We start from the raw sequence: 144,179 nt of genomic DNA, 5'->3' as shown, positions 1-144,179 counted from the left end.
TTGATTGCTGTTCTCACCCCTCGTTTTTCTGACACTGCTTGGGGACGTCCCAAATGTCAAGATTTAAGGAGCTGTGTCCATCCATGGACGATAAGAGAAAAAAGGATTTTTTTGTACTCACCGTAAAATCCTTTTCTCTGCCGTCCATGGACGGACACAGCACCCACCCCTCCTTTTTAAGTTTGTACTGCTGTTTGCCGAACTGAGCTACATGCTGCAGGGTGAGGGGTTATGACCGGAGGGACCACCCCCTGGGTGGGGCTGTTAAACACTGTTAAAGTTACATGTTTTAAGATAACTAACATGTTCTGCCTAGTCCTCTCCTATGAGAGTCCCAATAGTGGCTGGGTAAGTGCTAATTCACTACACTCCCTGTGTAGAAAAAACAAACAAAATGCTGATTGTAGTGACTTGAGTGGGATGCACCTACCTGGTCTCAGTTAGCTGTCTCACTGGTAGGTATAAGATCATCCACGCTGATGCAGCTCATGCAAAGCAAGCAGAAACACAGAGATCCTCATTGCGCAATATAGTAACCACCATTGAAATATATATGACAGGCTTCTGATATGGGCACACTCACGAATCCCCCGGACACAACAGACAACAACAAGCCGCTCAGGATGGATGTTCTCCTCATTCAGATGTGCAATCCGTTATTCCCGTTCGTAGCTCCTCCCCCACGCGTTACGTCACTGGACACGTGACTTAGTCATGGGTAACTGCAGGTTGGATCTCAGCTGACATTATTTATAGCCAGTGAGATGACCAGACCAAACGGGGAATGCAGCACAAGGAGTTGAACACCTTACATCATTGCTGGCTATTGGGAATGTTTGTAAATGGCATTTACAAGAACCATATTCAGCAATAACTTTTAAAACAATAGTATAAAAACGGATATGGAACTTAAAAACAATAACAATCGTACAAAAACATGTTAAAAACCGGACACTTGTGAGGATATGCAAACTGCATAGCAGCCCCCAGTGGCCGAAGTTGATATGACAGGACAAACCAATACTAGAACCAATAAAAATTCTTCATATATATGAATATGGCTTATTTTAACCTGCATCCTATATGTATCAACTAATATGGATAGTACCTCCGATATCTATATGATTAAAAATGTATTAATTACAAAGACAATCAATTAGAAAATTAATTAATTAAAAACTCATTTAATTAAAAAATCTAAGAATCGGACCCATAATCAATACTATAATAAGATATTAAATTGATTAATTAAAACTGGAAAAAACAAACCCATGATCAATAATCTGAGATAAAACAATTGAGATCAAATTCAATGTTCAAGCCATTAGGCGATAGAGATCTCATTTCATGTATCCATCTCGATTTGTTATTAATTCCCGCACCTTATGACTACCCCTCCAGTGGGGTGTATATTTGGCAATAGCCCAAAACTTTAATTCGTTGGGGTTCTTTTGATGACATAGAGCGAAGTGTCGCGACACATTATGTTTGGGGAAGCCTTTTTCGATATTTTGTACATGTTCCTGTAGACGTTTCCACATTGGTCTCTTCGTACGTCCAATATATTGGAGGGAACATGAACACTGAAGAGCATAAACTACTCCTTCAGTTCTACAGGTGATTAGGTCTTTGATCTCATATTCCTTATGTGTAACATTGGAGACAAATATTGAACATTTTTGACCGCCAAAGTTTGTTTTCCTGCAAGCGAAACATCGCCTGCACGGAAAAAAGTTTTAATTAATCAATTTAATATCTTATTATAGTATTATGGGTCTGATTCTTTGATTTTTTAATTAATTGATTTTTTAATTAATTAATTTTCTAATTGATGGTGTGGCGCTCGCTCCTTCCCTATCAACCAGAGGAGTCTGCAAGGCCCAAGGAACAGGATATATATTTGACCCAGGGGTCCCAGACGGCAATGGTTCTGTCAACAGTATCCCGGAGAATGCTGACTGTTTTCTCCTGTGCCATAATCCAAGAGATCTTTCTTTTAACTAACCGAAAAGAGACCGTGGACTGTTTCAAAGGACGGGCGATCGTTCATTTTATAGCTATAAGTATGTACCTGATAAGGTTTTGGGCCAATTTCGGAACACTTGGGATAAAGAAGTTTAGTAGAGCACACTGAGGTGTTTTCGGGACGGGTAAACCTGTAATTTTCCTAATAATATGGAAGATTTTGTTCCAAAGGCCCCTGATTTTATGGCAATCCCACCAAATGTGCAACATGGAGCCAATATGACCGCAATTGCGAAAGCACAAGGGGGATGCGTTCGGGTAAATTTTAGCTATTCTCAAGGGGACCATATACCATCTCATTAGGATTTTCATATTGGCTTCCACCAGTGCTATTTGGCCATTTTTTATATACTGTAATGTTGCTACATTGGCTTTTCTCCAATCAGCTGGTACCATTCCAGTCAGTAGATTGTCAGTAAAAATGAAGAAAAATGGTCTGGCAAATACTTGACTGAGTTCCCTAAGGACCCACAGGTGCAAATCCTCTGGTCCTGGTGACTTTTTAATGTTAAGATTTTCTAGTCTATTTCTAATTCTGTCCTTTGTTAGCCATAAGGGTGCTTCCTGTGATGTGTCTTGAGGATAACCACTGCAGTTTTGGTTACTAAAGCCCCCTGATTCCCTTGTGAAGACTGAGGATAAGAATCAATTTAATACCCTCACCATCTCATCATCCTTTGTAACCATATTCTCTTCCTCATTCTTTATGGGGCCGATATGGTCTGTCCTCCCTCTTTTACTGTTTATATACTTAAATCTCTTGGGTTTTTTGTTTGTTTTTTTGCTCTCCTCCGCTATGTGTCTTTTTGTGTTCTATCTTAGCCGTTCTAATTGCACCTTTACATTTCTTGTTGCATTCTTTGTAGTCTGAATATCTGAATGCTGATGATGATCCCTCAGCCATGTATTTTTTTAAGGCCTTTTCTTTTGCTTTTATATGCATTTTTTTACATTGGAGCTAAGCCATCCCGGACTTCTGTTCTCTCTTTAAATGTATTTCCCAATGGGATGCACTGGCTAATACCCTTATTTAATATGCTTTTAATGTGAACCTGTCTCTCCTCCGTGTTCTTTGTTCCTAAGATTTTATCCCAATGTATATCTTCTAGCAAGGTTTGTAGTCTAGGGAAGTTGGCTCTTTTGAAATTGTGTCTTTGCATTCCCCTTATTTTTCCTATTGTGTGTTTTATACTGAAGCAAATTGACCTGTTTCCCCCTGAAGTAGATGCATTTATCTTTGCATCGATACGTGTTGGGGAGGGGTGAGGACGGCATGACAGGCATCTTGTGTACTGAGGAGGTCGCTCGTATAATCCTGATACCATCATTGGTATACACCAGTATAGGCTTATCATAGAATGGTGCACTGACGCACCCGATCTGTGTGAGTACCCAATAAGGGGATTTTGCTTTATTTAATAAAATTTGCACTATCAAGTTTTTCCTGTTTCATATATCATGGATGGTTTATGCTGAGCAACCCAGGAGTCTAACACTATTAAAGAGCCCAGAGGTGGTTCACATGCGTGCTTTGACCTAAGCTTAATTGCAAAGTTGCATGCTCCAAGGTGCTCTTAATTCAATAGTTTTTATTTATTTCAGCAAAGTGAAAAAAGACAATCAATACAACAGTGCATTAAGTCATAGGAGGCACAATGTCCCATTGTAGAACATGTCCTCAAGATATATCAAGATACAGTAATAGTTGGTATATTAATAAATCATGTGAGTAAGTACCGTAATGGTAGCAAATAAGGAATAATTGAACTTAACCGTCAACAGGAACAAGAGTTGGTATTCGCTAAACAGAGCATGACGCCCTCACCAGGGGGTGACGGCTCGCTAGGGTTCGGTAGATTAGAGATCCCGTACCCCACCCGCGCCCCTTACGGGAACTAACTGCGCAAAGTGGGGCACTGGCTCTCCTCCATAGGGACAGGGATAATCAATACTGTACATACATGCTCATACCACTGGAAATTCCTTACTATTGGTGAACCAAACCGACCAGGGAGACCACAGTGCTGTAACCTTTGCTAGGCGTCCTAATGAGGATGCCAGTAGTTGTTCATGAGAGTAGTGTAAGTTGGTCAGGTCAATCACTTCAGTGATCGTCGGGGGAAGGTTGTCCTTCAATTTCCTCGTTATTGACAGGCGGGCTGCCATAAGGAGGTTGAGCACTACGTGGCGAAGTGCAGTCGGGATCAGTTCTATCCCTAGGGAAAGTATTGCCAGTGCTGGATCTGGTGCAATTCTGGTGCCCGTTATTGCGGAAATTACGTTGAACACATGGCCCCAGTAATGTCGAAGCTTGGGACATCCCCAGAGTATGTGGAGCAGGTCCCCGCTCCATCCACAGTTTCGCCAGCAGGAGTCGGGGGTTTGGGCCTTGAATTTGGATAAAACTGCTGGTGTGTAGTACCACCGGAGTGTGATTTTTACAGAGAGTTCCCATAGGTTGGTACAGTTGGAGGCCCTTTGTGTCAGTTTGCATGCCGTGTGCCATTGAAGGGGTGAATAGGATCTATGAAGATCCCTTTCCCATTGTTCATGGGATGGAGTTTTAACAAAACTACGTTTGTCTTGAAGGATGTTGTAGAGAGGGAGATGCCCTTTTTTTGCTGCGATTTAGCTGTGAGATAAACCCAAACACCTGAGTTAATGGTGTGTGGATGTGTCGGTGTCGTCCCTAGACAGTGTTGAACTTGTAGGTATTGAAAGTAAGAGTTCTGGGGAATGTCAAACTCCCTCTGTAATTGTTGAAACGATTTGATGGTGTTGGTAGGAGAGTATAGGTCTTGGAGGAATTGGATGCCCCTCTCTCGCCACGTTTTAATTGCTAGCGGGGTAATCAACAGGGATAGAGTAGCAATTGGTATTTTCAAAGTGATCGTCGGGTCCGAGTGGTCCCGTCGTGCTAGAAGCTGGAGCCACGTTCTTATGGTCACTTTCATGGGCGGTGCCAGGTGGGTCGGGGCCCTATGTTCTAGAAGGGCGGCAAATAGCCACAGGTTCGGTGGGCCCACCGAGCTGTAGACTCGCTCGATCTCGCCCCAGGTGGTCGAAGGGTCTTGCTGAAACCATTCTCTCGCCTGAGCCATGACCGAGGCCGAGAAATAGTCGCAAAAGTCGATGTAGCCTACCCCTCCGGCTAGTCTGTGTTTAATCAACTTTGTGTGGGAACATCTGGATTTTTTCCCCTGCCAGACGAAGCTTGCTAGCATCGCCTGCAGGGATCTAAAGTAGCTGGCTGGGACCGGGATCGTTACGTTTCGAAATAGAGCAGTTGTGGGAGGTGAATCATCTTGAAGGCGGCAAGCCTGCCCCACCAAGATAACTCAACCGTGCCCAATCTACCGAGGTCTTGTTGCATCTTATTTCTCAGGGGGATATAGTTATATGTGAAAAGGTCGCGTGTGTTTTTGGTGAGGTAGATTCCTAAATACGGTAGGCATGAGTCTGCCCAAGTGTAAGGGAATTGCTGCTGCAATACATTGCTCGTCACAGGATCTACTCCTAGGTTGAGGATTTGAGACTTAGTGGCATTGGCTTTGTATAATGAGACCTCCCCGTACCAATGAAGTACTTTTTTGGATCTCTGACAGGGATCGGGAAGGGTCAGTGATCATCAGGATCACGTCATCCGCCAACATGCTTATCTTATGGGTGCGGGGTCCTATAGTGATTCCGGATATGGCCGGATTGCTGCGGATGTGTTCCGCTAGAGGTTCCATCATAAGGTTGAACACTAGTGGCAACAAGGGGCACCCTTGCCTTGTGCCATTTGATATATGGAATGGCTTGGAGAGTAGGCTAGCGGAGTAAACTCGCGCTGAGGGATTGGTGTACAAGGCGAGAATGGCCTTGAGTATTTGCCCTTGAAAGCCAAATCTTTCCAATACTGAGGAGAGATAGGACCAGTTGACCCTGTCGAACGCCTTCTCTGCGTCCAATGACAGGAGCAGAGAAGGCGTTTCGGATGATGTTGTGTGGTGAATCACGTCGATAATGATGTCTTGTGGCGTCGGACGTTTGACGCCCTTTGGTGAAACCTGTTTGGTCTGCATGGATCAAGGAGGGGAGGACATCGACTAGTCTGTTTGCTATTAACTTGGCATACATTTTCAGATCAATATTTAAGAGGGATATTGGCCGGAAGTTTTGAGGAACCGTGGGTTCTTTACCCGGTTTGGGCAGGGTGATAAGGGCATCTAGCATTTCATCAGGAAATTGAGATGAAGTGGCAGCGTGGTTGAACATGTCGCAGAGGTAGGGAGCTAATGTGGTAGCGAAGGTTTTGAAGTATTCCCCTGTGTATCCGTCGGGCCCCGGGGATTTCGCTGAGGGGAGTTTATCAATTACAGTTCGTATTTCTAATGGTGTAAAGGGCATGTTAAGGTCCGATAGTCGTTCTGGGGCAATGGAGGGAAGGTGTACTTGGTCTAGAAAGGATTCTATGTCGCTTGTCGTGGGGTGAGGTGTGCCCTCACTATCCTTTAGGTTGTACAGTTCGCTGTAGTATGAACTGAATGCGTCTGCTATCGCTTGCGGATTGATATGTTTATCTCGGTCTGTCGGGTAGTTGATGTATGCTATTTTAGCTTTAAGCCTATGTCCCTTGATGCATTGGGACATAACCTTACCAGCTTTGTTGTTCGAAGCAAAGGAGGTAGCTTTCAGCTTCCTGAGCTTCTTTTCGTATCCCTCTAGTAGCAACGTCCTTAGGTCGGTGCGAAGTTTAAACAGTTTGGCATGAAGGGTCGGGCTTGGGTTAGTTTTGTTCAGTGTATCTGTGGACATTATCTGGGCTGTCAGGTCGTCCAGTGTTTGCATTCTCCTCCTCTTCCACCTAGCTCCTAACTGGATAAAATAACCCCTCATAAATGATTTGTGAGCACACCACAATACCGCCGGGTCGGACACTGAGCTAGAATTGGTGCTAAAGAATTCTTCCAAGCGTTCAGATAGGAACGATTGGTTGTCAGTGCGCTGGAGCAGCGAATTATTCACTCTCCACACGAAGGACTTGGGAGTAGAGTGTTGGTTTGTAAGTTGGATGCTCACTGGAGCGTGGTCCGACCAGGTGGTTTCATGGATCTTAGATACACATACGTTTTGCAATAGCCATTTATCAGACAAGAAAAGGTCGATGCGCGAGTAGGTGTTGTGACGCAAGGAGAGGAACGTGTAGTCCCTCCCTGTCGCGTGACAACACCTCCACACGTCATATAGGTCATGCGCGTTCAAAAAGGCAGCCAGCGGTGAAACAAAACATTTGGGCCCCGCTGAGGAGTCCATGTCATAGTCAGGTACAAGGTTAAAATCGCCACATATAAGAAGATGTCCTTGCTGGATTTTCAGAGTTGCCTTCAGTACTTTTTTCAGAAAGTTGATCTGTCTAGTGTTCGGGGCGTATATATTCACTATAGTGTATTGTACGTGCTCCACAGTACATACTAATACTATGTAGCGTCCCTCAGGATCCAGGATACTGTCGTGGAGTTGAAACGCTACAGAGTCTCTAATTGCAATTAGGACCCCCCGTTGTTTTTTCGTGTAGCAGGCCGTAAAGACATGAGGGAAGGATTTGTGTTGGCATTTGGGGGCAGCGTTCAGGGCGAAGTGCGTTTCCTGGACACACACTATGTCGCTATCGTGGGACAGCGCTGTTTTCCATAATGAAGCTCGCTTTACCGGGTGGTTGAGACCGTTCGTGTTCAGGGAGAGAACATGGATGGCCATCTTGGAGTGGAGGTGTGTGCAGGATGGGAAAGACTCACAGTTCTGATGGTATCACAGGCGGTGTATGGTGCTGGACAGTCGGTTACTGGTAACTTGGTAGCACTGGGAATCTCGGCTGGTCTGGATGCGATAGAGATTCAAGTGGAGAGAAAGGTCAAGCGGTTCTGTTGGGAAAGAGACAGTTAATGAAATACGAACGCTGTGCACAGTTGCAGAGGTCCTGGCCTCTGTGCGATTAAGGGCCTAGATGACTCTAGAGCCCGATGCTTCGTTCCCACCTCCGTGGGCACCCGACTTGAGACGGGCAGATATCGGCCAGTGAGTGAGATTAGATAGTCACGTGGAAGGATCAACAAAGAACTAGAAAACTCAAACAAAAAAGGTCAGCAGCAATAAACAGGTGTACTGACACAAATCAGGGGAATGTTCCAACAACTAGTTGTCAGTAGGACAGAGAACAGGGGATCGTCGTCGCCTTACAAAGTGAGGTTTGAGGGCTCATTTCCTGCTAGGCGGTGGTTGGTTTGGGCGGCGTTTGCCTCTAGGTCGATGGTCTGAGAAGGCTTGCTGGTCTGTAGGAGATAGCTCCAAGATGATGCCCCAGGAGTGGAGGAGCTGTAGGCCATCCCGTGGATGAGATATAACATTGGTCGAGCCATTGTGGGTGATCACCAGCGTGGCTGGGTGCCTCCACTTGTAGGATATCTTGTGGTTATTAAGAGCCTTTGTCACTGATTTCATCTGCCTCCTCACCTCCTCATGGATAGTGTAAATTGAGATAGGTCTGCATATAAGTGAACGCCATTGAATGGGGCTGGTAGTTCAGGGGTTAATCTGGCTTTTGCTAGCAGTTTCTCTTTGGTTGGAAAGAAATGGATTTTCATAAGCACATCCCTAGGGATGGAGGCCGCCAGGTGCTTTAGGTTTGGGGATCCTATGTATGCGGTCAATGATACTTTCAATTTGCGATACTTCAGGCAGCAGTTTTACAATCATTTCCCGGGCATAATTGTGCAGGTCAGCAGGCATAACAGACTCGGGGACCCCTCTCATTTTAACGTTATTTCTCCTCGAACGGTCCTCGAGGTCTGCGAGCTTAGCCCTTATCCAGTCTGTTTCCTCAGCCTGGTCCCTGCATGCATCTATAAGCTCATTAACAGTACTAGCACAGTCATCCATTTTGCATTCCACTTGTTGTACTCTATCTCCTAGGGTATTCAGTTCTGCTGTGAATCCTCTCACCATCGTGGAGATGTTTAGCATGAGGGAGGATTGCAGGGACAGTAACTTGTCCTTTAGAGTGGTGTCCAGGACAGGTTGTCCTGACGTAGGGAAGAGGGCAATGGAGGATGCAGCATCAAGGCCTACCTTCTCCTGCGGCGTGAGTGAAGCCTCCTCTCCTGGGGCCTGTATTGTGGTGTCCATCCGCATTCGTGTTTTCGCCGGGCTCTGTGTCGATGGCGTGTGCGGTGATCTATCACGGGCTCCGTGCGGCTCGGTGTCCTCCTCCCATGGGACCGGATTCGAATCCGGGAGGTCTGTGTATGGCGATGAGGTAAACTCATCCCATCTTGGCTCCTCCGTCCCCCTGACGGCATGGTGAAGAAATCCGTCAATTTCCTTGGGTAACGATCCTCCTTACGCTTCCTAGCCTGCATCGGGTGGTTGTCCCGAGGATGGGCAGGCTGGATGGGGCTCTGAGCGGTCTAAAGTGCGCTGGGCAGTCGCTGTTCCCCCGGTTCTCTGTCAGAGCTGCAGGCTCAAGCGTCCATCTTCTCCGCTCGCAAGCCACACCCCCCCCCAAGGTGCTCTTCATTACCTAAGGGGGGGCACCTAAGTGATGACACCTTAGCACGGCTTGGATTACACATTAAGTCTTTTGGATTATACAGAATTTATTATCACAGGATCAATGACACAGCTGGTTGCTACTCATATGCCCATAAGCACCTTGTCATATGAGCTAAATAACCTATTGCATTGTCTTTCAGCACGGTCATCATTGGCAGATTTGGACACTGTAAGAAAGCACAGGAGCACTTTGATACATTTTTGTCTTTTATCTTTTTTTTTTTTTTTTTTTTTTATTACACAGTTATGCAACAGGCACTTTTGCACTTATGTTTTTTACCTTATGATATACAGTATTAATATGTATAATATTTATATATTTTGACTTACTGTATTCATTATTTAAATTTTGGATTCAAGGGGTTGTAAAGGTACAATTTTTTTTTCTAAATAGCTTCCTTTTCCTTAGTGCAGTCCTCCTTCACTTACCTCATCCTTCGATTTTGCTTTTAAATGTCCTTATTTCTTCTGAGAAATAATCACTTCCTGTTCTTCTGTCTGTAACTCCACACAGTAATGCAAGGCTTTCTCCCTGGTGTGGAGTGTCGTGCTTGCCCCTCCCTTCGACTACAGGAAGTCAGAACGCTCTCAATATTGCAGATAGGAGCTTTGTGTTAGTGGGTGTCCTGACTCTCCTGTAGTCCGAGGGAGGAGGCGAGCCCGACACTCCACACCAGGGAGAAAGCCTTGCATTACTGTGTGTATTTACAGACAGAAGAACAGGAAGTAAGGATTTAACAGAAGAAATAAGGACATTTAAAAGCAAAATTGAAGGATGAGGTAAGTGAAGGAGGACTGCACTAAGGTAAAGGAAGTTATTTAGGGAAAAAAAATTGTACCTTTACAACACCCTTTAAGTATAATTTATTTACTGTGCACTGCTTATTTATATCACTTTAGCGCAGCGTATATAGTTTTATTATTGAGCTGTGATCGCTGTTTCCTAAAGCAAAGTGTGTATATTTTATAAATGTGCTTTTGATTGTGAAGGTGAATTCTACGTGTTTGGTTTTCTTTTCTCCTACTATGACTTACTCTCCACAAATGCTAAATACATAACCAGCATATCCAACCTTCCCTTGGAGCACTCCCCCATTGGAAGAAACGGTGCAACTGAATGACCCAATGTAGTCTGAAAATCACATGCCAACTTTTTATCATTGTGATGCCGCGTACACACGATCGGTTAAACCGATGAGAATGGTCTGATGGACCGTTTTCAACGGTCAAAACCGATCGTGTGTGGGCGCCACCGGTTATTTAACCATCGGTTAAAAAAAAGCCAACTTGTTTTAGATTTAACCGATGGATTCCTAACCGATCGTTAGTAGGTGCGACCATCCTTTAAAAACCCATGCATGCTCAGAATAAAGTCGACGCATGCTAGGAAGCATTGAACTTCGGTTTTTCAGCACGTCTGTTTTTTTTTTTACGTCACCGCGTTCTGACACGATCGTTTTTTTAACCGATGGTGTGTAGGCGCGATGGACCATCAGTCAGCTTCATTGGTTAACCGATGAAAACGGTCCATAGGTCCGTTCTCATCGGATAGACTGATCGTGTGTACGCGGCATGATAGGACACACAGGTCAATGGACACAAAATGTGTACTTTGCCATAAAGTTTGGTGCACGCTTGTAGGCCTGGCATTTGGGTGACACTTGGAAGGTGTAGCAAATGTCTACCAAAGGCTCTCTTTTCAAGTAGACCTTTCAGTAACTTTTCTTGTCTGCATGAATACATCTCTGACATGTCCCATTTATACATCAACTGTATAATTTACTGTATTGTTCATTGTTACAAAAGCTGCACCTTTACATTTGCTAAAAGTAGACCTTTAGATAACAACAAATCAGAAAGAGTGCACACTTTCAGGAAATCCACCTTTTATTAAAAAGCAATCTTTGAGCTCCAGGCTGCCTTTTCTGGGCTGTTATGATGGCATCCACCTTTTACAGGCAGGAGGAAGCATTTCTTAAAGTGGTTGAAAACCCTCACATATCTCTCTTATTCTCTCTCTAATCCCACTCCTGCTTCACTGAATTGGCTAGAGGAGATGTCCCTTCCTAAGTTATTCACAAACCAAGGGCGAGATTCACGTAGCCCGGGCGCAGCGTAATGTAACCGATTCACGTTACACCGCCGCAAATTTTCTGTCTAAGTGCCCGATCCACAAAGCACTTACCTGGAAATTTGCGGCGGTGTATCGTAAATCCGTCCGGCGCAAGGCGGGCCAATTCAAATGGGGCGGGTACCATTTAAATTAGGCGCGCTCCCGCGCCGGACGTACTGCGCATGCTCCCGACGCAAATTTCCCGACGTGCTTTGCGCGAAATTACGACACGCCAACGTTTTGTGAATCGCGACGTGAAAAAAAGACTTGCGCCGGGAAAAATTTATTTTTTTAAAAAATTCAAAAGCGACGCGGGAAAGACGGGTATACTTTTACATGGTGGAGTAATTTTACACTTTGTAAAAGGTGCCCTATCTTTGCGACGGCAAACTAACACTTGCGGCAACGTAACGACGGGAAAAAGTTTTGTGGAATCTCCATAACTGCTAATTTGCATACCCGACGCTGGTTTACGACGCAAACTCCCCCCAGCGGCGGCCGCGGTACTGCATCCTAAGATCCGACAGTGTAAAACTATTACACATGCCGGATCTTAGGGATATCTATGCGTAACTGATTCTATGAATCAGTCGCATAGATAGAAACAGGGATACGACCGCATATCAGGAGATACGCCGTCGTATCCCTTTTGTGAATCTGGCCCCAAATTCACAGCCTGAATGCCTGGTGCAGAGATATATAGAAATAGCAGAAGTCATTGAATATTGTTTAGAGCATACCCTGATTGTGGCACCCTCATTCTCGTTTTTTAGAGCTGTACAAAATTAAAGGGGTTGTAAAGGTTTGTTTTTTATTTTATAAATAGGTTCCTTTAAGCTAGTGCATTGTTGGTTCACTTACCTTTTCCTTCGATTTCCCTTCTAAATGTTTTTTTGTTTTTTGTTTTCTTTGTCTGAATTTCTCACTTCCTGTTCCTCCTTAGTAAGGTGTTCTGGCTGACTAACCCCCAGGGGATGATGGGGGCAAGCTTACTGAGGAGAAACAGGAAGTGAGAAATTCAGACAAAGAAAAAAAAAAACATTTAGAAGGGAAATAGAAGGAGAAGGTAAGTGAACCAACAATGCACTAGCTTAACCACTTAAGCCCCGGACCATATTGCTGGTCAATGACCGGGCCACTTTTTGCGATTTGGCACTGCTTCGCTTTAACTGACAATTGCGCGGTCGTGCTACGTGGCTCTCAAACAAAATTGGCGTCCTTTTTTTCCCACAAATAGAGCTTTCTTTTGGTGGTATTTGATCACCTCTGCGTTTTTAGTTTTTGTGCTAATAAACAAAAATAGAGCGACAATTTTGAAAAAAAATTATATTTTTAACTTTTTGCTATAATAAATATCCCCCTAAAAAAAAAAAAAAAAATATATATATATATATATATATATATATATATATATATAATAAAATTTTAGGCCGATACGTATTCTTCTACATATTTTTCATTAAAAAAAAATTGCAATAAGCGTTTGATTGGTTTGCGCAAAAGTTATAGCGTTTACAAAATAGGGGATAGTTTTATGGCATTTTTATTAATATTTTTTTTTACTAGTAATGGCGGCGATCAGCGATTTATATCGGTACTGCGACATTATGTTGGACACATTTTTGGGACCATTGGAATTTTTATAGCGATCAGCGAATGGGTTAACACTAGGGGGCGATGAAGGGGTTAAGTATGTTCCCTGGGTGTGTTCTAACTGAAGGGGGGGTGGGACTGACATGTTTACACACACAGCTCCCGGTTCTCGCTCTGTAACAAGCGATCGCGGGTGCCCGGTGGTGATCGCGCCCGCTGGGCATGCGCATCGGCATCAGGGGCGAGCGGGGGCCCCTATTTGCTGAACAGCGAGATGACGTTTAGCTACGTGATCTCGCCCAGCAGAGCCGACCTGCCGCCGTATAACTACGGCGGCTGGTCAGCAAGCAGTTAACCTCCCTGGCGGTATGATTATTTTAGAAAAAAGGTGCTGAAAGCGGTACCATTATTTGCAAGGAAATTTGGCGTTTTATATTGTAGGCCTGTAATTTTTAGGAATAACTCGCTTAAATCTGACCAAACAAGAGTCTAATAGGCATCCCGGGTATGACATTTTTTTAAAAACAAAATTATAAATTATATTATAATAAATAATTATAACAAATAATATAATTCTAATAAAAAATATTCAATAATGTAATCAACTCAAAATCACTGAAATTTGCTCAGTTGCAGAATTGTCGCTGTCATTACTTTTATTTTTTTATGACGGATTTCCCCACAAATCGCTATCGCTCAATTCTGCAAGTGATTATAATTTATTATCGCTGTTTTCTAGCTGCTCTAAAACCATTTTTGACATAAAGGGACACTTTTGGTTGCTATGGGCAATCTACAGTTTGCAGGGAGAAAGAACCGTTTTTATTATATAAAAGTACATGTAGGGGAATGGGCAGACCACTAGGGACAAAGGGGGTGTGTATTTTTTACTAACAATACTGTAATCTAAAAGATAACAGTATACTGTATGTATAGTGTTTGTTTACCTTTTTGAATTTGGCGCCGTTCTCCGCCCCCGTCGCAGGGAACGGAGATCGACGGCACACGGGGACACTGTGTGAATCGAGCGAGGTCCCTCTCGCTCACACAGCGCGGTGGCATCGCTGGATCCAGGAACAAGGTAAGCCAGCGTGCGCTACAGGCTCTGCATAGCTACCCCGAGCGTGACTCGGGGATACCGATTTCAGCACAAAAAATCCACCCCGAGTCACGCTCGGGAATAAAGGAGTAAATAAAGGGGTTAAAGGAACCTATTTAGAAAATAAAAAACAAACCTTTACAACCCCTTTAAGCCCATTATGGCACCAAGCAGCTAGGAAGACTGAGCAAATGACGGACTCCCAAATCACTCTAATGCTACAAATGTGCCTATTGGTTTCTTCTATTCCCTATGTGCCCCGGCCGCACACATCTTGTGAAAGATTACAACACGTCTTGTTTAGTACCATTTAGTGGGTCATCACTCTTAATTGGAGATCTGACTCAGTAATGTGGACTTAAGTTATCTTGCGTATGGAATGAATCAAAATATTGGAAAATCTACCTCACCATTTGACAATAGGCTGGTTTATGAAAGGAAGTGGTATTGATAACCTTCATCTAATTTCTAGTCAACCTTGGCTCCATATGTTCTCTTATGATTTATTTCCTGACATATATTGTACATTTTATCAGACCATCTATAAGAATTGTCAAATAACTTGACATGGCATTGGTTTATTAGACATCCCCATCCTTTATTGTTTTAACATATTATCTTTTATAGGGTTTAATGCTACCTTGTCATGCCAGTTTGTTACTGTATGAATAACCATTGTTACAGTATATCTCTGATTTTCTTCAACCTAAATAATTTGTAAAAAAAAAGAAGAAAACCCCTCACATACAGTATACCCAGTGAAGTGAATAGCCTCAGATGATACAGAGATCAAACAAATCCTACTACATAAGTTGTACAGTCACAGGCTGTGTGCCGGAGCTCTCCTCTCTATCAACTCATTATCCTCTTGGTATCAGGAAAATCTTTCTAAAGTGAATCATACTGGTAGCAGAGGAAGAATGCAGCAGACAGAAATCCCACTCAAGCTTCATAAATAAGACCGGTTTTCCCAATAGGAAAAATACCAGGAGAGCACTTGGCCGGGAATCCCGGCCGTGTGTATGCTCCCTAGCAGTTTTTCCATCAGGAAAACAGCCGAGAATCCCGATGGGAAAATAGAGAACCTGCTCTCTATTTTCCGTCGGGATTCCAGACTTGGGGCCAGATTCTCAGTGGAGATACGATGGCGTATCTCCAGATACGCCGTCGTATCTCTGAGTTGCGCCATCGTATCTATGCGCCTGATTCATAGAATCAGTTACGCATAGATTTACCTTAGATCCAACAGGCGTAGGTCTCTTATGCTGTCGGATCATAACTGCATATTTACGCTGGCCGCTAGGGGGCGTGTACGCTGATTTACGTGTCGAAATATGCTAGATACGCGAATTCACGAACGTACGCCCGGCCGACGCAATACAGTTATGCCGTTTACGTTAGACTTTTCCCGGCGTATAGTTACCCCTGCTATATGGTGGCGTAAGTGCGGCGTACCAATGTTAAGTATGGCCGTTGTTCCCGCGTCGAAATTTGAAAAAGTTACGTCGTTTGCATAAGTCGTCCGTGAATGGGGCTGGACGTCATTTACGTTCACGTCGAAACCAATGACGTCCTTGCGGCATACTTTGGAGCAATGCACACTGGGAAATTCCACGGACGGCGCATGCACCGTTCAGGGAAAAACGTCAATCACGTTGGGTCACAGAAGATTTACACAAAACACGCCCCCCTGATCCAAATTTGAATTAGGCGGGCTTACGCCGGCCGATTTACGCTACGCCGCCGCAACTTACGGAGCAAGTGCTTTGAGAATACAGCACTTGCCCGTCTAAGTTGCAGAGGCGTAGCGTAAATCGGATACGTTACGCCCGCACAAAGTTACGCGATCGTACGAGAATCTGGCCCCTTGTTTTTTACTGTTTCACAAAAAAGGAAAATATTATTGATTTAATAACAAATATTTAAAAATATAAGTTGTAGCTTTTATATTTTTTACGAATTTAGCAGGATTTTATCATTTGTGTTTGTCTGCTAATAATTTCATTATTTTTAGTAAAAAAATATTGTTTTAATTAACATCTATGCAAATATCGGGGCCTAAAAAAAAAAAAAATTAAAAGCACCTTATTTTTATTCTACTGGTCTTATACTTTCAAAAAAATTATAGTTTGTGGGTTCTTTAACAAACTGTGAAAGATGTAATTGAAACCCAAACAAAAAGATAAATAAAAATAAAATGAAAAATCGCAAAAATGCCCTGGCCACCTGGGTTTAAAAGTGCAGTGCTGGACTTTGCAGTGAAAGAGTTAAAGTGGTAATACAGGCCCTTTGTTGACATATACCTACAGGTTAGCCTATAATAAGGTCCTTAAAGCATCTAACTGGTTGAACTTGGCTGATTACTATTTTTTTTGTCTCCTACAGAGACTCCGTGGTTTTGGCACCATTGGCCCAGATTCACAAAGCACTTATGCCGACGTATAACAAGTTACGCCGACGCAAGTGCAAATGTGCGTCGTCGTATCTGTGCGCCTGACCCACAAACAGATATGTGCCTAAAACCAGGCTACACCCCGCCGACGTAGCTTGCTTACGCCGGCGTAGGGTGGGAACACATTTAGGCTGGGTGCATTGATTAGCCATTCAAACATGCAAATGAGGGAAACACGGCGATTCACGAACCTGCGTGCGCCCGACGCAGGTTATGCGACGTGCGCGTAATTTGTACGTCCGGCGTAAAGTTATTACCCATAAAGGAGGTGCAACCCAGCAGCAGACATGCAAAGGTCTGCACCAGGGAACACAAGCCGGCGTATTTTACTTTGGAAGTGTGTCTGGCTGGGCGTAGGTTACGTTCACGCCGTACGCAGTGATCCGGCGTAGTTTAGGCAGTTGTTCCGACGTGGTTGTGAGCAGGCGCAGGGGGATGCGTCCACATCACGGCGCATGCGCAATTCGTGATACGTATCAGTCTGACGCTCTGCCCATCATTTGCATGGGGTCACGCCTCATTTGCATGGGTCACGCCCACTTCCGCCTGCGCCCTCGAAACCTATGCCACGCTGACGCAGTGTTGGTAGCAATAGCTTGCTGAATGCAATGCTTGCCTCTCCGCGCTACGTTGGCGCGGCGTACGGCGTTTGCGCTACGGCGGCGTAATGTGCGACCACACTCTGTGAATCTGGGCCATTACGCCTACTTGGGGGTATTGTTTGTAGAATTTTGAAGAAAATAATGAATATAATCCATTTTGGAATAAGGCTGTAACATAACAAATTGTGAAAAAATGTGAAGCACTGTGAATACTTTCTGGATGCACTGTATGCTGATAATATGCTAATATCTTTAGGTGACACAGATGCCTCCCTCAAGGAGGTTATGGCAACCATTTGCCTATTTGGGGAGTATTCTGATCCAACAAATCAATGGTTTAAATCTGCTCTAATGCCCCTAGATGGTGTAGTCTCCCCCAACTTGTCCTCTTTCTGCCCTGTTCCAGTTACTACATTGTTTAAGTATTTGGCCGTGGTTATTTCCGCCACTATTGCAGATTACTGTACCTTTAATATGCTGCTATTGGTAAGCTTTAAGGCTGTATTTTATTTGGCTGGGCCAACCATAAGATGATATTCATGCCCCAATTATTGTACTACTTACACAATTCCCTAGTGGTTATACCCCTGCGCATTTTTAGCATAATAAATTCAACCTTGTATGCTTTGGTTTGGAAGGGCAGGCCTCCCAGAATTAAATTGGAGTGACTCCACAATCCCAAGGGTGGAGGGGGATTAACCCCAGGCTATATTACCTGACCATCAAATTAAATTTTCTTTCAGGACTTTCGGATACTGTGGGTGGCTCATCCCCACCCCCACCTTCCTCCATATGGTCTATAATGCTTTGCCATATTAAATCCCAGGACATACTGTACTTGGTAGCTTAGACCTCTCTCACTTTTAGTACATCAAATAGGCTATACCATACCTATTCCTTGTTACAGAAGGTCTGGTTTAAGGTGAAATATATACAGGGGGTCACAGGATTCACCACCTACAGTCCTATATGGAACAATGCTACCAATGGGGGATTACTCACTTTAGGCATATTTTTTGTAACAAGGTTCTCCTATTCCCAGAGCTGTGCTCCAGATATAATCTCCCCCCCCACTATGCAATTCCATTATCTTTAACTCCAGCATGCTATTCAGGCTCAGGGCCAGTAGTGGACTGGCACCTCTCCCCCACCCGTGTTTAATTTTGTCCAGGCAATTGAGACCAAAGGGTTACTTTCCCAGCTCTATATTGTCCTCTGAGCACACTACACATCTCAAAAATAGTTTTGTATGGGAGTCATACAATCCCCACTCTGTGCTAAGTGCAACACTGCTCAGGGTTATCTTATTTGCTTAGTATACTCTTGCCCCAAGTTACATTGTTACTGGGTGGATAATGTGGACACTATTAATATGATGTTTTAAACCACTGTACCCCTGGATCCTAAATGATGTGTCTTAGATATTTTAGATGACTATTGGCCAGATTCAGGTAGGGCAGCATAACTTTGTGCGGGCGTAGCGTATGGTATTTACGCTACGCCGCCACAAGTTAGAGAGGCAAGTGCTGTATTCACAAAGCACTTGCGTCCTAAGTTACGGCGGCGTAGTGTAAATGTGCCGGCGTAAGCGCGCCTAATTCAAATGAGGAAGAGGTGGGCGTGTTTTAGGGAAATTAAGCATGACCCCACGTAAATGACGTTATCAACGAACGGCGCATGCGCCATCCGTGGACGTATCCCAGTGCACATGCGTCGGATAGAATGCCTAAGATACGTCGAACACTGCCTGCGACATGAACGTAACTTACGCACAGCACTATTCGAGTACGACTTACGCAAACGTCGTAAAAAGATACAGTAGGTGAACCCGATTTTGTGTCAATCTCGCTCTCTTTCTCGGCGAGATTGAGCACCTACGAGCCCCATCGCGGGAGCCAGCGCCGTCATAGAAGCGACGGGAGATCCGACTTGGATTCCCGCCAATTCTACACGTGTGCGGCGTTTGTTATGAATCCTGAGGGGGAAGTCCCCGCCGGATTTTAAATAAAAATCCGGCATGGGTCCCCCCCTCAGGAGCATACCGGGCCCTTAGGTCTGTTATGGGTTGTAAGGAGAGCCCCCCTACGCCGAAAAAAACGGCGTAGGGGGTCCCCCTACAATCCATACCAGACCCGTATCCAAAGCACGCTACCCGGCCAGCCAGGAAGGGAGTGGGGACGAGCGAGCGCCCCCCCCCTCCTGAGCCGTACCAGGCTGCATGCCCTCAACATGGGGGGGTTGGGTGCTCTGGGGCAGGGGGGCGCACTGCGGCCCCCCCCCACCTCAGAGCACCCTGTCCCCATGTTGATGAGGACAGGGCCCCTTCCCGACAACCCTGGCCGTTGGTTGTCGGGGTATGCGGGCGGGAGGCTTATCGGAATCTGGGAGCCCCCTTTAATAAGGGGGCCCCCAGATACCGGCCCCCCACCCTAAGTGAATGAGTATGGGGTACATCGTACCCCTACCCATTCACCTGCAAGAAAAGTGGTAAAAACACAAATAAACCACACAGGGTATTAAAATATTTTATTTTTCTGCTCCGGAGGCCTCCCCTGTCTTCTTTATTAGCTCTTTTACCAGGGGAGGCTTCTTCTTTGACGTCTTCGGGTGGGTGGGGGCCGCCGTCTGGTTCTCTTCCACCGCCGGGGGGGGGTCGCTTTTAAAAAAGCCCCCACCCCCCGGCGGGTTTCCTCCGGCGTCTTCGGCGGGGCTCTTCTTCTTCCGCTATCCCGACGGGTCTTCTCAACTCTCCGGGGGTCTCCTTCTGTCTTCGCCGCTCTCCGCTCTTGACTCGTCGCACCCCGGTTCTTCGTCTCGCTGTCCGGTGTCTTCTTCCGTGCTTTACGTCTTCTCCTTCCGTGCTGTGATGAGTTCTTCTTCCGCGCTGTGACGTCATGTTCTTCACTTCTCTCCTTCTCCCGATGTTGCCACGCCGGTCCTCCTCGCTGAAATGACGGATGCGCGCCTTGCATCGGACCTATATAGGCCTCACAGTCCCATCATGCTCTGTACCTACCCATGTGATACCTACCCACGTGGGTAGGTATCACATGGGTAGGTATCACATGGGTAGGTACAGAGCATGATGGGACTGTGAGGCCTATATAGGTCCGATGCAAGGCGCGCATCCGTCATTTCAGCGAGGAGGACCGGCGTGGCAACATCGGGAGAAGGAGAGAAGTGAAGAACATGACGTCACAGCGCGGAAGAAGAACTCATCACAGCACGGAAGGAGAAGACGTAAAGCACGGAAGAAGACACCGGACAGCGAGACGAAGAACCGGGGTGCGACGAGTCAAGAGCGGAGAGCGGCGAAGACAGAAGGAGACCCCCGGAGAGTTGAGAAGACCCGTCGGGATAGCGGAAGAAGAAGAGCCCCGCCGAAGACGCCGGAGGAAACCCGCCGGGGGGTGGGGGCTTTTTTAAAAGCGACCCCCCCCCGGCGGTGGAAGAGAACCAGACGGCGGCCCCCACCCACCCGAAGACGTCAAAGAAGAAGCCTCCCCTGGTAAAAGAGCTAATAAAGAAGACAGGGGAGGCCTCCGGAGCAGAAAAATAAAATATTTTAATACCCTGTGGTTTATTTGTGTTTTTACCACTTTTCTTGCAGGTGAATGGGTAGGGGTACGATGTACCCCATACTCATTCACTTAGGGTGGGGGGCCGGTATCTGGGGGCCCCCTTATTAAAGGGGGCTCCCAGATTCCGATAAGCCTCCCGCCCGCATACCCCGACAACCAACGGCCAGGGTTGTCGGGAAGGGGCCCTGTCCTCATCAACATGGGGACAGGGTGCTCTGAGGTGGGGGGCCGCAGTGCGCCCCCCTGCCCCAGAGCACCCAACCCCCCCATGTTGAGGGCATGCAGCCTGGTACGGCTCAGGAGGGGGGGGGGGGCGCTCGCTCGTCCCCACTCCCTTCCTGGCTGGCCGGGTAGCGTGCTTTGGATACGGGTCTGGTATGGATTGTAGGGGGGCCCCCTACGCCGTTTTTTTCGGCGTAGGGGGGCTCTCCTTACAACCCATAACAGACCTAAGGGCCCGGTATGCTCCTGAGGGGGGGACCCATGCCGGATTTTTATTTAAAATCCGGCGGGGACTTCCCCCTCAGGATTCATAACAAACGCCGCACACGTGTAGAATTGGCGGGAATCCAAGTCGGATCTCCCGTCGCTTCTATGACGCGCTTGCTGGGATGTGCTGTCACTATTCCAGTGAGTGCGAGGTGTCGGGGAGATCTCGGCACCCTGTCGCCGAGTATCAGCGCGACGCTGTCGTGCTAAAAGCACAATATCACAAACACCTACTGTAGGCTTGTTCCGACGTCCATACCTTGCTTGGGCTGCACCGCCTAGGGAGCAGCTTTATCTTTACGCCGGCGTATCTCTTACGTAAACGGCGTAACTAATTGCGACGGGCGCACGTACGTTCGTGAATCAGCGTATCTTGCTAATTTGCATATTCAACGCGAAAAAAAATGGAAGCGCCACCTAGCAGCCAGCGTAAATATGCACCCTAAGATACGACGGCGTAGGAGACTTAGGCCGCTCGTATCTTAGCCTAATGTAAGCGTATCTGGTTTCCAGAATACGCTTAAATTTACGACGGCGTAGATTCAGAGTTACGATGGCGTATCTACTGATACGCCGCCGTAACTCTCTCTGAATCTAGCTATATGAGTACATTATTCCAGCCTAGAAAGCTTGGTCTGCAACATTAAAAATCTGACCATGCCCCAACTCATAGAGAATGGCTTAATCACATGAGGGACGCACTTCATTTAGAAAAATGTTTTTACCAGCACAGGGGTTGCCAAAAAAAAATTTAAAAGCTGTGGAGGGGGGGGGGGGGGGGGTTGTCTGGCATTACCAGGTGAAATGCCCTTCCACTTTTTTGAAGTTTGGTCTGTTGGGCTCCTGGTTATTTTATACCTGTACTACTTACTGATTGTACAGGTGCAATGCGTACATGCGCAGTATATTTGCACTGTATATTTGAATGTATTTATCTGGGACCATCTGTTATATCTAATGCCACATGCACACGATCCGAAAATCGAACGACAGATCGTCCGAATTTTTTCCGTTTACTAGTCGCAAGTAGAAATTGAATAGGTTACTAAAGTCACGAAAATTCTCGATCGACATTCAGTGATGTCATGTGTTGTAATGCATTTGTGTGGTATTTTCGAACTGTCATGATCGGCTCACGGAAGCTCTGTACTAACAATCCGATTATCGTACGATTCTTCCTCGGACAACATTTTTCATACAATTTTCGGATCGTGTGTATGGGCCATAAAACATGTCTGTTACATGCTATTTTTCTATTTGTTCAATACATTTTTTCCTCATTAAAAAAAAAAGTGGCAAGAACCTATTTTATGTGATTATTGGCTGCCAAAAAGAATGCATGGTAGTAGTGGTATAGTTGTGCTGATTATAACATTTTACAGTTGTGCTACTCCATCTAGCAGGCTGTAAAAACTGCAGGGGCAGGCAGTATGCTACCAATTTTTCTGAGTTTGAGGATGTTTTTTCTAGAGTTTTAGGTTACTTCTAGCTAAAACACAATGCCTTGATAAAATATGCTGCCATGGAAATGTAAGCCTTGTTAAATTTTGTGGAAGTTTAGGCATTTATTCTTTTTTTTTTTTTACTGTTGAATTTTTTTATATTCTTGAAAAAAATTAATAAGCTTTTTGCTGCGTCTCTTCTGGATACTAAATACTGAAGTGTGACTTCCAGTGGTGACAAGTGCTACACTGTAAATCAGAGACTGTAATGAACTTCCAAGAAACCTGTGATTATATCTTCTCTGATATAGATTGAACAAATTGCTTCTTTGTGGCGTGTTTTACCTCGGCAATCTCAGTTTACAGGTAGATTGTTAATTAAGACTTCTCGGTAGCAGAAGTTTCATAAGTGCTTGTCCTTATAAGCTTCACAATATTTATAAAATTAGGTTATATATTAATTACGCAGTTGCAGTGTACATCTGCATTAACAAAAAAGCAAGCAGTCAGGTTTACGCTTTGGATCAATAAATGCTGTTGCGGCTAATAAAGGCAAATAGATGTGTATAAAAGTCAAAGGGCAATTGCAGTCAATAAGCAATACCCATCAGCAGGGATTTTGTTCTCAGAAAATAGGTGCAGGAAGTGGAACTCAATCACAACCCCCCGAACCCCCTCACACAAACCCTCATCACATAGTGGTTTTAATAGTGTGGTTAAATTTCACTAACTGTGGGAGGGTTTTAATGGGCATTAAACACCAGGGGCTGGATTCAGGAACGAGATACTACGGCATATCTCCGGATACGCCATTGTATCTCTGAGTTGCGGCGTCATATCTATGCGCCTGATTCATAGAATCAGTTACGCATAGATTTCCCTAAGATCCGACTGGCGTAAGTGTCTTACACCGTCGTATCTTAGGCTGCATATTTACGCTGGCTGCTAGGTGGCGCTTCCGTATAGTTACGCGAGGAATATGCTAATTAGGTATTTACGCCGATTTTTTATGCCGTTTACGTTAGGCTTTTTCCGGCGTAAAGTTACCCCTGCTATATGAGGCGTAGCTAATGTTAAGTATGGACGTCGTTCCCGCGCCGAGTTTTGAAATTGTTATGTCATTTGCGTAAGTCGTTTGCGAATAGGGCTGTACGTAAGTTACTTTCACGTCTAAAGCAATGACGACTTGCGGCATAATTTCGAGCATGCACACTGGGATTTTTTTACGAACGGCGCATGCGCCGTTCACAAAAAAATTTACGCGGGTTATCTTAAATTTCAATAAAACATGCCCACAACATCCCCATTTGAATTAGGCGGGCATACGCCTGCCCACATACGTTACGCCGCCGTAACTTAGGGCGCAAGTTCTTTCTGAATACGGAACTTGCGCCCAAATTTACGGCGGCGTAACGTATCTGAGATACGTTACGCCCGCAGAAAGATCCGCTCATCTTTCTGAATCCAGCCCCAGGAGTGCATTACAAAAAGAGATCAGGGGTGCACTACAAAAAGAGTGCAGAGTTCAGCTTTCTTCCACAGCTGCTTACCTCTGCATCCCACTTTCACCCATCTTCAGCTCTATCCTCTCTATGCAACCCCTCTTCCTTAAAAGCTCCACCAACATCCACATCTTACTTTTGTTGCTGTATTAAGCTGAAGCACCCAGCCGTCCCTAGTACTCCACTATAGGTGACTTTTGTGTTTACAGGCAATAGTGGTAGACAGAGAGCCTGAGCCAGAGGTGGTGGAACTGAGTTCCACCAAGTTCCAGCAGGAACAAAAGCCCTGCCCATCAGTAAACTGGTAATGCTATCCAGCAAAAACTGGGTTGTAAAGCTTTGTGTCTTTTCACCTTAATGCATCCTATGCATTAAGGTGAAAAAACACCTTGCAGTCACTGCCCAAAAGCACCCCCCCCCCCCCCCGAGTCCCTGTTTTACTTACCTGAGCCTCGAATCTCCATGGGCGCGATACCGCATTGGTTTCCCCCAGCTGTTGTTGGCTCTTCATTGGATGATTGATAGCAGCGAAGCCATTGGCTCACGCTGCTGTCAATCAAATCAGTGATGCACCGCACTGGGGGCGGGGCCAAGTGATACACTCGGCGGCTATGGCCACCGACTGTATCACACGGGAGAACGCCCTCAAGGTAACCCTCTCAGAAGAGAGCTTCCCAGAGGGGGTTAGATCTTGTGGGGAGGAGCTGCGAGAGCCACCGTGGGATCCCAGAAGAGGACATTCGGGGCCACTCTGTGCAAAACGAACTACACAGTGGAGGTAAGTATGACATGTTCGTTATTTTTTTTTAAAACCCTGAACCTTTATTGTCACTTTAAACTCGACTCCAGCTTAGTTTTGGCCAGAGAAGATAAAGACTAGGATCCCTCTCAAACTTTTACCGCAATTTACATGTTTTCTGGGCAGATTTCTCATACTTCCTGTCAGCACAGGATATAATGAGAAGAAGCTTGCAAATAAGTATAATAAAACAAATTGCCGACAATAAATTCAATAATTCATAAAGAATTCAAATACCTAGGAGTCCGGTTGGCTAATACAATCAGGAAAATCTATGAGATTAACTACGTTCCTCTATTGGATGAAATTAAGGGTGAAATCAAAAGGGTAAAAAACCGACCAATCTCATGGATAGGGAGAATAAACTTTTGTAAAATGGTCCTACTGCCCAAAATTGTATACAAATTCCAAATGATTCCCATGGCCCTTCCAAAGCCGCTTCTTAATATGTTAAAAAATCTTATCATGAATTACATATGGAATTTTAAGAAGCATAGAATCTCCTTACAGACTTTAAAACAACCAAAAAATAAGGGGGGACTCGCAGTGCCGGACATAAAAAAAATATTATGAAGCAGTGGTGGTATCCCGCGTAGTAGAATGGGCTAGAGTCAACAAAGAAAAAAGGTGGGTCAGCCTAGAGTGCGCACTTTCTAAGGTAAAATTAGACACAATAATATGGAATCCCCCTCAACATAGAAAATTTTGCACGAAAATACACACGATGACAAAAATGCACTAAAAATTTGGGACACAGTAAATAAAAAAATGGATAGTAAGTTTAACTCACCCCTCATAGCACTAAAAAATAACGAATATTTTGCACCAGGGAAAACACAAGTTGGCGGAAATTGGATAAAGAACGACACAGCACGACTAAGAGATATAATTAAAGACGGACACTTGATAACATAGCTTTTCAGGCTTTGAGAAGTTGGCCAGGGATGGCTAGATCACATCATTGTATCACAAAGATCTCCGAAATTTGTAAACATCAATTGTGGACCATGATACATGATAAGAAAAGGTGCAATAGTGAAGTACTGTTTTTTTTTTTTTTTTTTTATTCTTTATTTTATATCTTTTTTTTTTTCACTCTTAATTTCTCCTTCTACAAACATATATAGCTTACTTTAACTGTTACACAATTTAATACTTTTTTAGACATTTTCTCGTTAATCGTTGTTCCTCTTAGCGAGATCTCGAAAGTCTACCTTCATATCCACTGTATGTAGCTATATCATAATATGCTCCCTGTTCCCCAGATCCACCCTTACTTCTAAATCCCCACCCTCCCCCACCCCCGTCTACCCCTCCCCCAGAAAAAAACGAAAAAAAAAAAAATTTCTCCGGACGTCACCCCCTCCTCTCCCCCCATCTCCCCCCTTTAAAGGTCCCGTTCTCTGAATTGTATATAAGGGGTCCACACCTGTCTATACTTCTCCTCTTGTTCTCCTATTCCCATCGTCAGATTCTCCATCAGCTGAATTTCTGTTGCTCTACCTAGCCATTGTTGTCTAGTCGGCGTAGACGTGCTTTTCCACAGAATTGGAATGCATGCCCTTGCTGCTGTCAATAGGTGTCTAAGCAGGGAATTTTTAAAGTTTGCCATAGAAACTGGGAAATCAAAAAGTAAATAGGTAGCTGGATTGTCTCCCAGTACTGTTGACCAAGAAATTTATTGAGCAAGTGGACAAGTACTTACAAACTGATGGGTAGAAATAAGCATGGATTCAGTAAAAGTTTGCAACAGCACGCGAACGCCGTCAGCGTGCGTTCAAACGAAAAACTGGGAGTGACGTCTCGTGGATTCGGAACCAGAAATTCCGTTAATGCATTTCGCCCTCCCAAAGGGCGTCTTCAAAGAACCTCCATCCAGTTAGTGGGGCCACAGGAGGGAGTGTAGCGCACCTTGAGTTATGGAGCACAACTGTACTTTAATAATGGAGCACATCACATATTACAATTCTTTGACTTTCATGAATTGTTTATGAATTATTAGTGGGAATGCTTTAATAAGCATTCCCAGTATTGATATTCGTTTTTTATTATTAGTGGGAATGCTTTAATAAGCATTCCCAGTATTGATATTCGTTTTTTATTATTAGTGGGAATGCTTTAATAAGCATTCCCAGTATTGATATTCGTTTTTTATTATTAGTGGGAATGCTTTAATAAGCATTCCCAGTATTGATATTCGTTTTTTCTTCTTCTTAATTTTAATTTTATTCCGTACGTTTTTTGGCTCTGCGTAACTTCTGCATACTTTCAGCTATTGAGACCATTTAACTTTTAAAATGTTCGTCTCATTCAGCTAACGATGGGACTTCTTCAAGTTTTTTTGTACTATTTATACTTTTTAAAATATTAAGCTTTTAGACACTTTTTTTTAACATTGAAGTCAATGAGAACATCCTTTTTCCTGCTTCAAAACACACGTTCTGCCAAAAGTTTCAGCTCCTTCATACTTTCACTTACAGACACCAAACAAACTTTAAAGCGGTCACAAAATATTCAGCTATCCAAACATGACTTTTCAGATTGATATCTTTTACGGTTTTTGTGAAAACGCAATTTACGTTTAGCGATTTTTTCAGAAAATGGAATCGGTTATAATGTAACCCTATGGAAGGGATTTAGAGTGTGTCATGTGACCTTTACAGTGGAGATCTTTGAAAACAAAAATTATCTTTAAAAAAAGGGCGAACAAATTGCTCTCACGCCCACAAGATCTACTTGTCATACACAATTTATATATCAAAACGTAGGTATGCTTGTCTGGTTTCAGGCAATGTGATCAGTTTTGTGATACGTATTTTAGTTTTAGTTCCAGGAGCTTCTAAAGGACAAGAGCGACAAAACCACTCTCATTGACCGTCATGTTAAAAATTTTAGAAATTTTCCTGCAAAACACACAAAGACGCTCTTTTCTAAATCGCTGGCATGGCCACAATTTTAAGTATATCAACATAAATTTCATATCGATGCGTTCACAAGGGCCGTGTCTTTCAAACGGTGAAGTCGCTGTATCGATCGCATGTACGGTTGTGGATTTATTACGTTTTGTTTGGAGGCGTAATAAATGTATTGGTCTGTGAATTAAAAGGCGTTTGTAATGGAATTTCTTTCCATAAATAGCTTTCTACCTCAGTGCAATATTCCTCCTCACTGACCTGGGGGGAGGGGAAACCTCTTGAGGGGGGAGGGGCGACCAGGAAGTCAGCATACTCTCTACTTTGCAGATAGAGAAAGGAGCTGTGTGTCCTAAAGATAGTGTAGTGGTTATGGTGAATGGCTTTGGTGCGGGCTCAGCAATTCAGCATTCCCACTCGCATTTTCCTCAGGGAATGCATTTTCTAGTTCTTCTTCTTAATTTTAATTTTATTCCGTACGTTTTTTGGCTCTGCGTAACTTCTGCATACTTTCAGCTATTGAGACCATTCAACTTTTAAAATGTTCGTCTTATTCAGCTAACGATGGGACTTCTTCAAGTTTTTTTGTACTATTTATACTTTTTAAAATATTAAGCTTTTAGACACTTTTTTTTAACATTGAAGTCAATGAGAACATCCTTTTTCCTGCTTCAAAACACACGTTCTGCCAAAAGTTTCAGCTTCTTCATACTTTCACTTACAGACACCAAACAAACTTTAAAGCGGTTACAAAATATTCAGCTATCCAAACATGACTTTTCAGATTGATATCTTTTACGGTTTTTGTGAAAACGCAATTTACGTTTAGTGATTTTTTTATCGGTTATAATGTAATCCTATGGAGCAGGTTTAGAGTGTGTCATGTGACCTTTAGAGTGGAGATCATCCACAAAAAATATTATCTTTAAAAAAAGGGGGAACAAATTGCTCTCACGCCCACAAGATCTACTTGTCATACACAATTTATATATCAAAACGTAGGTATGCTTGTCTGGTTTCAGGCAATGTGATCAGTTTTGTGATACGTATTTTAGTTTTAGTTCCTGGAGCTTCTAAAGGACAACAGCCTGAAATCTTCTCTCATAGACTCTCATGTTAAAAAGTCTAAAAAATGTTTCTGCAAAACACACAACGACGCTCTTTTCTAAATCGCTGACATGGCCACATTTTTAAGTTTATCAACATAAATTTCCTATCGATGCGTTCACAAGGGCCGTGTCTTTCAAACGGTGAAGTTGCTGTATCGATCGCATATACGGTTGTGGATTTATTAACTTTTGTTTGAAGGCGTAATTCATGTATTTGGTATGTGAATTAAAAGGCGTTTGTAATGGTATTTCTTTCCATAAATAGCTTTCCTTACCTCAGTGCAATATTCCTCCTCACTGACCTGGGGGGGGGGGAAACCTCTTGAGGGGGGAGGGGCGACCAGGAAGTCAGGATACTCTCTACTTTGCAGATAGAGAAAGGAGCTGTGTGTCCTAAAGATAGTGTAGTGGTTATGGTGAATGGCTTTGGTGCGGGCTCAGCAATTCAGCATTCCCACTCGCATTTTCCTCAGGAAATGCATTTTCTAGTTCTTAATTAGTGGGAATGCTTAATAAGCATTCCCAGTATTGATATTCGTTTTTTATTATTAGTGGGAATGCTTAATAAGCATTCCCAGTATTGATATTCGTTTTTTATTATTCTTCTTCTTAATTAGTGGGAATGCTTTAATAAGCATTCCCAGTATTGATATTCGTTTTTTATTTTAATTTTAATTTTATTCCGTACGTTTTTTGGCTCTGCGTAACTTCTGCATACTTTCAGCTATTGAGACCATTTAACTTTTAAAATGTTCGTCTCATTCCGCTAACGATGGGACTTCTTCAAGTTTTTTTGTACTATTTATACTTTTTAAAATATTAAGCTTTTAGACACTTTTTTTTAACATTGAAGTCAATGAGAACATCCTTTTTCCTGCTTCAAAACACACGTTCTGCCAAAAGTTTCAGCTCCTTCATACTTTCACTTACAGACACCAAACAAACTTTAAAGCGGTCACAAAATATTCAGCTATCCAAACATGACTTTTCAGATTGATATCTTTTACGGTTTTTGTGAAAACGCAATTTACGTTTAGCGATTTTTTCAGAAAATGGAATCGGTTATAATGTAACCCTATGGAAGGGATTTAGAGTGTGTCATGTGACCTTTACAGTGGAGATCTTTGAAAACAAAAATTATCTTTAAAAAAAGGGCGAACAAATTGCTCTCACGCCCACAAGATCTACTTGTCATACACAATTTATATATCAAAACGTAGGTATGCTTGTCTGGTTTCAGGCAATGTGATCAGTTTTGTGATACGTATTTTAGTTTTAGTTCCAGGAGCTTCTAAAGGACAAGAGCGACAAAACCACTCTCATTGACCGTCATGTTAAAAATTTTAGAAATTTTCCTGCAAAACACACAAAGACGCTCTTTTCTAAATCGCTGGCATGGCCACAATTTTAAGTTTATCAACATAAATTTCATATCGATGCGTTCACAAGGGCCGTGTCTTTCAAACGGTGAAGTCGCTGTATCGATCGCATGTACGGTTGTGGATTTATTACGTTTTGTTTGGAGGCGTAATTAATGTATTGGTCTGTGAATTAAAAGGCGTTTGTAATGGAATTTCTTTCCATAAATAGCTTTCCTTACCTCAGTGCAATATTCCTCCTCACTGACCTGGGGGGAGGGGAAACCTCTTGAGGGGGGAGGGGCGACCAGGAAGTCAGCATACTCTCTACTTTGCAGATAGAGAAAGGAGCTGTGTGTCCTAAAGATAGTGTAGTGGTTATGGTGAATGGCTTTGGTGCGGGCTCAGCTATTCAGCATTCCCACTCGCATTTTCCTCAGGGAATGCATTTTCTAGTTCTTAATTAGTGGGAATGCTTTAATAAGCATTCCCAGTATTGATATTCGTTTTTTATTATTCTTCTTCTTAATTAGTGGGAATGCTTTAATAAGCATTCCCAGTATTGATATTCGTTTTTTATTAGTGGGAATGCTTTAATAAGCATTCCCAGTATTGATATTCGTTTTTTATTATTCTTCTTCTTAATTAGTGGGAATGCTTTAATAAGCATTCCCAGTATTGATATTCGTTTTTTATTATTAGTGGGAATGCTTTAATAAGCATTCCCAGTATTGATATTCGTTTTTTATTATTAGTGGGAATGCTTTAATAAGCATTCCCAGTATTGATATTCGTTTTTTATTATTCTTAATTTTAATTTTAATTTTATTCCGTACGTTTTTTGGCTCTGCGTAACTTCTGCATACTTTCAGCTATTGAGACCATTTAACTTTTAAAATGTTCGTCTCATTCAGCTTACGATGGGACTTCTTCAAGTTTTTTTGTACTATTTATACTTTTTAAAATATTAAGCTTTTAGACACTTTTTTTTAACATTGAAGTCAATGAGAACATCCTTTTTCCTGCTTCAAAACACACGTTCTGCCAAAAGTTTCAGCTCCTTCATACTTTCACTTACAGACACCAAACAAACTTTAAAGCGGTCACAAAATATTCAGCTATCCAAACATGACTTTTCAGATTGATATCTTTTACGGTTTTTGTGAAAACGCAATTTAAGTTTAGCGATTTTTTCAGAAAATGCAATCGGTTATAATGTAACCCTATGGAGCAGCTTTAGAGTGTGTCATGTGACCTTTACAGTGGAGATCTTTGAAAAAGAAAATGATCTTAAAAAAAAAAGGGCGAACAAATTGCTCTGACGCCCACAAGATCTACTTGTCATACACAATTTATATATCAAAACGTAGGTATGCTTGTCTGGTTTCAGGCAATGTGATCAGTTTTGTGATACGTATTTTAGTTTTAGTTCCAGGAGCTTCTAAAGGACAAGAGCGACAAAACCACTCTCATTGACCGTCCATGTTAAAAATTTTAAAAATTTTCCTGCAAAACACACAAAGACGCTCTTTTCTAAATCGCTGACATGGCCACAATTTTAAGTTTATCAACATAAATTTCATATCGATGCGTTCACAAGGGCCGTGTCTTTCAAACGGTGAAGTCGCTGTATCGATCGCATGTACGGTTGTGGATTTATTAAGTTTTGTTTGGAGGCGTAATTAATGTATTGGTCTGTGAATTAAAAGGCGTTTGTAATGGAATTTCTTTCCATAAATAGCTTTCTACCTCAGTGCAATATTCCTCCTCACTGACCTGGGGGGAGGGGAAACCTCTTGAGGGGGGAGGGGCGACCAGGAAGTCAGCATACTCTCTACTTTGCAGATAGAGAAAGGAGCTGTGTGCCCTAAAGATAGTGTAGTGGTTATGGTGAATGGCTTTGGTGCGGGCTCAGCAATTCAGCATTCCCACTCGCATTTTCCTCAGGGAATGCATTTTCTAGTTCTTAATTTTAATTTTATTCCGTACGTTTTTTGGCTCTGCGTAACTTCTGCATACTTTCAGCTATTGAGACCATTCAACTTTTAAAATGTTCATCTCGTTCAGCTAACGATGGGACTTCTTCAAGTTTTTTTGTACTATTTATACTTTTTAAAATATTAAGCTTTTAGACACTTTTTTTTAACATTGAAGTCAATGAGAACATCCTTTTTCCTGCTTCAAAACACACGTTCTGCCAAAAGTTTCAGCTCCTTCATACTTTCACTTACAGACACCAAACAAACTTTAAAGCAGTCACAAAATATTCAGCTATCCAAACATGACTTTTTAGATTGATATCTTTTACGGTTTTTTTGAAAACGCAATTTAAGTTTAGTGATTTTTTTATCGGTTATAATGTAATCCTATGGAGCAGGTTTAGAGTGTGTCATGTGACCTTTAGAGTGGAGATCATCCACAAAAACTATTATCTTTAAAAAAAGGGGGAACAAATTGCTCTCACGCCCACAAGATCTACTTGTCATACACAATTTATATATCAAAACGTAGGTATGCTTGTCTGGTTTCAGGCAATGTGATCAGTTTTGTGATACGTATTTTAGTTTTAGTTCCAGGAGCTTCTAAAGGACAAGAGTCATGTTAAAAAGTCTAAAAAATGTTTCTGCAAAACACACAAAGACGCTCTTTTCTAAATCGCTGACATGGCCACATTTTTAAGTTTATCAACATAAATTTCATATCGATGCGTTCACAAGGGCCGTGTCTTTCAAACGGTGAAGTCGCTGTATCGATCGCATGTACGGTTGTGGATTTATTACGTTTTGTTTGAAGGCTTCGATGACTGATTTTGTGTGTGGATGAAAGCGTTTCTAATGGTATTTTGATTCCCTAAATAGCTTTCCTTACCTCAGTGCAGTCCTCCTCCCCCACCTCATGTGGAGAAAGCCTCTTGAGGGGGGAGGGGCGACCAGGCAAGTCAGGACACTCTCTATATTGCAGATAGAGAAAGGAGCTGTGTGATATTAGGCTTTATAAGTACTGAAGGAACACTGCTTGTATGTCCTAATGATAGTGTAGTGGTTATGGTGATTGGCTTTTGTGCGGGCTCAGCAATTCAGCTATTCAGCATTCCCACTCGCATTTTCCTCAGGAAATGCATTGTCTAGTTCTTTTTATTCTTATCCTTTATTCCGTACGTTTTTTGGCTCTGCGTAACTTCTGCATACTTTGAGCTATTGAGACCATTCAACTATTAAAATGTTCGTCTCGTTCAGCTAACGATGGGACTTCTTCAAGTTTTTTTGTACTATTTATACTTTTTAAAATATTAAGCTTTTAGACACTTTTTTTTAACATTGAAGTCAATGAGAACATGCTTTTTACCGCTTCAAAACACACGTTCTGCCAAAAGTTTCAGCTCCTTCATACTTTCACTTACAGACACCAAACAAACTTTAAAGCGGTCACAAAATATTCAGCTATCCAAACATGACTTTTTAGATTGATATCTTTTACGGTTTTTGTGAAAACGCAATTTACGTTTAGTGATATTTTATCGGTTATAATGTAATCCTATGGAGCAGGTTTAGAGTGTGTCATGTGACCTTTAGAGTGCAGATCATCCACAAAAAATATTATCTTTAAAAAAAGGGGGAACAAATTGCTCTCACGCCCACAAGATCTACTTGTCATACACAATTTATATATCAAAACGTAGGTATGCTTGTCTGGTTTCAGGCAATGTGATCAGTTTTGTGATACGTATTTTAGTTTTAGTTCCAGGAGCTTCTAAAGGACAAGAGTCATGTTAAAAAGTCTAAAAAATGTTTCTGCAAAACACACAAAGACGCTCTTTTCTAAATCGCTGACATGGCCACATTTTTAAGTTTATCAACATAAATTTCATATCGATGCGTTCACAAGGGCCGTGTCTTTCAAACGGTGAAGTCGCTGTATCGATCGCATGTACGGTTGTGGATTTATTACGTTTTGTTTGGAGGCGTAATTAATGTATTGGTCTGTGAATTAAAAGGCGTTTGTAATGGAATTTCTTTCCATAAATAGCTTTCCTTACCTCAGTGCAATATTCCTCCTCACTGACCTGGGGGGAGGGGAAACCTCTTGAGGGGGGAGGGGCGACCAGGAAGTCAGCATACTCTCTACTTTGCAGATAGAGAAAGGAGCTGTGTGTCCTAAAGATAGTGTAGTGGTTATGGTGAATGGCTTTGGTGCGGGCTCAGCAATTCAGCATTCCCACTCGCATTTTCCTCAGGGAATGCATTTTCTAGTTTTAATTTTAATTTTAATTTTATTATTCCGTACGTTTTTTGGCTCTGCGTAACTTCTGCATACTTTGAGCTATTGAGACCATTCAACTTTTAAAATGTTCATCTCGTTCAGCTAACGATGGGACTTCTTCAAGTTTTTTTGTACTATTTATACTTTTTAAAATATTAAGCTTTTAGACACTTTTTTTTAACATTGAAGTCAATGAGAACATCCTTTTTCCTGCTTCAAAACACACGTTCTGCCAAAAGTTTCAGCTCCTTCATACTTTCACTTACAGACACCAAACAAACTTTAAAGCGGTCACAAAATATTCAGCTATCCAAACATGACTTTTTAGATTGATATCTTATACGGTTTTTGTGAAAACGCAATTTACGTTTAGTGATTTTTTTATCGGTTATAATGTAATCCTATGGAGCAGGTTTAGAGTGTGTCATGTGACCTTTAGAGTGGAGATCTTTGAAAACAAAAATTATCTTTAAAAAAAGGGGGAACAAATTGCTCTCACGCCCACAAGATCTACTTGTCATACACAATTTATATATCAAAACGTAGGTATGCTTGTCTGGTTTCAGGCAATGTGATCAGTTTTGTGATACGTATTTTAGTTTTAGTTCCAGGAGCTTCTAAAGGACAAGAGTGACAAAACCACTCTCATTGACCGTCCATGTTAAAAATGTAAAAAATTTTCCTGCAAAACACACAAAGACACTCTTTTCTAAATCGCTGGCATGGCCACAATTTTAAGTTTATCAACATAAATTTCATATCGATGCGTTCACAAGGGCCGTGTCTTTCAAACGGTGAAGTCGCTCTATCGATCGCATGTACGGTTGTGGATTTATTACGTTTTGTTTGGAGGCGTAATTAATGTATTGGTCTGTGAATTAAAAGGCGTTTGTAATGGAATTTCTTTCCATAAATAGCTTTCTACCTCAGTGCAATATTCCTCCTCACTGACCTGGGGGGAGGGGAAACCTCTTGAGGGGGGAGGGGCGACCAGGAAGTCAGCATACTCTCTACTTTGCAGATAGAGAAAGGAGCTGTGTGTCCTAAAGATAGTGTAGTGGTTATGGTGAATGGCTTTGGTGCGGGCTCAGCAATTCAGCATTCCCACTCGCATTTTCCTCAGGGAATGCATTTTCTAGTTTTAATTTTATTATTCCGTACGTTTTTTGGCTCTGCGTAACTTCTGCATACTTTCAGCTATTGAGACCATTCAACTTTTAAAATGTTCATCTCGTTCAGCTAACGATGGGACTTCTTCAAGTTTTTTTGTACTATTTATACTTTTTAAAATATTAAGCTTTTAGACACTTTTTTTTAACATTGAAGTCAATGAGAACATCCTTTTTCCTGCTTTAAAACACACGTTCTGCAAAAAGTTTCAGCTCCTTCATACTTTCACTTACAGACACCAAACAAACTTTAAAGCGGTCACAAAATATTCAGCTATCCAAACATGACTTTTTAGATTGATATCTTATACGGTTTTTGTGAAAACGCAATTTACGTTTAGTGATTTTTTTATCGGTTATAATGTAATCCTATGGAGCAGGTTTAGAGTGTGTCATGTGACCTTTAGAGTGGAGATCTTTGAAAACAAAAATTATCTTTAAAAAAAGGGCGAACAAATTGTTCTCACGCCCACAAGATCTACTTGTCATACACAATTTATATATCAAAACGTAGGTATGCTTGTCTGGTTTCAGGCAATGTGATCAGTTTTGCGATAGGCATTTGACTTTTAGTTCCAGGAGCTTCTAAAGGACAAGTGCCTCAAACGCCCTCCCATTGACCGTCATGTTAAAAAGTCTAAAAAAAATTCCTGCAAAACACACAAAGACGCTCTTTTCTAAATCGCTGACATGGCCACATTTTTAAGTTTATCAACATAAATTTCATATCGATGCGTTCACAAAAGCCTTGTGTTTCAAATGGTGTAGTCGCTGTATCGATCGCATGTACGGTTGTGGATTTATTACGTTTTGTTTGAAGGCTACGATAACTGATTTTGCGTGTGGATGAAAGCGTTTCTAATGGTATTTTGATTCCCTAAATAGCTTTCCTTACCTCAGTGCAGTCCTCCTCCCCCACCTCATGTGGAGAAAGCCTCTTGAGGGGGGAGGGGCGACCAGGCAAGTCAGGACACTCTCTATATTGCAGATAGAGAAAGGAGCTGTGTGATATTAGGCTTTATAAGTACTGAAGGAACACTGCTTGTATGTCCTAAATATACTGTAGTGGTTATGGTGAATGGCTTTGGTGCGGGCTCAGCAATTCAGCATTCCCACTCGCATTTTCCTCAGGAAATGCATTGTCTAGTTGCATTTATTGTCTGCAATTTATTTTATTATAATGTCCCTGGAGCGAGTGCAGTGTCACTTTGGTGACATTGTACTGCTGTGGCAGTGATCATGTACTGTATGTAATGTAATGGCTGGGTGCTGTGATATCACTGTATGTTAGTGCAGTCAGTCAGTGTCCCTGATCATTGCCACACCAGTCCTAGATATCACCATAAGACCTTGTTCACATGTGCAGTGCTCTCTGAAGATTGATTAATGTTTAGATTGCTTTTCAGAGAGCAATTGACGGGCAGTGAGGCAGTATTGTATCATCTCTGTACCACCTGCTTTCAACTCTTCTGACCCCACACAATCACCCTTATTTACTTGAAAGTGACGGGGGGTGTAATTTTTACAATGGCTGTGAAGCAAAGCATCACAGCCATGTCATGTGGTGTACACACCCCAACTGCTTCCTCTGCATGTATGTGTGTGTACATAGGGCCAGATTCACATATTTTCGCGTAAATCTGCGGCGGCGTAACGTATCACGTTACACCGCCGCAAGTTTTACGGGCAAGTGCTTGATTCACAAAACACTTGCCTGTAAAGTTGCGGCGGTGTAGCGTACATCCGCCCGGCGCAAGCCCGCCTAATTCAAATGGGGCGTGGATCATTTAAATTAGGCGCGTTCCCGCGCCGAACGTACTGCGCATGCTCTGTCCCTAAAATTTCCCGACGTGCATTGCGCTAAATGACGTCACAAGGACGTCATTGGTTTCGATGTTAACGTAAATGGCGTCCAGCGCCATTCACGGACGACTTACCCAAACGACGTTAAATTTCAAATTTTGACGCGGGAACGACGGCAATACTTAACATTGGCTAGACCACCTAGGGGGCAGCTTTATCTTTAAGCCGCATATCTCTTACGCAAACGGCGTAAATTTACTGCGACGGGCAAGTGTTCGTTCGTGAATCGGCGTAACGACTCATTTGCATATTCTACGCCGACCGCAATGGAATCACCACCTAGCGGACGGCCTAGAATTGCAGCCTAAGATCCGACGGTGTAAGTCACTTACACCTGTCGGATCTTAGGGAGATCTATGCGTAACCTGATTCTATGAATCAGGCGCATAGATACGACCGGCCGGATTCAGAGATACGATGGCGTATCAGGAGATACGCCGTCGTATCTTCTTTGTGAATCTGGCCCATAATTGTTTCTTTTCCCTCAAGGGTCAGTTACACTTGTAATCTGAATTGGACGAGCAGACTACTGCATCCAAGCAGGCTCCATACTTACTGCCAGGAATTTGTGGAATATAAAAGTGTTTGGTTTTGGTCTTGCTCTTAAAAAGTCATGCTCAACTGTGAGGTTTTACCGCCTCTCAACATCAAGTATGAAGGAGCCACAATAGTATAGCCATTCACAGTGTCTCTGGCAACATTGCAGTTGGTGTGGTGGTGATCAGACTAGTGTAGCTAGAAACAGTGTTCCTGATCACCACCACACTATACCAGTGCATCCAGCAACAGTTTTCCTGATCACTGCCACAGCAGTCCCAGTGTCACCGGACCAGCGTATGCCAGCAAGTGTGTTCCTTATCACTGCCACACCAGTCTATGTCACCAGCCCAGTGTATACCAGCTACAGTATTCCTGATCACTACTACACACACCTAGTGTCACCAGAACCATTTAAGCAAGGAACTTCATTACTGATTCATGCTACACCAGTCTCAGTGCCACCAGACCAGTGCAGCCGCAGCAACAGTGTGCCTTACCACCACCACAACAGTGTTGACTCCAGACACTAGTCCCAGCCTCCTGTACTTCCTGGCCAGTGAACATGGCATTCCTGAGTACAGCCATGTACCAGTAGGCTAGACTTGCTTTAGTTATAGGAACAGGGATTGCTATAGGTCAGGGGTGGGCAATTATTTTTTCGATGGGGCCACATGAGAAACTAAAAATATTTTGGAGGGCCGGGCCAAAAGGCTAAACTCAATACTGCATAAAATCAATTGTATTTCTTTATAAAAAGCAGTAAATATCATTGTTGGACAACTGGTACGAGTACTTGTTATAGACATGGCACAGGAGGGGGACAGAGGCTGGGGACATGACACAGAAGGGGGACAGACGCTGGGGACATGACACAGGCGGGGAACAGACGCTGGGGACATGACACAGGCGGGGAACAGACGCTGGGGACATGACACAGAAGGGGGACAGACGCTGGGGACATGACACAGGAGAGGGACAGACGCTGGGGACATGACACAGGAGAGGGACAGACGCTGGGGACATGACACAGGAGAGGGACAGACGCTGGGGACATGACACAGGAGGGGGACAGACGCTGGGGACATGACACAGGCGGGGAACAGACGCTGGGGACATGACACAGGAGAGGGACAGACGCTGGGGACATGACACAGGAGAGGGACAGACGCTGGGGACATGACACAGGAGGGGGACAGACGCTGGGGACATGACACAGGAGAGGGACAGACGCTGGGGACATGACACAGGAGAGGGACAGACGCTGGGGACATGACACAGGAGAGGGACAGACGCTGGGGACATGACACAGGAGGGGGACAGACGCTGGGGACATGACACAGGCGGGGAACAGACGCTGGGGACATGACACAGGAGAGGGACAGACGCTGGGGACATGACACAGGAGAGGGACAGACGCTGGGGACATGACACAGGAGGGGGACAGACGCTGGGGACATGACACAGGAGAGGGACAGACGCTGGGGACATGACACAGGAGAGGGACAGACGCTGGGGACATGGCACAGGAGGGGGACAGACGCTGGGGACATGGCACAGGAGGGGGACAGACGCTGGGGACATGGCACAGGAGGGGGACAGACGCTGGGGACATGGCACAGGAGGGGGACAGGCAGCCACTGTTTAATCAATAACAATTGATTAAACAGTGGCTGCATGTGATGGCACAGTGGCTGCGTGTGATGGCACAGTGGCTGCGTGTGATGGCACAGTGGCTGCGTGTGATGGGCACAGTGGCAACAATTGATGGCACAGTGGCTGCGTTTGATGGGCACAGTGGCTGCGTGTTATTGGCACAGTGGCTGCGTGTTATTGGCACAGTGGCTGCGTGTGATTGGCACAGTGGCTGCATGTGATTGGCACAGTGGCTGCGTGTGATTGGCACAGTGGCTGCGTGTGATTGGCACAGTGGCTGCATGTGATTGGCACAGTGGCTGCGTTTGGGAACAGTGGCAACAATTGATTGCACAGTGGCTGCGTTTGATGGGAACAGTGGCTGCGTTTGATGGGAACAGTGGCTGCGTGTGATTGGCATAGTGGCTGCGTTTAATGGGCACAGTGGCGACAATTTATGGTGGCACAGACTCATGGGCGTCCGCTGAAATTTTTTCAGGGGGGGGGGGCGCTTCAGCAGCGGCGATGCACAGTCGCATTTTAGCCTTTCATCGACCGCTAGCGGGGGTTAAAAGCTACCCCCCCACGTTAAAATTTAAAAACACCCCACTGTGCCCCCTGCATCTTTCAATATCTCTTTGTCCTACTGTGTACCCCGTCTCCACAACTGCACCTCTGGACCCCTTTACATTACACAGCATCCTGCATCACTGGACCTATTTCTATTATTACATAGTTATACAAAATTAAATGGTTCAACTCACCATAATGCAGAAACAGTTGGAGACCCGAGTGTGTCACTTGCCACCATCGCCTGCCACATGCTTATGACTTGCCACGTTGCCTGTCACATGTTGTGGATTGTCACTTGCCACGTTGCCTGCTGTCACATGTTGTGGATTGTCACTTGCCACGTCGCCTGCTGTCACATGTTGTGGATTGTCACTTGCCACGTCGCCTGTCACATGTTGTGGATTGTCACTTGCCACGTTGCCTGCTGTCACATGTTGTGGATTTTCACTTGCCACGTTGCCTGCTGTCACATGTTGTGGATTGTCACTTGCCACGTTGCCTGCTGTCACATGTTGTGGATTGTCACTTGCCACAGCGCCTGTCGCACATTGTGGATTGTCACTTGCCACATCGCCTGTCACATGTTTATCACTTGCAACGTTGCCTGTCACATGTTGTGGATTGTCACTAGCCACGTCGCCTGTCACATGTTGTGGATTGTCACTTGCCACGTTGCCTGCTGTCACACATTGTGGATTGTCACTTGCCACATCGCCTGTCACATGTTTATCACTTGCCACGTTGCCTGTCACATGTTGTGGATTGTCACTAGCCACGTCACCTGTCACATGTTGTGGATTGTCACTTGCCACATCGCCTGTCACATGTTTATCACTTGCCACGTCACCTGTCACATGTTGTGGATTGTCACTTGCCACGTCGCCTGTCACATGTTGTGGATTGTCACTAGCCACGTCACCTGTCACATGTTGTGGATTGTCACTTGCCACGTCGCCTGTCACATGTTGTGGATTGTCACTTGCCACGTTGCCTGCTGTCACACATTGTGGATTGTCACTTGCCACGTTGCCTGCTGTCACACATTGTGGATTGTCACTTGCCACGTTGCCTGTCACATGTTGTGGATTGTCACTTGCCACGTTGCCTGCTGTCACACATTGTGGATTGTCACTTGCCACATCGCCTGTCACATGTTGTGGATTGTCACTAGCCACGTCACCTGTCACATGTTGTGGATTGTCACTTGCCACGTCGCCTGTCACATGTTGTGGATTGTCACTAGCCACGTCACCTGTCACATGTTGTGGATTGTCACTTGCCACGTCGCCTGTCACATGTTGTGGATTGTCACTAGCCACGTCACCTGTCACATGTTGTGGATTGTCACTTGCCACGTCGCCTGTCACATGTTGTGGATTGTCACTTGCCACGTTGCCTGCTGTCACACATTGTGGATTGTCACTTGCCACGTTGCCTGCTGTCACACATTGTGGATTGTCACTTGCCACGTTGCCTGCTGTCACACATTGTGGATTGTCACTTGCCACGTTGCCTGCTGTCACACATTGTGGATTGTCACTTGCCACATCGCCTGTCACATGTTGCGGTCCGGATTGTCACTTGCCACATCGCCTGTCACATGTTGCGGTCCGGATTGTCACTTGCCTGCTCCAATTGTCCCTTGCTGTGTCCCAGAGTCAGGACCAGGGTTGTCAGCAATGTCAGGCAGCAGAGAAATTATTTAAACTCTCTAAATTCCCGCGCTGCCTACACAGAGAGGAGGGGGGGGGGCTGCTGGGCGGGCAGTGAGAGATGATGTAATCTCTCTGCTCCCTCCCGCTTACCAGCTCGCTGATTGGCCAGCACTCGCTCAGGCATAGACACTCACCAAGCCAAGCCGCCCAGCCCACAAGTTCTCTCACCTGACACCCGTCAGCGGAGCCGCCCGCACTTTTAGCTGTCACTCGCCCGCACACTATGTCACTCGCTCCCTCACCAGCCCACCCAGCTGCCCACAGCCTGGCCTGCTAGCTCTCACCCATCCACGGCACTCACCGGCCATCCGCTGTTAGATTTCAGGGGGGGCCGTCCCGCTGACAGAGAGGGGGGGGCGATCGGGGGAGATATACAGTGCAGACAGCTCACGGCTCTCCTCTCCCTGTCACAGCGCCACGGCTCTATTTACCAGAGAACTCTGCAGCGGCGCTGTGACAGGGAGAGGAGAGCCGTGAGCTGTCTGCACTGTATATCTCGCCCGATCGCCCCTGTCAGTGGAGCTAGCTCTAATTTCATTCCCCGTGATGCCGCCTTGTTTCCTGCCGAGAATCATGCACAAGTGGCTGCCCTGCCTACTGTTATCACCGCAGCGGGGAACATTACAGACAGCGTTCGTTTGAACAGCTGTTTTCCCCGCTGCGCATAGACACTCCCCCTTGGACGGATCTGTCCAATCGCGAGCAAGGGGGAGTGTCTATGCGACTCCCCCTTGCTCGCGATTGGACAGATCCGTCCAAGGGGGAGTGTCTATGCGCGGCGGGGAAAACAGCTGTTCAAACGAACGCTGTCTGTAATGTTCCCCGCTGCGGTGATTAACGTGGCGGCGGGGGGCCGGATTAAAAGGTCTGCCGGGCCGTATACGGCCCGCCGGCCGTAGTTTGCCCAGGTCTGCTATAGGTGATTCTACATTGAGCTATATTCCCGGACCACACAGATGCAATCCTTACAATACACTGTTTTTGATACAATTTGGATGATGTGTGTGATGCACCAGATACAGTGCCCCGTCCAAACATTGAAAAACATATCTCACATATGGTATCCCCATACTCAGAATTCTGCTACTCCACCATCAGATGTGGTGGTTGCTAGGAATATGCTTATAGTTTGGATCAACCATAAGTTAAGCCCCAACACAGGCTGTTCAGAGTATGTCAAATAAGTGAACAGGCCAGTTTTGGCTAGTTCATCTACCCATCCAAACCTTTTGGCTGTTGAAACCATTAATTTGGTGCCTTTTTCCCTACTACCGCTAAATGTATGCTTCCGGTCACCTAGCTTTTTTCAAGTTTTCAGCAGGGGAGCTGTTGTTTGCATAAGGAATATTGGTGGGTAAACCAGCGGGCGACTAGTTCCATAGGCTCCCCCATTCTGTCCCTGCATCTACCAGGCCACGGATGTAAGGATGAGGCTCTTCTTCCCGCAACATTGGGGCAAGTTGCCTTGCCTGGGGCATAGGCTTTACTGTTCCTCTTCTCCCATGACAAGGTACCCCCCTCACAATATGGAGGGCATGTAGACTGGTGTGGTTCAGAGGGGAGGCAAACTTGCTGCCTTCTTCTTTCATAGCCAGATCCTATTTTTTTTATTTTTTTTATTGGTCTCCCTCAAATTCCATACTAGATGTTAAAGGTCCGATGTAGATTTTCAGAGCGACCACATGCTGGGGAAGGAACTGTCATTTACTGACATTGATTAGAATATTATTTTATTTTTTATTTATTTTTTAAATATCACTTTTGAAGGAATACATCATACGGGTGCACAACTTCACATGCAGGTTTAAAGTTGTTATATTAAAGACTTTCATTTTTATTTCACATTCATAAAAAGAAGGTACAGTAATACTTATCTGCTCTGTGTAATGATGTTACACAGGTCGCTTTCCTTCATCAGAAGTTGAATGCTGTTGCTGTCAGCTTCTCCCTCCTCTGGGTGCTAAGGAGGCACTCGTGTGTATGTGTTCCCAAGCTTAGATGCATGCCTCCATAGACACACACAGCACTGGTAAGCCATGCACGCGCTCCCTTATTACAGGAGATTGACTGACAATAGCAGGAGCCTATGGCTCTGCTATCCTCCATTTCTCCTGTGAAAGCAGTGACATGAAGCCAGGTAAGTTTTTAGGGATCGGGGTAGGACAAGTACTGGGACATTTACCTTAATGCAGATAAAAGATAATGCAAGAAATTCAGACTGTAAAATCACTTCAGGGTATCCCCAACCATGGTATTTTAAATAATGTTGTATTTGTAATGTTGACAATGCTATTTAAGACACATTAAAGTAACTGGAAAGGCAGAAGATTTATTTTTTTTGCATTCTATCCATTAGGTTAAAAAGCCTTTTGTGTGCAGCAGCCCCCCTAATACTTACTTGAGCCCCATCTAGATCCAGCAATGTTGCAGGAGTGTCTCGGCTGCCTGGGACTCCCCACTTCATTGGCTGAGACAGCAGTGTGGCAGCATTTTCTCCTGCTGCTGTCAAAGTCGCTCAGCCGATGTGGAGAGAAAGGGGGTGGATCCGAGCCTTGGCTGTTGCTCATCTTGGGTTCCCCCCCCCCATAGCAAGCTGCTTGTTGTGGGGGCACTCAACAGGAAATAGGGGCCAGGAACACAAAAGTGGAACCTGAGAAGAGGATGCAGGCTGCTCTGTGCAAAACCATTTCACAGAGCAGGTAAGTATAACATGTTTGTTGAGAAGTGGGCAATTAGTGGTCGATAGTCCAAATGAAGATACGGCACTTCATCCCTTAAATAGAGTAAGAAAGGGGATGGAGGGGTATGGGATTATTGCGGTGCCTGAATAGAGACCAAACAAAGGCCGATATACAAAAATAGAAAAGTTTTATTGGTTACATAAAAATAAGAAAATTTGGTTAAAACATAGGAGCAGTGTACAGATATTGTGGGAGCAGTACATTAAGGTACAAGTCAGTGGTCAAATCTTCCCTACTAGTTTCGCCAATCCTTTGGCTTCATCAGGGGATTTATGACGTGACCATCACAATGAAATGCTTTATAAAGACAAAAATCATTTATCAATACATAATCCACAATTATTCACATTTCTAAGTGTATTTATAGTTTGGCTGGAACAAGTGGCGGAAAAAAATGCTTGTTATTTTTATAGGAAAAAATGTACTTTACAATCACAAAAAAAAGACCCACTCTACTGAAAATGCTATAAAATGTTTTTTTCATTTGCACAAGTCCCCTAGTGACAGTATCCAGCTTCCCGTATACTTTTATACCTGAAGCTTGAAAATGAATGGACTGAATTCTAAGCACAAAGAACAGCATGTGAGTCACAACACAGGAACACACTTTGAGTGAACCCGCCGTAAGTGACTGGAAACCTGCTACTACTCCTATGCTTAATAATTATACTACTACTAATAATAATAACAGAATAAATAAAACAATACTAAAAGACTTTCTTTATAAAAATGTAGTAAATATTGTTTTTAATTTTTCTAAAGCTGTAAAATGTCACCAAAGGAGAGTATATATGTTTGTTTCCAATTGTACAAGTGCACTTCAGTCAGACAGAATGCAAGGATACGTTACCTGCTCACCTTGCAATGGAGGTTGTGAAGGAATGTTTAGCAGCATCCTTGTCAGAGATGTCACACTGTTTTATAGCATTTAATTTAATTAGATTTTTGAAAAAAAAATTAATTAGATTTTTGAAAGTTGTGCTACTTTTACTTCCATATATTCTTTAATAACGAAATGAGCTTGAAATACGCTGGTAAATGTCAGAAGCCTGAAATGTTCTGTATTCAAGAGAGCTTGCACACACGGACATTTATTACACTAGTCTTTGCCACCAGCAGACATATTGGCCCGGATTCACGTAGCACTTACGCCGACGTATCTCGAGATACGCCGCGTAAGTGCACATATGCGCCGTCGTATCTATGCCCCTGACTTTGAAAGCAAGATACTGTACGCCTGTAAATAGGCTTCATCCGACCGACGTAAGTTTCCTACGCCGTCGTATCATGGGCGCATATTTACGCTGGCCGCAAGGGGCGCTCCCATTGATTTACGATTCGAATATGCAAATGAGTGAGATACGCCGATTCCCAAACGTACTTGCGCCCGCGGTTTACGTAAGTCTTACGTCCGGCGTAAAGTTAAGCCTCATAAAGCAGGTGTAAGTCATGTTAAGGTATGGACCAGGGAACAGCCGTCGTATTTTACGTTGTTTACATAGTAGTACGTGAATTGGGCTGGGCGTAGGTTACGTTCACATGTCGTAGGCAGTGATTCGATGTATCTTGGGGAGTATTTCCGACGTGATACTGAGCATGCGCACTGGGATGCGTCCACAGGATGGCGCATTCACTGTTCATTCGGCCCATCATTTGCATGGGGTCACGCTTCATTTAAATGGATCACGCTTACTTCCACCTACTTTGAATTAGGCCGGCTTAGGCCTACAAATTTACGTTACACCGGCGCAATGTTGGGAGCATTTGCTTTGTAAATACTGTGCTCGCCGCTCTGCGCTACGTCGGCGTATATTCGATACGCCAGGATAACTATGCGCCGCTCTACGTGAATCCGGGCCATTGTCTGTGTTGTTGGATGGGATATATATATATATATATATATATATATATATATATATATATATATATATATATATATATATATATATATATATATATATATACCAGTATATACATATATATATATATATCTATAAACTAAAAAAAGAAGGTTCCAAAGATGCTGTAAAACTGGATTCCAGGTGATGAGGTTTCCCCCTCACTTATCATGTTGAACTTTTTGTAGAAAAAAATGGCCCAGGATCCAGTACAGTTATAAAATCATTAAAACCCAAAGTCCAGTTTTTAGGGAAAAAATGTAATTGCCCAGCAAGATTAAAAAAGTTACCTGCTCTCTAGCAGACATTTGATTCTGTTATACACCAACAGTACTCTTGCAGGTTGAATGAAGCCCAGCATCAGCCCAAGTTGCCATGGACATGTCTCCCTGGGGGTGTGATATCACTCAGTATGGGCTCACCGTGTAGTGCAGGACACTTACTGTATCTGGAGCACTGAGGGCTTCTGATGGCAGATAAGAATAGAAAGGACTCTGTTCACCACTTAAAGTGGAGGTTCCATCAAAAAAACTATTTTGCTTTAAACTGTAGCTTACGACTAAAAAAGAAAAAAAAAATTTTTTTTTTTACTTATCTGGAAATGCCTGTTGCTATGCGGTCCCACGAAATCTGCCTTTGAAACCACCTAGGATTCTGACATCATCTCCCTCTAATGCTCCTGGGAAATGTGTGTCATCATTTCCCAGGATGCAGTGCGCTGTCCAATTATCACTCCCCATCCAAGACTTCCAGGAAGTAAGTGCCTGTAGGCTTCACAATGCCCACAAGCAAAATGACAACGGTGTAGATATAGTTTTATAAACTATCTTTTTTGAATATCTATGCGGATCGGCGGCGGATTGTAAAATAGTAAGTGACCAGATTTATATTATAAAAACGCAGGATTAAAGGACATACATTTAAAAAATGCTAATTGTGGTTGGAACTCCTCTTTAACTATATATTTTATCATGTACTGCGGGTATATGCAATTAGCGGACCTCCAGCTGTTGCAGAACTACAGATTCCATGAGGCATAGCAAGACTCTGACAGCCACAAGCATGACACCCAGAGGCAGAGGCATGATGGGACTTGTAGTTTTGCAACAGCTGGAGGTCCGCTAATTGCATATCCCTGATGTACTGTATAGTGAGACGAGAGCTTCAGGAAAAGAGAGTATGATGAGGGCTGGATTGTTGAGAAAACATGGAGTTGGACTGTAAACGTTTAAAAGTGGAATTCCAGCTAATGCATACGGTAGTTTAGAAATGTGCTGTTTACAAACAATTTTACCTACCACAGTTAAATGAATTCAACCAGTAAGGGTGAGCCAAACACCCCCCCCCCCCCCGGTTCGCTTTGCACCAGAACTTGCGGACAGGCAAAACATTTGTTCAAACCCTGTTTAAAAGTCTATGGGACACGAGCTTGAAAAATCAAAAGTACTAATTTTAAAGGCTTACATGCATGTTATTGCCATAAAAAGTGCTTGGGGCCTAGGTATATATGGGACATATATCAATGCAAAAAAAAGTTTAAAAACTCGTTTTTTTTTGGGAGCAGTGATTTTAATAATGCTTAAAGTGAAACAATAACAATGAAATATTCCTTTAAATTTTGTACCTGGGGGGTGTGTATAGTATGAATTGTCGGGTCTCGGCAATACGAATCCCCCCCCCCCAGTCCATTACCAGGCCCTTTGGGTCTGGTATGAATATTAAGGGGAACCCTAAACCAAAAAAAAAATGGTGTAGGGGTCCCCCCCAAAATCCATACCAGATCCTTGTCCGAGTTTTTTCAATTTATGCATTATTAAAATCACTGCTCCCCCGAAAAAACGTCTGTTCTGAAAAAAACGATTTGCATTGATACATGTCCCCTGGGGCAGGACCCGGGTCAAAACACTTTTTATGGCAATAACTTGCATATAAGCCTTTAAAATGATCACTTTTGGTTTTTCATGTTAGTGTCCAATAGACTTTTAAACGGTGTTCCACGGCTTTCGAACTTGCCGCAAACTTAGTAGGCTCATCCCTACTCCTGAGATTCACACACCCCTGTCTAGGATGTTACCAATACTACTTACTGGTGCAAGATAGCAGCTTCCTGTGTCTTAGAACACTTTTTGTTTTGATACACTTGATTGTATTTAGCTGACTTAAACTGAACTATTTTTTAAGTTTTAAATACTTTGGGGTTGATTTTAAGAAAGGCAGGTAGCCTGTTTAATTTGAAAGGGGATTTGTGCCTTCAAGGGAATATTTCCTTAGCTTAAGACCTTTTGTTTTTCTAAATTCCAGCTCCTTTATGTACCGATATTGCATTAATGTACTTATTTTGCAATAATAAAACCGTTTTCCATTAATTCTACACAGGCTTTCCTTTACTGTCTTTATAACTGTTTAAAAACACTGCTCGATCACTTCTGCCTTACTTCCTGATCAGACTTTAGGTCATGACACAGGAAGGAGTTGACCAGCTGATCTCATTAGCACAAACCCTGCATCATCTACGCTCAGCTGGTCAAATTTTTCCTGTGTCATGACCTAAAGTCTGTCCAGAAAGTAAGGCAGAAGTATTTTAGCAGTGTTTTTAAACAGCTATGAAGGGAGTGAGGTAAGCCTGTGTAGAAATAATGGAAAGCAGATTTATTTTTGCAAAATAAGTACAATAATGCTATATTGGTACATAGGGAAGTTGAAATTTAGAAATAAAGTGAACAAAGGTGAACGTGGCCTTTAACCACTTCATTACTGGGCACTTAAACCCCCTTCGTGCCCAGACCAAATTTCAGCTTTCAGCGCTGACGCTTTTTGAATGACAATTGCGCGGTCATACAACACTGTACCCAAATTATATTTTTATCATTTTTTTCCCACAAAGAGAGCTTTCTTTTGGTGGTATTTGATCATCTCTGCGATTTTTTTTTTTTTGCGCTATAAACATAAAAATATAGAAAATTTTGAAAAAAAACACTATTTTTTACTTTTTGTTATAATAATATCCCAATTTAAAAAAAAAAAAAAAAAAAAAATTCCCTCGGTTTAGGCCGATACGTATAATTCTACATATTTTTGTTAAAAAAGAATCACAATAAGCGTATATTGATTGGTTTGCGCAAAAGTTATAGCGCCTACAAAATAGGGGATAGATTTATGATTTTTTTTTTTTTTACTAGTAATGGCGGCGATCAGCAATTTTTTTGTCAGACCAGCGATATTGCGGCGGATGTATCGGACACTTTTGACACAATTTTGGGACCATTCACATTTATACAGTGATCAGTGCTATAAAAATGCACTAATTACTGTATAAATGTGACTGGCAGTGAAGGGGTTAACACTAGGGGGTGAGGAAGGGGTTAAATGTGTATCCTGGGTGTGTTCTAACTGTGTGGGGGGAGGGGACTGACTGGGGGAGGTACAGGTTTAGGATATATTCTTTTTACCTACAGGTAAGCCTTATTATAGGCTTACCTGTAGGTAAAAGTGGTAGTAAAGAGTTTACTACTAGAGTTGAGTGGATACCTGGATGTTCAGGTTCGATGGGTTCGGCCGAACTTCGGAAAAAAGTCCGGGTTTGGGACCCAAACTTGACCCTGAACCCGAACCCCATTGAAGTCAATGGGGACCCGAACTTTTTAGTACTAAAATGTCTCTAAAAAAACAAATGGAAAGGGCTAGAGGGCTGCAAATGGCAGCACAATGTTGGTAAGAGCATGGCAAGTACTCTGCAAACAAATGTGGATAGGGAAATAACTTAAAATAACAAAGTACATAAAAATAAAAAAACTGCAAACACTGGAGGAAACACTGCAAAATATATTTTTTTGCCCTAAATGGGTGTTTTTTAAATAGAACAATAGAAGAACAGTAGCTAAAGTGTTTATCTCACACGTACAGATATGGAGGAAACACTGCAAACACTGGAGGAAACACTGCAATTTTTTCCCCCCTAAATGGATGTTTTTTGAATAGCACAATAGAAGAAAAGTATCTAAAAGGTGTATCTCACACGTACAGAAATTGTGGAAACACTGCCTTTTTTTTGCCCTAAATGGATGTTTTTGAATAGCACAATAGAAGAAAAGTATCTAAAGGGTGTATCTCACAGTACCATATGCAGTGCTGGTGTAATTTGATTTCTGAAGCAGGACTGACTCCTATATATTTCTCTCCCTACAAGCAAAACCAGGAACCTTTCCCTAAAGTATCTAATGCAGAGTGACTTGCACATATGTAGATCGCTGAGTAATTTGATTTCTGAAGCAGGACAGTCTGACTCCTATCTAATTCTCTCCCTCAGAGCAGCAGCCTTTCCCTACCTTATCTAAAGCAGAGTGACAAGCTGTGCTATGTGCCTCTAGCTTATATAGAGGCTGGGTCACATGCTGGGTCACATGCTGCACTGGCCAATCACAGCCATGCCATTAGTAGGCATGGCTGTGATGGCTTCTAGGTCACACAAGTTAAACAAATGTTGATTGGCTGCTCTGCAGCTCACCATTACATTGCCGAACCCGAACTTACAGTAAATTGTTCGGGTTCGGGTCCCGGTACCAAAAACCCAAAAGTCCGGTACGAGCCCGAACTTTACAGTTCGGGTTCGCTCAACCCTATTTACTACCACTTTAAAACGTAACTCCACTTTTGTTGAGAAAAAAACATTCCCCTCAGGGTGATCTATACACATTGCAAGAATTATAACAACCTTTGTTACAGATTCCTACCTTTTGTTGTTCTGAAGAAATCCATGTTTGTTTGTCTGTGCCTCTGTTCGGAGTGAGTGGGTGTAATGGGAGTGGTTTAATAATTAACTGTCAGGTGTGGAGCTGCAGGGCACTAATGAGGAAGCTGCTAGGCCTGCATCCCTTTAGACATGTTCCTATTGAAAGTATCTCTCAAAAAATGTTGCAAGGGATGCTTGAAATCTCACTTGTAGCTTAGGCAGACTTCTGGGAAAATTGGTGAACCAATCACACAAGCAGTTAATTATGTTTCTGGGGGTGGTCAGTACACATTCTGGGGCAGATTCACGTACAATTGCATGGGCGCAGCATATGTGAGATACGCTACGCCGCTGTAACTTACTTTTCAAAGCTTTGAATCCAGAAAGAATTTGCGCCGTAAGTTACTGCGGCATAGTGTATCTCTCACGGCGTAACGGCGCGTAATTCAAATCGGTGAGTAGGGGGCGTGTTTCATTTAAATGAAGCGCGTCCCCGCGCCGAACAAACTGCGCATGCACCGTCCCTAAATTTACCGCCGTGCATTGCGCTAAATGACGTCGCAAGGACGTCATTGTTTTGACGTGGACGTAAATTACGTCCAGCCCCATTCACGGATGACTTACGCAAACAAAAAAAAATATTTTCAAATTTGACGCCGGAACGACGGCCATACCTAACATTGCGTACGCCACCAAATAGCAGCTTTAACTATACGCCGAAAAAAGCCGAACGGAAACGACGTAAAAGAATGCGACGGCCGCTCGTACGTTCGTGGTTTTGTCAGAAATAGCTTATTTGCATACTCGATGCGGTTTACGACGGGAACGCCACCCAGCGGACGCCGAAGAATTGCATCTACGATTCGAAGGCGTACGAAGACGTACGCCTGTCGGATCTAACCCAGATGCCGTCGTATCTTGTTTTGAGGATTCAAAACAAAGATACGACGCGGGAAATTTGAAAGTACGCCGGCGTACTTCCTTTGTGGATCTGCCCCTCTGTGTACAGAACAACTCCAGGTGGCCATATTGCAATGTATTCTCTGAAAATTACATTGACTGCAGATTGAAAAGGAAAGGCAATTTTTAATAACATTCAATTACAATATGATTAGTGTCACAATTATATGCACTATATTATTTTTTTCTTTATTTGCAATCCCCCCCCCCCACAAAAGTGGAGTTACCTTTAAACCTTCTGTAATGATACTGGCTGAAAGTACGTTGGCTTTTCAGTAACAAGCACAACCCAGTGAGATCATTCTATTTCATCCTCACAAGTGGCTTTTTTTTTCTTTTCTTTTGACAGTGGGATTAATTTCCTGGTTCAAATGTTCTTTTAATGAATTCTGATAATTACAGTTGGTCATACCATTTCTTGTAATTAAGTGTCCAAGCCACTTCCAAATTAAATTAACAATTTGGATATCAATGTCTATTACTAAAGCAATACACATGCTTGCCACCAATATGTTAGAATGTCTTTCAGGGCTGCTATTTATGCAATACCTTTAAAGTATAACTTTAACACAATGGGGGTTATTTACTAAAGGCAAATTCACTTTGCACTACAAGTGCAACGTGCATTTGAAATTGTACTGAAAATGCACTTGGAAGTGCAGCCACTGTAGATCCAAGAGGGACATTGCAAGGAAAATAAAAAACAGCATTTTAGCTTGCACATGATTGGATAATAAAATCACCAGAGCTTCCCCTCATTTTAGATCTACCCCTCAGATTTACAGCGACTGCACTTCCAATTCCGTAAATAACCCCCTACATGACACTGTTTGGGGACCAATGACACTAATAAAGGGATCAGTGCTAAAAAAAATGCAACCACTGTATGTGATTGACTGCAGCAGGAGCCAATGGCTGCTACTGCTGCCTCTGAGCCTATGAGGGAGAGAACAGAGAGAGTCACTGCTCTCGGGCTCAGTTCGAACTTGGTTATGTATAACGGGGGGGGGGGGGGTAGAGAGGAGAGCTGCACTCAGAAGGTTATTTACCTTAATGCAGAGAGTGCATTAATGTTAGAAAAAAAAATTGCCTTTAGAACCACTTTATTTTAGTACTGCCTGGGGTTCCACTTTATTCTCTCTATAGGGTGCCACTAGCGATTTCGTAAAAAAAAAATATGTAATTGATTAGGCTCATAAAGCTTGGCTGGACATATCAAAATACCCTCCTTGTTTCCTTCACTTTGAGCAATTTTGTGCCTAACTTTCTTGTCAGCAAAGAGGATGTGGTGTGCAAAGTAGGAGTCTGGGAGGGGAGGAAAGCCAAGAGTGGTTGGGGGCTTAGGTACAGAAGGCAATTGTGTTGACATGTAGGATGGGGGAGTTCTAGTGGGTTGGAATTGTCAGATCTAAAGTAGTGGGTAGGGAATTTAAATCCTGGCTCATATCTTTCACCGGGGCCCAAATGTGTTAACCTGCCTAGCAGGATTCCCGAATCTGGCTTGGGGTGAATTTTACATACCAGAAGTGGTAACCCCGAGCCAGACTCAGGATCGCATTGCAGGATACAGGGGAAGTTACTTACCTTGTTCCTGCGATGTGTCCCCGCTGTGTGTGCGAGCTGTCATCTCGCTCAATTCATACACTGGTGAGTGCCGCCAAGCTCTGTTCAAGAGCGGCCCGACGCACGGGGTGGAGTTTGGCGCCAAATTAAAAAAAAGTTAAAACACAGTCTAGATACAGTATACTGTACTCTTACAGATTACAGTACTGTATCAGATAAATACACATCCCCTTTGTCCCTAGTGGTCTGTCCAGTGCCCTGCATGCACTTTTATATTAAAAAACTGTTCTTTCTGCCTGGAAACTGGAGATTGTCCATAGCAACCAAAAAAAGTCCCTTTATGTCAAAAGTGGTTTTAGACCAGCTAGAAAACAGTGATAATAAATCAGAATCACTTGCAGAATTAAGCGATAGCGATTTGTGTGGAAATTCGTCTTCAGACACTGAAAGTAATGACAGCGAGAATTCTGCAACTGAGCAAATGTCAGTGTTTTTGATTTGAATACATTATTGAATAATTTTTATTATAATTACATTATTATTTGTTATAATTATTTATAGTTATTTATTATATTATAATTTATGATTTTGTGTTTCAAACTTTATCATACCCGGGATGTCTACTAGACTCTTGTTCGGACAGATTTAAGTGAGTTATTCATAAGAATTACAGGCCTACAATATAAAACGCCAAATTTCCATGCAAAATAATGATACCGCTTTCAGCACCAAAAATCTGAAAGAATCATACTGCCAGGGAGGTTAAACTATGCTACTACTAAAAATATGCAGACTAGAATTTTGTTCAGTATTGCTCTTGGCAATAGATGTATTTATTATTGGCACACATTGACCAAAGTGATAATCTACTTTTGAAGATCTGGGGTATATTACAACTGGAAACCAAATCGCACATTAATAGACACATAAAGCAACACATTTATTAAATAGGCTCATTTAGTAACACCCTTTTCCACAATAAATTTACACTAATCATACATAATATTTTCAAACTAAGGTGGGTGTATATATAAGCACAAATTCTAACACCAGTACGAGATGATGAATTTGTAACTTTTTCTTCAACAAGTCTCTCTCTGTAACGTCCGTCGTCTAGTCATTTGTATGCAAGATTTCACACCCAAAGGGAATATAAAGACTTATTAATTGCATGCATTTTGACAGCTACTGTAATGGATTGGTAACATCTGTGGTTTTCATAAAGATGCTCATCTCATTAAACAACACGGTAAACTTAATTCAGGCAATAATGGCCTAACGTGGATTATACACAGGGACAGCATGTTTAGTTCATGGAATGGATGAGGAGAATTATGATTCTTAAAGCTGAACTCCAAGCAGACATACTGTAAAAGGCACAACTGTAGTTGTGTGAAAAGCTCAGTGTGTGCGTTCTAAAATGCTGCTGGTGTAAATATCTGAATAGTGCTTCAGATCAGCCTTCTTTAATTCCCTGTGGAATGGAATTCAGAGAGGGAGTGGGACACTGGAAGCCAATTGGGACTTGCTACTCTCCAGATAGGAAACATTCTGAAAGAGAAAAGAACAGAGTACTGACTAATGTGTTACTGTTCAAAAAAGTTGTGTATTTAAAACGAAAAAAAACAATATATGTGCCAGCTTATATTTGTTAGATTCAATGGTTATCTATTTTCAGGCTTCTTAGTTATTCTGCTACCGTACACTTTGGGACCTAGGGTGACAATCCTCACTCACTGTACTGCATCTACGGAGACAGCGATGTCAGTCAAGACCAGTGGTCTCCAAACTGTGGCCCGGGGGCCGAATGCAGCCCTTTGCCCACCTTTATTCGGCCCTTGGGTCACTTTTCCTCCCACTGATACAAGACCCTATTCTATTCACTGACACCAACAATGGGGCATATTTCCTGCTGCTGACATTAACAGGACACTATTTCTCCCATTGACACCAACGATGGAGCAATATTCCTCCTACTGATGTCAATGAAGGGGCACTATTCTTTCCGCTTATACCAACAATGGGGAGCTTTTCCTCCCACTGACACCAATAAAGGGAAACTATTCCTCTTACTGATACTAATGATGGACACTATTCCTTTCACTGACACCAACAATAGGCTGCTTATTCTTTCCCCTAACACCAAAGATGCATTAATTACTCCCACTGACCCCAAGACAATTTTTACTCCCAGTGGCCACAGTCCGGCCCCCCTGAAGTCTGAAGGACAGTAAACTAGCCCTTTGTTTAGAAAGTTTGGAGACCGCTGGTCTCGACTGTTCTCCTTATTTGGATTACAAGGATGCAAGATTTGTACTTAGGCAACCACACCACACAGAGTGCTGGCAAGTTGCAATATATTACATTTGTGTTCTTGATTTTAGATCTACTTTCAGGCTAAATTAGTGGAATTCAGCCACTTTGTAAACAATGCAGGCACACTATGGCCTCGTACACACGACCGAACATGTCTGCTGAAACTGGTTCGCGGACCAGTTTCCGTGGACATGTCCGACCGTGTGTACGGCCTAGCGGACCGGATTCCTGGGCTAGCGGACAGGTTTCCAGCGGACAAAAGTTTCTTAGCATGCTAAGAAACTTATCCGGTGGAAACCTGTCAGTCGGACATGTCCGATGGTTAGTACAACTTATCTGACATGTCCGCTGGCCCGAAATCCCGCGCATGCGTCAAAGTGATTCGATGCATGCGTGGAAGCATTGAACTTCGGGTTCGCGCACGTCGCCACGTCATCGTCGCCGCCACCTCACCGCGTATTCTGTCCGCGGGGAATTTGGTCTGATGGTGTGTACACACATCAGACCAAATGATCCCAGCAGACATGTCCGAAGAAAACGGTCCGCGGACATCGGACATGTCTGGTCGTGTGTACGAGGCCTAAGAGTTAAGTCCAAGGAGCCTCATGACATCTCCTGAACTTATGTATGTTGTTTATATCTGACAGGTTTATAGTTCTGCTGGAGCATACACTGACACTTGAGTGGCAAACAGAACAGCTATGCCTGCCCTCTCCTCTGCTGCCCATTCAGAGTGGTCTTTGTATTGTGTGAATGAGTTCACATAATACAAAGGCTTCTGTGATTTGGCAGGAGAAGAAAAGGGGCAGGCAAAGAAAGGCAGGATGCATTGATCTCAAGATCTGATCTAGATCTGAAGCGTCAGTGTCAGGCCCCCGAAAATACTGGAAATACTGCATAGACGTCTTCCAGGAGTGCAATAAAACTGTCAGATGTAAATAATAGAGATAAGTCCAGGAGATGTAATTTACATTTCCTGGACTTAACTCATAGTGTAAACAAAAAGCAAGGGAAGAGGCGCCTCTGAGTGTAGACGTTTTAAAAACAATTTAATAATCATGTAAGTACAGGCAACTCACATTTTTCGAGATAAAAGTAGGCATTGTACAGAATCCATGAGGACAGATCATCAGCTCAGTCTGTCTGCTCCTTCTCCTGCTGGTGCCCTGTGCTGTATGGAAGCAACCTTCACCACTGATAGGTGGTAATAGCCGGCGGCGGTGGGAGAGCTTCACAGCGAGACCTGGGATGTGGTGGATCAAAGCAGTCGAGGGGCAGTGACGTCACTGGCAAGCGACGCATTTCCGAGCGGGCGTACTGCGTGTGTTGTGGCAGTCGCACTCGTGGCATGCAACTTGTGCTCAAAGGCAATGTTACCAATGCAATATGTATTAAAAAAACACACCAAAATGGAAAAATAATGGCGTGGGTTCCCTCAAAAATCCATGCCACCACCCCAAAGCGCCTTGTGTCCATGTTGATGGGAAATGGGAACAAGGGTCTCTTCCCCACAACCCTGGGCTGTGGGTGTCTGGGCCAGGGGGGCTTATCAGAATCTGGACCATTCATCCAAAAATAATAACTTGTAGTGTAACAAAAAACACGAGACAGCTTTTGACAAGTCCTTTATTAAAAATTAATAATGTCCCCCGATGTAGATCCAATCACGAGGTCTTCCTCCCCCGCCGAAGAACCTGCGAAGAACCAACAAAAATGGTGTCTGCCACAGATATACCCTCCCCCAGCATGCCCCACGAAGGAAAACCCCTCTAATTGGCTGCTGGGGAAAAGTGGCTCTGCCAGAACCCCTCTAGTGCCAACTGTTGCCCAGGGGTGAGATCGGCACCCCTGGAGCGCAGAATGACCTACAGGACAGTTCAGGAATGACAGCAGCCCAAATTTAGCAAATTATGAATGGGAGCAAAATAACTCTCCCATTCCCCACTAACTTTAGCGTAGTGCCCATACTGAAAGTAAGGGGGCGCTACATGCATATTGGTCCGGGTCTTAACCGGTTAAAAAAATAAAAACATATTTTTTACTTTCTACTATTAAACGCATCCAGTAAAAAAAATCAAATGTCTTCTTCAATTTAGGGCAATATGTATTCTGCTACATATTTTTTGTTTTAAAAAAAAATCCCAAAGAAGCGTATGTTGATTTGTGCAAAAGTTATCACATTTACAAACCATGGGATATTTTTATGGCATTTATAAAAAAAAAATTATATTAATGGTGGCGATCAGCGATGTTTAGCAGGAATTCGACATTGCGGCAGACAAATTGGACACTAAGGGGGTTATTTACGAAAGGCAAATCCACTTTTCACTACAAGTGCAAAATACAAGTGCAAAGTGCACTTGAAATTGCACTGAAAGTGCACTTGGAAAGTGCAGTCACTGTACATCTGAGGGGTAGATCTGAAATGAGGGGATTTTATTATCCAATCATGTGCAAGCTAAAATGCTGTTTTTTTATTTTCCATGCATGTCCCCCTCAGACCTACAGTGCCTGCACTTTCAAGTGCACTTTTAGTGCAATTTCAAGTGTACTTTGCACTTGTAGTTTGCACTTGTAGTGCAAAGTGGATTTGCCTTCAGTAAATAACCTAATACAGTGGTCAGTGCTAAAAAAGAGCACCCACTGTACTAATGACACTGACAGAGAAGCGGTTAACATCAGGGGTGATCAAAGGGCTAAGTGTGCTCCTAGGGAGTGATTTCTAACTATGGGCGATGGCTTAACTGGAGGAAAACAGAGATTTCAATTTTCCTCTCTGACAGAATGGCGGTCTGCCTTGTTTACATAGGTATACCACAATTCTGCCTCTCTTGTCAACGATGCCAGGTCCCAGTGGACATCGTGTCCGCCGGACCCGCTGATTGGCTCCCGCTGTGTCCAATCAAGTTTTAACTTATTGGGTTATTGTCTTTTACTTTGCTAGTTACATATAGCTGTACATGTGACTAACTGGTACTTTGGTAGGAATACTTTTGGTGCCTGGTGTTTTTTCATCCATATTTTTCATTAGACATGTGCACACTGAAATATTTAATTTCGGAATTTTGTTTTTGTCTGAAATAGAAATGTATTTAGTTACTCCCAAAATGTGTTTTTATTTATTTGGTTTAGTTAAAAAATGCATTTGTCCGAAAATCTGAATTAATTAAGGTCGAATCTGTCATTGAAGGCTTATGGTGTTTGTCGAATGTTCTAAGAAGATGCGACAAGCAGCTAAACTGTACGACGCCGCAATCGTACATTTCCGGTCGAATGTTCCGCCTACAAGCTATAGAAGAATTCTAATGTTGTATGACACTAGTAATAATTATATTTATAAATTATTATTACTGGTCAACCAACGTTAGAATTCTTCTATAGCCTATGGGCCGAGCATTTGACCGGAAATGTATGATTGCGGCATCGTACAGTTTAGCTGCTTGTCGAATCTTCTTAGAACTTTCGACAGACACCATAAGCCTTCAATGACAGATTCAACGTTTGTATGTTTTTCGTTGCTTCGTCGAATCTTTGTCGTTCATGTCGAATGGTCTACCCCAACACTGTCTCTGTAATGTCGAATCTTTCCTCTCTATGTAGAATAATCGTGGACTAATAGAGTTAAAGTGGAGGTTCACCCGGAAATGACAATTTTTAAGATAGATTCATGCTCATTTTGTCAAGGGGAATCGGGTAGTTTTTTTAAAATCAAAGCCGTACTTACCGTTTTAGAGATACATCTTCTCCACCGCTTCCGATTTTCCGAAAGTAGCCGAACGTCGGTGCGCACAGACATTCGACTTCTTTCGGCCACTCGTGACGCGATAGATGTGACCGTCGGAAGCCTGTCGGAAGACTGTCAATCAAGAAGGAACGCCCAGTCCCGAAGACCATACCCGGAAGCGGCGGAGAAGATTGCTCTCTAAAACGGTAAGTACTGCTTCGTTTTTTTAAAAAAAACTACCCGATTCCCCTTGACAAAATAAGCATGAATCTAATCTTAATTTTTTTTTTTTAAGGTGAACTCCCGCTTTAAGGTTAGGCACATTCGACCACAGTTTCCATAGACACATGATTGCTTTTGTCAGCGTCATGTCGAATCTTCTATCTATATCGAACTGTTGTAGCAATGAAAACGAAAATATTTTTTTTTTTTTATGTGGGATCTTTCGGATTTCAAATTCTGCACGTTTGTTAACTAAAGTTTGTTAACTAACGTTAAAACGATAATAAAAATAACCGAAATTCGGATGAAAATGCATTCGGACTAAAAGGAATGCACATGTTTATTTTTCATATTTAGAGCTGAGCACAGACAAAACACATGGCCGGTGCTTAGTGTTTCCTGGAAATCCGAGCGAAATGCTATTTTTTCATTTGTTAGATTGGCCTTTTTTAACTGTAGCCATATTCTCGTAGAACAATGAAACCTGAGCATGATGAGGTTCACAATAATGCTAGATTATCCTATTTTTTTCCATGAATATAAAATGTAGCTAACCCAATACTCTCTGGTGGCCATGCTTCTCAACTAATGCCAGTGATATTGAGAAATACCCAAGACATCACCTCGGCTATTTCATGTGCAAAACTTATTTTGAATAAGCAAAGAAGAACATTGGTAAAGACAACACTTCAGTTTGGGAAATTCTCATAGGAACAGTGAGAGAGCAGAAAGCATAATAGAATTTTAAAAATGAAAAAAGTACAAGCGAAATCCGTAGCTGTACAAACACAAATCAACATTCTATAGCAGGTCATCCCAGGCTATATCTGTGCAGCATAAAAATGATAACGGAAATCCACAGAAAGTATAAAATGTAATGGGACTTGAGGAAGTAATTTAGATTAGATGACTTTTAAATTGAGTAGACACTCTGTCATCACAGATAAGTTACTAGAGAAATTATTGTACCTGATAAGCAGCCATCAAGAACTGGATTAACATCTCTGTCTTGTATTGTAACCTTCTGTGTTTCTATTGCTGTTCTAGCCAGTAACCATTTAAAGCATATTATTTCTGCTCTGACCTGCTGATCAAATGGATTTAAGACATGAGGAATAATTGGACTAGATCTTACATAACAAAGAAAATGCAGTTCAGTGTCTGTCTCTCTGTATTTCCAACTCAGCGATTCTAAACTCTGCTGCATGAGGCCTCTGACAGGCAATGGTATCTCATTTCTGAATTTTCTCAGTTAAGAACCAGTTATCCTAGGAACTTCAATGAGCAGAATGATAAGAACAAAAAAAGTGGGTATTATGTAAAGATGAGCTGTATAATTTACAAAACTTGTGTAGCCAGGTGCTGGGCTACGGGAATACAGAGAAAAAGGCATTGCTTTTTTTTTCTCTCCCTCTACCAGTGGCAGCTGGTGCTCCATTTTTTTTTTTTTGGGGGGGGGGGTGCAAACAAATCCCCTTTATGCTCTGCACCCCAAGCCCACCCTTTTTTAATCCAATTAGAGCCTCACTTGTTTCTAAACCCTTAACCCTTTCCAGTTCAGGTCCCAAAGATTTCAATAGGGTTTATTATTCGGCTCCAAATGTTTGCGATGTTCAAGAGGGGGAGGGGGCGAGCAGGAGAGTAAGGATGCCCACTAACACACAGCTCCTTTCTCTATCTGCAACGTAGAGAGCGTCCTGACTCTCCTGCTCGCCCCCTCCCCCCTCAAGGGAGGGGCTGAGCACGACACTCCACACCAGGGAGAAAGCCTCGCATTACTGTGTGGAGTTACAGACAGAAGAACAGGAAGTGATTTTTTTTTTAAGAAGAAATAAGGACATTTAAAAGCAAAATCGAAGGATGAGGTAAGTGAAAGAGGACTGCACTAAGTTAAAGGAAGCTATTTAGGGGAACATTTTTTTAAATTTACAACCCCTTTAAGCTATTGCATTGTTGGTTCACTTACCCTTTCCTTCGATTTCCCTTCTAAATTATTTTTTTCTTTGTCTGAATTTCTCACTTCCTGTTCCTCCTCAGTAAGCTTGTCCCTCATCATCCGAACCATTCTGGTTGGGGGTTAGCCAGCGTGGCCGCTCCCTCCCTTGGGACTACATCCCTGCGGGGAGACGCTATGTTCACAGCGTTTAAGCAGAGCAAAGTACGTATTTTTTTTGCTTTAACCCTTTTTTTCCAGCATATACTCACCTTTGCTTTTCTGGCTGCTCAGCAGCAGGAAGCAAATACATGGTACTTTTAAATATAAACATGCATGACACTTACTCGGTGTGACTGTGCTGGGCCAATTACCAAGCACCAGAGCTGTCACATGGGGAAAGTTTAATCGTTTTGTGTAAGCAATGCCGAGTTAGTTCACACAAGTTTGCTTATACTGCTGCTGGTAAGAGTATGAGCCAAAGGTCCCTATTTTCAGTCCAACAGCAAACATTACAATGGGCATTTTCTGGGCTATTATGCAAGGGATTGTCAAACAAAGGCCATGGGTAGATGGGCACTGGCCTGGGGCTGGGGGACGTGTACTAATGAAAAAGTGGGGAGAGTGAATACATACTTATTTACAGCACTTTTTTAAACCCTTTTTGATTGTCTGCTCTCTTTCTATGAAATATAAGACTATTTCATGGCAAAAACAAAACAAAACACTGTCTATTTTCTAGGATTGAAGACCAAAACATTTACAGATTTTCAGCATAATTTTTAAGCTTGGATAGGCCTAAATGCTTTGGTTGGAGCATATGCAAATTGCTACTGAAAATACAAAATAATGTATATTTTAGGAGACTGAAGATGGAGCCATGTTGGATTTGCACTACAGATGGATGTATGTATGGACAAGCTTTAATTTTAGAGCAATTGAGTGGGCATATTAAATCTGGAAATAAATATTGGTGAATTGATTCAGAGACCAACAATACCTCCATTTTACAGTTTAGCACCACAGATATTGAGCATGTAAGGGCAGGTTACAATTTCTGAGCAACTATATAGACATATTACATTTTTGAAATCTAAAAATAAGTGTACCCATCTTACAGGCTATCATCCATCTGGATTGTATGCCTGCCAGTGAAGCCAAGTGGTTGTGAACCCCAGTCACGAAATCTGAACAAAGTACATATATCTGAAGTGTTTACTTGTTTCTCTCCAAAGCTCTATGCATCGTTTCCCTCTGGTGCTTCATTTCTCCAGCATGTGTCACTTCTGAAATGTTTTCCAGACACATGAGATAACATTTGTGATGGGAAAGGAGATAAGCACACAGCTTGTCTATTCAGAATACAGCTCTGCATGTTTCTTCATTCTTCTGCCTATGTGAAGGTGGGGGTGTAACTTTCCTCCAATAAGTTCCCACACAGCTCTTGACCCAACTCTCTGTACTCCTCACTGATGCATAAGGATTTTATCACAAATCTGCACTTTAGAAGGGTTGTAGACAAGTTTATCTGCATAAACAAGTACAATTTATGTTGGAGGATTTGTTTAATCTCTGTGTATGATCTAAGGCTATTCACTTCACTGGGTAAATGTGAGGGTTTACAACCACTTTGGGGCAGTTCTTTTTGTCCATGCTGTCAAGAATAATGTGCACCTACTCTCTACCAATGCTGTAAAAGCATTCAATAGGGTGGACTGGAAATTTCTGAAAGCTACCCTTCACCAAATTGGGTTGGGGGAATCACATGTGACAATGGCTGGAAGACACCAACTTGACAACCTCCTCTGCAGTTGGGGCTATAGTAATTTATATTTTCTTCCCTCTGAGTCTGGGCTTACCTTTTGTCACCACGTAGCTAAATCCCCACATTGAAACCCTTCTGACAACATGTGTGCCAAAATATAAACATTGCAGGTCACCAGTTCAAGCTACACAACAAAAAGTAATGGATTTTGCTAATAATGTTTTCCTTTTTGTAAATGTAATTCTTGCTGTAACACATGTTTTAGCAAGAATGGAAAATTAAATGCATAATGTTTAGTGTTGCTCACGAATATTCGTATTGCGAATATTCGGCTCGAATATGGCATATTCGAGTATTCGCGATATATTTCGAATTTCGCGGTGAATATTCGCTGATCCGAATATTCGCATTTTTTCAATTTTATTTTTAAAACAGATCACATCCTATCGACGTCTAAAAGCATTGCTGGTATGATTAGAGGCCATGGGCCGAGTAGCTAAGCTGAGGCGATCCTTTTATGTTGCCGAATATAAAAAAAAAAATTGCGAAATTTCGCTAATGCGAAAATGATTGCGAATTTTCGATAACTGTGGTAGGAGAACTCTGATTGTCTCTGATGCAAAAGGGGGGGGGGGCTTTGTGTATGTTTCTGTTATGAATATTTGTATGTTTGATATTATTTTTTTTTGTAAGAAGGAAAAAATTGCGCATACCTTAAAAAAAGGGGAGAATACAGCAGCAACTCAACTCATAAATTAATACAAGACAGAAAATGGAGTCGCTCTACAAGAATAAAAAATATGTCTAGTGACAAGACATGTGGGCAAATTATAAAATAAGCAAGCGCAAATAACTTGTGAAATACACAGTGAAACAAATATATAAAGAAATATAGTCCCAATAATAGAAAAATAATCTTTCATAAAAATGTCTTTGATATGTGAAGTGAAAAAAAGTCCAAAGCATGCAGCATGAACGTGTTCAATCTTCAAGGTGTTTGATTGACAAACGGCTGTGACAGATGGATAGAGTAAAGAATCACCACCAATGCAAAACACTTTTTATTTTCTATTGTAAAATATCACGAATATTCTGAGCCAATCAGAGTGCTCCTTCCGCATTTGCCGAATATTCGCAATTATTTTGTATTGTAAAATATCACAAATATTCTGAGCCAATCAGAGTGCTCCTTCCGCATTTGCCGAATATTCGCAATTATTTTGTATTGTAAAATATCACGAATATTCTGAGCCAATCAGAGTGCTCCTTCCGCATTTGTCGAAATTTCGCAATTATTTTGTATTGTAAAATATCACGAATATTCTGAGCCAATCAGAGTGCTCCTTCCGAAATTTCGCCATCAATATCGCATTCGCATTTTGCGAAATTTCGATACAATATCACGAATATTCGGAGCCAATCAGAGTGCAAAATATCACGAATATTCTGAGCCAATCAGAGTGCTCCTTCCGCAGTTGTCGAAATTTCGCAATTATTTTGTATTGTAAAATATCACGAATATTCTGAGCCAATCAGAGTGCTCCTTCCGCAGTTGTCGAAAATTCGCAATTATTTTCGCATTCGCAATAGCGAAAATTCGCAATCATTTCATTTTGAGAAAATATCACGAATATTCGAATTTAGCGACTATTTCTCGAATATTCGACTATATATTCGAGATATATCGCGAAATCGAATATGGCGTATTCTGCTCAACACTAATAATGTTACCCCAAAACATTTCCGGCTCTATCACTTGTCTCCCACCAAATTCATAGTCTGATGAATGACAACAGTTATATCACTGGGAGACCCTGCCATTTGTATATATTTTGACCATATATGGACATGACCATATACTGTATGTCAATGATATCACTGGAATGCTGCCCCTTTGCTTACATGGCTGGGGGTTCCCTGTCTTGTAAGTCAATGGAGCAAGTGACATCACTGGTTGGTAAAGATTTGGCGGTGCCTGCATTAAGGGATGTGCCTAAAGTTAGAGATTTGGTCCAAATGTCTGAAACAAGCAAAATTTGGCCTGAATTTAGGTTTGAACGTAACTTTTAGCTCATGGATATGAAAAACCGCAAGGGGTAGTTGGAACGCAGAGGAAAAGCAAGTATGTGCTGCAGGGGTGGCAGGATTAAAGGAGTTGTAAAGGTACAATTTTTTCCCAAATAGCTTCCTTTACCTTAGTGCAGTCTTCCTTCACTTTGATTTTTCTTTTTAAATGTCCTTTATTTCTTCTGAGAAATCCTCACTTCCTGTTCTTCTGTCTGCAACTCCACAGAGTAATGCAAGGCTTTCTCCCTGGTGTGGCGTGTCGTGCTCGCCCCCTCCCTTGGACAACAGGAGAGTCAGGACGCTCTCTACATTGCAGATAGAGAAAGGAGCTGTGTGTTAGTGGGCGTCCTGACTCTCCTGTAGTCCAAGGGAGGGGGCGAGCATGACACTTCACACCAGGGAGAAAGCCTTGCATTACTGTGTGGAGTTACAGACAGAAGAACAGGAAGTGAGGATTTCTTAGAAGAAATAAGGACATTTAAAAGCAAAATCGAAGGATGAGGTAAGTGAAGGAGGACTGCACTAAGGAAAAATAAGCTATTTAGGGAAAAAAATTGTGCATTTACAACCCCTTTAATGTGAACATGCAGCTTTGCTCTCCAATGAAGAACAGGTTCATCCTGAGTCAGATACTGCAAAGAGAACACCTGCAAACTTCTTTAATGTTACATTTTTTTTCAATTGAGTGCTCAGTTTGCGGTACCAGTGCTTCCTCATATCCAGTGTTTGAAAAAGTGCCTTGGCAACAATTGTATCCCTTGGTTGTCTTCATATTGGTTAGTTATTTCAATAGTCACTGTTAGGCTGCATTCACACCTGAGCGACAAAACGCCGGACGCTTCTGCCGCTAGAGGGGAGAATTCCCATTGCTGTCTATGGAGATGGTTCACATCTCATAGACGCCGAACGCCTGTTGCCTGAAAAAAAGTCCCGGACCCTTTTTTTCAGGCGACATTGGCGTTTGCCCATTGACAGCAATGGGAAGACTTTGAAATTTTTTTTTTAAAGTTTCACACTCGCGGCAAAATACGCCGCTACCGCCGAACGCGGCTGTCGCTCAGGTGTGAATGGAGTCTAAGGCCCTGTACACACGAGAGGATATCTGGTGGAAACGGTCCGCCGGACCGTTTCCAGCGGACATTTCTGCTCCCGATTTTGATCTGATGGGCTGTACACACCATCAGATCAAAATCCCAGCGGAAAACATACACGGTGACGTGGCCGCGCCATCACCGCAACGATGACGCGGCGACGTGCGTGACCCTGGAAGGTAAATACTTCCACGCATGCGTCGAATCACTTCGACGCATGCAAGGGATGGGGATCGCTTGGACTTATCCGGTGAGTCTGTACAGACGACCGGATCAGTCCGACGGACAGGTTTCCAGCAGATAGATTTCTTAGCATGCTAAGAAATTTTTATCCGCTTGAAAACCGTCGGCTGGAGAAATGTCCGCCAAAAAATGTCTGCTAGGCCGTACACACGACCGGATTTGTCTGCTGGAACTGATCCGCGGATAAATCCCAACGGACAGATCCGGTCGTGTGTACGGGGCCTTAATGGCAATAACACTACTAAAAGCTCAATGCAATATTGCAATTAGTAATGGCAATCTATCAAATGAGGCAGTAAACCTAAGTAATAAATGTCCAGTACTGAAATCTGAGCACCCATTACATATAAGTGAATGGGTGTCATAAATGTTATTCCAAAAGCATAAAGTGGTATCAGAAATATTAGATTATGCAGCGCAAAAGTACTTGCAAGCATTAGTCCAAGGCAGCTATAATTGGAGCACCAGTTCAAAGCACAGGAATGCCTTTTCACCATTTACTGTAGTATGTGCAAAGTAAAGTTCAAAGAAATATTGTTAAGTGTCCGTTTAGAGCCCAGAAGTAGCTCTTCCCATGTTCAGAAAACTCTAACTTTGAATTTATTCTTGTATTAACTCAGAGTTGAAGTGAAACTCTGTGGGCAAAAATTTGTAATTTGAGAGTAGAAGTATAAAAGGGTAGAGAAATTAAAGAGGCATGAAGGCCCTCAGGTATGAGAAACCGGTAATTGCGTTAAAAGTAATCATTACTGAGAAGAGACAATTTTAATGGTATGATATGATTATCAAATAAACATAAACAGAGCTTATAAATATATAAATGACAACTCAAGAATGTTAAATAGCAAGCTGTTCTTTTTAAAGCAAACCTGTTATTTTCTCAGTGATGAAATCATCAACACAAATGTAATATAGGATCCTATAAGTGCCTCTACGTACCCTCAATCATCTTCACAAACTCTCTGTGAACCTGTGAGCACTCAAATTCTTTTGATGTCATGGATAGCCGTCGTCCTCCTTCTGCCCCAATTATTGATCAGAAAAGCTCTTTAACACCATTATTGGCAGGTGAGCTGCAAAGCAGAACAAACACATGGGCTAATGTTCCATTTAATCAGAACCATTATGCCCCCAGGGTGGTTGCAGCATAGCCCCATTCAGTTGAATGAGTTGCATTCAGCAGGCAGTACTGCCCTTAAGATCCCTCTGTTTGTTTCCTTGACAAGGTTGTCTAGGAGCAATGCGTTCAGAACTTTGTCCCAGAATGCACAGGGTCCTAAATGGTTCCTTTATCATTTCACCTAGGCTATATCTTCCTTTTTTTCTCACCCACTTTCATACTTGGTGCTTGCTCAGTTCTTCCTTTCATCTGACCTGGTGCATGGGCTTTTTCACACTGCTTAATAATATTATACATTCATTATATACCACTGATCTCAATCCACAGAAGTGTTGGCCCACTGTCATCTACATTTACACATTGGCTTTGGGGAATCCACAGTGCTCCCTGTTTGTCCATGTGTCTCTACCTCAGCTCCCATGTCAAACAATTTCAACAGCTCTGATCCTGTGTTCACATCTATACAGTTGATGTGAGTATTTATAGGGTTACCTTATACATTTTTTATATTATTCAACTACAACATTAAACCATATGGTTATGTATTTTTATAGATCACCATAGCATTCGCCCCTGAAGAATTGGTATACCCCAACGAAACGTGTCGGGCATACATGATGTTCATACAGATGATTTTATGTTTTTTTTATACTGTTTTACTCCTAGATTTTCATTATACCATCAAGCCCCTCCAGTGGTTCATGTTGTGCAGGACTTGTCTTTACTCCACGTTATGCCAAGTACCATGGCGTCAATATGTCAATGTAATTTGTAGCATGTTTATGCAGTTTTGTGGATGCAATTTTTTTGTCATTCAGTATGTTGTACATGATCTCACAAGGCATAATAAAATGCTCTTTGCTAAGACTGCTTTTTGGTATACATCTCTCATTCAAAGTCCCGAACTAACTCCACCCTTTTGTGTTGGAACCCAATTAAGCAATACTGTATATCCTACATGCTTATTCTGCATGGTGATTGGCCTCATTTAAAGTCTCGCTGACCAAACTCTCTCCTTTTTTTTAGGGTCCTAAATGCTAGTACCACTCAGGACAGCGTCCAGCTACATCTGGTCATAGCCTTTTCCCGGGATCCTCTAAAATGCCAGGAGCGATGCACTGCTTCCAGATGACCCCTTGTGTGAGGGGCCTTAAGCCCTTATACACACGGTTTGAATGTTGGACGACCGATCTTCAGATTTTTGTCAAAAGGGCATGTGCCAGGATCTTGTCCTGCATACTAATGGTATGCAAATTGTCGTTTGACAAACACGAACATAGTGACATGGTATGAGTGTATAAAAAGTAAGTTAATTTCTCAAGCACCACCCTTTGGGCCCCTTCTGCTAATTTCATGTTAGTAGAAGTTTGGTGAGCGTTGATTCAGATCGTAGAAAACAAATGCCTTTTAAAATACATTTGGCATAACTACATGCAAAGCAGCTTCATTATTATCCCATTAAAGAAGATGAGAATGTTGACATTTCATCAATTGCCACGTCACAAATGTTAATTCTAGATTATGAACAGTAGTTTACAAGACCAAACTCTTCCCAGTCGTTCCTTGATTTCGAGCATGTGTGTTTGTACTTTCAACTTTTGTGCGACAGATTTCTGTACTAACCATTGAAAAATCAGACATTGAGTTCATATCCAACAAAAATTTTATAGCCTGTCATCCAACATTTGTTGTCCAAAAATTGTAAAACAATTGTCTAAAGGAGCGTACTAAGACCCCTTTCACACTGGGGCGGGAGCCGTGGTGGCGTTTTAAAAATAGCTGCGCTGTACCACCGGATTTGCCGCGAGATTCGGCCGCTAGCAGTATTAACCCCCGCTAGCGGCCGATAAAGGGTTAATACCGCCCACAATGCGCCTCTGCAGAGGCGCATTGCGGGTAATATTGCAGCGGTTTCCCATTGTTTTAAATGGGAAGGAGCGGTGACGGAGCGGTATACATACTGTTCCTCTCGCCTCTCCAAAGTTGATGCTGACAGGAGATTTTTTTTCTCTCCTGCCAGTGCATCGCCTCAGTGTGAAAGCCCTCTGGCAGGGCTTTTACATTGAGGTTGCTGGGCAGGTGTTTTTCAGGCAGTATAGCAGCGCTAGTTTTAGCGCTGTACCACCTGAAAAACTCCTCAGTGTGAAAGGGGTCTAACAGTGATGCCGCGTACACACGATCGGTCCATCCGATGAGAACGGACCGATAGACCATTTTCATCGGTTAACCGATGAAGCTGACTGATGGTCCGTCACGCCTACACACTATCGGTTAAAAAAACGATCGTGTCAGAACGCGGTGATGTAAAACACAACAACGTGCTGAAAAAAACAAAGTTCAATGCTTCCAAGCATGCGTCGACTTTATTCTGAGCATGCAAGGATTTTTAACCGATGGTCATGCCTACTAACGATCGGTTTTATTCTATCGGTTAGTAATCCATCGGTTAAATTTAAAACAAGTTTTCTTTTTTTTAACCGATGGTTAAATAACCGATGAGGCCCACACACGATCGGTTTTGACGGATGAAAACGGTCCATCAGACCATTCTCATCGGTTTAACTGATCCTGTGTACGCGGCACAAGAATTTCGGACAACAGCCTGTCAAATGACAATCGCCTTCTGATTTTTGTACCATGTGTACGAGGCTTTAGAAATGAGGGGATTAAATAATTATTACAAGTTTTTTTGGGTTTGATTCAATACTAAGGGCTAGATTTAGAAAGATAAGCGTATCTTTCTGTGGGCGCAACGTATCGTAACGAACCCCGCCGTTCGTAAAAGAATCCCAGTGCGCATGCTCGAAATTCCACCGCAAATCGTCAATGCTTTAGACTTGAACGTAACTTACGTACAGCCCTATTCGCGAATGACTTACGCAAACAACGTAAAAATTTCAAAATTCGAAGCGGGAACGACGTCCATACTTAACATTGCTTAGGCCTCATAATAGCAGGAGCAACCTTACGCCGAAAAAGCCTAACGTAAACGACGTTAAAAAATAGAGATGGGCGTACGTACATTTGTGAATCAACGTATCTACCTAATTGGCATATTCCTTGCGTAAATTGATGGAAGCGCCACTTAGCGGGCAGCGTAAATATGCAGCCGAAGATACGACGGTGTAAGACACTTACAGCCCAGTCGGATCTTAGGCAAATCTATGCGTAACTGATTCTATGAATCGGGCGCATAGATACGACGCCGCAACTCGGAGATACAACGGCGTATCTGGAGATACGCCGTCGTATCTCCTACATGAATCTAGCCCTAAGTCTTGAACCCACTAGACTTTACACAAAATTAACCATTAAAACGCACAAATATTGACATATAGTAAACATGCTTTAACAGTACATATATTTTTTTTTACATATTGGATTCTGATTTTCTCAGCCATTGGGATTATTTTCTCCGAACCACTGAAGCTTCTTCCCCTGATCTTACCATACTAGTTATGCACAGCTGCAGACAATTCATTTAACTCAAGTTAATTAACACAATGATACCAAGTTTTCCAAACATCTGTCTGAACAGCTTTTAAAAATATTGGCTGACTATGAACACATTTGTCATTTATTCTTTACTCCAGAGTCCATGTGGGACTAACAGACATAATCAGGGTATTCATAAAGCGTGCCTACGAAACACGGTGTCGTAGGCACGCAGGACAAACGGCGCTGGGGAGGACATATTCATGTACCTTTTGTAGACAGGCACATGAATTTGGGGCAGGAGATGTTCGGAGACCAGGATGTCAATACAGACACTCACACAGACAGAGCAGCAGCTGAAGATTTTTTAAACTGGGTGGGCAGAGCATCTCATCAGTACCAATCAGTGCTGCCTATCAGTGCAGTCTTATCAGCACACGTCAGTGAAGAAGAAAAATTACTTATTTGCAAAACTTTATAACAAAGAATATTTTTTTAATTTTAAGCCCTTTTTTGTTTTGTTTTTTAGCAAAAAACAAAAACCCTGTAGTGATTAAATACCACCAAAAGAAAGCTCTATCTGTCTTAAAAATTTTAAAAATGTAATATGTTGTGTTGCATGACCGCACAAATGCCATTTATTTTATTTTACTGATATTGGTTTTTAATAATGTGCTATTAATGTATTTGTGATTTATTTTTTTAATAGTATGTTATATAGTTACATAGTTGGATGCGGTTGAAAAAAGACACAAGTCCATCAAGTGCAACCTATGTGTGCGATTATATGTCAGTTTTACCTTGTATATCCCCATATGTTGTGGTCATTCAGGTGTTTATCGAATAGTTTCTTGAAACCATTGATGCCCCCTCGCTGAGACCACTGCCTGTGGAAGGGAATTCCACATCCTTGCCACTCTTACAGTAAAGAACCCTCTACGTACTTTAAGGTCAAGGCTCAAGTCACAAGTATGGTATTTGTAAATTGAAATCATATCACCTCTCTTCTCCAGAGAGAATAACTAATATCCTCCAGACCCTTTATTAGCTGTGTTGCCTTTTGTACTCTCTCCATTTCCAGTACATCCTTCCTGAGGACTGGTGCCCAGAACTGGACAGCATACTCTAGGTGCGGCCGGACCAGTGTCTTGTAGAGCGGAAGAATTATCGTCTTATCTCTGGAGTTGCATGCCATTTCTGAGCCTATCATCTACTCTGACCTCCAGATCCTTTTCCATCCTAGCTTCCTACAGAGGTTCTCCCCTCCAGTGTATAGATTGCATTCATATTTTTGCCACCCAAATGCATTATTTAAGTATTTTTCTACATTGAACCTCATTTTCCATGTAGTTGCCCACCCCATTCATTTGTTCAGATGTTTTTGCAAGGTTTCCACATTCTGCAGAGAAGTTATTGCCCTGCTTAACTTAGTATCATCCACAAATACAGAGATTGCACTGTTTACCCCTTCCTCCAGGTTGTTCATGAACAAATTAAATAGGATTGGTCCCAGTACAGAACCCTGAGGGACCCCACTACCCACCCCTGACTATTCCGAGTACTCCCCTCTTATCACCACCCCCTGAACTCGCCCTTGTAGCCAGTTTTCAATCCATGTACTCCCCCTATGGTCCATGCAAATGGACTAGTTTGTACAGTAAACATTTATGGGAAACTGTGTAAAATCCACAGGGCATTCTACAGGCATTCCTTTATCTAGATGGCAACTCACCTCCTCATAGAAGGTTAATAGATTGGTTTGATAAGAATGATTATTCATGAATCCATGCTGATTACTGCTAATGATATCGTTCTCATTACTAAAATCTTTTATATAGTGCCTTATCATCCCCTCCAAGAGCTTACATACTATTGATGTTAGGCTAACTGGTCTGTAGGTTTTTAAATATAAGTGCTACATTGGTTGTTCTCCAATCAGCTGGTACCATTCCAGTCAATAGACTGTCAGTAAAAATTAGGAACAAAGGTCTGACAATTACTTGAGTTCCCTAAGTACCCTCAGGTGCAAGCCATCCGGTGATTTATTAATGTTACATTTCCCAAGTCTAATTTTAATTCTGTTAACCATGGAGGTGCTTTCTGTGATGTGTCATGAGGATAGCCACTGCAGTTTTGGTTACTGAAGCCCCCCGATTCCCTAATAAAGACTAAGGAGAAAAATAAATTCAATACCTTCGCCATCTCCCCATACTTTGTAACCAGATTTCCTTCCTCATTCTTTGTGGGGCCAATATGGTCTGTCCTCCCTTTTTTACAATTTACATACTTAAAGCATTTCTTGGGATATTTTTTTGCTCTTCTCCTCTTTGTGTAAACTCCATTCCATAATTTTGAATTCCTCCAACATTTCTTAACCTCCTAACACTTTATCCATCTCAGATAGAACTATATCTGCAATTTTACTAGACAGAAACAGTTCATGATGCGTTGCCATTTTAGTTCTCGCGTGCCAATGATTGTATTTGACTACAGCTATAATATACATGTTTCCCCTGTCCACATTGTGTACTGTTGGGGGAATGCCATAAAGCCTGTCTGTGCATCTTAGGTTTCCCAACCTTTGGATTTTAACTGGTATGTAACTTACTTCCAGACTCCATGACTTTCCCAACAATCCACCCAGAAAGGCTCCATGGACTCCTGATAACAGCCCCCAAAAAATGTTTTTATCAGGTTTGGTCAGACCTTTCACATTCTCCCTCACATAATATATCTTTTTATAGAGAGACAGCCAGGCAATGTCATGAAATGTTAAGGGTAATCTGGGGCTATTAAGAGACTTTAATCTTTCTTCCAAATCAACTGCAGGGCAGTTCCTGAGTACAAAGGGAGAACTACAGCTCCTGTTATATAACAATATCCTTGGGCTATTTTCAAGGCAGGACTTCTCAACCCCCCACCTCCTCAGAGACCTTAGAGCTGACTCCAGATATTGCGGGACGTAAACCTGAGTTAATCTCTTCCTCTTGAGAAAACTGCATTGCATCAAGGACTGTGCATAAAGCAGTATAAAGGCCTTAATACTGCTTACCCACAGGGGACCAACACTGGAGTACAAGCAGAGGTGTATTTAGGTTTTGTGCTGCCCTAGGCCTGATTAAACTTGCGCACCCCCTAATTTAAATATGACCCACCCCTTCCTGTCAAAGCCACACCCCTCTTATAGATTCACCCTGTCATCTTCATGGGAAGAGGACGGAGGGATGCCGCGGAAGAAGGACAGAGGGACGCCCTGGGTGAAGGACAGAGGGACGCCCTGGGTGAAGGACAGAGGGACGCCCTGGGTGAAGGACAGAGGGTTGCCGTGGGTGAAGGACAGAGGGATGCCATGGGAAGAGGACAGAGGGATGCCATGGGAAGAGGACAGAGGGTTGCCGTGGGTGAAGGACAGAGGGATGCCATGGGAAAGGGATAGAGGGACTCCATGGGTGAAGGTTAGAAGGACGCCGTGGGTGAAGAACAGAGGGATGCCGTGGGAAGAGGACAGAGGGTTGCCGTGGGTGAAGGACAGAGGGTTGCCGTGGGTGAAGGACAGAGGGATGCCATGGGCAGAGGACAGAGGGATGCCATGGGAAGAGGACAGAGGGTTTGCCGTGGGTGAAGGACAGAGGGATGCCATGGGAAAAGGATAGAGGGACTCCATGGGTGAAGGACAGAAGGACGCCGTGGGTGAAGGACAGAGGGATGCTGTGGGAAGAGGACAGAGGGATGCCGTGGGAAGAGGACAGAGGGACGCCGTGGGAAAAGGATGCCGCGGGAAGAGGACAGAGGGATGCCGTGGGAGAAGGATGCCGTGGGAAGAGGACAGAGGGACGTCGTGGGAGGACGCCATGGGCAGTGGACAGAGAGGGATGTTGTGGCGGTCAATAAGGCCTTACCAGACCCAGCGAAATCGCAACAGTGATCCCTCTGGCTGGATGTTCGCTCACTCTGGGTTGCCCGGGGTGACTCTAGTCCGTAGTGTAGCATGTCTGTCTCCTGGCAGTGGCTCTGTCTTTCTCCCTCTCTGGTGGTGCGAGTACAACGTGGCTCTCTTTTTGGTGGTGCGGGTACAGTGTGGCTCCTTCTCTGGTGGTGCGGGTACAGCGGTTACAGCGTGGATCCCTCTCTGGTGGTGCGGGAACAGCGTGGCTCCCTCTCTGATGGTGCGGGTACAGCGTGGCTCTCTGATGGTGCGAGTACAGCGCGACTCTCTGGTAGTGCGGGGTACAGTGCGGCTCTCTGGTGGTGCGGAGTACAGTGTGGCTCTTTGGTGGTGCGGGGTACAGTGTGGCTCTCTGGTGGAGCGGGGTACAGCATGGCTCTCTGGTGGTGCAGGGTACAGCGTGGCTCTCTGGTGGTGTGGGGTACAGTGTGGCTCTCTGGTGGTGTGGGGTACAGTGTGGCTCTCTGGTGGTGCAGGGGTACAGCGTGGCTCTCTGGTGGTGCAGGGTACAGCGTGGCTCCCTCTTTGGTTTCCCAAGTACAGTATTCTCTTTTGCTCCTCTTCTAACACCCCCTCCCTCCCCTCCAGCAGAGTGCTTGTATGCTGGGGGATGTAGCTTAGTGTCTATGGACACACTGGGGCCAGAACTCTGCAGAGACTTCATTTCCCATGATGCCCCCAGATTCTTGTGATTGGCCCTCGGCTGTGGCCAATCATGGGGAGGGAAACAGCGGACACAAAGCTGGGCGGCGGCACAGGAATCCAATTAGAGCCACTCTCTGTTTTCTCCCTTCGGCTTACAGAAAGGGGAAGGGGGCGGCAGGGGAGATAAAGACAGCTCGCAGCTCTCCTCTCCCTGTTACAGCGCCGCTGCCGAGTTCTCTGGCAAATAGAGCAGCGGCGATGTGACAAGGAAGAGGAGAGCTGCGGACTGTCTGTATCTCCGCCGCCGCCCCTCCCATTTCTGTAAGCCGAAGGGAGAAAAGAGAGAGAGTGGCTCTAATTGGATTTGCCGAGCCGCCGCTCAGCTTTCTGCCCGCTGTTTCCCTCCCCATGATTGGCCACAGCAGAATCACGGCATGTTGGGGGTGACTGGGGACGGCTCCTATTTAAACTGCTTCCTGGCCCCTTCCGCACCCGGCGCAAATCGTAGTCCGTAGCACTCCTAATTAGTACTCTGATAGTGGCCCTGCGTGCGGGAGTCGGGAGGAGGGCACGGGTACCATTTTTGTGGGGGGGATGGGGGGCGGCCGACAGCCCCCCACAAAGTGCTGGCCTGGGCCTTGTCGGCCTAGGCCAGAATACAGCACCGAGTACAAGCACCCATGATTGACTTTCAGAAACAAAGAACCAAAAAAAAAAACGTAGGGTTTATCAAGGAAAACAAAGTGGAGGTAGGGAGAATGGTTTCCTAAACCAATAGACAAGAACTCACAATCCCATCAAGAGAAACAGATAAGAACAAAAAACATGTATGGTAGAGGGTAGTCCTCTTCCAAATGTAGGGATTTTAATGTGAGGTGTCAATTGTGGTAATAAGGTACGCACACCAAACAACGAGGTTTAGAAATTTAACAAAAAGTTTAATGTATATATAAATAGTTCATAAAAACATATATTGCATGAAATAGACCACAATAGTTACAAAACAGCAACAAAGTATCATGTGCAGAGTGCCAACTAGTTTCGGTAAGGTCTTAAGGTAACTTAAGGCTTTGCAAACTGGGATAGATCAAAATCTGGATCACCCTAAAGTGTCCAGAGGGCATCACTCTTTCTTAAAGTTGACCAAAGACCTGGAATCCTCAGGCCGCGTACACACGACCGGACATGTCCGCTAAAACTGGTCCGCGGACATGTCCCACCATGTGTACGGCCTAGCGAACAGGTTTCCAGCAGACAAAAGTTTCTTAGCATGCTAAGAAACTTGTCCGGTGGAAACCTGTCCGTCGGACATGTTCGATGGTTAGTACACCTAACTATCGGACCGAAATCCCGCGCATGCTTCGAAGTGATTCGACGCATGCGTGGAAGCATTGAACTTCCTGGTTCGCGCACGTCGTCGCGTCATCGTCGCTGGCACGTCACTGCGTTTTCTGTCCGCGGGGATTTTGGTCTGATGGTGTGTACACACATCAGACCAAAAGCTCCCAGCAGACATGTGTACATGTTCCAATAGCAGCTTCTAATAACTGGGCCTTGTGAGAAGCAGACACCACTACAGTGACATCATGACATCATCCACATAGGTGCCTACAGATAGGACCAAGGAATAGGGGACAGGTACCCCCTAAAATCCACACTCCTGCAGTGATCTCAAAAAAGGATAGATGACAAAAAGAGGGCACTCAAGGGGCAACCCTGCCTCACCCCAAGCCCAAAAGTGCCACCCTGCCACCTATTGACAAGAGGGAAATTCTCAGCCTTCTGATATAAAGTTGTTAGCTAATCAACAAATAGCCTTGAAATGCCATACTTTAACAAAGTAGCCCACAGATACCCATGGTCAACCCTGTCAAAGGCTTTAAACAATATACTTCCCTCATCCAAGAACCCTACATCTCTCAAAAGCTTCCCTTAAGGAAATGATAGCACCAGAAATATTCCGCCCTTATACTGACAGTCTGTCAATAGTACAGGAGAAAAACAATATAATCTAGAAATAATATTTTTGGCAGAATCTTCATCTTTAGGACCAATGGTTACATAGTCATCATATTTCCCGAGAGGGGAAAACCCCAGAGAGCAGGTGTTTCAGCCAGATGCCATGAAGTTTCCCACTTTGGGGTCTTATTGACCCAACACCCTGCCATAAAAAGTACATGTCATATGCCTATTGCTGTTGCAAGGATGTTTTCATTCCTTGTGGAAGCAATAAAAGTGATTCAAAAAATGTATAAAAAATAAAATAATGATTTAGAAAAAAAGTGCCCTCGTCCCCGTCCCCCCATAACTTCCAAGATTATGTGAGGGTGCACAGGCCTAGTGATTGGCTGCTAGGCCTAAGCAAGTCACATGCTTCCTCATACCAGTGAATATGGTGTTTTTTTTTACGGCTGCAGAGGAGCAAAGAATTCTGAGGACATGCAGGTAAGGTAAGGGGATGCCCTTTGAGGAGACACTGTCACTTTGCCCTTCATAATAGATAAACAATCTTTTTCTAAACCTATGTTAAGAGCACTTCTCTGCACTACAAATCTCCGGAGGGATGAAGCACTATCTGTTCACTTCTCCTCTTGATGGTTCAATCAGTAAAGCCTTGTTTACATCAGACACAGACTGAGTAATGAGAAAATCTTATTTGCTCTGGAAATAAACTGACTTTTGTACACTCTGTATATGATGGGAAACTATTGATTTGTTTTTCAGATGAATCAACATTTCATTATAACTTTATTATATAACAAATATACATACAAATATAAGCCTAAAATAAAAATGTCATCATTACTGCAAATAGATTTTTTTAGCAAAGAAATGCAATACCTCTAATGACAAAAAAAAATGTTAACTACCTTCCTATTATACACAACTTATATAACAAAGACTGATATCAGATGCTTGTTAGCGCTAAACTCTAGGCAGATTTTAAACATGAATTATTGTAGTTGTGTATTAAACCATTACATTCATTTCCAATACGTTAAATGCTTGAATTTAAAGCCAAATTTTACGTTTTCTGCCAAGCTGGCCCAAACAATTGCTGTCCCTCCCTCTTCCAATATAAATGCTGTTAAGCAGAGGAGTACAATAGGTTGGAATCAAATTAAAGCTAAATTCCATATTTCCTGTCACTTTAAATTGTTTGGGCCAGATAAACGTAGGTTAGCGGATCTTTAGATCCGCTAACCTATCTGATTAAAGATCCGCCGCCGCAAGTTTTTGAGGCAAGTGGTTAATTCACAAAGCACTTACCTCAAAACTTGCGGCGGCATATCGTAAATCCCCCGGCGGGATTCAAATTCCGCGGCTATTTGGTGTGTAGTATTTAAATCAGGCGCGTTCCCGCGCCGATCGAACAGCGCATGCGCCGTCCGCAAATTTACCCAGCGTGCACTGCGGTAAATGACGTCGCAAGGACGTCATTGGTTTCGACGTGAACGTAAATGGCGTCCAGCCTCATTCACGGATGAGTTACGCAAACAACGTAAAATTTTTAAATCGCGACGCGGGAACGATGGCCATACTTAACATTGGCTGCGCCTCATAGACCCAGGGGTAACTATCCGCCGGAAAAAGCCGAACGCAAACGACGTAAAAAAAAAAACGCTGGGTGGTCGTTCGTTTCTGAATCGGCGTATCTCCTCATTTGCATATTCGTCGCGTAAATAAACCGAAACGCCACCTAGCAGCCGGCCTGGAATTGCAGCCTAAGATCCGACGGTGTAAGTCACTTACACCTGTCGGATCTTAGGCATATCTATGCGTAACTGATTCTATGAATCAGTCGCATAGATACGACCGACGGAATTCAAAGATACGGCGGTGTATCAGGAGATACACCGTCGTATCTCTTTGTGAATCTGGCCCTTTGTTTCTACAAAAGTGTCATTACTAAGTGATTTGGTCAATATGTGAGATGTATCATACTGTAATAGCATAATTTACCTACAGTATGTTGCGTTGTGTACTGCAGCAGCACGGGCAATTTTCTGTCTGCTGCTAGAACAAAACTGAGTTGGCCTGAATGCTTCTTAAGCAGGCCATACATGGTCGAATTTCGAACAAATTTTCTTTTCAAAATCAGAAAGTAAATTTTTTTTGCGATCCGATGATGCCACCATTGATTTTCGAAATTCGGCCGGCCAAGCCTTCATGTTGCTACAGAAAAAAAAATTCATGGCCGGGAATATTCTTTTCTCTCCAGGAATTTTCTTTTCTTGCACATGCGTCTATTTTTTTCTATTACATTTCTTGCATGATTCTCCCGTCATTGATTAGAAAATCGTTTGTTTTTCAAAAAATGTCCAACATGTTCGATTCCTCAAATTTGATTGCAAAATCCGGCTGTTGCTGCAGCCCACTAACGGAGCGAAATTCGTACGAAAATTATTTGATACGATTTTCGAAAGAAAATCCATGTATGGCCGGCTTTAGCCATTTAGAAGCCTTGTACTTTTATTAATGAATACAAGGCTTCCTCTAGTGGAGAGGTGGGTGGATGACACATTATCCACCTCGGTTAATCAGAGGAAGTAATCCCATTTTAAAATTAGAATATAGGGCCAGATTCACAAAAGAGATAGGACGGGCGGATCACAGAGATACGACGGCGTATCAGGAGATACGCCGTCATAACTATGCGGCTGATTTATAGAATCGGTTACGCATAGCTAGCCCTAAGATCCGACAGGTGTAATTGACTTACACTGTCGGATCTTAAGGATGCAATTCTATGCCGGCCGCTAGGTGGCAAGGCCATTGCGGTCGGCGTAGAATATGCAAATGACTAGTTACGGCGATCCCCGAACGTCCGCGTTACTCGTCGCTCTAACTTTACGTTGTTTACGTCGAGATATGCATCGTAAAATTAGGGCTGAGCCCTAGGTTTTCTAAGCCATGTTAAGTATGGCCGTCGTTCCCGCGTCGAAATTTAAAACATCAAGTCGTCCGTGAATGGCGCTGGACGCCATTTACGTTAACGCCAAAACCAATGACGTCCTTGCGACGTCATTTAGCGCAATGCACGTCGGGTAATTTACCCGAAGGAGCATGCGCAGTACGCTCGGCGCGGGAACGCGCCTAATTTAAATGGTGCCCGCCCCATTTGAATTGGGCGGGCTTGCGCCGAGTGCATATATGTTACACCGCCGCAAGTTTACAGGTAAGTGCTTTGTGAATCAGGCACTTACGCTGCAAACTTGCGGCGGTGTAACGTAAATGGATTACGTTACGCCGCCGCTGCGTAGCGGAAATGTATGTGAATCTGGCCCATAGTGTTTACATGTGTTAATGTCAGAGCCTGCTGTCAAAGTTTTCTTCTCGCATTCACATCTAAGTGATGCAGTATCACATAATTCTGCTCATGATTCTGGATCACACAAAAATCACAGCAAAATGTGTAATGCACTTGGGAGTGCCATTTGTTCTTATCGGCACCCCAAACGGTGACATTAACATGACAATAGTGTGAAGTTGCAAGTCTGAAAAGGCATGGGAGCTTCTTTGGTCTGTTTGTCACACATAGGGCAGCCTGTACAAAAAGTCAGCAGGAAAATATGTTCCCACTACACAAAGTATACATGTGGCCTTAATGCTGCTACTGATCTCTGTCCTTATGTTCTGCTAGGTCTTTTGCACTGAATTAACTTTAAAATGACAGTTACTGATTGTATCGAGAAAAAGGAGAAAGAATACAATTTAATTTCAATTGTGTTATTAGCATCGTGAGAACTTATGATTAGTGTATCCTCATACTTAAATTAAGATGAAGCTTAATTGTATTATTGGAGAAAAAAGTATTTTGGAACAAAAGTATAATCTCAAACTATGAACATCACATGAGAATTTCCCTGGTTAATTTTACATATATACCTGTGCAAAAAAAACACTGGCAGGACAGTCAGGCCACGTACACACGGTCGGTCCAAACCGATGAAAACGGACTGAAGTTCAGTTTCATCGGTCCAAACCGACCGTGTGTACGACTCATCGGTCCGTTGTCCTTCAGTCAAAAATTTTAGAACTTGCTTTAAAATCGAACCGATGGACGGCTGCCTGATAGGTCCAAACTGATGGTTAGTACACAAAAGCATCGGTTCAAAACCTGTGCATGCTTAGAATCAAGTCGACGTATGCTTGGAAGCATTGAACTTAGTTTTTTTCAGCACGTCGTGTGTTTTACGTCACCGCGTTCTGACCCGTTCGATTTTTGAACTGATGGTGTGTACGCACATCAGACCATCAGGCCACTTCAGCGGTGAACCGATGAAAACGGTCCGTCAGACCATTCTCATCGGTTTGGATCGACCGTGTGTACGCGGCCTCAATGCGGGCATATCAGTGTAGCAGAGGAAGCATTATCAGCTCACAAATAAAAATTACAATTCATTGCTAGATTTCTTGTAATATCAAAGGATATTCTTTTTAAAGAGACAAAGCATGTGGAAATGTGAATGTATTGCTTACTTAATTTTGGTTCCTCCCAGGCAACTTGACCAGGGCTGGATTAACAAGGGGGCTGATGGAGCTGCAGCTCCAGGCCCTTTTCTCAAAAAAAAAAGAAAAAATTCAGAAAAAAAAAAAATCGACTTTGGGGGATTGTATCTCGACAACCAGAGGTCACAGAAACCCCACATTTGGAGGGTAGGCATGGAAAGACCTACCCCACAACTGGTAAAAAAATATGGGACATCTATCATTTATGTTTCCGGAGATATGGGGATGCTTGCACAGCCTGTCAGACGCTACATACAAAGCGGCCAATATAAATACAAGTAATGTGAAAAATATACTACAGCGCTAATTAAATAATCAATTCCACGTGCACCTAAATAAAAAAACAAATAATATAGCTGCTATCTTGAGTGATACCAAATCCAAACAGTGAAACATATAAAATATAGATGCGCTAATATTAACTTAAAAGGTGATAAAACGTACAAAGAAAAACTAATCAGGGAGAATACTCCATAAACTGTGAATTACTAATATGTCCTTAATTAGTGCACAGTGATTAGCAGGATTCCATGCAGGGAAAAATTCACTCTCTTCAATCTGAATGCTAATCCAGCCCTCCACCGCTGTGATCAGATGATACAGGCACTCACAGACAGGGATTGCATGAAAGAAAAGAGAAAAAATCTCATTGCGCAATATTCGATGACAGATCAAAAAATGTAATCAGAGCATTGACATATGCACTCACGAATCCCGGCTTTCAGTAAAGCATGAAAACGCCACTCAGTATGTTGTTTCCTCAGCTCGATCCGATGCACTCGGATTCGATCGCAGGCTCCTCCCTACGCGTTACGTCACAGGCACGCGACTTACTCATGGGTTCATACGTTATGAGAATGGCTTGGGGTTTAGATAGCCTTCTCATTGACAGCGTTTACATTAGTGTGAGCAACCAAAGGGAAAGACAAACATCATTGCGGCAAAACTTTACTCACATAGCTGAATTCTAGTGAGATCAAATGTCGATGCATAGACACACATAATTTTAATAAACAAATTTAAAAAAATGTAATTGATATAAAACTTTAAAAACATTCTATGTAGTTTGCTATGTGAATGGTGCATTTGCATTTGCATTTGCATATGCAATCTACTGCCCTCTTGTGGCCAGATATACAACAAGCATAGAATAAGTAGATGAACATTTAAAAATACAATTAAATAGATGCATCAACACTATTCAATATTATCAATAAAACATATAAAACCATCAAAAATATGTAATAAAAATTGTACTAAAGAGTTAAAAGATTATTACTATAATAACAGTAATAAAAACCATCATAATGAATAAAAATCAATATATATTAATAAAATTAATTATTAATACAAAACCAAGAGTATGTTTACGAATTGGAAATGAAGCAATTTAAATCAAATTCGATATTAAGGCCATTGGGAGATAGAGTCTGCATCTCATGTATCCAGCGAGACTCAGTTTTACTTAATTCCCTTACTTTATGACTGCCCCTCCAGTGTGGAGTGTATTTGGCAATGGCCCAAAATTTCATTTCCTTGGGATTGTTGTGGTGGCATAGATCAAAGTGCCGAGACACATTGTGTTTGGGGAAGGCTTTTTGGATATTTTGGACATGTTCTCTGATGCGCTTCCACATTGGGCGCTTCGTGCGTCCAACATATTGGAGTGAGCAAGAGCACTCCAATACATATACTACCCCTTCAGTCCTACACGTGATCAGATCCTTTATGTTGTATTCCTTCTGAGTCACTGTAGATTTGAATTTAGAACATTTTTGTCCATTGAAATTGGTTTGCCTACACGCAAAACATCGTTTACATGGAAAAAAAACCTTTTCCTTGGTAAAAAGTGAGTAAATTGTTTCTCACTGGTGGGTCAGGAATATTTTTTGCCACCAAATCCCTTAAAGTTGGTGCTCTTCTGTACACCACCCGTGGGTAACTCGGTAAAATTCCCTGTAGCTGTCTGTCTGCTTTCAAAATTGGCCAGTGTTTCTTTATAATAGCTTCAAGTTGCTTGTGTTGGGTGTTATAATTTAGAATTATGGGTAATTCAGTTTCCAGCCTTTTTGTCTTGATTTTGTCTTGTGTTAGAGAGGTACGTGGAGTTTCATACACCTTTTGTATTTGTTCCATTATAAAGTCCTTGTTATACCCTTTATCAATAAATTTTTTCCCGATCGTTTTAGCTTGATCCAAAAATACCTCAGGGTCTGAGCAATTCCTGCGAATCCTTAGCATTTGACCCTTTGGTATATTGATTAGCCACGGGTCATGGTGGCAGCTATCCACAGGGATATAGCTGTTCCTCTGGACCGGCTTAAAGTGTGTTCTAGTTTTTAGTTGTTGATTGTCTATAGTAATCTCTAAATCAAGGAACTGAATAGTAGTGTTGCTCAAAGTGTAGATGAGTTTTATGTTCTTCTGGTTATCATTTAATTTCTCAAAAAACTGAGTTAGGGTATTCTCATCCCCCTTCCAAATGATGATACAGTCGTCTATAAATCTTCTGTAGAGTATGAGCTGCTCCGGCATACCTTCATATATGGACGACTCCTCCCACTCAGACATGTACACGTTGGCTACACTCGGTGCATATTTAGCACCCATTCCTATACCATTCAGTTGCCGGTAATACTCTGATTTATGCCAGAAGTAGTTGTGCTGTAGCCCATATGCAAGACATCTCAAAATAAACCTTTTTTGTTTCGATATGAGATGACCAAAACTGTTCAATGCCCATTTTGTGGCCCCAATGGCTTCTTCATGGTTTATCACAGTATACAATGAGGCCACATCAGCTGTGGCCAACAAGTAACCACAATTAGGTTCCAGTACTGTGCTCTCAAGGATCTGTATTAAATGCTTTGTGTCCCTGAGGTAAGCCCTAGTTTGGGGCACTAACGGCTGAATAAATCTATCCACATACTCCCCTAGGCGTGAGTTGATGGATTGAATCCCATTGATAATGGGACGTCCAGGGGGTTTCTCAGGATCCTTGTGGACTTTGGGAACAGTATATATAATGGGTACTCGGCACACCTCAGGTATTAGGTATTTAGCTTCTCTTTTGTTCAGCACTCCTTTTTCTTTTCCTCTATAGATCAAGTCAACTAGCTCCTCCTTGTATTCTCCTGTCGGATTGGAGCGTAATTTGATATAGGTATTGGTGTCCTCGAGTTGCTTGGCCAATTCTTCATAGTAATAGTCTTTGGCGAGGACCACAATGGCTCCACCCTTATCGGCTGGTCTTATTATAACCTCTTTGTTTTCTTCCAACATCTTAATACCCTTATGTATGGCCATGGGGTTCGGTAACTTCTTCACTTTAAGTTGGTCCAAATCTTTCAGTACCATCTTTGAAAAGACCTCAATATGTTGATTATTTACAACTTGCGGGTTGAACAGTGATTTGTTTCTCAACTGACTATGTTCAACCCTTCCTGGCATATTAGGTACAGCCTGATACGTTATTGGCTGTGTTAGCATGTATTTCTTGATGTTTAGTTTGCGTGTAAACTTTTTGATGTCTACATAAGTATCAAATTTGCTCAAATTCCGCTTAGGGGCAAACTTGAGACCCTTATCAAGTGTTATCAATTCTGTTGGGCTTAGGTCTATCCCACTTAGATTGATAATGCCTTCTCCTATTCTAGTTTTCTTCTTTTTGTGTCCCCCTCTGCATCCCCTCTTCGATTTGGGCTTCGGCACTCCCTTTGACGCGTGGGTGAGGACCTCTCCTCCCGGCGATACTCTAAAAAAGATGAGGAACGAGGATCCACATCCTCTCTATAACTAGATAGAGGCTCATATTGGTTGTGAGTCGGTACTGGACTTCTTCTCACATCATATTGGTGATGTTCATAATTTGGTGGTCCCCTTTGATAGTAGGCATGCGGCTGTCCCCCTGTATGATGGTATTGTGGGGGTGCATGATAATCTCTTGGATCTCTTCTATCCTGATTGTGATAGTAAGGATCATGGTGGTATCCTTGTGTGTTCCCACCCTGAGATTCCTGTTGATTTTTAGGGGGGTTAGATGGTTTTTGGTTCCCCTTATTCTTCCAATTAGGCTTTCTTGGAGATTTTGATCGGGGTTTACCATTGTTTTTATTTTTCCACCATTGTTTTGGTGTTCTTGGTTCATTATGTTCATCTCTTGGTGGTCTTGGTGGGTTAATGTGGTGATCCCTTGGATGTCTACTATGGTCATCCTCATACGATCTCCCAGGTTCAGGTGTTCTATATCTCAAATCCCTCTCAGGTGAGATAATCCGTACTTCCCTATCAGGTGAAGAGGATACTGAACCATCCCCACCTTGTTTTAAATTAAATTGCCATTTAAATGTTTGATGTAGACGATAGTCATTAGTATCTCTAAGGTATTTCCTCCTTTTTCGTTGCTTTATTTCAAGGTCTTTTTGTTCCAAGACCTTATTAAGTTGGCTCGTAAGTGTTGCAAAGGATGGAGTGTCTTTATGACTCTCCAAAGAAGTTTTGCACTCTGCTATTAATTTGTTCATATTAGCAATTTTCCGTTGTTTCCTTTTAATGAGGAATTGCAAAGCTTCCAGCCCTTTTTCATTGAAGAATTTATACCATTCCTCAATGGAATCATTATCCATTAACCCATCATTAATAGGAATATCCCATCTCGGTCTTCTTGGGACTATTCCTTCTTTAATATATTGCTCATGTGTTGTGAGATCCCACCAAGCACTAACTTTCTTCTCCATCAGGTGCCCGAATTTCCTAAAATTAGTATCCAGGTCACCCGTTTGAGAGATAGTTTTGGTGGTAAAAACTTCTTTCAGATCAATAGTACGATTTTCCATGAAATTAAAAATATCCATAATTGCTGCTAATAGTGATTGTAGGTGAAATAAACAAGTAATGTGAAAAATATACTACAGCGCTAATTAAATAATCAATTCCACGTGCACCTAAATAAAAAAACAAATAATATAGCTGCTATCTTGAGTGATACCAAATCCAAACAGTGAAACATATAAAATATAGATGCGCTAATATTAACTTAAAAGGTGATAAAACGTACAAAGAAAAACTAATCAGGGAGAATACTCCATAAACTGTGAATTACTAATATGTCCTTAATTAGTGCACAGTGATTAGCAGGATTCCATGCAGGGAAAAAATCACTCTCTTCAATCTGAATGCTAATCCAGCCCTCCACCGCTGTGATCAGATGATACAGGCACTCACAGACAGGGATTGCATGAAAGAAAAGAGAAAAAATCTCATTGCGCAATATTCGATGACAGATCAAAAAATGTAATCAGAGCATTGACATATGCACTCACGAATCCCGGCTTTCAGTAAAGCATGAAAACGCCACTCAGTATGTTGTTTCCTCAGCTCGATCCGATGCACTCGGATTCGATCGCAGGCTCCTCCCTACGCGTTACGTCACAGGCACGCGACTTACTCATGGGTTCATACGTTATGAGAATGGCTTGGGGTTTAGATAGCCTTCTCATTGACAGCGTTTACATTAGTGTGAGCAACCAAAGGGAAAGACAAACATCATTGCGGCAAAACTTTACTCACATAGCTGAATTCTAGTGAGATCAAATGTCGATGCATAGACACACATAATTTTAATAAACAAATTTAAAAAAATGTAATTGATATAAAACTTTAAAAACATTCTATGTAGTTTGCTATGTGAATGGTGCATTTGCATTTGCATATGCAATCTACTGCCCTCTTGTGGCCAGATATACAACAAGCATAGAATAAGTAGATGAACATTTAAAAATACAATTAAATAGATGCATCAACACTATTCAATATTATCAATAAAACATATAAAACCATCAAAAATATGTAATAAAAATTGTACTAAAGAGTTAAAAGATTATTACTATAATAACAGTAATAAAAACCATCATAATGAATAAAAATCAATATATATTAATAAAATTAATTATTAATACAAAACCAAGAGTATGTTTACGAATTGGAAATGAAGCAATTTAAATCAAATTCGATATTAAGGCCATTGGGAGATAGAGTCTGCATCTCATGTATCCAGCGAGACTCAGTTTTACTTAATTCCCTTACTTTATGACTGCCCCTCCAGTGTGGAGTGTATTTGGCAATGGCCCAAAATTTCATTTCCTTGGGATTGTTGTGGTGGCATAGATCAAAGTGCCGAGACACATTGTGTTTGGGGAAGGCTTTTTGGATATTTTGGACATGTTCTCTGATGCGCTTCCACATTGGGCGCTTCGTGCGTCCAACATATTGGAGTGAGCAAGAGCACTCCAATACATATACTACCCCTTCAGTCCTACACGTGATCAGATCCTTTATGTTGTATTCCTTCTGAGTCACTGTAGATTTGAATTTAGAACATTTTTGTCCATTGAAATTGGTTTGCCTACACGCAAAACATCGTTTACATGGAAAAAAACCTTTTCCTTGGTAAAAAGTGAGTAAATTGTTTCTCACTGGTGGGTCAGGAATATTTTTTGCCACCAAATCCCTTAAAGTTGGTGCTCTTCTGTACACCACCCGTGGGTAACTCGGTAAAATTCCCTGTAGCTGTCTGTCTGCTTTCAAAATTGGCCAGTGTTTCTTTATAATAGCTTCAAGTTGCTTGTGTTGGGTGTTATAATTTAGAATTATGGGTAATTCAGTTTCCAGCCTTTTTGTCTTGATTTTGTCTTGTGTTAGAGAGGTACGTGGAGTTTCATACACCTTTTGTATTTGTTCCATTATAAAGTCCTTGTTATACCCTTTATCAATAAATTTTTTCCCGATCGTTTTAGCTTGATCCAAAAATACCTCAGGGTCTGAGCAATTCCTGCGAATCCTTAGCATTTGACCCTTTGGTATATTGATTAGCCACGGCTTCTGGCATAAATCAGAGTATTACCGGCAACTGAATGGTATAGGAATGGGTGCTAAATATGCACCGAGTGTAGCCAACGTGTACATGTCTGAGTGGGAGGAGTCGTCCATATATGAAGGTATGCCGGAGCAGCTCATACTCTACAGAAGATTTATAGACGACTGTATCATCATTTGGAAGGGGGATGAGAATACCCTAACTCAGTTTTTTGAGAAATTAAATGATAACCAGAAGAACATAAAACTCACCTACACTTTGAGCAACACTACTATTCAGTTCCTTGATTTAGAGATTACTATAGACAATCAACAACTAAAAACTAGAACACACTTTAAGCCGGTCCAGAGGAACAGCTATATCCCTGTGGATAGCTGCCACCATGACCCGTGGCTAATCAATATACCAAAGGGTCAAATGCTAAGGATTCGCAGGAATTGCTCAGACCCTGAGGTATTTTTGGATCAAGCTAAAACGATCGGGAAAAAATTTATTGATAAAGGGTATAACAAGGACTTTATAATGGAACAAATACAAAAGGTGTATGAAACTCCACGTACCTCTCTAACACAAGACAAAATCAAGACAAAAAGGCTGGAAACTGAATTACCCATAATTCTAAATTATAACACCCAACACAAGCAACTTGAAGCTATTATAAAGAAACACTGGCCAATTTTGAAAGCAGACAGACAGCTACAGGGAATTTTACCGAGTTACCCACGGGTGGTGTACAGAAGAGCACCAACTTTAAGGGATTTGGTGGCAAAAAATATTCCTGACCCACCAGTGAGAAACAATTTACTCACTTTTTACCAAGGAAAAGGTTTTTTTCCATGTAAACGATGTTTTGCGTGTAGGCAAACCAATTTCAATGGACAAAAATGTTCTAAATTCAAATCTACAGTGACTCAGAAGGAATACAACATAAAGGATCTGATCACGTGTAGGACTGAAGGGGTAGTATATGTATTGGAGTGCTCTTGCTCACTCCAATATGTTGGACGCACGAAGCGCCCAATGTGGAAGCGCATCAGAGAACATGTCCAAAATATCCAAAAAGCCTTCCCCAAACACAATGTGTCTCGGCACTTTGATCTATGCCACCACAACAATCCCAAGGAAATGAAATTTTGGGCCATTGCCAAATACACTCCACACTGGAGGGGCAGTCATAAAGTAAGGGAATTAAGTAAAACTGAGTCTCGCTGGATACATGAGATGCAGACTCTATCTCCCAATGGCCTTAATATCGAATTTGATTTAAATTGCTTCATTTCCAATTCGTAAACATACTCTTGGTTTTGTATTAATAATTAATTTTATTAATATATATTGATTTTTATTCATTATGATGGTTTTTATTACTGTTATTATAGTAATAATCTTTTAACTCTTTAGTACAATTTTTATTACATATTTTTGATGGTTTTATATGTTTTATTGATAATATTGAATAGTGTTGATGCATCTATTTAATTGTATTTTTAAATGTTCATCTACTTATTCTATGCTTGTTGTATATCTGGCCACAAGAGGGCAGTAGATTGCATATGCAAATGCAAATGCAAATGCACCATTCACATAGCAAACTACATAGAATGTTTTTAAAGTTTTATATCAATTACATTTTTTTAAATTTGTTTATTAAAATTATGTGTGTCTATGCATCGACATTTGATCTCACTAGAATTCAGCTATGTGAGTAAAGTTTTGCCGCAATGATGTTTGTCTTTCCCTTTGGTTGCTCACACTAATGTAAACGCTGTCAATGAGAAGGCTATCTAAACCCCAAGCCATTCTCATAACGTATGAACCCATGAGTAAGTCGCGTGCCTGTGACGTAACGCGTAGGGAGGAGCCTGCGATCGAATCCGAGTGCATCGGATCGAGCTGAGGAAACAACATACTGAGTGGCGTTTTCATGCTTTACTGAAAGCCGGGATTCGTGAGTGCATATGTCAATGCTCTGATTACATTTTTTGATCTGTCATCGAATATTGCGCAATGAGATTTTTTCTCTTTTCTTTCATGCAATCCCTGTCTGTGAGTGCCTGTATCATCTGATCACAGCGGTGGAGGGCTGGATTAGCATTCAGATTGAAGAGAGTGATTTTTTCCCTGCATGGAATCCTGCTAATCACTGTGCACTAATTAAGGACATATTAGTAATTCACAGTTTATGGAGTATTCTCCCTGATTAGTTTTTCTTTGTACGTTTTATCACCTTTTAAGTTAATATTAGCGCATCTATATTTTATATGTTTCAATATAAATACAAGCTGACACACTGCAGCAAACTGATAGGATCACAGGGCTTATAATAATTATTTGTATATTACTCATGGTAATTAACCCCTTGCCACCCAGGCCAATTCTGACACTTCTCTACTACATGTAAAAATCATCATTTGTTTTTTGCTAGAAAATTACTCTATGGTGGTCTTTGCACTTTTTATGTTGCACGGTATAGAGCTGCACGATTCTGGCTAAAATGAGAATTGCAATTTTTTTGCTTACAAGATAAATCACGATTCTCTCACCATTCTTGTGGCATAACATCATCTTTCACATTAAAACAACAACAAAAAAATGGGCTAACTTTACTGTTTTGTTTTTATGGTTTTTATTATTCATGGAAGTGGGCAAATGCAGTGTGACATAAAATATTGCAGCAATTGCCATTGTATTCCCTAGAGTCTCTGCTAAAATATATATAATGTTTGGCAGTTCCAAGTAATTTTCTAGCAAATAATATTGCTTTTTAACTTAAGAAACAAGTGTTGGACTTTAAGTGGTTAAATGTTAGTTAGTTACAATGTTTCATTTTGTTTACGAACTTGGCAGACTGCTCAGATTTTTTCTTTACACACAGAAGTTCATCCCTTTGATCTAAGAAGGAAGGTTAGTTACAATTAGGTAGATTCACAAAGAGTTAGGCCGGCTTATCTACAGATAAGCCGACCCAAGTCTGAATCTAAGCCGGCCTATGTTTAAGTGTATTCTCAAACAGAGATACACTTAAACATATCTAAGATAGGCTGGCTTGCGCCGTTCTATCTTAGGTTGCAATGTTTTTTTTGGCCGCTAGATGGCGCTTCCATTGCGGCTGGCGTAGATTATGTAAATGAGGGGATACGCCGATTCCCGACGATTTACGAGCGTACGCCGGGCCTACACCGTCAAGTTACGTCGTTTCCGTACGCGATAGGCCGCCTAAAGTTATTCCACCTATGAGGTGGAATAACAATGTTAAGTATGGCCGCCGTTCCCGCCGCGAGACTCGAATTTTTTACGTCGTTTGCACAAGTCGTCGCGAATCGGGTTTTACGTAGTTTACGTATGCGTCGAAATCAATAGGCCCGTACGGCCTACTTAGCCGCAATGCGCACTGGGAAATGTAGTCGCCCGGCGCATGCGCAGTGTAAAAAACGTCAAAAAACGTGAGGTCAAGCCTCATTTCCATACTACACGCCCCCTCCCAGTCATTTGAATTAGGCGCGCTTACGCCCGCTCGTTTTAGGCTACGCCGCCGAAAATTTGAAGGTAAGTGGTTTGAGAATCACTTCTAACCTAAATAATTTACTGCGGTGTAGCCTAAAAAGAGTAGGCTAGGCCGTCCTAATTTTAGGCGCCCCCACGTGAATCTACCCAAATGTTTCCTGTTAAAAACTTGGCAGACTCTCCAGATATTTTCTTTTGACAGCTGAAAGTCTCTCCACTTGTTATATGAAAGAATCAGCAAACTCTGCATTGGAGATCATCAGGGGGGTTGAATCGAGATCACAATTTTTTTAACGATTAATTGTGCAGCTCTAGCACGGTATTTGCGCAGCAATTTTTCAAACATGTTTTTTTGGAAAAAAAACAGTTTCATTCATTAAAAAAAAACACTAGTTAGTTAAGTTCGCACAAATTTTTTTGGTAGCCTAAGCGATGCTTTAAATTTTTTTTAGGTTACATGTTTAGAGTTACAGAGGCGGTCTAGTACTAGAATTATTGTTCTCGTTCTAACGATCGTGGCGTATATAACCTGTGTGTATCTGGCTCTGATACTACCAGTGCCTACCCAGCCACTGACTAGTATCTCTCCCCAGCCTGTCCCCACACACCCTCTCACCTGCTGACCTGTGGATGGGGGAATCACTCCTGCAGTGTTATTGTGTTCTGCCAGTGCGTACAATGATCAGTGTTGCTAACTATAGCTGGCAGCGCTGATTGTTTTGGGAAAAACCTAACAGGCTAGTTGTACTGAAGTCGATTAATAGATTGACTTGTGTAAAAACAGCTAGCCCATACATAGATTGACTATGGCTGGTCTCTGCATAATTGGCGTAATTTCAATCCATGTATGACCCGCTTAACCACTACGCAGTCCCTAAATATCCTTCCACTCCTGTACATACTGCTCACTGTCATACTCTCCACACTACTTTCCTGTACATAGTGCCCACTGTCATACTCTCCACACTTCTCTCCTATACATAGTGCCCACTGTCATACCCTACACACTCCTCTTCTGTACATAGTGCCCACTGTCATACCCTCCACACTCCTCCCTTATACAGAGCGCCCACTGTCATACCCTTCACACTCCTCTCCTGTACATAGTGCCTGCTGTCATACACTTCTCTCCTGTACATAGTGCCCACTGTCGCACCCTCCAAAATCCTTTCCTGTACATACTGCTCACTGTCATACCCTCCACACTCCTCTCCTATACATAGTGCCCACTGTCATACCCTCCACACTCCTCTCCTATACATAGTGCCCACTACCATACCGTCTACATTCCTCTCCTGTACATACTGCCCACTGTCATACCCTCCACACTCCTCTCCTGTACATACTGCCCCATCATATCCTCCACACTTCTCTCTGGTACATACTACCCTCTGTCATACCCCCACACTCTTTCTGTACATACTGCCCATTGTCATAGCCTTCACACTCCTCTCCTGTAAATAGTGCCTTTTGCCGTACCCTTTGCACCCCTCTCCTGTACATAGTACCCACTGTTAAACCCTCCAAATTTCTCTCCCTCACCTGCACATACTTCCCACTTATATACCGTCCATACTCCTCCCCTATGTCGCTTACCCACAAAAACAGTTCTTTAAAATTATACTGAATATCCTCAATGTTACCCGCTCTAGAATGGACACACTTTTGTTAGTTCCACTAAAGGAAATCTCAGTTCTCATATTTGTTCTGCCCCATTATTAGTACTCATTTAATTTTGTGATTACTACTATGATGAATAGAGGAACATCGGGGATCTCAGCTACTCTAAATATAGCACTTGTATAAAAAAAAGTGTCCCTGAAAATATTTTTTAAATGTTGGCAACTGTGCACTTAGGCACTGCCCAAGGGCCACTGGGTCAGTAGGGGCCCCATGAGATGCTCCTGGGATCCTGTGATAATAAAGCGGTAGTAAACTTTCCTGACATTACTACTTTTTAGAGGCCCTGGGGTAGGTTATGCCACAATGTACAATTATTTACAGCATATCACATTAGTGTACACTTAAATTTTCAGACTGAGCCCTCCAGTGCTGCGCTGTGATGAATCAGGCGGGGCCCGGGCACTTCCATCTTCACCCGGTCTTCCTTCTGGGTTCTGTGCCTTTGGTCACTTGCCTTGGCCGGACTGCGTTCATGTCATTCCCACGCATTTATTTATTATTTATAAAAGGCCCCACCAAAATCCTCAGCACCAGGCCCATGATGTTCTTAATCTGGCCCTGAACTTGACACATTGGGAGTGCTCACCAATAAATTCTGTCAATTTCAGTAGGTTCACCTTCAGGCTTTCAAGCCTGTTTTGAATATAGATTTCCTGGTTGTTAAATATCTTCCCTGTGTCCATTTCCTTTTTTGGTCGTGGAAACCTGCAAATTGAAGTTTTGAGTATGTGGTGGTCAGGTATGTGCAGGATATTTATGGCCAGTCATAGCCCGTGATTATAAACAACGTTGTCTAGCTTCTGCATGCCACTACTTTCAAAATTGTTATGGTCTCTGTACATGATGCACAGAATTTTCTATAAGCATCTTTGATGGAATAAGGACATTTTTAAATGTGATATTTTTTTCAGGTTTTGCTGGCATATGGGGCAATGGGAATAATTATTATAGCACTTAGGTGCATCTTCACTTTGAAGGCTTAGACAAGCGTTGATATAATGACTGGAACATGCCTGCTGCCTTACTAATCATGCACTTGACATTTTTCTCTGTACCATCATCACTTTGAGATATAACAGTTTTATGGAGGTAAAGTCTTCAACCCGGTTTTCCAAAGACTTTATTGACTTTATCCCTGGCCAGTAAATGAATGGCGTCAGGTAATGTCAGCGGTTTCTCTTGACCTGATAGGTGCTGCCTCCTTATCAATCAAAGGAAGCTGTCTTATATATAGTAGTGGTAGAAAAAACTTGAGAAGAGGAGTTTAAGGGAGGATATGATCAACATGTACAAATACATAAGGAGCCCATATAGTGAACTTGATTTGAGTTATTTACTTTAAAATCAACAGAGAGGACAAGGGGGCACGCTTTATGCCTAGAGGAAAAGCGATTTCATCTCCAAATACGGAAAGGTTGGAATAGACACCCTGCAGAGGTGATTATGTCCAGCTCAGTAGATTGCTTTAAGAAAGTCCTGGATTATTTCCTAAATGTACATAATATAATTGGGTACTAACATTTATAGGTAAAGTTGATCCAGGGAAATCCGACTGCCTCTCGATGGATCAGGAATGAATTTTTCCCCTCCTGTAGCAAATTGTATCATGCTTTGCTGGGGTTTTTCACCTTCCTCTGGATCAACTGTGGGTATAGGATTGGGTATATGGGATTGTATGATATTATTCTTAATTTATTTATTTATTAATTTATTTATTTTTATGGTTGAACTAGACGGACTTGTGTCTTTTTTTTAACCTTATTATCTATGTAACTATATAGACTACGTGTCAAATTCAGGCCATTTCTTCTCTGCTCACAAATACATTTTTAATGTCTAAGTTTTTATTGAAGGATTTTTCAAATAACAAGTAACAAGGCTCAAGGCCCACAGCTGGTGCAACAGCAACATACAGTTAGAGCATAATACCTTTGAGTAATGCAATCTTAGACAAAGTTAACAAGACAAAGTAGGCCTGATGGGGCAAGAAAAAGGTAAAAGGATAAAATAAAATAAAATAAAAAATAAATAAAGGAGTAAGATAAGCAAATCAAGAGAAAGAAAATAAATAAAGAGGATAACAATCTCTCATCCGCCGATTTCACACCTAGTTAAGACATTAGCTAATGCTTCAATGAGTTTTGTAATGCTTGTACCACTCAAACCATAACTGCCACATGGGACGTATTTTATATAGGGAGTTTTGCGTAGAGGCGAACAGCATTTCATATGTGGCATGGGTGTGAGTAGTTGTGATCACCTCCTGTAAAGGAGGAGGATGCGATTGTTTCCAATGACGGGCGAGTACAAGTCTTGCACTCAGGAAGATATGTACAGCTATTATTCTTTTATCAGGGGGAAGTGCCTCAATACCCAGTGAAAGTAGCGCCATACCTGGCTCCACTGGCAGTATTAAACCTAAGATGTTTGAAAGCAATTGGAAGACACCTTTCCAGTAATTGGTCACTGAGGGACAAGACCATAAATTATGGAATAAAGTACCCAGGTCCCCACACTCCCTCCAGCAGCAGGCTGAAGCCTGCGGGGCAAACTTTGCTATTCTAGATGGGGTCAGGTACCATCTCAGTAAAATTTTTTGGGTGAGTTCCCACAAGGTTACACATTTAGTAGCCGCATATGTTATACTGAGAGCCCTACGCCATTGATCAGGAGAATATTCTTTCTCCAACTTCCTCTCCCACGCTAACATTGCAGAAGATTTAGAGAAGACATCTTTATTATTAAGCAGCACATAAAACAAAAGATATACCCATGGTTTTGACTGTAGGGCTAGTGTAAAACAAATTTACTTGCCACGGTAAGGAGAGGGTCTTTATCGGATGAAATCGTAAAAAGTGACTACCTTGCAGATATGTATATACATGAAGACCTGATAAACCAAACTCTAACTGAAGAGCACGAAAGGTTTTCAGAGCTGGACCCACCATCACATCTGCTATATCCCTTATCCCCTTGGTTACCCAACTATCTATATTCTTATTGGGAATTGCACTAGCCAATCACTGGATCGGAAGAGGCATATTTGAGAAAGCCTGGTGGTGGAAACTGGAGGAGGCAAGCAGATCTCACCCCCAAAGCGATGCCAAGATCGTCGGAGAAAGTTCACCCTGCTGCAAGTTAATGCTGCGGGACATCAAAAGGAAACAGTACAAATCATGCCAAGGTATCTGGCAGCCCTCCAGCTCCGACCACCTATTTTGTTTGGATGAGGGGACCATGATTTAAGTTGGGCTAGCAAAGTAGCTATATAATAATCTCTCAACACCACCAGGCCCACTCCCCCCACACGCCTGGACTTGATTAGTTTAGAAAAGACACATCGTGCTCTCCTACCCTGCCAGAGATACCTATTGAGAAGTGATTGTGCAGTGTTAAAGAAAGAATTTGGCACTGGGATAGGGAGTGTCCTAAACATGTAAATCATTTGAGGCAGTACCACCATCTTAAAGGACGCCAATCTGCCTGACCATGAAAGTTCCGTTGTCGCCAGATCCTGAAGTTTGACTCTAAGCTTGTCTAAGAAGGGTGTGTAGTTAGCCTTGACCAAGTTAGCCGTTGTAGGTGTGAGGGTAATGCCTAAATATTTTATCCCCACTCCGTCCCAGGCATATGGGTAAGAGCTGGCCAGCCTCCTCCGCAATCCACAACCAATGTTCAACCCCAAAATATAAGATTTATGTTCGTTAACCTTGTAATAAGATAATTGGCCGAATAGCTGTAAAGAATGGTGTACCGAAGCCAGTGATTTCTCCACATCTGTTAGCATCAAAATTACATCGTCAGCAAACAGGCTGATAGTGTGGGTGGAGTTGGGGGCTCTAAAACCGGAGATCTGTGGGTGGTCGCGAATGTGACACGCCAAGGGCTCCATCATCAGCTGAGCTGTAGGCAAAGGCCTGGATTCACATAGATCGGCGCATATTTATGCGGGAGTACCGTATCTAATATACGCTATGCCAGCGCAGCACACAGATGCAAGCACTGAATTCACAAAGCACTCGTCCCCAAATCTATGCTGGGTTTCCTCGGCGTAAGCCAGCGTAGCTGGAAGTGGGCATGAGCCATACTAATGAGGCGTGACCCCATGTAAATGATGGACTGAGCGTCATAAAGATACAAATAACGTACGGCACATGCACCGTCCCGTGGCCGCATCCCAGTGCGCATGCTCAGAATCGCGTCGAAACAACTGCCTAAGATACGTCGAATCACTGCCTACGACGTGAACATAACCTACGCCCAGCCCTATTCACGTACTACTACGTAAACAACGTAAAATACGACGGCTGTTCCCTGGTCCATACCTTTGCTTGAGTTGCGCCTCATAGATGGGGAATAACTATACGCCGGACGTAAGCCTTACGCAAACCGCGTGTATTATGTGCCGGGCACAACTACGTTCATGAATCGACGTATCTCCCTCATTTGCATATTTGCAATGAGGCGGCCAGCGTAAATATACGCCCATGATACGCCGGCGTAGGAAAGTTATGACGGTCGGATGAAGCCTATTTTCAGGCGTATCTAGTTCTGTGGGCACGGCGCACAGATACGACGGCGCATAGTTGCACTTCCGCGGCGTATATCGAGATACGTCGGCGTAAGTGCTTTGTGAATCCGGGCCATCATGTTTTGTTAGCTTACAAGGTCCGCAAATGATGCATCAGTTAGCACGTGAATTACTAGATGACAAAGGAAAGCATTACAGATGGCAGGATCTTGTTAAAGCTGGAGTTCACCCAAAAATACATTTTTTACATTAAATTCAGGCGATTTTTCCAAATGACAATCGGCTGTTTTTTTTTTTTTTTTTTCCCGTACATACCGTATTTTCACCGCCGCTTCTGGGTATGTCTTCTGCAGGACTGGGCGTTCCTAATTGATTGACAGGCTTCCTACCGTCGCATACTGCGCGTCACGAGTTGCCGAAAGAAGCCCAACGTCGGTGCGCAGGCGCCGTATAGAGCCGCACCTGAAGTTGCCGGCTTCTTTCGGCAACTTGTGACGCGCAGTATGCGACGGTCGGAAGCCTGTCAATTAATTAGGAACGCCCAGTCCCGCAGAAGACATACCCGGAAGCGGCGGTGAAAATATGGTATGTACGAAAAAAAAAAAAAAAAAAACAGCCGATTGTCATTAGGACAACTCGGCTGAATGTGATGTTAAATTTTTTTTTTTTTTGGGTGAACCTCCGCTTTAAGGTTTGCATGAACCAATTTTCCCACTACTAGCATACCTATATTATTTTGGTAGTATACATTTTTATTTATGGTTTATTAGTTGAATTTTACTTTGTGTATGGATTGCCTAGAGAATTATACTTTTTCTTTTTTTTTTATCGCTGTACTTTAGTTGAATTATATCATCATTATTGTTAATTTATTCATAACGGTGCTTTTTGCAGTCAGACAGAAGTATGATTAGTAATGTTACAGAGACCTCTTATTCTAACAGAGTGTGTTCTTTGATTGCCCCAGCTTTTTTGGTGTTTTGCAATCTGAAGGATTTTTAAAGTTTTATATATGGCTACATGTACTGTATATAAATGTATTAACATGCTGTAGTTACATATGGGATGTTATGAGTATTGTAATAAATTCATTTTTGGTTATTTATAAATTATATTGTGCTTACTATTTAATTTGATACCTAATTAGGTTTTAAAGAGGAACTGCAGTCTGCCTACATAATCAGTAAAAAAAACACAACATCTTTGTCATTCTGAAGCTCCCCTCCAACCACTTTGCATATTATTTTATATATACTGTGATTCTGTACTGAGTCTGGCTACATCTATTTTAACTGTGGGCAGCTGATGCTGCACACCTCCAGCTCTGAAGCTTTCATTGGCCCACTTATGACTCATCCCCCCCTCCCTTCCTGGCAAACTCTCACGAGAGAGATAGAGAGAGCAGTGCGTGATGTCATAAGCCTAGTTTTTTTTTTATAAGAAACAGGACGTTGTTTAAGGTTTTAACTGGCAGTAAAAAAAAAAAAAGTTTTACTATCCAAAGTTAAAACAACAAGAGCAGAAGATTTAATAGATGGAAGGATGTAAAAACGACTGAAGTTCCACTTTAATAAAGATTATGGTTTTATAAGAAAATGGTCAGTTCATTTTTTATAATGTTTTTTTGTTCTGTGTTAGAGCTTAGAACTAGGTAAATAATGCATTTTTAGATTGGTGTGTAGCGGCCTGCTACTTTTTTAGCTGGCACTGCCTTAAATTTAGAGGGTAGTCAGACATTTAACGACCTCTGACTGTATTGTTTTGCCAAATTTGGGCCTCTGTTCCAGCCATGGCTGTACTGTGAGTGACCACTATTGTTGTCTGGGGTGTTGGTATAACCCCAGGCCGAGGGTGGCAGCAGTCGAGTCAAGGCGTATTGGGTGTTTTTCCTCGGCAGCCAATCAGTGGGGGTTGATTGCTTTGCTGTGCGTGCTGGGGGAGAGTACTTAAGGGACCGAGATCATTAGTTCTGGGTCATCGTGGTCCGTTCCTGGTCAGTCGTCCCACCACCCCTTGTGTGTGGCCCTCATGGACGGGGGTGCGTGTTTAAGTGTTCTTGGCTCTGGGACCACGTTGGTCCGGAGCTGTGATCTACCAAGTAGGCCCAATAGTTAGGCTGGGTCTACGCTTGCAGAGTGGTCCTGTGCTGTCTGTTCTAGAGGGAGGAAGCCACTTAACCACTTAACAACCGCCGCAGGTAGATATACGTCTGCAGAATGGCATGGACAGGCACATCAACGTACCTGTACATGCCTGCCTAGACGTGGGTCAGGGTCCGATCGGGACCCCCCCGGTACTTGCGGTGGTCCGGTTTGCTGTGGGAGCGATCCGGGATGAGGGGGCGGCTGTTCGTTTCTGGCCACCCCCTCGCGATCGCTCCCAGCCAATCCCCTTCCACCGATGGGCTTCCTCTGCCTGTGTAGTGTAAACACAGGCAGAGGAAGTGATGTCATCCCTCCTCCTGTCGGTTTTTTTGTCCGGCGAGAGGAGAGAAGACATCACAAGTCAGTTGCACCAACAGACCACTGACACCAGTTACATAGTTACATAGTTAGTCAGGTTGAAAAAAGACACAAGTCCATCCAGTTCAACCACAAAAAATAAAAAAACAAAATAAAAAACACAGTAAAATCCTATACACCCAACTCCATACCCACAGTTGATCCAGAGGAAGGCAAAAAACCCCAGCAGAGCATGATCCAATTTGCTACAGCAGGGGAAAAAATTCCTTCCTGATCCCCCGAGAGGCAAACGGATTTACCCTGGATCAACTTTACCTACAAATCTTAGTACTCAGTTATATTCTGTACATTTAGGAAAGAATCCAGGCCTTTCTTAAAGCAATCTACTACCAGTGACACATAGGCACACTTAACCCCCCCAGTCACCCCCTGATCACCCCCCCCCCCAGCCCCCTGTCACAGTGTCACTGATTGCAGTGATCATTTATTTACTGATCACTACATTTAGTGTCAGTTGTGACAGTTAAAAGTTGCAGGGCAGTTAGTGTTGGGCCCCTTTAGGTTCATGGTAGCCCCCTACTCCCCCCCCCTAATAAAGGTTTAACCCCTTGATCACCCCCCTAGTTAACCCTTTCACCCCCTATTGCCAGCATCACTAAGCGATCGTTTTTCTGATCGCTGTATTAGTGTCGCTGGTGCCGATAGGTAGCTAGTTATTTTTTGAGTTTCACCGCCAGGTTTTTATAGCGTTAGGTACCCCCATACATTTTCTAAATAAAGGTTTTAACCCCTGATTGCCCCTAGAGTTAACCCTTTCACCGGTGATCACCGTAAAAGTGTCACTGGTGACGCTGGTTAGCCAGTTAGTTATTTAGGTTCGCCGCCAGGTTTTTATAAAGCGTCAGGTACCCCCATATATTACCTAACAAAGGTTTTAACCCCCCTGATTGCCCCCTAGTTAACCCTTTCACCAGTGATCACTGTATAAGTGTTACGGTTGACGCTGGTTAGTTAGTTTGCTGTTTATAGCATTAGGGCACCCGCCGTATATAACCCAATAACCCCCTGATCGCCCGGCGGGTGATATCAATTAAATTTTAGCGTCAGTCAGGATCTACTTCGCCCCAGGCAGCGTTAGGTTAGTTGGTGTGTTACTGGGAGGATCACGGGTGCTGGGAGCCGGGGAGTTCTTCGGAGAGGTTACCCATCACTCCTACTACTGGTCTCAGAGGAGGATTGTCTGTGGAGATCCTGAGGAGCCTGGAGGTCGGAGGATCTACTATAACCCTTGCAGAGGTTTATATCTGCAAAGGCGATTTTAGACCTTACACTCTGAGGTCCTACTGTTCTGGTAAGGGTCCCCCCTTTACTATTCATTGTGGCACTGGAGAATATTTCATTGCTATGGTGGCGGATGACAGCTTTACTTCCTGTCTTCAGACACATCTATCAGTGTTTACTTGAAGTTCTGATCTTTCCTCCCTTTCATTGGACTGTTTTTTATTGCATCTATTTTGAACATTCCTTGTATGTGGATACAATCTGATCTGTTTTGAATTTATTGGTTGTCCTGCCCAGGACACTTAATATCACATATCTTTTATTTTTTGCACTTGGATGCTGAATGGCACTATTGTTGATATTTTTTTCCACCGGCAGATCTCTTGCGATTCTAATTATCTGCTGCTGAGCTGTTTCACATTTTTTCATTCATTTGTTACTAATGTTATTTATCACTTATCTAATTCTTTGGTATCACTTAGTGCCACTATCTATTTGTTTTTTTGCTTGTTTCATGATTATCACATGTTAATGTTGCTGCTTGGCCTTTTTGTCAATATATGTTTATCAATTTTGCTTTAGACAAATTAGCGCAGGAGTAAACCCCCCCTTTTTTCCAGCGTTAGGTTAGTGCCAGTAATGCTTACACCCACGCGAAAAGCATACACCCCCTTAGTGGTATAGTATCTGAACGGATCGATACCTGATCTGATCAGATCTATACTAGCGTACCCAGCAGTTTAGGGTACCCAAAAACACATTGTTAGCGGAATCAGCCCAGATACCCGCTAGCACCTACCTGCGTATCGATCGATCACTTACAAAACACAACACACATAACTGCAGCGTTCGCAGAGACATGCCTGATCCCTGCGATCGCTAACAGCATGGGAGCATTAGGGGCGGAGGAGCGATTTTTCTCCTAATGCCGCGTACATACGGTTGACATTCCTACGGAGGCTTTCCCATAGAAAAGTCTGACCGTGTGTATGTGCCATAACTTTTTATGCCGCGTACATACGGTCGAAATTCCAACGGAGGCTTGCCCGTGGAAAAGTCCGACCGTGTGTAAACAGCATAACTTTTTTGCCGGAGGATGCTCCCATGCTTTGGTATATATAAATGGTGCATGTATGCCCATCATTAGAAGTGGGTGGATGAAGGGAGGTATTCTAATGGTGGGCATACCCACCGATCAATCTTTTTTTCGTTCAGCCAACAGGCTGCATGAAAAAAAAGATTACAATACATGTCCAACAAGAACCATCAACGTACTGGTATGTTGCTGGACTTTGAATGGTTATACCAGAATGATGCCTGCGGGTTTAGGTATCATCTTGGTATCATTCTTTTCAGCCAGCGGTCAGCTTTTATGTAAAAGCAGTCCTAGTGGCTAATTAGCCTCTAGACTGCTTTTACATTCAGTGGGAGAGAATGTCCCCCCCGGATATAAACGGCGCCATTGGGAAATTGGGAAAGCATTTTATCACACCGATCTTGGTGTGGTCAGATGCTTTGAGGGCAGAGGAAAGATCTAGGGTCTAATAGACCCCATTTTTTTCAAAAAAGAGTACCTGTCACTAACTATTGCTATCATAAGGGATATTTACATTCCCTGAGATAACAATAAAAATGGTAAAAAATAAATACAATGGAAGGAACAGTGTACAAATTACAAAAAAATCTAAATAATAATAAAAAAAATAAAAAAAGCATTCCTGTCCCCTCCTACTCTTGCGCAAAGGCGAACGGAAGCGTCGGTCTGGATTCATATGTAAACAACAATTGTACCGTGCATGTGAGGTATCACCATGAAGGGCAGATCGAGGGCAGTCATTTTAGCAGTAGACCTCCTCTGTAAATCTAATGTGGTAACCTGTAAAGGCTTTTAAAAATGTATGTAGTTTGTCGCCACTGCGCGTTTGTGCGCAATTTTAAAGTATGTCATGTTTGGTATCCATGTACTCGGCCTAAGATCATCTTTTTTATTCCATCAATAATTTGGGCAATATAGTGTGTTTTAGTGCTTTAAAATAAAAAAGTGTATTTTTTCCCCAAAAAATGCGTTTGAAAAATTGCTGCGCAAATACTGTGTGGGGAAAAAAAATGTAACACCCACCATTTTATTCTGTAGAGCCTTTGCTTTAAAAAAATATATAATGTTTGGGGGTTCAACTTAACTTTCTTGCAAATAATTTTTTTTTTTTTATGTAAACAAACAGTGTCAGAAAGGGCTTTGTCTTCAAGTGGTTAGAAGAGTGGGTGATGTGTGACATAAGCTTCTAAATGTTGTGCATAAAATGCCAGGACAGTTCAAAATCCCCCCAAATGACCCCATTTTGGAAAGTAGACACCCCAAGCTATTTGCTGAGAGGCATGTCGAGTCCATGGAATATTTTATATTTTGACACAAGTTGCAGGATATATATATATAGTAATGATAGTAATGATCCGCCTCCGTGTGTCCGTAAGCTCAGTGGGGATCGCTCCGTAAAATCCTTGCTGAGCCGTCGGATGACAGGGCGGTCCCCGCACACTGTGCAGGGACCGCCCTGTCTTTTCTCCGCTCTCCCCTATTGGGGATCGGATGAACACGGACCGTGTGTCCGTGTTCATCCAATCCGATCCGCAGACGGAAGAAAAAATAGGATTTTCTTCCCTCCGCAAAATCGGATCTTTGCGGAGGCGGGTGATTACGGGTGTCAGCGGATATTTATCCGCTGACACCCGCAATCACATAGGGACCAATGTATGTCCCGTTTTCATCCGCAAACGGATGGATGAAAATGCGGACATACGGTCCGCACATGTGAAAGGGGCCTTAGGGTGTAAATGTTTGATTTCACTCCTCTCTACCTATCACAGTTTCGGAGGCCATGGAATGCCCAGATGGCACAAAGCCCCCCCCAAATGACCCCATTTTGGAAAGTAGACACCCCAAGCTATTTGCTGAGAGGTATGGTGAGTATTTTGCAGATCTCGCTTTTTGTCGCAAAGTTTTGGAAATTTAAAAAAGAAAAAAAAATACATTTTTATTGTCTTTCTTTATTTTTAAAATAAATTGAGAGCTGTAAAATACTCACTATGCCTCTCAGCAAATAGCGTGGGGTGTCTACTTTCCAAAATGGGATCATTTGGGGGGGTTTATGCTATTTTGGCATTTTATGGCCTTCGAAACTGTGATAGGTAGTGAGGAGTGAAATCAAAAATGTATGCCCTTAGAAATCTTGAAGCCAATGCTTGGATTTTGGGGTCCCGTATGCAGCTAGGCTCCCAAAAAGTCCCACACATGTGGTATCCCTGTACTCAGGAGAAGCAGCAGAATGGATTTTGGGGTGCAATTCCACATATAACCATGGCATGTGTGAGCAATATATCATTTAGTGACAACTTTTTGTAAAAAAATATTTTTGTCATTATTTAATCACTTGGGGGGACAACAAAAAAAGATTCAATGGACTCAACATGCCTCTCAGCAGTTTCCTTGGGGTGTCTACCATCCAAAATGGGGTCATTTGGGGGGGGGTTTGTACTGCCCTTCCATTTTAGCACCTCAAGAAATGAGATAGGCAGTCATAAATAAAAGCTGTGTAAATTCCCGAAAATCTACCCTAGTTTGTAGACACTATAACTTTTGCGAAAACCAATAAATATACGCTTATTGCGATTTTTTTTTTTACTAAAGACATGTGGCGGAATACATTTTGGCCTAAATGTTTGACTAAAATTTAGTTTAACAAAAAGTAGAAAATGTATTTATTTTTTCAAAATTTTCAGAATTTTTCCATTTATATCGCAAAAAAAAAAAATTGCAGAGGCAATCAAATACCATCAAAAGAAAGCTCTATTTGTGGGAAGAAAATGACGCAAATTTTGTTTTGGTACAACATTGCATGACCGCGCAATTACCAGTTAAAGCAGCGCAGTGCCAAATTGTAAAAACACCTTCGGTCCTTTAGCTGCATATTGGTCCGGGTCTTAAGTGGTTAATGAAGCACCTGTTCTGGAGAGCACCGAGTAGGAAGGCTGGTACACTCAGGAGAGGCCTTGAACTTCATTGAAGGACGCACTAATACTGAGAGGCCAAGTGAAGGTCGCCTGTCAGTTCTGAGTTCACAAGAGTTTATTCAAGAGAGATCTGGGTGCTTAATCCTAGGCTGAGAGGATTCTGGATCGAATATATCTCCATCCTTTGGGAAGGTCTGTGATAGAGACTTTTCTGAAGTTTCCGTGTGACACCCTGGCTGCTAGGCTAGTGAGAGAGGCCTATCCAGGTGCACAATAAAAAATAAAATCAGCAATCGGCGCACAAACAGCAGCGCAATAAAAGTCCATATAAAGTGACTAAAGATGACACCCAGTGATACAGCAAAAACTCTTCAAACGAAAGTGATGTTTCCTCCACCAACAAGAGAAATGCTTCCTTACCAGATGGGATGGACCATTTGCGTTAACAACTGGTCAAAACAGCTTGGTCTCACCATGGGAGAGAAAATGCGGATGGATCCAGCAGAGTGGTAAGTAATCCGATCAGATATAAAAAAAACAGAAAACACAATCTCAGTGTAGACTGTTTGTTTATGTTTTATTCCAAGGGTAAAAAAGTTCACTATACAGCAAAAATCCTGGACTGGACAATTTGTACAAATAAATCCACTGAAGGACTACCATCTGGTATAGCGGACAAGATTAAAAGCATGGCATATAGGCATGGTGTACAGCCATGAGCGACAGTGGAAAGGACGTGCGTGGCGTCACAAAGCTCCTCCCCGTACGCACGTTAGTTCCGATTGGACTTTGTCAGCGGTGGGTCAGGAGCTTTGTGACGTCAATTGCGTCTTTCCACTGCTGCTCGCGGCTGTACACCACGGCTATATGCCATGCTTTTTTATGCTTTTAACCACTTCCATACAGGGCATTTTCACCCCCTTCCTGCCCAGACCAATTTTTAGTTTCCAGCGCTATCGCACTTTGAATGACTTTTGCGCGGTCATGCGACGTGGCTCCCAAACAAAATTGACACCGTTTTTTTCCCACAAATAAAGCTTTCTTTTGGTGGTATTTGATCACCTCTGCAGTTTTTTTTGGCGCTATAAACAAAAGAAGAGCGACAATTTTGAAAAAAAAACACTGGGCTGGATTCAGGTAGAATTGCGCATTATTTACGGAGGCGCAGGGCAACGTTTTTGCCCTTTTCCCCCCCCTGCAAATTTGCTGTGCTGCCCTTGATTCACGGAGCAGTAGCTCCGTAAATTGCGTGGGCGCGCCGGCAAAATGCCTGGCGCAAGCGCGCGCAATTTAAATGATTCCGTAGGGGGCGGGAATCATTTAAATTAGGCACGTTCCCGCGCCGATCGTAGAGCGCATGCTCCGTCGGGAAACTTTCCCGACGTGCATTGCGGCAAATGACGTCGCAAGGACGTCATTTGCTTCAAAGTGAACGTGAATGGCGTCCAGCGCCATTCACTTACGCAAAATACGTAAAATTCTAATTTCGCGACGCGGGAACGACGGGTATACGTAACATTGGCTGCCCCTGCTAATAGCAGGGGCAGCCTTACGCAAAAACCGCCGTGCGGAAACAACGTAAATTGCGTATGCAGGGCTCGCGCAACGTTGTGAATCGGCGTTAGTATGCAATTTGCATACTATACGCTGAGCACAACGGGAACGCCACCTAGCGCCCATCGCAAGAATGCAGCCTAAGATATGCGGGCATAAGAGCCTTATGCCGCGCATTTCTTAGGCTGCACTCGGCGTAACGAGGTTCCTGAATCAGGAGCATTCATTACGCCGGGGGGAGTAAGCAATTGCACTGTGTAACCTATGGTTACACAGGCGCAATTGCTTCTTGAATCCAGCCCACTATCTTTTACTTTTTGATTTAATAAATATCATAATTTTTTTTTTTTTTTTTTTAAATTCCTCAGTTTAGACCGATACATATTCTTCTACATATTTTTGGTAAAAAAAAAACACAATAAGCGTATTTGATCGGTTTGCGCAAAAGTTCTAGCGTCTACAAAATAGGAAATAGAATCATGGTTTTTTTTTTTTTATTATTGTGACCGTGACATTGCAGCGGACATATCGGACACTTTTGACACATTTTTGGGGCCATTCACATTTACACAGTGATTAGTGCTATAAAATGCACTGATTACTGTGTAAATGTGACTGGCAGAGAAGGGGTTAACACTAGGGGGCGCTGAACGGGTTAAATATGTTCCCTAAAGTGTGTTCTAACTGTTAGGGGGACTCACAAGGGGAGGAGATCGATGTGTGTTCCTCTGTACTGGGAACACACATCTGTCTCCTCACCGCTGACAGGACATGGATCTGTGTGTTTACACACACAGATCCATGGTCCTGCTGTGATTGCGGGTGCCCGGCGGACATCGCGGCCTCCGCACCGGGTCCCGAGCAATGCAGCGGGCGCGCACGCCGCCGGCAACGCACACGCGCCCCCTAGCGGCCGAAAAAGCCAGGACGTCATATGACGTCCAGTCTGAAGGACGAGAGGTCCCCACCGACGTCATTTTACTATGGCTCGGTGGGGAAGTGGTTAATCTTGTCCGCTATACCAGATGGTAGTCCTTCAGTGGAGCTACGTTGCTGGAAGTAGGAGTGTTTCCAAACAAAGTTATACACCTGAACCTACTACCTATTATCATTCCACCTCTTCAACTACTACTTTTATTCTTCTATAACGTTTGTTAAATAAATCAAAGAAAAGGCAAAATGATAGCTCACCTTAACTACATTATACAACATTAAAGGGGTTGTAAAGGTACAATTTTTTTTTTCCTAAATAGCTTCCTTTACCTTGCAGTGCAGTCCTCCTTCACTTTCCTCATCCTCCGATTTTGCTTTTTAACCACTTAACCTCTGGACCATATTGCTGGTCAAAGACCAGGCCACTTTTTGCGATTCGGCACTGCGTCGCTTTAACTGACAATTGCGCGGTCGTGCGACGTGGCTCCCAAACAAAATTGTCGTCCTTTTTTTTCCCCCACAAATAGAGCTTTCTTTTGCGCTATAAACAAAAATATAGCAACCATTTGTAAAAAAATTAATATTTTTTACTTTTTGCTATAATAAATATCCCCCCCCAAAAAAAAAAAAAATATTATATATATATATATAATTTTTTTTTTTTTTTTTTTGGGGGGGGGGATATTTATTATAGCAAAAAGTAAAAAATATTAATTTTTTTTGTACTAGTAATGGCAGCGATCAGCGTTTTTTTTTTTTTTTTTTTTTTCGGTACTGCGACCTTATGGCGGACCCTTCGGACACTTTTGAAACATTTTTGGGACCATTGCCATTTTTATAGCGATCAGTGCTATAAAAATGCATTGATTACTATAAAAATGTCACTGGCAGTGAAGGGTTTCACACTAGGGGACGAGGAAGGGGTTAATCATGTTCCCTGGGTGTGTTCTAACTGACTGACATGGGGAAATGACAAATCGCTGTTCATACATTGTCATTTCCCCCCTTGACAGGACCGGGAGCTGTGTGTTTACACACACAACTCCCGGTTCTCGCTATCTAATGAGCGATCTCGGGTGATCGCGACCGCCGGGCACGTGCATCAGCATCAGGGGGGAGTGGGGAGCGCGTGTGTGAGCCTCCGGTGGCGCGCGCACCCCTATTGGCTGCTGGGAGAGGTGACGTATAGCTACGTGCTCTCGCCCAGCAGAGCTGACCTGCCGCCCTTTAACAGTTATACGGCGGCTGGTCGGCAAGCAGTTAAAGTCCTTATTTCTTCTGAGAAATCCTCACTTCCTGTTCTTCTTCTGTCTGTAACTCCACACAGTAATGCAAGGCTTTCTCCCTGGTGTGGAGTGTCATGCTCGCCCCCTCCCTTGGACAACAGGAGAGTCAGGACGTCCACTGACACACAGCTCCTTTATTTGCAACGTAGAGAGCGTCCCGACTCTCCTGTTGTCCAAGGAAGGGGGCGAGCACGACACTCCACACCAGGGAGAAAGCCTTGCATTACTGTGTGGAGTTACAGACAGAAGAACAGGAAGTGAGGATTTCTCAGAAGAAATAAGGACATTTAAAAGCAAAATGGAAGGGTGAGGTAAGTGAAGGAGGACTGCACTAAGGTAAAGGAAGCTATTTAGGAAAAAAAAATTGTACCTTTACAACCCCTTTAATATAGCAAAAGTATGTTTTATTGTCAAGATTGTGCAGTACTGGACAATCTTTCCATCTTTTGGTTGTCAATCTTTCTGCAATCACGTACTCCAACCATGCCAGGATGCATGCACAAATTTTGGACTGTTCATTGTTCTCTGCTCTGGATTTGAGGATGTATATTGGCTGAAATATGGGGTTGCAAAGGCCAATGTAGACTGACAAAAGGGAAAGATGACTAGTACTGGACAGCAAAAAAAAAAAAAAACGTTTTCTGATTTTCAATTTTGATATGTACATTTTGTGTCAGTGGGTAAGTCAGGTGGGATAGGGGATTTCATTTATACTCAATTTAGATTTTGAAATTATATCAAATTAAATTGTTTATTATAATTCGGATGGTTGTTAAATAGGATTTGAAAATAATTAAGAATCAACCTATTCTTATGCTGTGTACACACGACCGTTATTCATGTCATGGAGAAAAAACAACGTATTTCTCTACGTGATTCCTCCGAAGCCTGCCATGCATACACACGACCGTGGTAAAAAATGCTCGAGCAAAGCGTGGTGATGTACAACGGCACTATAAAGGGAAAGTTCCATTCGAATGGCTCCACCCTTTGGGCTGATTATGCTAATTTCCCCTCTCATAACTTGCTTCTGAGCATGCACGTTTTTTCCCCGACGAGAAAAACTACGAGAACAAATAGAGCAGGTTCTAAACTTTTAATGGCTATTTTTCTCGTAGAGAAAAATGCTCTCGAGCCTACACACGACCGTTTTTCACAACCAATTTAAAAAATTGCATTTTTCTCGTCATGAAAAATGTGATGTGTACGAGGCATTAGGCTTCAGTTTCGTTTTTTACATGATGACTTTGAATATTTTGTTCCTTATTTAATATTTGTGTTTTACTGTTAAATAATTTTACTACTGTAGTGCCTCCTTTTTAAGTTGGTATCTACAGTTATTAGTTAAAATCACATTCAAATGGAAAAAATGAAAAAGTTTAAAAATGTGAGAAGAGAAAAGAATGATAGAGAAACATTTTATTTCACATACAATTTTGCCCTTTAGCATTAAAAATAAAAACCTGTAAACATGTCAGAAGTGGAGTCTGAATTTAACAAGATTAATAGTATCTTGCAAACACTCGGCTAAGTCCTTGCCCATGTTTATTTAACCGAGACTAGAGAGGGATTACAAGCACAGCAAATAAACTGATATAAAGTGGTTTGGCTGAAGATCTGTCCAGTGTTTTAGCTTAGAAACAAATAATCCCAACATGTCTTCTGTCCTAATTCAAATTAATTCAACCTTCAAACTACATACCAAAAACAATCAGTTCTCCAATTAAAGGAGAAAGGAAAAATATCATATGTCTTGTGACTGAATGCAATTTTGCTATTTGTGGCTGCATTTTAATATTTTGCAGATTTCATTAATTAAAAGAATTTCCAGAATACCCATTGGGTAACTAAAATGTGGCCACTGCACAAAAAAAAAAAAAACATGGCAAAATAAGGTATAGAAGAAACCCAGATGAAAGCAAAAAATCCCCTTAGGCCGCGTTCACACGATCAGTCCATCCGATGAGAACGATCCAAAGGACTGTTCTCATCGGTTAACCGATGAAGCTGACTGATGGTCTGATGTGCCTACACACCATATAAAAGGGGGGGAACTAATGCGCAAACCAACCTAACCCGGGCACAATAAATAAAATGAATAAAATAAATAATAAAATATAAAATTAACTGAGCAGCAGCCACAACTAATAGTGCTCACGCACTGGTAACAGATATAGAATGAGGGGGGGGGGGGTGTAGTGGCGCTTGCAAGCAATAAAGAATATACTAACAATAGTTAAACCAATATATAGAAAAAAGGGGAAAAATTGCGCCAACCCAATACGTGCAATAAAGTCCTTATGTGTGTCCACAAAAGATTAATCAAATTATCAAGGAGAGAATCGCACAAAATACGTGCAAAAAATAAGTGCAAATAAGTCCTTAATAATGCACATATGCAACATTAAAGTCCGAAATGGTGAAATCCAGGACAAACGACACCCAGTGTGTAAATAATGACATAAACGTGATCCGCCACCACATGGACTGAGGCTTACCACAAGGCAACCAAATAACAGCGTTATTTATGGTTAACACCAGGATACTCCAGAGTATGAGGAACAGCTTTAAGTTGAACCCGGGATGTAAACAGACCACAATTCATAGGAATCCTTGGCGGGATATGCGAGATCTATTGTGTAGTACTCCTCCTCAAACCGTCTCTTATTGCCCAGTCGATAGTAAACATGTAGGGAAGGAGACCGCACATAGGGTAGTAGGTACCAACAATTTTATTTAAAAGTAATTAAAACTACTTACAAGCGTAGAGCAAGTATAAGCATAAAAACAGATGCCGGCCGGCATATAGCAGAAGTCCTTCCTGAACGCGGTGACGTCACTGCACGCTGTCCCAGACGCATTTCGTCACAAATTGACGTTTTCAATGGGAATAGACTCTGCAGTGAACCACCGCTTTATATAACCAGCCCTCGCTTTGACCGCCAGGAACCGGAAGTAACAGAGACACCATTTTGGAAGTGGGAAACTGTGTGGTATAACTGTATATGCGAGACCTGAAAGTCCCTAAGGCTAAGACAGGGAGATAATTGTACTGACGAGACTCAAAATATTGCTACAGGCAAGAATTTACATGGATAATAACAAGTAATGACTCTCGATCTGTATAGGATAACGAAACCCAAAAAATAAGATAAAAAATTATTTATGTTGGAGTCTAGGGTATACACTATTGGTTTATATGTGTCTTTTGTATACTAATTTTTATGTTATTCATGCATAATACTGTTTCAGCCTCACCTTGATCTCACCAGGATGGGAATGATTTTTTTGTCATTTAAAAAGATTTTTTGTCTTTTAAAGAAATTTTTCTATCACATTAGTTAGTTTATACAACACTGGGATATATATTGATATATCTATTACACTGTAAAACAAATTATATAATTACTCACAATTGTTTTATATATATATATATATTTTTTATATATATTTATTACATCATAATGAATTTTCACATAAACATTTTTCACGTAAATTTTTATATGAGTTTTTTAATTCAATTTTATGGAAACGAGGGTTGATTTGAATATGTTTCCAACCTTTTATATATATCTTGATATGTTGTTATACATATGTATATATAATTTAAATTAATTTATTTTTTATAGTTACCAGTAATGAGGTAATGCTCATTCACTCCATATTTATTCAAGGACATGCTGTTCTGTTTTCGATCTGTAGGGGGACGGATGTCTTTGTATGTATTACACACTGTAATTTATTTTTTATCTTATTTTTTGGGTTTCGTTATCCTATACAGATCGAGAGTCATTACTTGTTATTATGCATGTAAATTCTTGCCTGTAGCAATATTTTGAGTCTCGTCAGTACAATTATCTCCCTGTCTTAGCCTTAGGGACTTTCAGGTCTCGCATACAGTTATACCACACAGTTTCCCACTTCCAAAATGGTGTCTCTGTTACTTCCGGTTCCTGGCGGTCAAAGCGAGGGCTGGTTATATAAAGCGGTGGTTCACTGCAGAGTCTATTCCCATTGAAAACGTCAATTTGTGACGAAACGCGTCTGGGACAGCGTGCAGTGACGTCACCGCGTTCAGGAAGGACTTCTGCTATATGCCGGCCGGCATCTGTTTTTATGCTTATACTTGCTCTACGCTTGTAAGTAGTTTTAATTACTTTTAAATAAAATTGTTGGTACCTACTACCCTATGTGCGGTCTCCTTCCCTACATGTTTACTATCGACTGGGCAATAAGAGACGGTTTGAGGAGGAGTACTACACAATAGATCTCGCATATCCCGCCAAGGATTCCTATGAATTGTGGTCTGTTTACATCCCGGGTTCAACTTAAAGCTGTTCCTCATACTCTGGAGTATCCTGGTGTTAACCATAAATAACGCTGTTATTTGGTTGCCTTGTGGTAAGCCTCAGTCCATGTGGTGGCGGATCACGTTTATGTCATTATTTACACACTGGGTGTCGTTTGTCCTGGATTTCACCATTTCGGACTTTAATGTTGCATATGTGCACTATTAAGGACTTATTTGCACTTATTTTTTGCACGTATTTTGTGCGATTCTCTCCTTGATAATTTGATTAATCTTTTGTGGACACACATAAGGACTTTATTGCACGTATTGGGTTGGCGCAATTTTTCCCCTTTTTTCTATTATTTTGTGTTAGGTCACGCAATTGCTGCCTCCATATTTATTCACTTAATTGATTCACTATTTGTTAGCGCAATTTTTTCCCCTTTTCATTTAAACCAATATATAGTAGTGCAAAGATAGAGTATTTATACGTGCATCCATCCCCTGCTGGGGTAAAAATATGTTCCACTCTAGGTTATTAACAACAATACCACCCAACATCAATCATATAATGTGGAGGGTAGAAGGAGTGAAAATAATTAATGAAGTCCAGTGAACAACCGTGCCAATGACAGCACAATGTATGTATGGTGAGAATAAAATCACCTAAATATTTTCCAGATGATAATAAATAAGTGTTCAAATAATGTTGCAATCAACAAATCATTACTGTGCTAAATCCAAACAAAGTGCCATGTGCAACTAAAATAATGATAGTGGCTAAAATGAATGAATAAAAATATTCAATAAACATGCACCAGTGATCGAAACCAAACATTAATAAAATAAAAATAAACTGAAAATGCAAGTGTCCTCTGCGATCCAATATCGGGATCGGTCACAGTGAAGTGTAAATAAAAAATGTAGTATACTTTAAAATAATATCAAAGTCTAGTAGCAGAAAATAAAAATGTAAAAATAAATAAATCAAGTGTCCAGTGCACAAACGTGCAAACAGTGAATAAAAGTCCAAAATCAGATGCAATCATAAATCCTTAAAGTGCATAGGTGCTCCACTCATTAATGAAGAATTCACAAGCAATTTCTTTAGTGCAGGATGATGCAATGTGCCCACATGCTTCTAAATGCAGACTTCCACAGTGTGAGGATGTTAATACCAGCCTCTTACCTCAATGAGGCTTTTAAAAGCCTAGAACAAACTGCTGCTCAGAACCCGGGTTGATCCACTCCAAGAAGGCTCACAAGGTCACAGCGATGACTCTCAAAATAAAATACAGGGAAGCCTCCATAGCATAAAATCATTTAACGTTTTTAATGAATTAAAACAAAGATACACTCACAGACAATGCTGTAGGAACAGCGTGTGTAATCTCATGTGTCTCCGCTCTGCGGCCGCGAGCGGATGACGTCACCAGCGAACCTTCCTAGTCCTCACGCGTATCGTGACAGCCGACGTCACTTAATCATAGGATGGCCATAGGATGAAAAATATGAACAAATGCATAGAAAAAATAGTTTTGCTTTAAAGAGTAACTCTACTCTTGTTGTGAAAAAAATGTTCCCCCTTGGGTGATCGATGTTCAGTGCAAGGATTTTAACAAACTTTTCAGATTCCTACCTTTCGTCATTCTGAAGAAATAGCTTTTTGTTTGTCTGTCTGTATCTACGTATAAAGTGAATCTGTATAGAAGTGCTTTTGTAATTATTAACCAGCTGCTGTACCTGCATGGTCCAAGGAGAAAATGGGCAAGGTCTGCATCCCTTTAGACGTGATTTTTATTTTTTAGCATCCAGGGCTGGGACAAGGCGTGAGCAGGGGGGGGAAGCTTCACTGGACACTGTGGTATCATGTGAGGTGTGAGGGCACCACAAGGAGATTGAAGGGAAGGGATTTATGTTGAGAGGGGCAATTTGGGTGCATAAGAAGTTAAAAATTGTACTAGGCGGGAAATTTCGAGATGTGTGGTAGGAGCGGTGATTGGGGAGATTTGTATTGAGAGGAGGGATGGGGGAAGGGGATTTGTGCTAAAAGGGGGGATTTGTGGGGGTTTGTGATAGAAAATGTAATAAATACATTTTGGGGGAGGGGTGTTTGTGTTAGTAGGGATGTTTGGTTGGTGGTATTTTGGCCTAGGAGGGGAAATTTGGGAGAGTTTTGGGTAGGGGGGGTTTGTGTTGGGGGGGGGGGGATTGTGCTCAGAGCAGAAATTTGGGGGATAAGGGATTTGTGCTAGGAAAGGGGAATTTTTTTGGGGTTGGGGGTATTTGGGCTGGGAGGGGGGATTACAGCAGGGGTGTGGATTTGTACTGAGAGGAGGGGGAATTTATGCTTGGAGGGTAATCATGCAAATTAGTGCTCAATTTTTTTGGGGGAGGGGATTTTTGCTGACACATAATGCTAATACATCTGGGAGGGTCCAATTTGGAATTTTTGCCCTTGTCTTTAGATGACCTTGTCCAGGCACTGGAACCAACTCGCAAAGAATGACATTTGTATTGCAGGGAACACCAAAAATATGACTTGTATCTTAGTGTAGACTTCTGGGAAAATCAGTGAGCCAATCACACAAGCAGGAAATTACATTTTCAGGGGGCGTTCTGTACACCACCTATGTACAGGCCACATCCAGATATCCATATTGCATTGTATTTTACAGAAAATTACAGTGCTGCAGATTGAAAAGTAAAAGTAATTTGTAATAATGTTTAATTACAATATAACTTGAGTTATTGTATACACTATATTATTTTTATTATTATTATTATTATTATTATTATTATTATTATTTTTTTTTTTTTAATTTGCTATTTTTTTTCCTACAAAACTGGAGTTACCCCTTAAATATGGTATTGTTGAAAAAACTGATAACTATTTTTAAATGTATTTCATTTTTTCTAAATGTAATAGTAATCATTCCGTTTTCTTTAGCAGTCATTTTGATAATTCTAAACCGTAATCTTGGCAGGGATTTTTTGTAATACATTATGGGGCAGATCCACAAAAGGATTGCGTAATTTTAAAATTCCTGCGTCGTATCTTTGTTTTGTATCTACATAACAAGATACGACAGCATCTCGGAGGCATTCGACAGGCGTACGTCTTAGTACGCCATCGGATCTTAAGGTGCAATATTTTGGCAGCCGCTAGGTGGCGTTTCCGTAGAATTTTGCGTTGAGTATGCAAATTAGCTATTTACGGCGATCCACGAACGTACGTCCGGCCGGCACATTTTTTTTACATCGTTTTCGTTCTGCTTTTTCCGGCGTATAGTTAAAGCTGCTATATGGTGGCGTACTCCATGTTAAGTATGGCCGTCGTTCCCGCGTCCAATTTTGAATTTTTTACGTCGTTTGCGTAAGTCGTTCGCAAATAGGGATTTGCGTAGAATGACGTCAGCGTCGTAAGCATTGGCTGGTTTAATTTGGAGCATGCGCACTGGGATACCCCCACGGACGGCGCATGCGCAGTTAAAAAAAAACGTTGTTTACGTCGGGTCACAACGTATTTACATAAAACACGCCCCCATTACATCCATTTGAATTCCGCGCCCTTACGCCGCCAAAGATACACTACGCTGCCGTAACTTACGGCGCAAATTCGTTGAGGATTCGAAAAAAAAAAGTTGCGGCGGCGTAGTGTATCTTAGATATGCTGCGCCCGGCGGATTGTTACGCACAGGTACGTGGATCTGCCCCTATGACTGTATATATGCGCATGAGGTGTGTTTGAGATTTGCGCTCATCATCATTCAATATTCCCCATTTTCAGTGATTTGTACACTTTTAGATTTGAGCAGCATTTTTCACGTTGCATCACACATCACTTTCCCTCCCCTTATTTGCTGATTTGCTCTTTTAATTCACTTGGCTAGCGCAGAAGATTTTTCTTTACATTATGACTGTACTGTGAAAGGATAACTGTAGTTTTTGATGAACTTTTATTTAAATGATCTATTGTCCAAGCATATTTCTGGTCTCCATGTGCTGGTTGCAGGGACTTTTACAGCCTTTGTAGAGCCCGCAATGTGCCACATGCACAGCCAAGCCCCCAGCCATAAGGAAGAGGTGGTGTTCAGATTGAGGTACCAATGAAGACTTTTATGTTGGACTTCTGACTGTGTGGGCTGCTAAACCTCTACAAACTCAACCTGTTTGCTACAGCACATGTGTGGGCATGCTGTATAAAGAGATATGTAGGCAACGCCACTCTATAGATAAGGGATGTGGATATGCCATAATAATCAGGCTGCTAGCTTCATGTTGGCTGTAAGCACTAACTATCATGGGTTTAAATTAGCAGCTGAAACAATCAAAAGTCTGATTCTGAAGTTTATCATTAAACATTTAATAGGGTTGGGCATAGAAGATCAAATAGGGATGTTTTAATAAAAACTATAATTTTTCTTTAAAAACTCAGATTCAGTTCCATAATTAACTTTCCAGATTGTGCAGCCAAGACCCTACTCTATTATGTATTGCGCTAGAGTAAATTGATAAAGTAAGGGGCCCCAACTTTATAACGTGAACCTTTGATGCTGCAATTCTTTGCTTTTATAAATTTGTAAAGATTGACGATACCAGTCTATCATGAATGCTGCTGCCAGACTTATCCACCTTACTAACCGCTCAGTGTCTGCCACCCCTCTCTGCCAATCCCTACACTGGAACCCAAACCATCCCTTCTGCTCCTCTCAAGACCTACTCTCAAGCTTCCTTGTCTCCTCCTTCCATGCTCGACTCCAGGATTTCTCCAGAGCCTCTCCCATCCTCTGGAACACTCTATCTCAAATAGTCCTACTTTAGCTGCCTTCCAACCATTTACCATTTCCATCCGCACATTTCCCACAGTTATAACCCTTTTTTGGTTTCAATGTCTTTATTAAGGATTTTTATAGATTTACAGGTAAAAACATAACGGAGAAAACATGGATGGTAACAGAGTAATGACAGTTCAATTAATAGTAGACAAATCATCATAGAGTATGTAATTACAGCTTTAAAGGGGTATTCACTGGTGACGGTGAGGAATGGGGAGGTAAACTTGGGGGAAGCTATATGGGAGTTATAGGTAAACCAGGCATGCCACCAAAGTACCCACACACCCCTATTGGGAACTTACTGTGTGTGGGTGGGGGCTCCGAAAGCTAGCAATTGTTTTTCCATCTTTATCGGTTTACTAAGAGGAACATTTTATCTCCCTATTGATTTGGACACTGATTTCTCCTATGGGGAGGACAACCGCACGTCCTGTCATGTTGTGGCAGCAGGTCTTGTACAGTTGTAAGCTCTACTGGGAAGCATTGGTCACTGTGTCAGGGAGGGTAAAAGGAGAGGGGGTGGGGTGTCAGCTATTTGTATACTGTGTGTAGGCACACAATGTTCTGTGGATTTCCCCAAGTCTGGCCCAGTTTTTTTAAATTTAGTTGGGGTCTCTATTGCTTGGTGGATTAGGGCCTCCATCTCAGTGATTTTCTCTATGCGTTGGAGCCCCTCTGAAATTTTGGGGGGTTTGTTATTTCTCCAGTGTCTAGGTATGCATTGTTTGGCGGCAGTGATGAGGTGGAGAGAAAAAAATAATACAAATAAAATCGTTAAAAAAAAAGTCAAGTGCCCGAATGGGCGCCCAGAGTTAGTCTTCTCAACTCCCACCTGGGACCTAGTCCGGAACCTCCTGTCACCCCTAAATGGTTAAGTCTTGTAAGGAAACGGAGGGGGGCTCCCGCAAGTGTAGCACACAGGAGGGGTATAGTCATGGAGGCTAGTCTCAAAGGGGGAGAATAGGTGGCCATTCCTCACCATGTGGGGAAAATGTGTGAGTTACCAGAGCCCTGGTATTTTGTTTTAGGGACTGCAGAACCGTCAAGTTGGTAGATTTTCTTTGGACCTGTTGGAATTCTTCTGCAGCCAAGATGGTTGTAGAGGGCTTGCAGGGGGGGTCTCTTCGATGAAGAGGGGGTTCCCTTGTTGGAAACAGTGGGGGAAACATCTTGAGAGAAGAGGCCAAGTTGTAGTAGAAGGCATACCCCCTCAGCTCTTGTTCTGAAAGGAGAAGTTCAAGTGGAGTGGGAATGACCATCGGTAGGGGATTTCCTTATTGGTCAGGATCAGAAGTAGTGGTTTAAGTGATCTCCTTTTCTGGAAAGTATAGGGGGAGAGGTCCGCAAAGATCTGAACCTTGTGCCCATGTATAAGGAGGTTGTCCGAAATTCTGGATTTCTTCATCACTTCCTCCTTCACTGAGTAAAAATGGGGTTTCACAATGATGTCCCTGGGGAGACCATCTGTGAGGGGGGGGGGTTGCATGGCCCTGTGTGCCCTGTCCAGCTCCAAGTGGTGGTCAGCTATGTCCGGGATGAGGCTCTTAATGAACGATTTAACCCCGGATTGGACCTCCTTTTCGGATTCAGGGAGCCCCCTAATCCTAAAGTTGTACCTTCTTGACCTGTTCTCGAGGTCATCAATCTTTGCAAATGCAGTTTCCAGTTGGTCTTGTACATCCTGGAGCCTGGTGGAATTTTTATTTATTCTGGCCACAGATTGGTCTGCTTTTTTCTCAATCACATCCATCCTCCGACCTATCTGTTGTACATCTGCATGAATAGAAGGGATACCCCTTTGAAAACGTGCGTTGACACGAAATGCATCAGGGATGACCTCATTGTAGCCATCGTTTTTACTGAATATGTGCTGTATTCTCATCCAATATGTAAGTGCAATTTTCTATTAAATTTTAATTGATTTTTACGGTGTTACACTATGGCGTCCCCTCTTCTCTTTTTTACATCCATGTGGGATTTCTAAATACGGATGTCTATTGCCTGTATCACCTGAGTGAGCGAGCCTTCAGCCTGTTCCAGGTTACAGAAATTTGGCTTCACCGCCATTTGCCATAACCAATCTCCACTTTGAAGAAATTCTACACCAAGGTTTTTTTATCAAGTCTGTTTGACTCTGGAAATATACTTTTCACAGAGTCCACTCATTCTGGTAAGCCTGCATCTATATCGGTGGTGGGATCTCTCTTCACACTTGGAACTTCAATTCCATTTACACCTATTCACCATTTGGAGTCACCGTTGCATTTACATTCATTGAGTTTGAGTCTTTTCGGACTTTGGGATACTCTCCTATCACTTAGCACCCATTTGGACTCTCCTTTTTTTTACTTTTTATACGTTTTATGTAGGGTTGTCCCGATACCGATACTAGTATCGGTATCGGGACCGATTCCGAGTATTTGCGGGAGTACTCGTACTCCCGCAAATACCCCCGATACCCAAATAGAATACTTCCCCCCCCTCCCCCTCCGCCGCCGCCGTCGCCGTGACGCTGCATCCCGCCGCCATTCGCCGCATCCCCGCTGCCGCCGACTGTGTCATACGCCGGGAACATTACAGCTTTGAATAGCTGTAATGATTGGCGCCGCGCATAGACACTCCAACTCGCTCGGGTGAACTGTGCAATCCCGAGCGAGGGGGAGTGTCTATACGCAGCGCCAATCATTACAGCGATTCAAAGTTGTAATGTTCCCGGCGTATGACACAGTCGGCGGCAGCGGGGATGCAGGTAAGTGGGACATGGATACATGGGGGGGAGACGCTGGATACATGGGGGGGAGACGCTGGATACATGGGGGGGAGACGCTGGATGGGGGGAGACGCTGGATACATGGGGGGGAGACGCTGGATACATGGGGGGAGACGCTGGATACATGGGGGGAGACGCTGGATGGGGGGAGACAATGGCTGCATGGGGGGGAGACGCTGGATGGGGGGGAGACAATGGCTGCATGGGGGGAGACGCTGGATGGGGGGAGACAATGGCTGCATGGGGGGAGACATGGCTGGATGGGGGGTGACAATGGCTGGATGGGGGGTGACAATGGCTGCATGGGGGGAGATGCTGGATGGGGGGAGACAATGGCTGCATGGGGGGTGACAATGGCTGCATGGGGGGTGACAATGGCTGCATGGGGGGTGACAATGGCTGGATGGGGGGAGACAATGGCTGCATGGGGGGTGACAATGGCTGGATGGGGGGAGACAATGGCTGGATGGGGGGTGACAATGGCTGCATGGGGGGAGACAATGGCTGCATGGGGGAATACATTGCTGGATGGGGGGTGACAATGGCTGGATGGGGGGATACATTGCTGCATGGGGGGTGACAATGGCTGCATGGGGGGTGACAATGGCTGCATGGGGGGAGACGCTGGATGGGGGGAGACAATGGCTGGATGGGGGGTGACAATGGCTGGATGGGGGGTGACAATGGCTGGATGGGGGGGTGACAATGGCTGCATGGGGGGAGACGCTGGATGGGGGGAGACAATGGCTGCATGGGGGGTGACAATGGCTGCATGGGGGAATACATTGCTGGATGGGGGGTGACAATGGCTGGATGGGGGGATACATTGCTGCATGGGGGGAGACAATGGCTGCATGGGGGGTGACAATGGCTGCATGGGGGGAGACAATGGCTGCATGGGGGGAGACAATGGCTGCATATGTGGGGGGACATCGCTGCATTTGGGGACACATTTAAAAAAAAGTATTGGTATTCGGTATCGGCGACTACTTGAAAAAAAGTATCGGTACTCGTACTCGGTCCTAAAAAAGTGGTATCGGGACAACCCTAGTTTTATGTATTTATTTATTTTTCATTAATTTATGTGGTGGTTTCACTCTCCATGTACAATTATTATATTCATATAGTGATTATGTATATTATGACTTTAGTGTTATAATTGGTTGTATCAGAGCGCTGCACTTTTTTGTCCATATTTGGTTTGGTAGAATCAACTCTATTAGGATGACGTTTTTACCTAAGTTACTTTATTATTTTAAGACTTTGCCGATTGCGGTTCCGAGGGGAGATTTACAGTGATTACAATTAGATGTTTTCCGTTCTGTTTGGAACAACAAGAAACCGCGAATGAATAAATTAACACTGTGTGTCTCGAAACAGTCTGGTGGGCTTGGCCTCCCTAATTTTCAGGCTTATTATCAGGCTTATTATCAGGCGGCTCAAATAACCCACCTTACCTACACAACGGCCAAAGGATCTACACCCCTTTGGGTCTCTACTGAGGCCCTTTCGTGCCACCCCTTTGCTATAGGCTCTTAATGTGGCTCCCTAGTCATCTTCGCCCTCCGATCTTGTGCCCTACCCTGTCCCATTCACTTGAGGTCTGGGACGGAGTATGACATTGCAAACCCCTGTCCTCCCCACATACTCCATTGGTTCCCATTTTCTTTAATCCTGAATTCTCTCCCGGAATGACTCCAATGCTGTTCCTGTGGTGGCTAAACAAGGGACTTCTTAGGATAGGAGACTATCTTGTTGGGGATCAACCGCACTCGTTGCAATATCTTACAGATACATTTCAGATGCCTTCTGGCGAGCTATTTAGATATAATCAGATTATTTCTTTTATACGATCTAAAATTAACCGGTTGGATGGACCCCTGGTTCTTAAATTTTTTGAATTATCTTGCCAAACAAGGGGCCTTTTACGGGGACGGATATCTACAGTATACACCATCCTTACTGACCCGAATGCCAAGCTCCCTTACATGAAACAGTGGGAACGGGATTTGAATACCACGTTGGAATTATCAGACTGGCAAGATGTTGTCTTCGCTTTATCCAAAATATCTATTAATACTACATTAATTGAAGCAAATTATAAAACACTTCTACGTTGGTATTTGGTCCCGACCAGAGCTGCTAAGATGCACCCGTCCGCATCGCCCAATTGCTTCAGACGTTGTGGACAGATGGGTACAATGTTTCATGTTTGGTGGCAGTGTCCCATGGTCACTAGATTTTGGATTCGTATATTTAATCTAATTTACTCAGTAAGGGGTGTTAATATACGTTGATCCCCGCAATCAGCGCTTTTTCATAAGTTGCCCGGTGAGGTTCCCAAAAAATCGATGAAACTAATCACATATATGTTTTTGGCAGCAAGAATAACTATTGCTAGATATTGGAAGCAGTCGATGGTTCCCCTTGATTACGTGAAGAATAAACTTAATTGGTTAACGACAGACTCGCCTGTATCCTTCGCAATTCTACTAAGAAATTCGATATAACGTGGGATCCGTGGATACGTTACCTATCTCCACCTTAAAGTGCTTCTGGCTGACCCTCTTCTCTTCTTCTCTTTTATTCTTTTCTTTCCTTTTCTCTTTTCTTTTAAAATATTTAATGTTGAATTGGCCATTGTTGTTATTGTTGCTAACTATGGGATACTTTGACGGAATTTCTATCTCTATGTTGACATGATGTTAGTAGAAGTATACACAGGGGTTTCCTTTTCTCTCCCCTTCCCTACCCTTCCTTATCCTTCCCTAACCTTCCCAAACCCCCCCTCCTTTTTCTTCCCTTCTTTTTTCCTCTTTTCCTCCCCTGCTCTTTATAATATACAGTACATTTTCTCCCTGTGCAAATCATTTTTAAGGCTATGGGTTAATGTGGCTTCCTGGGACAACCACCAGTTGGACCCTAGGGAGTCAGGAACATATCTCATTAGCTTTATTCTTATTTTATTTTTTATTTCTATTTTTTTTACCATTCAGTGAATGATTTAACAACTGAAGAGGGGAAAGCTACAGTAAAAGGGGGACATTGTGTTTTTCCTTGATTATTCTGATGTCATATGGCTATGTTAACGGGCTTTCCCGCTAACTGCATTTTGTGTTGAGTCTCTTTTTTATCTATAGGTTTTATGTTTATGATTATTTGTATGAGTAATATAATCTGACAGAGCTCGATTGTTATTTCTGTCTTTGTCACTTGTGCCTTATACAACATTGTTTATTTTCAATAAAAATATTGAAATATAAATTTTCATACCTTTTTTTATTTTTTGTAAGAATACTAAAAAGTGTGGATCCTAAAAATGCAATTTTCCCATAGAAGTTTTACATTTAGAAGTCTGTTTTCTTATAATTTTGAACCAATAATTTTTAACTTTGATTTTGTAAAATGTATGAAAAGTAAATCAACCAGTATTGTAACACATTGAATTGAATGATGGCCTTTTTTTTGGCATATTGCATGAGTGAGACAACTTTTTATTTAGCCTCAGTCCAAGAGCATAATGATTTCTTTTCGGAGACTAAATGCTGAGGTAGTGAAGGAAAGTTCCTTAAATAGAAATATTGAAGGCCACTTGACAAATGGGTAAGCTGTGAGATACTATAAAGCAGTTTAGGTAAATTAAAATCAATAGTTCTGAGTTTTATGGCAATCTATAGTTTAATCAGCCTCAATGTATGATTTGGGATTTTCCTAAAAATCAGATCATATGGTTCTTCTAAATGAAGACATGACCTGATGTAAACCGTTATTCCCAAATATGTTGTTATTTTATGTAGTGCTAAGCAGAAGTCCTGTTTCCATTTATTTTACTACACTGGCAATTTATATCCCTTTTGTTAAAGGCTGTAATTTACTGTATGAAGCCCTATTGGTGATTTGGATGCATTATACTGCATTGCCTCATTATCTGAGAACATGTTCTCTAATTCATCAATATTTTATTCACATTCAAATATAACAGTCAGAAACTGCATATGTTTAAATGGTACGTTCACCTATGTACACTTTAATTTATTTTCTAAATTGCAGCTCCCCTATGCACCAATATAGCATTCTTGTACTTTTTTTGCAAAAATGTCAAAGCTTTCCATTAAATCTACAGTCACTTACTTTTCTTGTCCAAATACACATTTCAGATATTTCCATTAGTAATGTTTTACTTCCTGTGGCAGAGCGAGGCTCTGTCCCTATGGAAATGTTGTTGAAATAGACACAGGGTCTGCATATAGCCAGATTGCAGAGCGTAGATTTGAAACAGAGAAAACTGCTCTGGCAGTTTTCTCCAGATCTTATAGATAGCCTGCAGGGTGTGTGCCCAGGTGCACACAACTCATATAATGAGGGACTGGTCAGAGCAGAAGGGAGAGGAAGGTGAATTTGGAGCAGTAGCTGCTACTGAGTGTCTGTGTGCATCAAGAAGTTCAAAGCTGTGTGTGTTGAAGGGTTTCAAAGCTGTGTGTGCCCAAGGAGCCTAAAACTGTGTGCATTAAGGGACTTCAAGCTGTGTGCGTTTAAGAAGCCCAAAGCTGTGTGCGTCCAAGACTGAGACTGGAAGATCTAGTGGTTTAAGATACCAGTGACTATAGCAGCAGTGCTGTTGAAGAGTAGCCAGGTGGGCTGGTATTTTTATTTTTGAATGTCGTTTAAACCCCTGTGTGGGATTCCTGAGTGGACTTTTTTGTTTTTTCTCATTCAATAAACGTGGGCTACCACGCCCTTAGCGATATATGCCTGTTTCGTGTGGACTCACTACAAGAAAATGCATCTACCACTTGAGCTAATAATGCCCAATGTCACATTCCTTACAGACTGTAGGTCATGACACCGGAAGGAGTTGACCATTGATTGCATTTAATTTAAAAAACATGCACTGGGAATGAGTGGGTGGATGATGCAGGGTGTGTGAAAATGGGGTAAGCTGGTCAACACCTTCTTGTGTCATGACAGTCTGTAAGGAAGAAAGACATTACTAATGGAAACATGGATTAGGACAAGAAAAAGTGACTATAGATTTAATGGAAAGCTTTGATATTTTTGCAAAAAAGTACATGAATGCTATATTGGTGCATAGGGGAGCTGGAATTTAGAAAACAAAAGTGTACAAAGGTGAACTTAACCATTTTATGACAACAGTACAGACATCACACATTGACTAGACACATGTATCTATTTCTAAACCTATATTGAACTAACGGTACACCTGCACAGCAGGCACTGTTGCCATATCTCATTTCAAGAGTTTCTGTCTGCCTTCCTGATGTGCCTACGCAATAATTTTCTGAAACTGTTCATATGCATGCCTCAACACATCCCTCTTATGGATTCAGTGGCAGGCTTATTGCCTCTTTCCACCACATCCTGTAGAGCCAAAAGACTAGATGACGCCAATACGAGCAACACCACCACAGTCTTTCCCACCCTCTTCATAGGAAAGATCATTGAGCACTGCTTAGGATGGTGTGAGTTTGGATGACTGCAATAGAAAGGCACTGGCTGAGATCCTGAGATCATTAGCTCTGAAAGCTCTGAAGACCCACTGGACTCTGTAGGGTGGACGTGGTCTGCATGTTGAAGAAGTTGGGGGTATACAGAAAGTAAAATCGGAGCCAATGGCCTGGTTCAGCAGATAGAGCCCTTAAATAAGAACTAAATGAGGTGAGACAGAGTGGAGCTGGTTGACTCTCTAGAGTGACTATTCTGAAGTTTGTCCAGGGTGGTAGTCTTGAAACTGACACTCACAAATTTGGGGCCTTGTCTCTGCTGATACAGAGAGTATATGACAGGAAAAATAGAAGCCACGAAAATTATGTTTGCATTCAAGGCATCTCAGAGCCTACCACAGACCCAGATGTGTAAGTCAAAGTTGCAGCACTGATCAACTCATTACCCAACAGTGATCATACCTCTGAAATCTAGCTCCATAGAGTGCACAACGTAGCAAAACCAGACCCATCAGGAACTGAAAGATGTTGCGTGTTGCACTCTGATGGAGGAGTTAATGAGAAAAGTAAGGGGGATGAAATCTATTGAGTTTTATGGAGCCACTACTACCTTCCTGTCCAGCCTATCCACAATACTCTGTAAATAAGAATATATATGAGACACCGAAGCTTGTGGACCTGTTTAAGTGTTTCAATTGTGTTAATTAAAAAATTATAAATTAATAAAAAAAGTGAAATCGCTGTAGCTACCCACATGTACATGAATCTTCTAAACATTAGAAAAGAGGAGCCATCCTCTTCGAATAATCCTTCACCTCAGTAAGGTGTTCAGTGCCCAACAATTACACCCCTTTCACACTGAAGGAGCTTTACAGGCATTTTAGCGCAAAAAATGGCACCTTTAAACTGCCTCCTCAGTGAGAAAGCCTGAGCGCTTTCACACTGGGGCGGTGCGCTTGAAGGAGGGAAAAAAAGCCCTGCAAGCAGCGTTTTTGGGGCGTCCCTGCCATTGTAATCAATGTGCAGCACTGCTGAAGTGTCTGCAAAGCACTTCAGAAGCGGCGCATTTCAGGTGCGTTTAACACCTTCTTAACCCCTTCTTTGGGGTCAAAAGTGCTCTGCTACTGCTCATGGTCGGTAAAGTGCAGCTAAAATGAGCAGGGGCTTTACCGCTAGTGCGAAGTGGTCTTCAGTGTTAAAGGGGTCTGAATCTAATAAAGTGCTGAAAACAATATGGCCCGGATTCACAGAGAGCGGGCGCACATTACGCCGCAGTAGCGCAAATAATATACACTACACAGACGCAGCGCAAAGCGTGTGAGCCATGCAAATGAGGCATGACCCCATGCAAATGATGGTCCGAGCGCCAGACAAGTACGTTTAACGAACTGCGCATGCGTCGTGCCGTGGATGCATCCCCCTGCGCATGCTCACAACCACGTCGGAACAACTGCCTAAGATATGCCGTATCACTGCCTACGCCATGAACGTATACTACGCCCAGCCAGACTCACGTCCAACGTAAACTACGTAAAATACGCCGGCTTGTATTCGTTAGTGCAGACCTTTTCATGTCTGCTGCTGGGTTACACCTCCTTTAAGGGGCTTAACTTTACGTCGGACGTACAACTTGCACGCACATCGCATAGCCTGCGTCGGGCGCACTTACGGTGGTAAATCACCGTATTTCCCTCATTTGCATGTTTGAATAGAAAATCAATGGGAGCGCCACATGCGTCCAGCCTAAATATGCGCCCACGCTACGCCGGCGTAGTCAAGTTTACGTCGGCGGGATGAAGCCTATTTTTAAGCGTATCTTAGTTTGTGGGTCCGGGGCACAGATACAACAGCGCATATTTGCACTTACGCGGCGTATCTTGAGATACGTCGGCGCAAGTGCTTTGTGAATCCGGGCCTAAATGTGTAAACCTAACATGAGTAATCTAGAGCTACAATTTACAGTCTGACATGTAAGCAAAAGTGCACCATGGAAACAAAGAATGACAGCCCTCAAATATTTGCACTCCAAATTTCTCTCTGTTAAAGTGTGCATGTAAAGGCTTTTACATTATTCCTGAATACTACAAATGTATAAAAGAGGTACATCTGAAAACACCCATAACAGAATAAGCGTCCTTTAAAACTGTGAATCATAATCAAGATTGTCCTCCAACCAGTTGAAATCAACAGGTTAAATCCACACAGTCACACCAAGCGTATGTGAACCAATGCCTCTTCACGGCCTTCAGAACCACCTTGTTTTCCAGAGTGCCCCTTTAGAAGTACTTAGTTACCGGGATGGTGGGGGACACTTGACTTCTGATGGGGGGGGGTTTCTTGACGTTTGATGTAAGGAAAGGGTGGGTGCACAAATCGAATGCAGAGATAATTATGTAAGATGATAAAGAGTAGATACATGTATATGGTCTTACAGATACAACTGGACCTTTAAGGGCAGCTATAATGTTGATTCAGCCTGCTATAAAATTGAGTTTAAAACCCCTGCCCTAGGGCCAGATTCACGTACCTGGGCGCATCTTTGTGCGGGCGTAGCGTATCCTATTTACGCTACGCTGCCGCAACTTAGACAGGCAAGTGCAATATTCACAAAGCACTTGCTTTGTAAGTTGCAACAACGTACGTAAATGGGCCGGCGTAAGCCCGCGTAATTCAAAGTAGGCTGGTAGGGGGCGTGTTGTATGGAAATGAATCGTGACCCCCACGTAAATGAACGGCGCATGCGCGCGCATGCTCAATATCATGTCAAATTTTCTCACTAAATTACGCTGGGCTCAATGCTTAGTCGACGTGAACGTAACCTACGCCCATCCCCATTCACATATGACTTACGCAAACGACGTAAAATACGACGCTGTACCGATGTTTCAGACGTCCATACCTTAACATGACTTACCCCTGCCTTATGAGGGGTAAAGTTGCGCCGGTCGTACGCCTTACGTAATCAGCGTATTTTAATACGTCAGGCGCAAGTACGTTCGTGAATCAGTGTATCTAGTTCATTTGCATATTCGACTCGGAAATATAAGAAAGCGCCCCTAGTGGCCAGCGTAAATATGCACCAAAGATACGACAGCGTAGGAGACTTACGTCGGTCATATCTTGGCAACAGTGAGGCGTAACTGATTCTATGAATCATTAGCATAGATACGACGGCGCACTTTCGGACTTACGACGGCGTACATGGAGATACGCCATCGTAAGTCCTTTGTGAATCTGGCCCCTAGAATGTGCCTGAATTTTAAAAGCTTGTGGAAGGTAAGGTTTTGAACCTGTTATTCAACAGCACATTATTGGATGCAGAAAATGCATTTGTGCTGCCAGTTTACACTTTACTTGTAATTGAGCTCTCATGGCCACAAAGGATATAAATTTACTTTGTGTGTGCCAAATACCTGTTTTAAGACAAGTCACCCTGCACAAGGAGAACAAGTGGCAGTGACCAGTTATTCTTTCAAGAAGGTTCTGGACAGAGGCACAATTACACACTAATGCCGCGTACACACGTTCGGTCAAACCGATGAGAACGATCTGATGGACCGTTTTCATCAGACCAAACCGATCGTGTGTAGGCCCCAACAGTTATTTATCCATCGGTTAAAACATTTGAAACTTGTTTTTTTTTTTTTTTTAAGTGTATTTTGTGCGTGTACTCGAGAGAGGAGCCAGACTGCAGGAGTTGGGAGTAGGCAGGCCTCCCCCAGAGGCAATCTGCCACCTTTCTCCATGCCCCGGGTGGCAATGGTGGGTGTGTGAGGGAGTCCTCCCACACAGCCCGCCCTACCTGCTCCGCTTTGAAGCCCAACGGGGCAGAGGGACTCCCTATAAGGGAGTGAGAGGATTTGCCCGCTCAACCAGCCCCGTTAGTCCTTCGCCTCTCTTTTTTAGAGACTGCGTGGTCAAAGTGCGTGCATGTTAACCCAATTTTGAGTGCGTGTAAGTGTGGTGGTTTTTGTGGGAGGGGGGTGGGTGTACTAAGCGCAGGCTTACCTCGCATAGCACACCCACCGGGAGCTGGGCTGAGACCACCAAACTCAATTCACATGTAGCCGAGACCGGGATCCGAACCCCTAGCTGCAGAGGTGAATGGCTTGTCAGCGCAGTGCCAATCGCGTTGAGCCACCGCAGCTCCCCTTTGAAACTTGTTTTAAAAACAAGTTTTTTTTTTAAACTTGTTTTAAAATGAACCGATGGATACCTAACCGATCGTTTGTAGGCACTTCAATTGGTTAAAAATCCATGCATGCTCAGACTAAATTAGGGGACGGGAGCGCTCGTTCTGGTAAAACTAGCGTTCGTTATGGAGATAGCACATTCATCACGCTGTAACAGACAGAAAAGTGTGAAACGTCTTTTACTAACACAAAATCAGCTAAAGCAGCCCCAAGGGTGGCGCCATTGGATTTGAACTTCCCCTTTATAGTGCCGTCGTACGTGGTTTACGTGACCGCGTTCTGACGCAATCGTTTTTTTAACCGATGGTGTGTAGGCACGACTGACCATCAGTCAGCTTCATCGGTTAACTGATGGAAAAATTCATCAGACCGTTCTCATCGGATTGACCGATCGTGTGTACAGGGCATCACTGCACAGATCTGGAAGAAATCCATAAAGCACACCACACAATATTTGCTTATCCCAGAGTTCAGCTTTAAAGGAGCACACAGCACTGACCACCAACATTTAAAGGGGCACCCGCAACCAGACATTGCCATAATGGGGAAATAATTCCTAACCATGAAATCTGCAAGCTGCCCTTTAGAGAAGACTGTTCTATTCTACTTTCTTGATCTCAGCCTCCTCCAACTCTTCCGTTTTTTTTTCTTTTTTGCTGCTGTGATCCAACTTCCTGTTAGAGATTGACTACATTTCTTCTTTATGGTCCCAATGTGTGTAGGTACATAGCCAACCTATCTTGTTTACTCCTGAGATGGACCAAGGACCAGGGGTCAAGTCCTGGGGAAAAAAGTGTGGGAACTCCCACCCAAGATCCACTCCTCCACCCAAAAAAATAAATGATACGCTCATATGCATAATTACTAAACCGCATGATTTTTTAGTTATCCTTTATGTTACTGGCCGCTTCCTGTATATGGATTCATCGGGTAGTGTGCGGGTATTCTGTTACTTCCTCGATGCCGCAATGTCTTCTGGGAGCTTTTGCCATTGTTCCAAGGAGACATTGCGGAGGTCTGCCGTGAGTTATCTCGGGCTTTAGAAAGAAGTACGTTTTTGACAGTGACTCGAGCTGGGCATTGCCGCTTAGTGAAGGATTGGCTCGGGCGGCTCGGCTGCTCTCGGCTGCTCTAGTCCTGCAAAGGGAACTGAGTTCCTGCTGTGAAAAAAGTGCAGGAACTCCGTTCCCACAGGACTTGAGCCCTGCCAAGGACCATGGGATTTGTAGTGTGCATAGAGCACTTGACTTAAAATAACATGCAGAGCTCCCAGAGGACATTAAAAGGAGGCAGAAAAATACAGTAAGCAATTCCATGAAAAATTCCAGGACCAATAAATAGTCGATCTGAATGCATTATTTGTTGAGAATATGAATAATGTTTATTAACATTTAAGTGCTTGATAGACAAACTTTGTAACATAACATGCATTTTGAATCATTGAGTACAGTGCTTAGTGTGTCTAAATGATGCTTATTTTGGAACAGAATCTTCATATCCCAGGTGATAGAAGCTTGTTGGCAGACATAGCAAGGATATGTATTTGAAAAACCATCAGGAAAATAGAATCTAAACGCCTAATACTGTAAATGAAAAGATTTTCCCTGGGGGGCAAAGGTGAAGACTTCCCTGTAAGACTTGTGTATTGGGGCTGTAGAAAATTACATTAAAACAGCATAAAATGCATATGATCATTTAAGGTTTAGATATAGATTTAAGTACTGGAGGGATTGAAGTTAAATCCAAGTTAGATACTGCAGCAGAGGTTAATGTAATGCTGACTTTTATAGTAAATTCATGCTCAACGTGTGCTCCAAGTTGCGATTAGCAAACCGCATATGCCAATGTTCAGAGCCCCAGGGGTGCACAGGATTGCATTCACAGGATATAAAGGTATGGAAGTATACAATGGTGCCTGCTATTTAGAAAATGGGTCACTATGATAATGTTTCCATTGTAAAAGGCTCATTTTATGCATACAGTGTCATACTGTATTTAAACTTCTCAGTTGAACCGCAGAGTGGCACTTATTTTCATATTGATGCTACTCTCTGCAGTTCTCAAAGCTATGTAGAATCATGTGATAAGAGTCTGCAGTCTTGTACAGAAGAACAAGGAATCCTTTCCGGATGGTGGTTATATTTAGAGGTAAATATATCTTTATTGTTTTGCAGAAAGTAGAAATAACAGCATTAAGGAGAGGGCCAAATGTCAAAGTTTTGACATGAATCTTATGGCCTAAATAGGCACAAGATAGTAACACCTGAGTGTAATGCCGCGTACACACGATCATTTTTCGGCATGAAAAAAAAACGTTTTTTTAAAAAAACGTCATTTAAAATGATTGTGTGTGGGCTGCACATCGTTTTTCAGTTTCTGAAAAACGACAAAAAAAAATTAGAAAATGCTGCATTTTTTAATGTCGTTTTAAAAAATGTTGTTTTTCGGGTTGTAAAAAATGATAGTGTGTGGGCTAAAACGACAGTTTAAACCCTGTGCATGCTCAGAAGCAAGTTATGAGATGGGAGCGCTCGTTCTGGTAAAACTACCGTTCATAATGGAGTAAGCACGTTCATCACGCTGTAACAGACAAAAAAGCGCAAATCGTCTTTTACTAAAAAGGAATCGGCAAAAGCAGCCCAAAGGCGAATAGAACTTCCCCTTTAGAGTTCCATTGTACGTGTTGTACGTCACCGTGCTTTGTTCATCATTTAAAAACGATGGTGTGTGGGCAACGTCGTTTTTAATGATGAAGTTGGAAAGACTTTGTTTTTTGGACATGCTGAAAAACAACGTTTTCTTTCATGCCGAAAAATGATTGTGTGTACGCGGCATTAAGGGTCAATTCTGCTTTGTTCTGGATGATCAGTGGTACTTCAGAGCTTTGGAAGCATTCAAATGACCACAAGACAAAATGGTTTCAAAGAATGCTTAGTTTAATGATAGTGGGCGTAGAGCTTGTATGCAAACTGGAACAAAGAAAGTCACATGACACATATGGGGGGGGGGTAGAGACATACAGTGTGACATCTTATGCCCCGTAAACACGATCTGGCTTTTGCCAGGCTAAATCACATCGGAATTCAGACGGAATTCCATCAGAGTAAAATAGAACATGTTCTATATCTAAACTCCGACGGAATTCCTCGGAATTTCCGATGAAAAAACTCTGATGGGGCTACACACGATCGGAATATCCGATGGAAAAAGTCTGTCTGACTTTTTCCATCGGAAATTCCGATCGTGTGTACAAGGCATTACACATCTGGTTTAAACTAGTTCATGGGATGCTGACAGGTGATTTTGTCTGAAAACATAATTTCACAACCAGTTCTTACCGGAACCCACTTTGACCATTGGGACAAACAATAAATATTTTTAACGGCATCAGAGGTAGAAAAATCAAGCCAAACGTACCATACATTTTTAAACTTTTCAAAGGAATCATTGTCCATCACCAGAATCTCCTCTATCTGCATAATGTCATTGACAGTAGAAACCCACAGGAATAAGGAAGGGGGTATATCTGTCTTCCAAAACAAGGGAATTAACTGTCTGGCTGCAGAGAGAAAGAAGCACAATAGGCTACGTGTTGAGAAGCCAGCAAGCCCTGGAGCATAGATAGAAGTGCTACTTCAGGTGTGGGCGGTAGAGAGTCATCATATATTGAGTTATGAACTTTAAAAATGTGTGACAAAAAGGGTTGAATTCTGCTGCACTCCCACCAGCTGTGTAAGCAATTCCCCTCTGCTGAACCACACCTCCAGCAGGTGTCTGGTGTGAATGGGAATATTATGTGTAATGAGATGGTCCCTGTACCATCGAGAGAGGAGTTTGTAAATCCACAGACCAGACCCTGTTCTTGGTTGGGCCTATAGAAATTTGCCACTGTAAAAATAAAAGATTGATATTTCAGTTTAAGAAACACGGGATCAATAAGGAGTCCAGAACTTCTGAATGAAAAGCTATAGATACTCCTTTCGATTTGGCCTGTGGGTTGGTACCGTGGTACCAGGTATGGTAAAAAGGATTACAAATTGTAGGTGCACCATCGGTATAGAAATAACTTTTCTGTAGGAGCAAAATTTTGGAACAAGTTTTGTGGAAAGGGCACAAAATTTGGCTCCTCTGGTGTGTTAACCGCTTGCCGACCAGCGCACACAGATGTACATCAGCAGAAGGGCTCGTACAGCCAAATGGGCGTACCTTTATGTCCTTTAAATTTGCCGCTGTGGGCGAGCCCACAGGTCCTGCCAAGTCTATGTTCGCTGGTGGCCCACGATCGTGAGACTGAGAGGCAGAACGGGGAAACAAAGTATTTCCCTGTTCTGCCTAGTGACATGACAGGGATCTACTGCTCCCTGTAATTTGGAGCAGTGATCGCTGTCATGTCAGTGGTAGCCCTTCCCCCCCACCGTTAGAATCACTACCTAGGGACATGCTTAACCCCTTGATCGCCCCCTAGTGTTTAACCCTTTCCCTGCTAGTGATATATATATATATATATATATATCAGTGGCTATTTATAAATGACAATGGTGTCAAAAGTGTCCGATGTGTCCTCCATAATGTCGCAGTCCCGATAAAAATTGCAGTTCATCCCCATCACTAGTAAAAAAAAAAGAAGAAAAATGCCATAAATCTATCCCTTTTTTGTAGACTCTATAACTTTTGCGCAAACCAATCAATATACACTTATTGCGATTTTCTTTGTTTTTTACCAAAAATATTTAGAAGAATACATATCAGCCTAAACTGAAGAAAAAAGGATGTCAATTTTGTTTTTAGCGCAACGTAACATGACCGTGCAATTGTCAGCTAAAGTGACGCAATGCCGAATCGCATAACATGCTCTGGTCAGATAGGGGGTAAATTCTTCCAGAGCTGAAGTGATTAAAGACCCTACAGTTAAAAGAATAAAAAGTAATATGGTCATGAACCGCCATTGTGGCATAAAAAACCCATCCTGAGGTAGGGGCCCTTAGAAAAAAACAATCTGGGGTCACAGGGAGGCTCAAGATAGAAGATTCTATTAGGAGAAGCAAGGTAAAGCAGAAATGCAGTAGAAAAGGAAAAGAAGAAAAGCAGAGAGTAACTAGGTGGGAATCCCTTTTCATTGCACATGGAAAAATAGGCTGTGAGTATGCGAAAAAGGAAATCCACCAAGGACTAAACTATGCCAGGCCACTAGGTGGCACAATAATGCCTACATTCAGAAATACAAGCAACCAAAAATTACATAACTGTCTAAAAATTGACCAGTGCATTCTAATGCACCAAGGGACCTTTTGGGGGTGTCGTGAAAGGCACATGAAACCGTCCCTGGTCCCAGCAAGCCACGGGATAGTAATATTATAACCAAATAAACAGACAACCTCCAAAAACAGGAAGGATATTAGTGGTAGTAACCTGAAAAAGAAAAAAAAGTAAGCATAGAAAACATTGAAGCATACACTGTATATGCAAGCTGCTAGTGTCCATTCCTACAGATCAGTCACAAAAATACCGCAGGAAGAGGCATAATGGGTAGGATATAGGTGATAATTGCCAGAAATGGTGATGAAGCAGATATGAAAAACATTTAGAACATATGAATGTATTCTTCTAAAGGCTATGCCTATAAATCAGTCTTGGCAATGCCGCAGGAAATGGCATACCATCAGGCGTAGCATAAACAGAGAAGAAGACCAAAATGGGAAAAAGAAAAATTACCACAAAGCCCTGTGTTGTAGGCATGAGGAACAGTCAATAGTAGCGTTACAAAAATAGGGAAAAAATTATAATAAAGACCCGGTATTGTCACATGGATAGAGCCGAGGCTCAACCTAAGGGCAGGAGAAGTCCTGGATTTAGGGAAATCTCCAGAAGAAAATTAAGCCACAGGATATCAGAGTGTCAATCATCTTGCGGCCTTTGTGAGGAAGATCTGAGGCACTTTTTCTTGCTTTTCTTTGCCCGTGGTCATTGGTGGAAAAGGTCAGTCAGGCAGGGATACTTGTGGCAGTTCCAGAATTCCAAGGAGGGTAGGCAGATCACCCACTATGTGAAATAAGGCCTTCTTGCCTTCATGATGTACCTGAAGCAGAAAGGGGAACCTCCGCTTCAGGGCCCACCACATGGCTAGGGTCTGGCGAGATAAATCTGGTAAAAGCATGACAGGTGTCCTTGAAAAGGATGGTGTCTTGAGAGCTAGTGGCCTGCATAATGTCCTCCTTAATTTTGTAAAGTGTTAGGTGTCAATTGGTTTTTTTCTGGCCTGAGGGTCTATGTACTCTGTCTGGTTCCAGGGGTGCATCTTTAGGCTTCTGCAATACCTGGTTGAAAATGACGGTGAATGCCACAGCAAGGTCTGTATGTTCAACAGTTTCAGGAATGCCCCAAATTTGTATATTACGACAGTTTTGGTTTTCAATGTCATCTTGCTTGTACATGAGCTGCTGAATCAGCACTGTGTGAGAAGTCAAGGTTTTCTCATGAGACTGCAGAGCATTGCAAAGGCCATCTGTGGTGTTCTCAATGTCTTCCACGCAGGCCCCTAGGTCCTTTTTGAGCTTATTAATCTCCTGTTTGTAGGTCTTCTCCATATGTTTAACACATTGTTCAAAATCCACTTTAGTGGGCATCAGAATATATGTATGAAAGGACCGCATTTGAGTCTTCATGTCCCAACCATCCCCTGAGCAAAGGGAGGCCTGTGAGAGGCTCTGTAAGCATCTGGTGAGGTGATCAGCATCGCTCAGTGACATGGAGTGGCCGTGTAATCTCACTTGTGTAGCGGCTGCTGAGTCAGATCGGGCCATGGAAAATAGCGCTGGCACCATCTTGGAAGCCTGCTTGTGCTGCAATGCAGGTGAAAAGGTTCCCTAGATCACCATCCGGGTGGCCCCCTCTGGCCTTTTTAGGATCCTTTAAGCTGGTTCCTGCCCATCAGTGAAGTTTGGAGGTAATCCGTGGGGTGCAATGTTGTGTGGAAGTCTCGGGCCAGGAGCTGTGCAGAGACACTCCATGCGCCAAGCCACGCTCCCCTGTGGGTATATTTATTGGAATCTCTACTTGTTGGGGAATACGTTTTGGTCCAAATTTTATTTAAATGTTTTTTTTTTATTTTAAGATTGTATGTTATTGTTTTTTCACCATTGTTAAAGTAATTCCAAAGTGGTTTACACTTTATAAATAGTCTACAATGAGGTGAAAAAAATTCTACTTGTCTCCCCCCCCCCCCCCCCTGGAAGGGTAGCATGGCTTACCATCACTGTGTGTATTTATGGATACACACAGTCCAGGATCGAACCTGCATGGGTGCCCCCTCAACACTGCCAGTGGGTGATTACAAAAGAGGAGGTACATGGCAGCTTTGTGCAATATTTCTGTTAAAGGAAAAAAGTTTTCTAATATCACTTCAATATAAAGTTTTTATTTTGCAACCAAAAACATTTTAACAAGACAAAAGAAAGGATATGTAAAGGCTTCTTTAAAAAAAAAAAAACACAGGTCATACTTCCCTCCTCTGTGCAGTTGGTTTTGCACAGAATGGTCCTGATCCTCCTCTTCTGGGGTCCCTCGGCAGCGCCTCTGCCTCCTCCTGTTCTTGAGTGCCCCTTTAGAGAGCCGCTCTCCCTCGGGGAAACTTGTGTTGACGCGCCCTTGTGTCCTGCTGCTGCGTTCATTGACACAGACAGCAGGACTTGGCCCTGCCCCCCTATCATTGGATTTGTTTGATAGCAGCGGGAGCCAATGGCAGAGTTGCTATCAATTTATCCAATCAGAACCCGAGACACCGGCTGGAGCTGGTGCTTTCGTCCCTATCGCTGGAAAAAACAGGTTCAGGTAAGTAAAAGGGGGGCTCTGGGGGGCTGCTGCATCACAGGAGGTTTTTCACCTTAATGCATAGAAAAACCTTGAGAGTTTGCAACCCTTTTAAGTGTGTGGTTGTGTGCTGGGGTTCCATAAAGCATGCACACAGATGCATGCTATGAACACAGATAATGTGAGTTCAGTGCATACATGCTTGTGCATGCAGGTGTTTAATGCAACTGCTGGTACACAACCACGTACAGCCGCATTTTTCAATGCATCTCAATAGATGGCTGACTGTATATGGCGACTGCGGATCCCAGAAGAGTGATTATGTGGACAATGCATATTTTGTGCCCCGTACAATCCCTATACAGTCGGGTTCATGAAGCCTTAAAGTGCTGCCAAATGCACATTTTTAAATAAAAAAAAAGCATGTTATACTCACCTGCCTTGTGCAAATGGAATTACATGGAACGGCCCCTTTCCTCCTCTTCTGGGGTCCCCTGCCAGTGTTCTCTGCTGCTATGGGGCAGATGTGCAGGCTCACTTCTGAACCAGACTATTAGGTGGATTCAGAAAGACTCAGCAGGTACGCCAGCCTAAGTCTGAATCTGCGCCAACGCAAATTTAAGCGTATTCTGGTAACCAGATACGCTTAAATTAGGCTCAGATACGAGCGGCGTAAGTGTCTTACACCGTCGTATCCTACAGTGTACTTTTTAGGCTGACCGCTAGGTGGCGCTTCCATTGCGGTCGGCCTAGAATATGTAAATGAGTAGATACGCCAATTCACTAACGTACGCTTGCCCGACGCAGTAAAGATACGCCATTTACGTAACGCACTTTCAGGCCTAAAGTTATTCCATCAAATAGTTGGAATAGTAATTTTAAGTATGGCCCTCGTTCCCGCGCCGAAATTTGAAAATTTTGCGTTAGTCGTCCGTGAATAGGGCTGGACGTAATTTACGTCCACGTTGAAACCAATACGACCGCACGGCGTACTTTGCCGCAATGCACACTGGGATATGTACACGGACGGCGCATGCGCCGTTCGTAAAATACATCAATGACGTCAGGTCACCCCCCATTTACATAAAACACACCTCCTCAGCTGAATTTGAATTAGCCGCGCTTACGCCCGCCCGATTTACGCTACACCGCCGTAACTTAGCAGGCAAGTACTTTGTGAATCATGTACTTGCCTCGCTAACTTACGGCAGCGTAGTGTAAACACGATACACTATGCCGCCGCAAAGTTAGGGCGGTCTATGTGAATCTAGCTATTAGTGCGTCTCTAGATACACACAACAAAGCTTGGCTCCATCTCCTGCTCTCTGCTTACAGGATTTGACTGACGACGACTCCCACTGCTGCACAAATATAAATGTGTGTGTGTGTGTGTGTGTGTGTGTGTGTGTGTGTGTGTATATATATATATATATATAAAAATTAATGCTTTTGTTTTATTCTCGATTTGCTGCGGGTAGCAAAGTAAAATGGGATGTAGGTATTTTTTACACAAGCAAACTTTGTCTATGCAAGCTGCATCGCTAATTGTGTGGTAAAGCCTTTTTTGTATAACTCCACTTATTTCTGTGTTTACTTGCTTACTTTGCTGCAACGTTTTTCACCACGAAAAAACAGAACTTTGTGTGCATTGGAGTGTCCTTGGAGAAGCCATTTATATATATTTCCAGCTCCTGAAAGGTCTTTTGTGTGGAGAACGTTGTAATTGTTTTTAAGGAGTAATCCTAAGGCATTTCAATGTATAGAGTCCTTATTTACTGCAGCAGTAATGTGAGGCAAAGTATCTATCATTGTTTATTCAGCTCTTGAAGGAAAATATGTTTTTACCGTATATTTTGTTTTCAAAGTCCCATAAGCCTCTTAATTATTAATCTTTGGTATGAGTAACAGAAAAATAATTCACAAAAACAAAGCGAGTTTTAATTATACAATATGAATGTGTATCAGTATATATTATGATAAATTGATTGTGATTGATAATTCAGTTGCAGTGATTTTCTTTGTCCACTACTAGTTTAAAGTAATTTAAATATTGGTTTTCAGCCATTTATCTGAGTTGCTTTTCCTAGACGCAGTTCCAGCATCCTGCACACCGAAGTCATGTCTGTGCTACCATTTGTTTACACAAACAGTATCTTTCATTAAGATGAATCTTTGGAAATTCTTTCTGTCTCTCGATTCATTTTTCTTACTGACACATAGCCTTGAGCTGGAATATACTCTGGCAAAATAAATGGCTATGGACACTCACTGTAACAAGCTGAAAAGTAGTGAGGATTTTTTGTGGGCAATTCAGAATTTCTTTTAAGGTTTAAAAAAATCTACCTTTTCCACACTTGCTTCTAAAACAAAATTATACAAATTTAATAATATAAATATATTTTATGCAATTTGTAAACCAGTGACCTGTAGTCTTTTAAGCTTTTTACTCAAATGCAGAACATTTGTTCTTGGTTCTGATATTATTTGGCATTTAGCACACATAAACCACTTGACCTCCGGAAGATTTACTCCCCTTCATGAAAACATTTTTTTTTGCGATAGGGAACTGCATTATTTTAACAATTTCTTGGTCATGCAACACTGTACGCAAATAAAATATAGGTCCTTTTTTTTTTTTACTACTGTCTTAAGTATCTTCAGAATCTATAGAACATGTATTATGTAATGATGTAGGGGCTGATGGGAGGAACAGCATAGCATGGTGGAAGTGCTGCAGGATCTGAGGGATGCTTACTTGCATGTCCCTATTTCTCAAACATCCCAAAGAAAAATCAGTGTTTAGCTATCCGTAGGGGACACGATTTCCTAACCTCAGTTGAGAGCCCTCCCTTTCTTACTGTCCTCAGGTCTGAGAATCTTTACCAAAATGAAGCCCGAAGCCTTGACGCCTCTGAGGACACAGGGGATTTTGATCATTCCTTATGTGGATGATCTCTTGCTGTTTGACAGCTCAAAGAACCAGTTGTTCACAAACTTGCAGAAGACAGAGTGGTGCTTGGAAAAGTTGAGGTGGCTTTTGAACAGGGAGAAATCAAGTCTTTACTAAACTCCGGTCATAAGATTTTTGGGATACACCATCAATTCTGTTCAGGAAAAGATTTTACTCCTAGAAGAAAATATAACAAAGGTGCTATACGCAGATTTAGATGAACTTGTCAGTTACTGTTCGGTCAGTCATGTCGACGTTGGGCCTCTGTACGGCCTCGGCCCCAGCTATCCAGTGGGGCCACCTCCATTCAAGGGATCTCCAGCAGACAATTCTACAGAATTGGAATCCTTGGAAAAACAGATCATAACCCCCTCACCAGGTTATGGTGGTAGAGGAATCAAATTTTATTTAATTTATTTTT

This window comes from Rana temporaria, chromosome 8 (assembly GCF_905171775.1).
Source record: "Rana temporaria chromosome 8, aRanTem1.1, whole genome shotgun sequence".
NCBI classification, from domain to species: Eukaryota; Metazoa; Chordata; class Amphibia; order Anura; family Ranidae; genus Rana; species Rana temporaria.
The sequence above is the reverse complement of the archived record's forward strand: the minus strand, read 5'-3'. Positions refer to the sequence as shown.